Here is a 144,179-nt window from a genome sequence, read left to right as displayed (position 1 = left end):
ACAGGGCCAGGTGAGGATGGAGTGGAGGGTAGGTAAAAGAGAGGATATAAAATAAAGATGATAGACTCTGAGTCCCTTGGGGGCAGAGGCCAGGTCTTCTCTTTCCTGAACAAGGTCTTGGGCATAAAGTAGGCACTTCCTCCCTTCCTCAGAGATCAACCATGCCCATCCCCAAGTCATCAGTCTACCAGGTGGTCCCTCCCTGTTCCTGGATCCGCAGGAAGATAGAGCAGCTAGGTAGTTTGGAAATCCTGTAATCAGCTGGTCAGGACAGCAGGGAAGGGTCATGACCATCAGCGGGCCTTGACCATGGGACTGTCAACTGGGCCCACTCTTGGGGCTCCAGCACTGTCAGGACACAGGGTGAACACCTGCCTTACAGAACAGAGGCGCAGCGGCTCTGAACGTCTTCAGCTGGAATCAATGGGAAGGGGAGAGGGAGGTCTGCTTTTTTTCCTTCTTTTGAGCCTTTCCTGGAGGTCTAAGAGTTTAAGAGTCCTGGTTCTCCTAGACTCACTCATAAAAGTCTGGGGTAGTGGATGACCCAGATCCTGTATTTTTAACAAGTGAGTCTTTCAAAATCTGAGCACTACTGGTTTAGGAAAAATTTTCTAAGGAAAAGGAAGGGTCTGTGCATTTAAACCCAAATATACCAGGGTTTCGGAGAAGGCAATGGCACCCCACTCCAGTACTCCTGCCTGGAAAATCCCAAGGACGGAGGAGCCTGGTGGGCTGCAGTCCATGGGGTCGCTAAGAGTCGGACACAACTGAGAGACTTCCCTTTCACTTTTCACTTTCATGCATTGGAGAAGGAAATGGCAACCCACTCCAGCGTTCTTGCCTGGAGAATCCCAGGGATGGGGGAGCCTGGTGGGCTGCCGTCTCTGAGGTCGCACAGAGTGGGACACGACTGAAGCGACTTAGCAGCAGCATACTAGGGTTTAAACGACCTTGAATAGAAGAAGCTATTGGATTCTGCCAAGAAATTTGAGTATTTAGAAAAAGTCCTTCCAGGTTTGTACAAGAAATTGTTCCCTCTTTGTAAATGATATGTCACCTGAATTTCTGGAGACCTTACCAGCTTGTGCATATAGAAGAGTCCTGTTACAAGTAATAATGCCAATTAACCTGATTCTATTCTAGTTGTACACACACCCTGGAGAAGGAAATGGCAACCCACTCCGGTATTCTTGCCTGGGAAATCTCATGGACAGAGGAACCTGGCAGGCTACAGTCCATGGGGTTGCAAAGAGGCCAACACAACTGAGCGACTCACTTTCACTTTTGTACACACAGGATGTCTAGCACTTCTCATGCTCAGGATTAAGTTCCCATCCACCAGGGGGCGCCATGGGCTACCCAAGGTTCTGCTAGGCATCCGCCATCTTCCATCAGGCACCATTTTTGGGTACCCTAGAACTGGCTTCATCACCCTCACTAAAGCTCGGGCTCTGAAGTTTCCAGCAGCCAACAGTACTCAAAGTTTGTCTACAGGGCATGTATTAATAATAATTCAGTATGTGTCTGAGATAAGGATGCATCAGACTTGGACTCTACTTTTAAAAAAGTATCCAAATAGAATTATCACCCCTAAAAGAAATTTGTAATGGTTTCTTTAGAGTATCCAATACCAAATCAGTGTTCAAATTTCCAGTTGTCTTCTAGACGTCAAACTTTTTAAACAGTTTGTTTATTTGAATCAGGATCCACAAAATTCCACACAGTGTGATTGGTTCACTTATTTCTAAATTTGTCATTCTTTTAACCTATAGTTTCACCCTTCATCTCTTTTCTCTTTCTTGCTATTTAAATCATACAAGAAACCAGGCTGTTTGTGGGGCTTCTACAGTCTGATTGCAGCCCCTTGGTGTCCTTTAACAGGCTCCTTGGCTGTATTTCCTATAAACTGGTATTTGAATCCAGAAGCTTGATCAGATTCAAGTTATTATTTGTTTATTTTTTGTTCATCACTACTTCATAGGTGGTGTGTTCTTCTACCAGAAGGCACTTAATATCTGATTCTCTGTCTCTATCTCTCTGTGATATTAGCAGCCATTGAGTAACAATGCTTAGGCCCATTAGTTTATTCCATTCAGTTCAGTTCAGTTGCTCAGTTGTGTCCAACTCTTTGTGACCCCATGAACCGCAGCACACCAGGCCTCCCTGTCCAACACCAACTCACGGAGCCTACCCAAACTCATGTCCATTGAGTCAGTGATGCCATCCAACCATCTCATCCTCTTGTTGTCCCCTTTTCCTCCTGCCCTCAATCTTTCCCAGCATCAGGGTCTTTTCAAATGAATCAGCTCTTTGCATCAGGTGGCCAAAGTATTGGAGTTTCAGCTTCAACATCAGTCCTTCCAATGAACACCCAGGACTGATCACCTTTAGGATGGACTGGTTGGATCTCCTTGCAGTCCAAGGGACTCTCAGGAGTCTTCTCCAACAGCACAGTTTAAAAGCATCAATTCTTCGGCGCTCAGCTTTCTTTATAGTTCAACTCTCACATCCATACATGACCACTGGAAAAACCATAGCCTTGATTAGACACACCTTTGTTGGCAAAGTAATGTCTCTGCTTTTTAATATGCTGTCTAGGTTGGTCATAACTTTCTTCCAAGGAGCAAGCATCTTTTAGGGACTGCAAAATGCTGACTTTCTAGTTCTATCACTGTTCTTATTTATTAGCTCAGTTATTTCTATAATGAGAAATGCCCTCTATCAGTTCTTTGCTTCCTCAGTGGCATAGTCCTTTTTGCAAAGATAGGTCAAATGCTTAATTCTTTTGCTTTAATTTTTATCAGTTTTCAAAATAATGAATGGGTTCTCTAGCATCTGCCAATGGTAACCAGTTAGTTAGCTTTAGGACCATTCATGACTCATGGATTTAAGTATGTTTGGTGGGTTTTGATCCCTGGCAGCTATTACCCTTATGGATGCTCAGATTTTCTCAGCGTCGGCCAGTGGCCCTTGAGTCTTTTGTCATGACCCGTTGATAGCTTAGTCTCTTAGATATCTTGTGTATTTCCTGAGCCGGTCCTTGAACCAACCATTTCTCCAAGTAGCCGTGGTTTCTTTCAGTAGGAACTGGTGTTTAAAAGCACTTTCTGGGTGTGCTGTGTGCTCAGTTGCTCAGCCGTGTCCAACTCTTTGCGACCCTATGGACTGTAGCCCCCCAGCCTCCTCTGTCCATAAGGATTCTCCAGGCCAGAATACTGCCATACCTTTCTGAATCAAACCCAGGTCTCCCGCCCTGCAGGTGGATTCTTTACCAGCTGAGCCACAGGGAAGCCGAAGAATACTAGTGTGGGTAGCCTATCCTTTCTCCAGCAGATCTTCCTGACCCAGGAATTAAACTGGGGTCTCCTGCTTTGCAGGTGGATTCTTTACCAGCTGAGCTACAGGGAAGCCCATCTGGGTGTGAGGGATGCTTATTTATCTTCAATTGGTGATTGTTTCAGTGACTAAATCTCAGAACTGGTTGTTTTGTTAAAGAAAAATCATCATGAAAACTTTCTGATACTTCCTGTTCAAATTCAACTACAGGATGTTTTAGCAGATTTCTTTTATCTTACACACGTGTCTGTCTCCATTCTTCCCCGCCAAGGATATAAGAAGGATAGAACTAGAAAATCACAAGATCGTTTTCTTCATCCCACATACACACAGGGAAGTCACGTGACTTACACAGGTCACATGGGTATTAAGAGGACACCGCAGGACCAGGTGCAGGCTGCCTGGTCTCAGAGTCTGAGTCTTAACGAGCACACATTAAACTCTGTTCTCTGTAAAGTTTCGTTGTGAATCCATGGGGCTGGCTAAGGGACCAACCCATGCAAACAACAAATCCTACAGGGAAATCAGAGTCTCTCGCTTCTCCAACAAATCTGTTGACTGGGCCAAGAGCTCCCCTCTAGGCTCCCTTTCCCATGGGATGGGTTCTCTCGAGACACAGTTCAACCATGATGCCCATAGAGGTCTTATGGAAGCCAGCATGGGTTTTCCAGACATGCCCATGGGGTCTGTTCTCTCTTGGATCCGAGAGGGACTCCATTTGCTTCTACATGACCCCCTTCTCACTTCTCTTTCCTCATTCAAGGCCAGGGCCATCCACTTCCCCATCCTCAGTGAGGTTTTTTTAAAATTTTTTTCATTTCTTTCTCAACATTTTTTTTTAAGTCTTGAATTTCTACACATGGTGTTTGTTTTCCCTGCCAAAGAGCTTGTGAGTATGTTTACAAACATTTATTTAGCTGTGTCAGGTCTTACTTAGTTGCAGCACATGGGAACCTCGTTACATCCTGTGGGATCCTTTGTTGCTGCAGATGAGATCTTAGTTGTGGCACTTGGGCTCAGCAGTTGTGGCACACTCAGGCTCAGTAGTTGTGGTGCTCGGGCTCAGTAGTTGTGGCACACTCAGGCTCAGTGGTTGTGGTGCTCAGGCTCAGTGGTTGTGGTGCTCGGGCTCAGTGGTTGTGGTGCTTGGGCTCAGTGGTTGTGGCGCACCAGCTTAGTTGCCCTGCGCCATGTGGAATCCTTCATTCCTTGACCAGGAATCAGACCCACATCCCCTGCATTGGTGGGCAGATTCTTAACCACTGGACCACCAGGGAAGTCCCCCTCAGTGAGTCCTGACCTGAGAGGTTGCTTGGGTTTGATGTGAGGCCTGAGGCATGGTGTATTTCAGGACACTGGGGTTCCTGCCATGACACAAGGGGAAGAGCGCAGGACTTGGAGTTAGCTGACTTGACTTCCAGCCCTTGCTCTGCCTCGATAACCTCTCTGAGCCTCAATTTTCTCCACTGTAAAATGGGATTTTCACACGAACAAGGTGGGCGATACTAAAGCCTCCTTGCAGGAAGATTGTGAGGATTAAAATGGGGTCACCAGGGGAGCCCCTAACTTCCAAATGTAGGGATAGGACTGTGACATGGATCTGTTTACTAACTGTTTTCCTACAAGGGCCCCTGTACCCAGGGGATACAGAAGGGATGGCTGGGAGGGCTTCGGGTCCCAAACGTCCTTTGTTGGTGGTGGCAAATCAGAACCAGAGCATCCACTTGCCAGGCTGAGAGGGAATTTATTTTTGCTCTAACTGCCTGGTTAACTCAGCAGCCTGCATGGTCCCTGTACACAGTGGGTGTGCTGAGATAATAGCTCAAGTACTTTATTAAAACAGAAAAGCTCTCCACGTTTCCATTAACTCCCCACGTGGGGCAGTTTCAGCCCCCTGCTCCAGGTACCATTTGCAGTCCAGTTTCTCAGTTGTGATGGACAGAAATATCCGACTCACTTCCGCACCTCTCCACGAACCACACGCGTCCACAAACAACAGAGATTCATCAGTCACTCCTCACTGGTGCTTTCTTGTTCATCATCACTGCCTCCTGATCCTTGTCCTCCTCATCCTTTCCAAATGATAGAGCTGTGAATCATTTCACTTTGAATTTCAAATGTCCCAAACAGCGCTTTCATGCACAGTGGGGACTGATGAGTTAATTTCTTAGGAAATAAGCTGAGCACCCAGGAGCTGTGATAATTCCCTACCCCCAGTGCCAACATCACAAAGAATAGCACAGTAGCACATAAATCTACTACTTGCATATGTTTACTTAATCACATTGGAATTCTCTTTGAACTTGACCCCAGGGGAGAGAGATCACAGAGCTGGCTGGTAGCTAAAATAATCCACTGAAAAAAAAGTTCTGTGTCACACGAGAACTTCTGGGGCTGTTTGTGAAATGCACGGAACCAATGTGACTTCTACACTGTGTGATTCTGACTACAGGCTTACCCAGGGTCCGGGAGGCCTTCCCACCTTGGGCTGTGGGTTGTAAACTGGTTAGGAGGATTTAATTTTCTTTTAAAATTCAGGGTTAAGTTCCCCCACCTTGAATTTCCAAATGGTAGGCAATTAATGTGTCTGATCCCTGGAAAGCAGTGGAGCCCTGGGCTAGACTTGTTAAGGCAAGATGGCAAAGTGGTTAGTACTGACTGTGCTTGGGGGCCAAGTATTACTGTGTGTGTGCTCACTTGTGTCCCACTCTTTGCGATCTCATGGACGGCAGCCCGCTGGGCTTCTCTGTCCATGGAATTTTCCAGGCAACAGCATTGAAGTGGGTTGCTATTTTCTACTCCAGGGGATCTTCCCGACCCAGGGATGAAACCCATGTCTCTTGTGTCTCCTGCAGGTAGATTCTTTACCTCTGTGCCACCTAGGAAGCCCAGACTTAAAGACCTAAGGGGTAGTGTAAATCTGGGAGTCAAAGAGGTCAGGCTGGGCAGATCCAAGGAGAAGCAAAGAGCAGAGCGGGGCAGGGCAGGGTTTGGGGGAGTGAAGTGATGGGTCTGAGACCAAAACTGCCCACAGGGCTCGGACACCCCAGCTCATGGCCTTGGAGGGCCGGTTGCCTGATATGTGAATGGATTCGTGCAGGGGTTCGCAAACCATGGCCACTGCCAAATCTGACCTGATGCTTGTTTTTGTATGGCCTGTGAGCTAAGAATGGTTTTTATATTTTTAGATGGTTGGTATCGATGACAAAATAAATCAGTAGCTGATCTAAGAAAGAAATGGAAAATCTTATTTGAGCCAACCTGAGGATTATAACGCAGGAGATGTTCTTTCAGAAAGCCCTGAGGAGTCTCCTGCCCTGCCCTTGAGAGGTCGAAGCACAGCTATATAGTGTTTGAGACAAATGATGTACTGACAGTTGACACAACCCAGATACATGTGTACAAGAAGCAGTGGGTCATCGGGACCCCTTACAAGATTAAGATGGAAGGTTATCTTCCAAGGGATTATGGATCATTGTGACTCTTTACAAGATTAAGCAGGAGTGTTATCTCCTGGGTGCTCTGGTTAATGCAGGAGCACAACACACACTCAAGGGGAGGCTAGTTTGTTTAGTTGCTGAGTCATGTCTGACTCAGGGTGAAGGGGAGGGAGGAGGCCCAAATGCGCAGAGAAAAGTTTTATGTGTATATTTTTCTTGTCTTTCTATAAAACATGAATTCTATTTCATCGCTGAAAAAAATCAAAAGGCGAAAAATATTTTGTGATGTAAAATGTGTGAAATTCAAATTTCAGCGTCTATCGATAAAATTTTATCAGAACACAGTCATGCTTGCTTATTTACATAATGTCTAAGGCTGCTTTTCTGCTGCCGTGGCGAAGTCAAGCTGCTTCAACAGAGGCTGTGTGGACCACAGAGCCAAAGATATACTGTCTAGGAGAAGTTTGCCCACCTGTGGATTAGTTTGAGATGCACAGGTTTGAAGCACAGGTTTGAGACAATTTGGGCTCTGGGTGGAATTAAGGCCAAGTAAAATGAGCCATGAACTAGCTGGTCTCAGTGTGGGCCAGTTTTCTGATCTGTGAGATGCATGTATTAACATTACTGGTCTCACAGGTGGCTGCCCTCTAAGAACATGCTGATGAGATCCTCAAATGTATTTCAAGATATTTTCATAGCTGGGAGGGGTCACAAAAATTGGCTGGAGATCATTTGCAGACATGGGTTATCATCTGAACTGCTTGTCAGTCAGTTCAGTTCAGTCGCTCAGTCGTGTCCGATTCCTTGTGACCCCATGAACCGCAGCACGCCAGGCCTCCCTGTCCATCACCAACTCCCGGAGTCCACCCAAACCCATGTCCATTGAGTCGGTGATGGCATCCAACAATCTTATCCTCTGTTGTCCCCTTCTCCTCCTGCCCTCAATCTTTCCCAGCATTAGGGTCTTTTCAAATGAGTCAGCTCTTTGTATCAGGTGGTCAAAGTATTGGAGTTTCAGCTTCAATATCAGTCCTTCCAGTGAACACCCAGGACTGGTCTCCTTTGGGATGGACTGGTTTGATCTCATTGCAGTCCAAGGGACTCTCAAGAGTCTTCTCCAACAGCACAGTTCAAAAGCATCAATTCTCTGGTGCTCAGCTTTCTTTATAGTCCAACTCTCACATCCATACATGACCACTGGAAAAACCATAGCCTTGACTAGACGGACCTTTGTTGACAAAGTAATGTCTCTGCTTTTGAATATGCTGTCTAGGTTGGTCATAACTTTCCTTCCAAAGAGTAAGTGTCTTTTAATTTCATGGCTGCAATCACCATCTGCAGTGATTTTGGAGCCCAGAAAAATAAAGTCAGCCACTGTTTCCACTGTTTCCCTATCTATTTGCTATGAAGTGATAGGACCGGATGCCATGATCTTAGTTTTCTGAATGTTGAGCTTTAAGTCAACTTTTTCACTCTGCTCTTTCACTTTCATCAAGAGGCTCTTTAGTTCTTCACTTTCTGCCATAAGGATCGTGTCATCTGCATATCTGAGGTTATTAATATTTCTCCCGGCAATCTTGATTCCAGCTTGTGCTTCCTCCAGCCCAGCGTTTCTCATGATGTACTCTGGATATAAGTTAAATAAGCAGGGTGACAATATAGAGCCTTGACGTACTCCTTTTCCTATTTGGAACCAGTCTTCCTATTTGGAACCTATTTGGAACTGCTTGCTGAGCCCGGAAAACAGGGAACCCTAGGCCACCATTCCTTGGAGAGACTGATGCAGTGGGTCTGTGGTGGGAGTGAGAGGCTGTGATGTCACCAAGCTGCCCAGGGATGGGGAGGCTGTGATCTGGCCATTCACCTCCAGCTCCAGGTAAAGAGACACAGGGGTTTGATCAATCCTGGGCCCATCTTTAGTGACCCCTCTGCTTGAACTCTTTCTTCCTGAGATCTCATGGCCCAATATTTCTTCTTTTGTCTTCACACTGAGCTCAAGCTGTCCCATGGCATGAGAGTTTGTGGATACCATTCTGTACCCAATAAAATTTATAAAAAATCAAAACCAACCAAACAAAAAAACTTTATAAAAGCAGGTAGATTTGGCCCAGAGGAAATAGTTTACTGATTTCTGCCTTAGAGCAGTAGCTCAAAGTGTAACCTTTGGACCAAAAGCATTAAAGCTGGGAACTTGTAAGTGGTGCAAGTTCTTGGGCCCTGCCCTAGACCTACTGAATCAGAACAAATATTTTCTGTTTGCATCCCCATGTCTTTCTGAAATTCCAATTACACATATGTTAGGCTGCTGGAAGTTGTTCCAGAGCTCACTGATGCTCTTTTAATTTTTAAAAAATCTTTTTTCTCCTCTCAGTTTCATTTTAGATAATTTCTATCACTGTCTTGAAGTTTACTAATCTTTTCTTTTGTAATGTCTAATCTTCCGCTAATTCCATCCAGTATTGCTTTTTATCTGGACGTTATAGTATGGAGATGAAATTTGATTTTGGTGTTTGAAAAATAGTTCTTCCATGGTTTTATGTAGCTTTTCAACATGGAATACAATTATAATAATTAATGTCTATGTGTGCTAAGTCTAACATCTGTGTCAATTATGGATTGATTTCAATTGATTGCTTTTAAATTTTCCACTGCAGTCATGTTTTTCTGCTTTAGTAGCCTAGTAATCTTTGATTGGATGTCAGATATTGTGATTTTTACCTTTTAGGTGCTGGATATATTCTTGAACTCTTTTTTCCTGAAAAGTGAAAGTGAAAGTCGCTCAGTCGTGTCCGACTCTTCACGACCCCATGGACTATACAGTCCATGGAATTCTCCAGGCCAGAATACTGGAGTGGTAGCCTTTCCCTTCTCCAGGGTATCTTCCCAACCCAGGGATCGAACCCAGGTCCTCCACATTGCAGACAGATTCTTTACCAGCTGAGCCACAAGGGAAGCCCAAGAATACTGGAGTGGGTAGCCTATCCCTTCTCCAGGGGATCTTCCCAACCTAGGAGTTGAACTGGGGTCTCCTGCATTGCAGGTGGATTCTTTACCAACTGAGTTATGCAGTTAAATTACATTTTGACTCTTTTGAATCTTGCTTTAAGCTTTGGTAGGCAGGACCAGTGGAGAAGGCAATGGCACCCCACTCCAGTACTCTTGCCTAGAAAATCCCATGGATGGAGGAGCCTGGTAGGCTGCAGTCCATGGGGTTGCTAAGAGTCAAACATGACTGAGAGACTTCACTTTCACTTTTCACTTTCATGCATTGGAGAAAGAAATGGCAACCCACTGCAGTGTTCTTGCCTGGAGAATCCCAGGGACGGGGGAGCCTGGTGGGCTGCCGTCTATGGGGTCGCACAGAGTCGGACACGACTGAAGCGACTTAGCAGCAGCAGGCAGGACCAGAGCAGTGCTGCCTGGTGTTAATTATTCTTCTCTAATGGGGCAAGACTTTTTTGAATACTCAATGTCTATGAATTTTTCCATTCTGACTGATGGGAATAGGCACTGTACCTGGCCCTCCTTTTGGAAGGTTCTTTCCATAATGGTGGGTAGTTTCCTCACATGCATGAGCTGATCAGTCTAGGCAAATGCTCAAAGCAACCCTTTGCAGCTCTCTGGAGTTCTCCTTGTGCAGCTGTCTTCTCTCCAGGACCCTGTCCTTTCACCTCTAACTGCATTCAGTTCAGTTCAGTTCAGTTCTGTCGCTCAGTTGTGTCTGACTCTTTGTGACCCCATGGACTGCAGCATGCCAGGCTTCCCTGTCCATCACCAACTCCCGGAGCCTACTCAAATTCATGCCCATTGAGTTGGTGATGCCATCCAACCAGCTCATCCTCTGTCGCCCCCTTCTCCTCCTTCCTTCAATCTTTCCCAGCATCAGGGCCTTTTCCAGAGAGTCAGTTCTAAGCATCAGGTGGCCAAAGTATTGGAGCTTCAGCTTCAACATCAGTCCTTCCAATGAATATCCAGGACTGATTTCCTTTAGGATGGAATGGTTTGATTTCCTTGCAGTCCAAGGGACTCTCAAGAGTCTTCTCCAACACTTTTCCCCAAACTCAGTTCCATCTCCTCAACTCAGAGAGTCTGCTGAGCTCCTCTTGAGTTTCCCATTTCTGCACCACCTCTGGAAACTTTCTGAAGGCAGCAAGCAAAGGCAATCATAGGTCTTATTTTATTTCCTGTGTCTCAGGATCATTGTCCATCATTACTTGATATCCAGTGGTATTGAAAATCCTTACACCATCTTGGTTGAATGCACTTACTTTTTAAAAATAATTTTATTTATGTATTTTTGGCTGCATTGGGTCTTGGTTGCTTTGCTTGGGCTTTCTCTAGTTGTAACAAGTGGGGGCTACTCTTCCTTGCGATGCTCGGGCTTCTCATTGCCCTGGCTTCTCTTGTGGAGCATGGGCTCTAGGGAATGTGGGTTTCAGTACTTGCAGCTCCCAGGCTCAGTAGTTGAGCATGGGCTTAGTTGTCACGAGGCATGTGGAATCTTCCCAGACCAGGGATTGAACTCATATCTCTTGCATTGGCAGGTGAATTCTTATCCACTGCGGTACCAGGGAAGTCCCTGAATGCACTTCTGTAAGCAGATGTGGTGATCCCTGATATTCTGATTGGTTAAAAAACAGCAAGTCAGACTTTATGAATGTTAGGACATTTGATTCATCAGAAACTCCAATGAAATTAGTGTTTTCTTTTTACAGTAGAGGAAACTGAGGCTCGGACAGGTGAAGTAACTGTTTGCCTGACCCCCAAGCACTCATATTTTCATTGCTTGATGCTGTTCCCCATCCACATCTGCCAGCCCTTGCTGGGATGTGTCCCCTTTGAACCATAGCACACCCTGGGAGACAGGGTTAGATCCTCCTGATTCTCAGTGTGAATGGTGGGAACCAGCAGCAACTGCATCCCCAGGAACTTGTTAGAGAGGCAGAGGCACAGCACCTCCCAGGCTTGCTGAATGAGAACTGATATGTTAGCAAGATCGCAGGTGACTTTTGGTGTGTATAACCATAAAGAAGACTGAGGGCCAAAGAACTGATCCTTTCAAACTGTGGTGCTGGAGAAGACTCTTGAGAGTCCCTTGGACAACAAGGAGATCAAACCAGTCCATCTGAAAGGAAATCACCCCTGAAAATTCATTGGAAGGACTGTTCCCGAAGCTGAAGCTCTAATACTTTGGCCACCTAATGTGAAGAACTGAGTCACTGGAAAAGACCCTGATGCTGGGAAAGATTGAGGGCATGAGGAGAAGAGGACGACAGATCGACTCAATGGACATGAGTCTGAGCAAATTCTGGGAGACAGTGAAGGACAGGAAAGCCTGGCATGTTACAGTCCGTGGGGTTGCCAAGAGTCGGATGTGACTTAGCGACTAAACAACACTAGTTTGAGACACATTAAATCAGAAAATAGTTTCTGAACCTGTCTTCTGAGCCCAGTATCCTGGCTCCCTGGGAGCACAGAACTGAGCTGAACTGGTGGGAGGCACAGCCAGAAACTGGGTCCCACACCCGGGGTGAGCCTGTAGGTCCCCCTTTTCTTCCAATTGCAGTTCGAGTACTTGGAACAGAACAAGCTGGATAAGGTTCCAGGAGAGGCTGGTTGGACATGGCCTCTGCCCTTTGGGAGTTTGTCTGGACCACAGTTTTCTAGGAAGCTGTGACTCACCCTGCCTTCATCCACCTGCCAGGTGCCAGCTTGGCTGGAGGCCAGTGGGCTGAGCTCTGGGAGAAGAAGCCAGGAAGGCCTCAGGGGGAGGGGAGAGAAGAGGAAGTGGATGGTGGTGGGGAGCAGCTGCCTGCCATGGTGCCTCCCGGCAGGTGAGGGCCACTGCAGCTCTGCCTGTCCCGTGCCCTGCCCTCCCCCCACCACAACCATAGTCAGGTCGTAGAACAGCTGGACAGTCCCTATGCACTCACCGTATGAGACTGTCTTTGCATTTTAAGAATCTTTCTGAAAAAGCCCCCAGATATCTACTCAGCACAGAACAGAGCTGATGGTCCTCCTGGACCAAAACTGCTAGGGAGGAGAAGGCGGGGCTGTTAAAGGGCTGTTTATTTCTTGTTTATTTCCTCTGAGACCCTTCCTTGCAATTAACATAAATTGTCCCCAGGAGGAGGGTGGTACCCAAAGGTTCAAAAAGCTGGGAGAGGGTTTAACAGAGTTCTAGACCAGCCTCCTCTTCCCAGGGAAGCATGCTCGTTCTGTCAAGAGGGGCTTCAGGGACTGGTAGAATTTATCTCCTAACCAGAACCTCTCTAGGCATGGGGTGCGCAGACTCCTCTAGCCAGTATTCACACCTGCGCAGTATTTATGAACCATACCGCAGCCAGGTGCCAGGGGAAAATGAACCAGCACAGCTGCGAAGTCAGAGAGCCCTGGCTTAGGATCCGGCACACGCTGGGAGTAGCTCTGTGGCTTTTGGCAAGCTTAGAAGCTTTGAGTTTCAAATTCTTCATCTAGACCATTGGGTGACGATCAGAGCCACCTGAAAGAGCTTCAGTAAAGTGCGTTAATGTATGGACCGGGTGTGATGGTTCATTTTATATGTCGACTTCCCAGGTGGCTCAGTGGTAAAGAATCCGCCTGCCAATGCAGGAGATGTGGGTTCGATCCCTGGGTCAGGAAGATCCCCTGGAGTAGGAAATGGCAACCCGCTCCAGTATTCTTGCCTGGAAAATTCCATGGACAGAGGGACCTGGTGGGCTACTGTCTAGGGGTCACAAAGAGTCAGACATGACTGAGTGGCTGAGCACTGAGTACTTGACTGGATTATGGGGGGCCCAGATATATGGCTAAACATTTCTAGGTATGACTATGAGGGTGTTCCCAGATGAGATTAGCATTTAAATTGGTAGACTCAAATAGCTAAATAATCCAGGCTATGATAGCACCTGATTGAACTGTCAATATATGCTTCATTTCTCTGAGGTTTTGATTCAAATCCCTACTTTGGTTCTCCAAATGCATCTCACTGTTGAGCCAGCCCTGCGTCTTATGACAGTAACTGAAGCTGCTTATAAATAACTCCACTATGATATTTAGCAAATTATTCTGATCTGATGGGTAAACTCACATGAGTGCAGCTGTTCATGTCAAAGAGAAGGGAAAAGGTTGAGGGCTGTTTAGGGTGCCTGCTGGGCTCGCTTCATAAAAGGTGCCTTGCAATCTTGCATTCCGTCTCCAGTCGTGCCATTTCTGCTGGGGTAAGCTGTCACTGACGTGTCGCTGGTGGCAATCATGAAACTTGAGGAATGGGGGGAGTATCCTAATTCAGTTAGGAGGCCTGGACTGAACAAATGAGGCAGTTTTCCAAAGGAAGGAGGATCCTGGCCCCAATCTCATCTTTCCAAGCCTCATGCGAGGCAGGCTTCCTGTCCACCCGACCCTGCATCGCATTTTCTTTTCCTTCTGAACTCAGTCCTAAGCAGAGAGTACCACCTGTCTCCTCCACTGGCCGGCTGGGTCTGCCTGCTGCTGGGACTGAAATCTTTAGGAATCATAGGCTTCATAACTGCTGTTCCTCCAGCTGGAGACAGGCTTCCAATGAGCATTTGTATGGCTGTCTCCTCACCATTCAGGCCTCAGCAAAAATGTCACCTCCTCAGAAAAGCGCTCCGTGACCACCTCTCTAAAGCAGCCCCTGCTCCCGTCAGGAGTCTCATCCTCCGTCAGCCCTGTGAGTGAGCCGTTTGGACACCTGCTTCAGGTGACCGCAACTCTAGTTGATATCTGACTGTAAGAACAAGAGACGCCAAGTGAGAACTGCCCAACTGAGCCTTGTCCACTCACAAGCGTGAGAGAGGCTGAGGCTGTTGTAAGTCACTGAGTGTTGGCTGACTTTATCCTCACACAACCCTGTGAGGAAGGACATTCTTTCTGTTTATTTTTTAAGCTTTTATTTTGGATGGGGATACAGCTGATTAAAAATGTGATAGTTTCAGGTGGACAGTGAAGGGACTCAGCCATATATATACGTGCATCCATTCTCCCCCAAACTCCCCTCTGAACCAGGCTGCAGCATGACGTTGAGCAGAGTTCCTTGTGCTATACAGTAGGTCTTCGTTGGTTATCCATTTTAAATATAGCCGTGTGTACCTGTCCATCCCAAGCTCCCTAACTATCCCTTCCCCCGTCCTTCCCTCCGGCAACCATAAGTTCATTCTTTATGTATGTCTGTGAGTCTGCTTCTGTTTTGTAAGTTCATTTGTATAATTTCATTTCAGATTTCACGTATAAGGGATGTTATGTGATGTTTCTCCTTCTCTGTCTGACTTATTTTACTCAGGATGGCAATCTCTAGGCCCATCCATGTTGCTGCAAATGGCATTATTTCATTCTTTTAATGGCTGAATAATATTCCATTGTATAAATGTACTCCAGCTTCTTTACTCAGTCTTCCGTCAATGGACATTTAGGCTGCTTCCATGTCTTGGCTATTGTAAACAGTGCTTCAGTGAACATTGGGGTGCTTGTATCCTTTCAGATCATGTTTTTCTCTGGATATATGCCTAGGAGTGTAACTACATCATCTGTGACGTGCATTTATTTCTAGTGGCATGGTTTTAGAATATGGCTGAGTTAACACTTTTTGTGAATCACAGAGAAGTGGGGTTCAGCCCAACCTGGGTTTAATTCTCCTCAGCCCTTAGTGAACTGGGTCACATGACTGAAGGTTTAGGAGCAGTGGATTAGGAGGGGCTGGAGGAGCTGGTGTTGGTCTCTCTCAGGCTAAATGTTGAGCATTTTCCCAACCCTCCTGGCCTCAGTTTTCTTCTTATGTGTGACATGGAGAAGTGAGGTCACCTCCAAGGCCTCTATCGCCCTGAGAGAGGGGGCCTGGCTGCTTCCTCACCTTCCACTATCATGGAGGACGTTGGGCGCTCCTGCCAGCAGCCTTCCTGGTCTGACTCTTGACGAGTCAGGTGAACAGACTTCTGGGACTTAGAAGGAGGCCACCTCACTGGCCAGTGGCTGCAGAGGGGGAGCTGCCAAGGAGACCGCACAAGAGAGAAGTTCAGGAAGTGAGGGCTGTAGCAGCCTAACTCCCACCCAAGCCCCAAGGCCATGCCCCAAGCCCCGTGTACCTGAGCACATAGGGACAACTGGCTTGAACCTTAGCGGGGAGCAAGAATGTTCTGACCAGTGAGAGGAGGGTGAGCAAAGCCAGTGTGTCTAGAGTGTGTTGGGGGGGGGGTCACTGTGGCTAGATTTCTGCTCCCCCCTTTCACAGGAGCTTCCCCCTCATAAATAGTTGTTTCTCCTTCCAGCCTGACAAACTTTGAGTAAATCAAACCTTTAGGGCTACCCACTGCCAGTTCTGAGGTGGCCATATTCCTCATTGCATGAGTTAGAAATAGCATTCCACTCTGAGGGGAGACAGCCTCACCCAGACCCCAATAAAAACCATAGCTCAAACACATCACCTCAGGTGTCTTGTTTTCCCTCTTCTATATAAGTTCAAAGGAAGGTGTTTCAGCACTGAAGTGGGCTCCCCAGTAATCAGAGACCAGGGCTTCTTCTGTCTTTATTCTCTACCATTGTTAGTGAGTGGTTTTCATTCTCAAGTTTGCCTCTGCCCCAAAATGATTGCTGGAGCACCAGCCATCATATCTATATTCCAGGCAGGGAAGAAAGAATAGGGAGGAGCAAAAATGTGCACCCAAGTTTTCTTCTCCTTCAGTTCAGTCACTCAGTAGTGTCTGACTCTTTGCAACCCCATGGACTGCAGCATGCAAGGCCTTCCTGTCCATCACCAACTCCCGGAGTTTACTCAAATTCATGTCCGTTGAGTCGGTGATGCCATCCAACCATCTCATCTTCTGTCATCCCCTTCTCCTCCTGCCTTCAATCTTTCCCAGCATCAGGGTCTTTTCCAAAGAGTCAGTTCTTCACATTAGGTGGCCAAAGTATTGGAGTTTCAGCTTCAGCATGAGTCCTTTCAATGAATATTTAGGACTGATTTCCTTTAGGATGGACTAGTTGGATCTCCTTGCAGTCCAAGGGACTCTCAAGAGTCTTCTCCAACACCATAGTTCAAAAGCATCAATTCTTCTCCTTAGCTATCATATATAGTAATATCCACTTATATTTTATAGACCAGAATTTAGTCACTCAGGTGCAGGCGAGGCCGGGAAATGTAGTTTTCACATTCCTAAGTCCTAAGTCACTTCAGACATGTCTGACTCTTGAGATACCATGGCCTGTAGCCTGCCAGGCTTCTCTGTCCATGGGATTCTCCAGGCAAGAATACTGGAGTGGGTAGCCATTTCCTTTCCCAGGGGATCTTCCCGATCCGGGATCAAACCAGCGTCTCTTATGTCTCCTGAACTGGCAGGTGGGCTCTTTACCACTAGCACCACCTGGGAAGCCCAGTTTCCACATGGACACTTTAAATGAAACAAGAGTTCTCTTCTAAGGAAGAACAGGAGAATGAATACTGGTAGGCAACTAGCAATTTCTGCCTCACTTAGCATGGCAGTCAAGGCCTTGGATGAACTTTCAGAACTAGTAAGCTTATTCTGCTACTTCTGTGCTGCAGGCCTGGCTCAGGGATGGGAGGACAGGAAAGTCAGTCATTCAGTGATAGGCTTGTCCCCCTGACTTGGATAACCAACACTGGACCGAGCCCGAGCATTCTGCCTTCCTGCTCAGCTTTTCTGCTGCTGCTAAGGCAGCACCTGGACTCCCATGTGAGGGATAAAACTGCTAAGGCTCCTATTCTGTTCCCCAGAGAGTAGGACAGGGTCCATTCAGTTGCCCTGGACTCGCCTGCTGAGAAGACACTGCTGCAGTTGAGCCATGGACTGGAGCCCATGGTGTGTTTGAACATAGGCACACCTGCCCCCCACATTCCCCAGCTCTCTCCTCACAATCACCTACATTTCTCCCACCTGTGTTTCTCTTGCTCCTATGTAGTGTTAATATCTAGGGCTCTCACCAGGGGGCAGACCTTTGAAAGACTCTCGAGTACAGAGGAGGTGATGATGACTGCCGCTTGTGGTCCAAAGGCCCTCAGGTCCCCCACGGGTTGCTTCGGGAGACTTTGTGATTCATCCCTTCGGCCGGGCAACCTCACAAATCAAATATCAGGTCTAATTTTTAAAGTCATTTTCATGACAGTGGTTTTCCATCGAATCCCGAAGAGCTAACAATATGTAATCAGTTTTCCTTAACAAATGACCTCCTTTGACTTCATTAGTTCATACTTAATTTACTAGCATGTAGCAAGATAATTAACACTCCTGATTAGAAACGGGCCAAAGAAGGAACCTCTGTTTGTGTGGCCAAGGCCAATATTGATTAAAAGTTGAGCTGATTTCTAATTTTCCTTACCATTTAATTCATTGATGGTGGTGGTTGGTGATTTGTAGTTTTTGTTTAAAAAATTAAAATGGAGGTGAGACGAATGGGTCTTGCCACAGAGCACTTTACTACCAACTCTACCAACTCATGTTTTGGGTACTTCTGCTTTTTTCTTTCTCTTGGATATAAAGACGTGAAACCAGAGACTCAAAGGACAATTGAACTTGTTCAACAGAGGCTTTAAATAGCTGGCAAGACTTTCAGCTCATTAGGAGGGGAGCTGAGAGGCAGGCTAGGGTGGGGAGAGTGGAGAAAACCTCCCAGAATGTAATACTAACCATCCTGTGTGTAAGCATCATCTTTTGAGCAGTCTGGTCCACCTATTATAGTTTCCAAAGCCCTTTGAGTCCCTTATCACTTGGTCCCCACACAGCTCTGGGACGGGGATGGGAATGGTGGGTGGGGACCCACCGTGGGAGCCTCAGCATCTCTGATGAGTAAATAGGCCCAGAGAAGTGAGAAGAGTTGAGCAACTGGAGCCAGCTCAGGAACTGTGCTTTCTGCAGGCTGGACCCTGCATCTTCCTTTGTGTGACCCCATGGACTGTAGCCTTGGACTACATGTAGTAGCCATGACCCCATGGACTGTAGCCAAGAATGCCAGGAGAAATATCAATAACTTCAGATACGCAGATGACACCACCCTTATAGCAGAAAGTGAAGAAGAACTAAAGAGCCTCTTGATGAAAGTGAAAGAAGGGAGTGAAAAAGCTGGCTTGAAACCTAACATTCAAGAAACAAAGATCATGGCATCCCATCCCATCACTTCATGGCATATAGATGGGGAAACAATGAAAACAGTGACAGATTTTATTTTCTTGGGCTCCAAAATCACTGCAGATGGTGACTGCAGCCATGAAATCAAAAGATGCTTGCTCCTTGGAAGAAAAGCTATGACCATCTAGACAACATATTAAAAAGCAGAGACACTACTTTGCCAACAAAGGTCCATCTAGTCAAACCGATGGTTTTTCCAGTAGTCATGTATGGATGTGAGAGTTGGACTATAAAGCAAGCTGAGCACCGAAGAATTGATGCTTTTGAACTGTGGAGTTGGAGAAGACTCTTGAGAGTCCCTTGGACTGCAAGGAGATCAAACCAGTCCATTCTAAAAGAAATCAGTCCTGAATATTCATTGGAAGGACTGATGTTGAAGCTGAAACTCCAATACTTTGGCCACCTGATGCGAAGAACTAACTCATTGGAAAAGACTCTGATGCTGGGAAAGATTGAAGGCAGGAGGAAAAACGGATGACAGAAGATGAGATGGTTAGATGGCATCACTGACTCGATGGACATGAGTTTGAACAGGCTCCAGGAGTTGGTGATGGACAAGGAAGCCTGGCTTGCTGCAGTCCACAGGGTCGCAGAGTCAGACGTGACTGAGTGACTGAACTGAACTGATAGACTGTAGCATGCCAGGCTCCTCTCTCCATGGGGATTCTCCAGGCAAGAATACTGGAGTGGGTTGCCATGCCTTCCTCCAGGGGACCTTCCCAACCCAGTGATCGAACACAGGTCTCCCCCTTTGCACACAGATTCTTTACCATCTCAGCCACCAGGGAAGCCCATGCAAATATCGGCTGATTCCAGACTTCTGGGTCTCTCAGCTTCACTTGTGAGGTAAGCCAGGTGCAGGCCAGGAGCTTTAGGGCACCCTCATTCTTAGGCCCCTGCCCTCTGTGCCTTCACTGCCTTGTTCACTCCACTCCAACCCTGGGCGCTGGGTTAGAGCTCACTAATCTCTGTTTTGAGCTTACTTCCCTCCAGGCCCTCTGTTACTCCTGTTTTATGCAGTATTTAATCCACGTGACCTGATAAAACGTGTGTTTTGGGTATCTCCATAATTACTGATGAGGATAACGGGGCTTAGAGAGGGAGTAGCTTGCCTAAAGGGCTTCCCTGGTGGCTCAGCAGTAAAGAATCCTCCTGCCAATGCAGGAGATGCAGGTACAATCAATGGGTCAGGAAGATCCCCTGGAGAAGGATATGGCAACCTACTCCGGTGTTCTTGCCTGGAGAATCCCACGGACAGAGGAGCCTGGTGAGCTATAGTCCATGGGGTTGCAAAGAGTCAGACACGACTTAGTGACCAAACAACAAAAATAACAACAAACAACAAACGAGTCTGGAAGGGTGAAGCTTGGTTGGAGTCCTGACTGGCTGGCTCCAGGTCCTTCGCTCTTGAGGCAGAATCCTAGATTTCCTGGCAGGAGAAATACCTGGACCTGGACTCTAACCAGGAGCTGGTAGCTCTGCTTGCTCTGGCTGGGGGTTCCTCGGAGAGGGGCTGGTGAAGGGAGAGAAAGCCCTGCGCTGGCGTGGCTTGGCAACATGGCCCGGAGGTGTGTGTGGGGAGAGCGGGTGGCCCCAGGAAAGAAGTGAGGAATCTTGCTTGGTCCCCTCAGGTGGGCAGACCCTGCTGATGGAAATGGGGCTGCTCTTGCCTCTTGCATCCTGTGCTGGGTCTTAGTTGCAACATGTGGGATCTAGTTCCCTGACCAGGGATTGAACCCCAGGCCCCTGCATTGGGAGCATGGTGTCTTAGTCACTGGGAGGGAAATCCTAGCCTCCCAGGCTTAAACACAAAATTCCCTCAGCACGTTGGTCTTCTCTTCTAGGTCTCTGGAGACAGAACCTTTCCCAGGGCTTGGAGGATGGAGTGGGCATGCTCAGAGGGGCTGGGCTTGGGGTTCAGGCTGTGGCTGTCCAATGGGCAAGCAGCTTTCAGGGAGTCCTTTCATGGCACCCCCTCACCCCCAGCCTAAGGAATAGAGCAAGTGCGTGGGGGAAGGAAAGCTTGAGGCAGGAGCTGGGCAGTGCAGGGGAAGCAAGATCCCCCGCTGGGGGCCGTGAACAGCACTCCAAGGGGACTTGCCCAGACCTCTGCCGACAGTGGGGTGAGAACTAGAATAGCAGCTGACCTGTAAGACTGTGATCTGTTCATTTATCCCCAGCTCCTTCCACGAAAGACTGATGGCTGCCTGCCGGGGGGTTTGTAACCATGGCTTTTACTTTGATGAAGCTCAAGAGATTTCAGGTGATCCCTCGGGTTAAGTGTTACTAAATTGAGACCATTTGTGAAGTGGAGTCCTGTGTGCTGACTTCTCTATGCTCATGGCACTGCTGTGAAGTCAGGATGGTTATGTGACAGATAGGGAAACAGGCTCAGAGGATGAAGTAACTTGTCCAAGGTCCCACCCTGGGAAAGACAGGATTTCAATCCAGGTTTGACTTGGGCAGCAAACGGGACTCTTCCCTGGAAGCAGATGGTGACACCCCTTCAAATCTGACTGAAATCTCTTTGGTAACTACAGCCATCTGAGGCATGATGCAGGTCAACACCTTACCCTGTTGGTTCCAGCCACCTACTGAATACTGGCCTGTATTTCCCTGGGATCATTTTCACCCAAAACGTGGGTCTTGGCTGGTCCTGAACGGATTGTCTTTTGTTGGGTAGAATGGAGAGGGTGAGCCTGGGCAATCTGTATACTTTGTACCTACAGGCCCAGTCACATGGAGACCCACTACCCACCTCTCCAATCAGAGTCGAGTTGTAGATAGTCAGGTTCTTCTTTTTCTTTTTTTTTTAACTTTTTCTACTGGAATAGAGCTGATTAGGGGCTTCCCTGGTGGCTTAGCAGTAAAGAATCTGCCTGCAGTGCAGGATCTGTAGGAGATGCGGGTTCGGTCCCTGGGTGAAGAAGATCCCCTGGAGGAGGGCATGGCAATGCACTCCAGTATTCTTGTTTGGAGAATCCCATGGACAAAGGAGCCTGGCAGTATAGTCCAAAGGGTTGCAAAGAGTTGGACACGCCTGAAACGACTTAGCATGCCCACATGCACGTAGCTGTTAACAATCTCGTGATAGTTTCAGGTAGACAGCAAAGGGACTCCGCGATATACATACATGTATCCATTCTCCCCCAGACTCCCCTCCCATCCAGGCTGCCACTTAACACTGAGCACAGTTCTCTGTGCTGTACAGCCCTTGTTGGTTATCCATTTTAAATACAGCAGTGTGTACACGTCCATCCCAAACTCCCTAACTATGTCTTCCCCATATTTTCCCTGCTGGCATCCATAAGTTCATTCTCTAAGTCTGTGAGGCTCTTTCTGTTCTATAAATTAGATCATTTTTTAGATTGAGAGGTTCTTGACGTGGCTCTGAAGTCAGACTGCCTGGTTTCACGGACGGCTCTGCTGTTGGCTGATGTGTCAGCTTGGGCTGTCATTACAAAATACCACAGTTGGAGTGACTTCAACAAGAGAAATTTATTCTCTCGCAATTCTGGAAGCCAGATGTCCACGCTCAAGTGTCAGCAGGATTGATTCCTTCCGAGGCCCTTCTCCTTGGCTTGCAGGTGGTCGTCTTCTCCGTGTCCCCATGTGGTCTTTTCTCTGTTCGAGTTTCTCCTGTTTCTCTTCTTGTAAGGACACCAATCCTACTGGATTAAGGCTCTACCTAGATGACCTCCTTTACCCTTGTTAACCCCTATAAGTGCCTAATCTCTAAATTCAGTCACAACGGGAATGGGGCCCCAACATATGAATTGTGGAGAGATACAACTCCATAGGTGAATATAGGCATGTACCTTGCCAAGCCTCAGTTTCCCCATCTGTTACATCAGGTTAATAAAAGTAACTATTCCATAGAGTTTTTTGAGGGAATTCAATGAGGTGCTACATGAGGGCAATGATGGCAGTCAGCAAGGGCTCTTCCTGCTGAATATCATCATCTCTAACCCCTTCGTCATCCCCATCACCACTGCATCATCTCCATCAGTCTAGAGATCTGCTGGTTTCAGACCTCTGGGTCTTGCTCGTCATTTGTTACTCAAGGTTGCGGTCAGTGAGGACCAGAGCAGCAAGAACCTTGACCTTTGACACCAAATGCTGATTTTACAAATGAGGAGACTGAGGATGGGCTAGCGGCTTATCTAGAATCAGGTGCTGGCAACCTGTCCCCTGGCCTGATGATTGTGAATCATTTCTGCAACAAGGAGGGGCCAGGAGAAGGCTCCCTTCCCTGTTGGGGCCACCCATGGAGCATTTGGACCATTCAATTAGTTTTAGCCCCTTAATATTTTATGGACTCTTTCTCTTATGTCTTAATGAAGTTCCTGTCACACAGTGGATGAATAAAAGCCATTGCTTGCCAAATCCCTACACATGGGTCCTCAGCCCAGCCCCTCTCCATCAATCCAGCATCCCAGCTCCTGGTGTGATGACATCAAACCCTTCCAAGGGCAGCCGAACATTTCCTTGCTTCGTCCCATCCAGGCATCTGTGTCTCCCTGGGAATTTGGATGGAAGTATTAATAAGCCACCAGGCTTCAGTCAGAAGGGCATGGTGACTCACTTGTTTTGACAGTATAATATCTCTAGTTAAAAATAACGCAGAAGCTAAAAAAACAAAAATCCCAACAAGCCCTGGCAGCTGGGTTGGTTTCCAGTTGAATGTCCACTCCCACCATCTTCCTTCCAACAGAATCCAAGCTGTGCTCAGGGTGGGGTGCTGTGTACACTGTGGGGGTCAGCCTGGAGCCCGGCTCTCTCCCCTTTGCCAGTGATGGCTTTCGGGCTGGAAGTGTGACCCAGTCCTGGCCAATTGGACATGATGGAAGTCTGCTAAGGACTTGGTTTGAATGAGAAGCCCCATTCCCCACAACTTCGGGTCTTGGGATGCAGTTGTCTGGGGAGGTGGTGCCTGTAGCATCTGTCTTGCAGCCAGGCGGGCAAGGCCAACAGCATAGACTCTCAGAGAATGTGACCTGGAGATGTTCCAGAGCTGAGAACTTACCCTGGAACCTCCGAGCTCCAGGCTTCTCATTCCATATTGTTTAAGCCTGGTTGACTTGGGTGCAGTCAAAGCCATCCCACCTGAAGCTGGGTTGGTGGTGACCCCCATGGCCAGGTGCAGGTGAGGGAAAGCATTGTTTGCACTCAGGGATGGAGGTGGCTGGGAAGATACTGGGTAACTGCTTAAAAATGTAAAAGTGATTCTTGGTTCGCAAGCTGTACAAAACCAGGCAGAGGGCCAGATTTGCCAGCCCCTGGTCTACAGTTTCTTTGGCAAGGAATCCTGCGGGAGAGGCCACCCTCAGCTTCCCTCCAAGGCCAAGCCACAGAGGTCTGGGGCCAGCTGAGCCCCCACAGCCCCTGTGCACGGCCACCTTAGCTGGGGACAGAGCGTGTGAGTGTCCCAAGCCCTGGCCTGCTGCCCGTGGCATGCGGAGGTCTCTCTCCCCACTCTTGGTCCCTTGGGCCCCTGAGCTGCTGCATGGCCATCCCAACATCTCCTGGTCCTTACCTCAGGTCCTCTTGCCTTGGCTCAATTACCGCTGAGGCCCCCAGCTGTGCCCGGGCCTGCTGTGGTTCCGATGACCCCTTCCCCGTATCATGCTCAGTGTCAGGCTGAGTGCATCTGCCTGAGTCCATCTTCCTCAGGTGACTTCTCTCCCCGCAGATTCCTTAGTTAATCAGACAAACACATTTCTGGTGGCCTCAGTGCCCAAACCTCAGTTCTGTTCAGTTAGGTTTCTCAGTCATGTCTGACTCTTTGCGACCCCATGGACTGCAGCATGCCAGGCCTAGCCTAAGTCATATCTGAATCCTCTTAGCCTTGTGCTGGGACACTGGCCTTCTAGATCATACTGTCAATCCTATTCCATCTTACAGGGAAAAACTAGCAGATAAAAGCTTGAATCAGACACCTGGCCACAGGACCTGGAAGCCAGCCGTTCAACTCACTCAGCAACACCTTCCCATCTGTAAAAAGCAGAGATCACAGCACCCAGCTCAATTCAGTTCAGTTGCTCAGTTGTGTCCGACTCTTTGCAACCCCATGGACTGCAGCACGCCAGGCTTCCCTGTCCATCACCAACTCTTGGAGCTTGCTCAAACTCATGTCCATTGAGTCGGTGATGCCATCCAACCATCTCATCCTCTGTCATCCTCTTCTTCTCCTGCCTTCAGTCTTTCCCAGCATCAGGGTTTTTTCAAATGAGACAGTTCTTCGCATCAGGTGGCCAAAGTATTGGAACTTCAGCTTCAGCAATAGTCCTTCCAATGAATATTCAGAATTGACTTCCTTTAGGATGGACTGGTTGGATCTCCTTGCAGTCCAAGGGACTCTCGAGTCTTCTCCAACACCACAGTTCAAAAGCATCAATTCTTTGGCCCTCAGCTTTCTTTATGGCCCAACTCTCACATCCACACATGATCACGGAAAAACCACAGCCTTGACTACAGGGACCTTTATCAGCAAAGCAATGTCTCTGCTTTTTAATATACTGTCTGGGTTGGTCATAGCTTTTCTTCCAAGGAGCAAGCATCTTTTAATTTCATGGCTGCAGTCACCACCTGCAGGGATTTTGGAGTGCCCAGCTCAGGTGCCCATAAATCAGACTTGGTACATGGAGGGGTCCAGCACAGGGCATCTGTGACCTGGAACATGTGTAGTCTTCAATAGCTGCTTCCCAGATCTGCACAGAAAATTGAGGTTCAGAAATAGGATGAGCTGTGGACATGCTGGTGGAGAAACAACCATGGGAAGGCAGAGTGCAGCTGGTCTGAAGCTGACGAGGAGGGAACATAGGCAAGGCTCAGATGAGAACAACCCCACTTCATTTCTAAGAGCTGTGCCTGCTGCCTGGCACAAAGTGATGGGGAGGGGTTGGGAGTCAGGAAGAAGGAGGGGTGGGAGGTGACCTGACCACAGTCACCAGGTGAGTCACGACTGAGAACAAATCCCCCCACCCCAAGCATGGAGGGGTAGGTCTGGGAGAGGTTACCAAGTTCCAAGACTTGGCTCCAGCAAGCCTATGGCTCCAGCCTTCCTACCAAAGTCTTCCCAGGGCCGTTGATGCTTCTGGCAGCCTCCCTTGCTGGGGGCAGGTATGTTCCTGCCAATGGAGCAGCATCTTGCTGATAAAACCTAATGAGCTGCATTTAACAACAACACAGCCCTGCCATGTGGCTTCCTCCCGGGGTTGCCCATCTGCCGACCCCGGGGGCCACGCTTGGTGCAGCTGAAACCCCCTCCCCCATCATGGAATCAGGAGACAGCCCAGGTCCCTGGGGCCAGGCTCAGCACACAGGCCAGCAGATCTCTGTGCTTAGCTCGTGCCAGCTCCTGGCCACCCTCCAGGCTTTCAACACCACCACCAGATGGTGGCTAACGGAGGGTGAAAAGCTCCTGGGAAGGTCTGGGCACAGAGCAGTGGTGGGGAGAGGCCAGCCAAAGGCACCCTGACCATAGCCTTGGGGAGGGCTCCAGGTGTGGCCCGCCTTGGCTTGGAGCAACCTGCCTTTATTCCCAACCCTTGCTAGTCATCTTTCCTCTCCTCTCCTTGTCACTGGACCCAGGGACCTACCAGCTGGGCATTTATTCCTTGCAAAAGGACAAGCAAGGCAAGATGTGGATAGACATGTGTGGTCAACAGGCCCAGGCCAGGATTTCCGGGAGGGAATTTCTCCGTGGTCTCTTACCTGCACATATCTTAGCGGCCCAGGCTTCCTTTTACCTGGAGTGAAGGAGTGGGGTGTCACACATCTGGGAACTCCTGCACCCCTGAGTCACAGGCTGGGCTGTTCAGGGGAAACAGTTTGACCTAAACCATCAGGGCTGTGATGGACATTCATCTCATCCTCTGGTGGCTTCAAGCATCGTGCTACAGAATCCAGTTCACAAACATGCCCACTGCCCCCCGGGCCAGTGTCCTCTGGCTCCAAATCCACCCCCAGTCCCTTTGGGCTGGAGGACCAGGTAGGTAAAGCCAGATGAAAGAACAGGGCTGGATGAGGACAGATCCAGCCCACAGGAAGGAAAAAGTATCATCATAAAAATGTCCAAGCCGACACTAGGATGCCTGTCTTCCTGAGGAGAGTGAGGGACGTCCTTCCCTTCTGCTTGAGGAAGTGGATGTTCATATCTTAAAATCACGTGGGACAGGGTATCACCTGGGCCGTGTGCTTTTCTGAGGACGTGCTCTGGTGTACAGGCAAAGGGGTTCCAAGCTATTTGGAGCTGAAGAGAGCTGGGTTCCTCTGCGCAATAAAATGGATGGGGGTGGTGTTTGCAGTTGCAGGGGAGCCAGCCACAAGAGAACCTGAGAAGCCTGGAAGGTGCTGGCACCTGGGCTGGGGGGTGGGGCGCGGGTGTGAAATAGCTGAGGTTCTATTTGAGAGCAAGCACGTCCGAGGTTTAATTTTAAACTCATTTTGTGGATCCATCTGCCTTCATGTTTCCAAATCACCAGTGTGAACTGCTGCCCTCTCAAGGCTGGGGTGGGTCTGCATCCTACGGCTGGGTGGCCACGTGGGCACAAAAGACCAGCCGCAGATAGTGGAGCAGAAAACAGGAACTCAGGGAAGGCCAGGATTAGAGCCAGAGTGACTGTGAGGATGTAACACTTTGGGGGGAACCAGGGCTGGGATAGGGGAGGGGGTTTGAGGCAACGTTGTCCGGATTTTTTTTTCCCCTCTTTGGCGGCACCACACAGTAGGGCATGTGGAACCTTAGTTTCCCAACCAGGGATCAAACTTGTGCCCTGTGCACTGGGAGCTCAGAGTTGTAACCACTGGACCACCATGGGAAGGACTGTTGTCTGGGTTTTAAGGGGTAGAGAGAGCCAGGTGATACCTGGGTTGTATCCACTCTAGAAAAGTGACTTGAGCCCCTTGAGCCCGCAGTGGGTGGACAACAGATTAGCTCTGCTGGACGCTGGCCTATTTTCCTGGTTGGTTTCCAGCCAAGCCCACTGTCAGCACAGTTCTGGCTTTTAATCTGCAGCCCAGGTCTCTGCCTGGTGAAGCAGCACTTTGAATGGGCACAGCCATCTCTTCTGGGCATGAGGGAGAAGCTGGGACATTTGAGTGTTTTTTTTTATTCTGCTTATTTTATCTCAGTGGGTGGGGATTGAATGGCAGGAATTAAAAACCCAGAGAATCTTATAGCTTCAGATGCAAAAGCAATATGCTGCTGTATTAAGCTGTGAAATTTGGAGATGTTTGTTATGCAGCCATAACTGACTGATACAGGGGTAGGAGAAGGTTATTCCCATCTATTAAGCACCATCTTACCAGATAGTTCATAGGCAAGAACTTGTTAAATTCTTGCAACAGAAAAGCAGAAGCATCATAGCCTCCTCACAGATGTTGGGGAAGACCTCTGGGAGAAGGTGCTGTTGAGGAGAGATGATAAAAAGGGCAGCAGTACTGGAGCAAACTGGGAGAGGGGCTGGCACTGGCAGGAGTTTAAATGGTAGCAGCGAGCAGGTCACACAGGGCATTGAAGCCAAAGGTGTGGTTTTTCCCTCCCAGAGAGAGGGGAAGCCCTTGGTGAGTTTTGAGCAGAAGAGGACACAACTTGACTTCAGATGGAGGGCTGGCCCTTGCTGGTCCATGGAGAACAGGCAATGAGAGAGGGGCAAACAGGGACACCAGCCAAGAGGCATGGTCGCAGAAGGGAGTGTAGGATGGGCTGGACATGAGGTGTGAGAGAGAGAACTGGAAACAAGATTTGGTCTGACTCACTGGAATGCTGGGCTTGGCCATTACGAGATGAGGGGAACCATAGAGAAGGGAGTTTGAGGTGGGGCCCCTTACCTTCCCAGGACTCCATCCCTCCCTGTGGGTGCTCTTTGGGGCTATACTCAGCCAATCTCCCACAGCAGATGCTCTGGAAACCTCCCTGGGGCTCTGGAAGCTCCTGGAAGGTGGGACTGTGTCTATGTTTATCTTTGTAGTAACTGCTCATGGAATGGGTGCATGGATGAAGGCATTCTGGAAAGTCCCTGGTAGAAGTGATGCTTGGCTCAGTTGGGGATGAGGTGATAGCATTTTCTGTGCTTCCTGACTTCTGCTGGTGGGAGTGGGATGCAGAACAGGTTTTTTCAGAGAGGCTGGTCTAACCGGATTTTGTGCTGCCTTTTCTTTCCTTTTCAAGCTATTGTCCCTTAGATCCAAATCTCCCAAAGAGAGAAAACAGAGACATGGGCTGGCCCTGGGAAGGGGAGATGGGAATCTCTGGGCTTCTTTCAGCCCCCAGATTCGCTCTGTGAGTAGCCTGCCCTGCACAATGAGGAGAGAGAGGTCTGACTCATCCCTGGAGAGCAGATTCCCATCTGAGCAGGCTCGGAGTCTCCACAGTGCCCGTTGCCATGGCAAACAGCCATTTACAGACAAGCAGATCATTCCAGAACCCCTGCCCCATTGGTTACCCTGTGACCCAGCACAGTACATAGGTTATGCTTTGAAGATGCCACGTCTCTAACTCAGATCCGAGCTTGGTGTGTGACCTCCCCTTTGATGGGCTCCTCCCTTGCTCCTGCTTTGTACTTGGAAAAAGTTTTCTCTTCACCTGCTGTCCTGGGGGATGGTAGTGTGATGTTCAGATGCTCACAGCCTTAGGAAAGAGCCTTACTCAATGCTGATGAGCCTGAAGCCCGGAGCTTGAGTTGTCACTGAAGGCCAGTCCTGAGCTAGTTTTCCTTTTGGGCCTTGCATGTCCCCTCATCACTCAGGAGCAACTTACTGTTCACTGACTAAGGCCAGTTATTGTTTTGTTGGGCCAACCAGAATGTCTCCCTCTTTTGGGCTCCTGGGTGAATGTGCTTGAGTGCTCAGTCGCTTTAACCATGTCTGACTCTTTGTGACCCTATGGACTGTAGCCTGCCAGGCTGCTCTGTCCATGGGATTCTCCAGGCAAGAATACTGGAGTGGGTTGCCGTGCCCTCCAGGGATCTTCCAGACCTAGGGATCGAACCAGTGTCTCCTGCATTGGAAGTGGATTCTTTACCACTGAACCACCAGGGAAGCCCTTCCTGAGTGGATAGTATGAGGTTTGATATGTCAAGGGTTTAGCACGAGGGCCCCGCTCCAGGGAGGGGCAAAATGCATTCTTGTCCCCGTTTATTATCCTTATTCCCTCCCCAGCAATCCCCTCACCCCACCATCCCCTATTCTCTCTTCTGCTCTTTCCCCCAAAAGTACTCCAGAAACTTGAAAGAGAGCCTAGAGGGCTTCCTGGAAGTGGTGTTCCTATAATCAAAGCAAATTGTATGTATTTTCCAATAAAATGATGGCCCCTATTTCTAGAGTATCTACTATATGCCATGCACAGGCTATGTGCTTCTCACTTGGTTCTTATTGTGACCCTTTAAGGTTTTATTATCTCTATTTTTTAGATGAGGAAATTCAGATGAGACTCAGAGAAATTAAGTGCTTACTCAAGATAGCACAGGTTATTTGAACCTGAGAAGTCTCGTTCCAGAGTGTGGGCATTTAACCCACATGCAATACTTTGCTGGTGTCCTGTTTGTGTTTGTATTTGCTTTGGGCCTCTTCCCAGTTGCCCTTCACACCCCTCTTCCTGGTTCCTCTGAGCAGCAGCGCTTGCTTTTCTGAAGATCCAGGTCACTTCTTGCCTCTGCTCTCTTTCGGCTCCTCTCTGCCCTCAGTAAGGCAATGGTCACTTGTCCAGCCACTGGACCACACCTTCCAGTCCACTCAATGAATATGGAAAGAGAAGGGAAAGAAAGGAGACAAACTCAAGTGTGAGAGCCATTGGGGCCACAGCCATGTGGCTGGCTGACAGGCTCAGGGGAAGAGAGAAGGCCCCAGGACCAGGAAGGCTGGGGTGGGTGTGGTCCTGGCAAGGCCAGCTGTCCAGGGTCCAAAAGCAAGCTCTGGGAATCAAGCTACAGCCTCTAAGGAATGGCTGGAACAACTCAAGCAGTGTTAGGTCCCCAACTCAGCAGATTAAGGGAAGTGAGAGTGGGACATGTGGTCTATAGGGCCACAGAATGTTGGGTAGGGAAACTGAATCAGGAATCTTGTCCTCCATGCTGGGTCAACTCATGGGGCCCCATTCAGGCTTCTGATTCCCAGGGTAACCTGGCTATACAAGCCTTAGAGCCGTGGGCAATAGAACTTTCCCCAGCCCCGGGGCTGACATTACTGCCAAGACACTTGCTGCCCGTCAGGATGGTATCAGACCTGGGTAGTGCTGAGTCTGCACTCTGTGAGCACGAGCATTCTCTTTTTGGACAGCAGGGGGCAAAAACTGGGTGAGAAGAGATGAAGATGGCACCTCTCGGCAACCTTCTCTCCCATCACAGGACCCTGGCTGCACAGAGCTGCCCCTCCCCAGACCCCCATCCAGAGCCTCCAGGCCCCCAAAACCTGCTATTCAAGGACACTTAGGGATGGTATCGCCTAGGGCTTTGGAGGGAAGAACCTGATAACCTGATTCTAGGACTTCGAAATGTCAATGATGACTTGCTTTTTTTTTTTTAAAGGGTCTAAGAACCTCAGACATGCCCTCCTTGGTGTGATGTGTGTGGCGGGGGTGGTGTTGACTAAGCTGGGGGTTGCTGTACACACTCTGATCCCTTCTTGGGAGTGCTTGTCTCCTAGTTTTGGCCTGCGGTGAATTCCTACACTGTTACGTGTCCCTCCCAGATTGAGGCTGGCTGCAGGACAATGCCTCGGGAAGAGACGAGGGAGGCCCCGCCTCAGGGCTCTTTGCTATCTGGCTCCCATGGGTGATGTTCATTATCCTTAAACCCACGGCGCTGGGGGTCAGCCACGCTGGCCTCTGCCCGCAGCTGTGAACACCTATCTCCGCTCCACCAGCTTCATTCCGCCTGATAACCGCTGCCGCCTGCACAGGAAGATGGATGGCTGCTGTCATCCAGGCTGGTGTGCGACGTAGAGGTGCAGACGGGCGGTGACAAGGGCAAAGGGGGCCGATGCAGATGGGCTGGGGCTAGTACGGTGCTCTAGGGAGGACGGATGCCCCAGGCCCGCCCAGCCCTCTGGTGGAATGCAGTTGCCTCCTTGTCTTTTCTTCTTCACCTTGTGTCTAGAAGCCTCTCCCCTTGGGACCCCAGGCTGGTGGGCTGTCCTGCAGCTCCCCTGCTCCTCCACTCTTGGCCCCCCATGGGTGTGAGGGGAGGTTCCCCAGTCTCCGATGACCTGTATGTTGGCTCTGTCGTCTGTCTTTGGCCTGATGCCATCATGATGATTTCCACCCTGGTTGTTGCCAGGGGAGGAAGAGGTGGAGGGGAAGGAGGAGGCGGGGTCATTGACTCCCAGGGAACACTCCCTCCCACTGAGCCGTGGAACTAGAGTGACCATCCGCTCCAACTAGCCTAGGGCCAAGGCGATTCCTGAGAGCAGAGACTTTGAGCTTTTTAACTGAGAAAGTCCCTGGCAAGCTGGGACGAGTTGGTCACCCGACATGGAAACCCAGGACTGGATGGGGCTGGAGTTAGTGCCTTGCTGTCCTGGAAGAACAGAGTCTGCCTCCTCTGCACCCCCTGAGACTCCACAGGAATGCGGCCATGTGGCTGTGTGAACCCAGGTGTGGTTCCTTGGGGATGAGGTCTTCATTTGCCTCTGTACTCCCTCTGGTGAATATTCCAATAACTGGTGTGCTTGGAAACCTTGGCAATGCCCTGAGGACGAGATGGTCCCATGTCAGTGGCACCACCCCACCCCGTGGTTGGGGGCCCAGCGCCTGTCCCTGAGAGCTGAAGGTCCAAACCAGAGAAGCAGAGGCATTGTCAAGTCCAAGGGTGGGGGGCCCTCCCTAGCAGTCCTGTGGTTGGGACTTCACCTTCCTATGGAGGGGGTGCCGGTTTGATCCCTGGTCAGGGAGCTAAGACCCCACGTCCCTCGTGGCCAAAAAATCAAAACATAAAACTGAAGCAATATTGTAACAGATTCAATAAAGACTTTAAAAATGGTCCACATTAAAAAAAAAAAAAAAGTCCAAGGATAGGGTAGGAAGTGAAGAGATCAAGGACTTTTAAGAGCATGAGACAAAGCCAAGCCAGGAATTGAGATGATCCGGAAGGAAAACCCCTGAGTTGACCGTGTGGACCGCGAGAGGGTGGGACAAGAATAGGCAGGCAGGCAGCCCTGACCAGCCATCACTAGTCACCCCTTCACCTGATGAGATTTGTGAAGGCACACGGTCCAACAGACAACGGAGGATGTTGGCTGGGCGCCAAACCCCGTGCCTGCCAGTGCGTGGGTGCAGAAGTGAATTCCATGGATGCACGCTTCAGGAAGCAGAGGCTGCTCATCTTTTACATTCCTAATTTTCCGAGCACCAAACAATATTAACTAACCCTTATTTAGTGCTTAATTTGCGCTAGGCATTGTTCTAAGATGTTTTAAAAACAGCTTTAGTGAAAATTATATTTCACATACCATACAATTCACCAGTTTTCAAGTATACAATCCAATGGCTTTTAGTGTATTCACAGAGCTGTGCAACCATTACCACCATCAACTTTAGAACATTTTCGTTACCGTAAAAGGAAACCCTGTATCCGCCCATCATTCTCCCTTCCCCCTGCCCAGGTGACTACTAACCTCCTTTCTGCCTCTTTAGATTTCCCTGTTCTGGACATTTCATAAAAAGGGAATCATACAATACGTGGTCCTCTGTGACTGGCTTCTTTCACTTAGCATAATGTTCTCAAGGCTCATCCTTATTATATTTGTTTGTACTTCATTTCTTTTTATCGCTGGATAATCATCCACAGTATGGATGTGCCACCTCTTATTTATCCATTTATCAGATGGACATTTAGGTTGCTTCTGCTTTGGGGCTGTTACAAACATTTGTGTACAACATCCATGTGGATACATGTTCTCATTATTTGTCCTCGGAAATTTATACATATGTCATTTAAACCTTAAAACCCTATGAGGTAAGTAACATTATCATCCTAAGGCTCAGAGATGTCAGTTAACTTGCCCAAGATCACACAGCCTGTAGGTAGTAGTAGAGCTGAAACAGGAACCATGCAGCATTGCTCAGACTGTGTGCCCAGAACCACTCTGCTCTATTATCTGGAAGAATGCCTGGCACATTCAGTAAGTATTTATGGGACGAGTGGCTGAATTAGACAGGGGCCCTGCTCTCCAGAGACTCATAATACGGCTGCCTTCTTACAGACAGCTTCTCTCTAATTAATCTCTGCAATACTCTTGGGGTTGGAGATGGGGAGAGGAGAAGGTTGGCTGGAATCAGCTATTAAAAAGCTGAATGTGGTTAATGCCAACTGCGTTCAGCCAGGGCTAAGGCTGCAGGTTCCTAAGGGAGAGAAGAGCAGGCATCGGGGCCTGAAATTTCTGAGGTTATAGAAAGCTTCCTCTTTAGAGCAGCGAACAGGAAATCTGCTTTTTTCGATTTTTTTTTTTTTTCAAGTGAGGGATGTTGAAGTTCATTTGTGTGCCTGGTAACCTCTCTGCCTAAACCTTGGACTGCCTGTTCCATAACACCTGTTACTGGATGACCAGGAGAGCTGATGCTGGGGTGGACAGCTGAGCCGAATACTCTAGAGCAGCAACGGCAGAGGTCCAAAGTCAGAGAGTCAGAAATCCTCATCTCAGCTCCAGGCAAGCAGGGAGACAAAGACCCCAGCCAACCATGTCCCCCAGAGCCCCATCCTCCTGCCCTGCTGCTTCCTCTACAAAACCAGCCTGGAGGACCTTGCTCAGCAAGCTCCTGCCTGCACTTCGTACCAGCACCCACTCCACGGGCACTCTGATGTTTCTGGGAGGTGACTCTGACTCTTACAAACCAGGCAGTTATCAACATGAATCTTAAATTGTTTTTAACTGAAATATAATTGATGTACAACATTGTATTAGTTGCAGATTTACAGCAGATTGAGTTTTTTTATATATATATACACATATATAATACATTCTTTTTCAGATTCTTTTCCATTATAGTTTATTACAAGGTATTGAATATAGTTTCCTGTGCTACACAGTAGAACCTAGTTGTTTATTTTATATATAGCAGTGTTGTTGTTCAGTCGCTAAGTTTCAAAAGAAAATGCTATAGATATTTAACAGGAATTTTAAGATATTTTTAACTTCTCAGAATCAGGGCCACTACTAGCCAATGTGATGCCCTGTGCAAATCAGAAGTAGGGACACCTTTTTTTTTTCTGGATAGATGCAACCCTGCACTAAGGCAGATCGCTGGATTTTAGTCCTTGTTTGCCCCCTTAGTCAGGTGCCCTTGTACAGTGCACAACCTGCCCAACCTTGCAGTGCCATCTGGGATGAAACAACTACTTAAAATGGGTAGGTCCTTTGCTCCTCTTCTCTACGATTACGATCATACGTATTTTTATATTTATAAAAGCAGAAGACTATATACACTACTTCCCATTCATTTACTCTTTAAGTTAGACAAGTCTCATATTCTAGATATCCTTAGGGAAGTTGAGAAAGCTGGGCCATGAAACTCTGAAAATTGCCTGAAGGGTGGTGCTCTACTTCTAAGATAACAGTTCACGTTCCCTTCCTCCAGCAATTCTCCTACTCCTTTAGTGCAGGGACCACTCTCCACCTTGTTTCCTAGTTATTTCTTCTTCCTTCTACTAGACTGTCAACTCTCTGAAGACAAGGGCCATTTGCAAACAGCAGAGAGACCTGAGGGAGTTTACTGGTCGTCTTTTGATAGAAAGTGAACAGAATTGCTTGAATCATTATTGATACCATGCAAAAGACTTGATCCATTTTCTTCAGGGACTTGCATCTCTGAACTCTTGTAGCCTTTTGGGTATGAGCAACCCTTCATAGAACAATTTACTTCCATTTTTTCTTCCATCCAGCAGCTGATGGGAAAAATTTGCTGACACCAACAGGGCTTGTGGATGGCGGAAGATTGTTAAATATCAGATCTCACTTAGGATCGAGTCATGCCTTCTCTAAAGGATTGCATTCAGGAGCTGGTAGATTCCAGCAGCTTCTCTGATGGGGGCTCTGTGTGTTTTCTTTAGTAGGTTCCTTCTCAGCTGCGCTGAAAAGCCGGGGTTAAGCTTTGGTTTGAACCAAATGAGAGAAAAGGTCAGGTGTGGGGAAAAGAAATAGAATCCACCGTGGCAGTCAATGTGACAGGCATCCGGGTGTCGGCACAAACAGTGGGATGTGATGGGCACGTCTTCTTAATTAAGGAGTAGTTTTGGGATCTACTTAGGAAAGCTGTGAGACCCGGCTCAGTATGCCACACAACCGAGCCTCATTAGCCCAGATGCCTCCCCACAGACGAGAGAGCTGAGTATTTCCCCAATGTTGGAAACCTGGTAATTGCCTTTTGCAGGAAAAGCAATGACAGTTTCTGCACACTCTCCCAATTTCCTGAAAACTTTGATTGTTTTTAGGACATTCTGGGATGAGTAAAAACCCAAGGCAGCTCCTTCTAAGCTATGTTTTATACCACGGGCCCTGAGGTCATGTGTTTCCTCTTCTCCCTCAGTAGAACACCGCTCATTTTGGCTTAATGCCTTTGCTTTAGACATTGTCCATCTCATCCCCACTTCCTCCCTTCTGAGAGTCAGGAAAAAAGGATATCTCTTCAGGAAATGGAGCTCTGGCTCTTGGGGTGAGGAAACAAATTCACCATGCACAGATCAATTTCACATGGTTTTCAGAAAAGGATTGCTTTGAAAAGTGAATCTCTCATTAAACTCCACCAGGAGGATTGTGTTCCATATTGCCTTTCTCAACAGCCTTCTAGATCTTGCTGGGCCAGGAACAGCCCCTCTCAGGCCTCATCTTCCTCTTTTCTAAAACAAGCAGGAACTCAGAGTCCTACACAGCTGGGCTAGTCAAGTGCGGTTCTGGGACCAGCAGTATCTGCAACACTTGTGAGTAATGCACAGAAATTGCAGGCACCGCCCCAGAGCTGCTGCATCAGAGTCCGTGTTTTGACAGGATCCCCAAGTGATTCGCTGCACGTTGAAGGTTGAGAAGAACTCTCTGAAACCCCTTTTAGCTATAAAGCTTTATGATTCTGTAGAAAGGTATCCAGTAACAACAGCCAAAACATACTGAGCCTTTACTCTGTGCCAGGCCTCTCCCATGAGCTCGGCTCTTCCCTGGCACCAGCTGGAGGCAGGGGCAAACAGCATTCGTATTTTACAGGAGAGGAAGCTGAGACGTGGCTCAGAAAAGCTGGGCTCCTCTACTGAGGTGTCCTCGCTAACTGGGGACAGTGAAGTGAAAGTGTTGGTTGCTAAGTTGTGTCCGACTCTTTTGTGACCCCATGGACTGTAACCCACCAGGCTCCTTGGTCCATGGGATTCTCCAGGCAAGAATACTGGGGTGGGTTGCCATTTCCTTCTTCAGGGGATGTTCCCAACCGAGGGATCGAATCCGAGTCTCCTGCACCAGTAGACGGATTCTTTACCACCTGAGCCCCAACTGGGTGCAGAGGTGAATCCAAAATCACGTAGTCTGACTTCACCCCTTGTGCAGCATTGTCTCAAGGATCCAGGCGAACCTTCAGAGAGGAATTGGTGTTTGAATTTTGAATTACCAGATGCCAAGAGTTTACCAGGCAGTGAGTGGGAGAGAGATGTTCCCAGGAACAATAAGAGTGAGGGCAGTGAGTGGCCCCGGGGCAGAAGAAAGTTTGCAAGTCCAGAGAGTGGCCTGAAGTTTTGTTTTAACAAAATGAATGATAATTTGGCATGAGCTGGTTTCTGCTGAGCACAGCATGGGACGAGGGGAAGATAGTCAAGTTACCCAAATTAGCAGCAAGTTTAGATAAAGTCTAATGAGATTTTAATATGTTTTCAAAAAGTGTCATCTACTGCAATGGGATGTATCATAGTGAGCAGATGTATCACGTACTTATTGTGCTGGAGCAAGAACATTCTTGTGGACTGAATCTGCTTTTTATGATGTATCTGCTACTACTTAAAGAGGTCAACTTCACCCTGGTCAAGGAAGGGTAATAGGCCCTGGGAGTCTTTCTTTGGAAGGAGGGACCATCATTAAGAAAACTTGTGCTTGTTGAAATTCTTCCTGCACTTACCTGTCAGCCCAAAGCAGCACAGACTCATGTAGTGAGGTCAGAAGTCCTTTCATAGCATATTGTAGTCATGGTGACACCACTTAAAGTCAAATTTTGGAGGCATCAACTGAAGCAAATGACATCTCTATGACCAAGTTCTGACTAGTCAAAGCTATGCTTTTTCCAGTAGTCATGTACAAATGTGAGAGTTGTACCATAATGAGGCTGAGCACCCAAGAATTGATGTTTCTGAATTGTGGTGTTGCAGAAGACTCTTGAGAGTCCCTTGGACTGTAAGGAAATCAAACCAGTCATTCCTAAAGGAAATCAACCCTGAATATTCACAGGAAGGACTGTTGCTGAAGCTGAAGCTGAAGCTCCAATACTTTGGCCACCTGATGTGAAGAACTGACTCATTGGAAAAGATCATGATGCTGGGAAAGCTTGAGGGCAAGAGAAGGGGATAACAGAAGATGAGATGATTGGATGGCATCACTGACTCATTGGACGAGTTTGAGCAAACTCAGGGAGATAGTGAAGGACATGGAAGCTTGGTGTGCTGCAGTCCATACAGTGGCAAAGAGTTGGACACAGCTGAAGGACTCAACAACAACAACAAACTGGAGCAAACATGTGAAGCCCATCTTTAAAGACTTTGAGAGGCCTTGCCCCACTTTTTATCAAGTGATTCTCACTTGATGAAAACATAAGAAAGAAAAGAAAATCAACACATCCCCTTCTTTAAATGGGATTTTCCTTTTCTGAGGAAACATCTGAATCAGGAAGGGTTGAGCTATCACGAATAGAAACTGTTAGAAAACAGGGCCTAAATAGCAAGGGCACGTAACAAATAGCCCTGAGTTAGGGCAGTGCCAAAGGCTCACTATGGGACGGCTACGCAATGAGTCTGGGACGCAGCCTGTTCTCTTCTGGACGCAATGAGTCTGGACACAATCTGTTCTCTTCAAAATGTTGGTTTGCCCTGTTGTCAGCTCCCCTCATGGTCCCAAGATGGCTGCAGCAGGTCTAAGAGTCAAGTGGCATAAAAAGGAAGCATCATCTCATGAATTCCTTATAAGGAGGAGAGAAGCCATCTCAGAAAGCCCCTAGCAGCCTTCTGACACTTCACTGGCCATAACTGGTATAGATTTGCAGTCACCAGCAAATGACAATTGACTTGGATGAATGGACATTTACTCCTTGAGGTTGAACAGGACACCTTCTCTGGGCCCTTGTCTGGGCATAGGGTGACCTGAAAATAAAATCAAGGCTCTAACAGAAGGAAAGAATGGCAGAGAAACATGAAACTGGGTAGACAACCATTAGAATTTGCTATTAACAATCATATATTCATGGTAATGAAAAATCCCTTGAAATTCTGAAATCAAGCGGTGGAAAGTCAACTATTGGTATGAAACTGTTGGGTAACAATCACAAAATTTTAGAGGAACTGAAAAATAACTATTTAACTCATTGGTCAGCCGGCGGTTGTCTAATCTAAACTCTTTGGCTAGAGTGGTTTAGCTCCACCTGACACTCATCCTCTTCTCACCCTGCATAAGAAGCAGGGTCCTTCTAATGAAGGTGGCAGAGGTATAAGAGCCCCAGGCTCAGAGGCCAAGCCTGATTCAAGCCTCTGCTTGCATCATATCTGCTAACATATCATTGGCCAAAGCAGGGCACAGGACCAAATTCAACATCACAGGGCTCCACCCATTTAGTTGGGGAGGGTGGAGGGGATGTGGTGGTGGTGAGAGGAGGCTGTAGAGTAAAATGGCTCAGGGGCCTGATCTAGGGAAGAGGAACAAATTGATGCAATCTCCCACTAGGGGAAATAAAAATGTTGTCAGAAAGAAAATGAAGGGCAGTGCTGACACTTGTTTTTAAACTGCATTTAAAGATACAAAGCCTTTCTTTAGAATGTAAAAGAATTTGGGGGTGTTCAGGTGAACATAAACATTAAGCATTTGTGTGTGTGTATAGATTGCAAAGGGTCTTAAAAGGCACATTTTTCTAGCTCTGAATAACACCACTCTGTGATTGTATTAACACCACATATCGGGGTATGAGATCTGTTTCCATTGTCCCCTCTTTCTCTCTACAAAGCAATACCTGTGGTCTCTACTGTGGAAATAAATGAAGACGTGACTTAAATGAGAATAAACAAGCAACTTATTTAGAGCAGAAACTCAAAGTCGAGTAGGGGGCAGGAACGCTTTTCAGAGACTTCAGGTGTGCCCTGACTGGAGCTTGTTGCCTGAGGAAGGTGGAGGCTGGTAACTGGAAACGGGGCATTTTGTGTGATTGGTCCTGAGTTGGAAGCAGGGACAAAAAGGTGGGAAGCTGGGAGGTATGGACTGAGGCTGTGATTTGGGTTTCTGGGCAGGTTGCTGCAGCGATTGTGGTCACAGCTCTACGGTCACTTATGATCTGAACTTTGTCCATTTGTAGGTTTGGTCTCTTAGGACCCATCCGAGAAAGCCCCAACTCCTCAGCATGGTGTATAGAGCCCTTCACTCTCCAGACAACACTTCTGGCCCCCACTTCTGATGCCAGCTTCCTCAGACACACACAGCTCCCACATCAGCAACTTGGCCTCATCAAGACCTCCACTCCATGCTCCCAGAGCCCAGCTTATCTTCCTGAAGCCATGCCTTCCATGGCTTTACACTTGTCCATGGAGTCAGCTCAAGAGCCTTCCACCCCTGTGCTTTTTTTTGAACTTTTTCCCACCTCATTCAGCTCTTCCTCATATAGAATTGCTGCTTCTATGTAGTCTGAATAATCTGAATGAAGATTTATTGGGATGGAGATGAATCTCATTGTGCAAAGGCCATCTGTTACCTGTCTCCTCCCCTATGTTGTGAATACCTTGAAGGAAAGCAGTGTGTGTACGTTCAGTCATGTCCAGCTCTTTGCTATCCCATGGACTGCAGCCCACCAGGCTCCTCTGTCCATGGAATTTTCCAGGCAAGAACACTGGAACAGGTTGCCATTTCCTACTGCAGGAGATCTTCCCAACCCAGGGATTAAACCCGAGTCCCTTGCATCTCTTGCATTGGCAGGCAGATTCTTTACCACTGAACCACCTGGGAAGCCCCAAGGAAAGCATTAGGCTTTATTTATGCCTACTATGGGAGAAGGCAATGGCACCCCACTCCAGTAGTCTTGCCTGGAAAATCCCACGGACGGAGGAGCCTGGTAGGCTGCAGTCCATGGGGTCGCTACGAGTCAGACACGACTTAGCGACTTCACTTTCACTTTTTACTTTCATGCATTGAAGAAGGAAATGGCAACCCACTCCAGTGTTCTTGCCTGGAGAATCCCAGGGACGGGGCAGCCTGATGGGCTGCCGTCTATGGGGTTGCACAGAGTCGGACACGGCTGAGGCGATGCAGCAGCAGCAGCATGCCTACTTTGGGGTTTTGCAGAGACTAGGTTTTTTGGAAGAAAGGAAGGAAGAAGAGAGAGGGAAGGTCATAGGTAGGGTTGACAGATAAAATGCAGGATACTCAATTTTTGTTTCCAAATATTTCATCTTCAGTAGTTTTTTAAATATGCATGAGAAATACACATACTAAAATACTAAAAACAAAAAACAAAACAAAACTGCTCATTGTCTATTCAAAACAAAAATTCACCTGGGCACCTTGCATTTTTATTTGCTAAATACAGCAACCCTGATTATAGGGCAAACTCCCAGTAAAACTTGAAAGTGGTTAGATTCTGAGGCTAAGAGGCAATGTCCCTGGTTCACTCTTCCTTTCCTGGTTGGCCACAGCTCTGCCCTGGGGCTGGCCAAGCTTTGGCGCTCTTGTGCCCACTGTAAAGCCCCAGTGGCTGGCTCCTTTCCTTGGAAATCAGAAACCAGGCTGGTAGTTCCTGAGAGAATGCTTGGAGGAGTCCTAGAGGAGAAGAGACATATGGGAATGGTAGTGGAAAGACAGGAGGAAGGAGTCTTAACAGTTCTTAAAGGACAAGCAATTGCTTTTCTAAGTCTCAGGCATTTCCTTCACATCAGAAGACATGAGTTAATCATGAACCACAGGAAGGAAGGAGTTCTTTGCTGGGGGAAGTTTTCTGGAGAGAAACCTTGTGTTCAGAGAAGTTCTGCAGGGAGAGACAGAAGGAGGGAGAGACAGAAGCCGGTCCACACTGAGCCCCGACTCCCCTCTAGTTTCCACTGCATCCATTACAATAGTGGGAAGGATGCGTGTGTCAGGCTGCATGGTGACCCTCAGAACCTGCAAATGTGATCTTATTTGGAAATGGGGTCTTTGCAGATGTGATTAAGGGCTTTGAGAGGAGGAGATCACCCTGAACCATCTATCTGGGTAGGCCCCCCGTGTGTGCTTGCTCAGTTGCTCAGTCATGTCCAACTCTTTGCCACCCCATGGACTGTAGCACTCCAGACTCCTCTGTCCATGGGACTTGCTCAGCAAGAAAACTGGAGTGGGTTGCCATTTCCTCCTCCAGGGAATCTTCCTAACCCAGGGATCAAATTCACATCTACTGCTGCAGGCAGATTCTTTCTTTACCAATGAGCCACCTGGGAAGCCCCGGGTAGGCCCTACATCCAATGACAAATGTCATTTGTCATTGTAAAAGGACATTTACCAGGGAAGATAAGCACACGAAATGGTAATGTGAAGACACTGCAGAGTGATGCAAGCTGAGGAATGCTGGCAACACGAGAAGCTGGAGGAGTCAAGGAAGGGTTCTCCAGAAGCCTCCAGAGGGATCAGGGCCCTGCCCACACCCTGGGTTCAGATTCCAACCCTCCAGAATTATGAGAGAATACGTTTCTCTGGCTTTAAGCCCCCAGGTTTGGGTAAATACATTTCTCTTGCTTTAAGCCCCCAGGTTTGGGTATAAGGTATTGTTTCAAATCTTAGTATTGTGTAAAACTTCAAATTTGTCTTTATAAAGCAAATCAGTGGTCTCCAAGTGGGGTACTCAACACAAGTGGGTTGTGGGGGAAAAAGTAAAACTTTGGGGTCCCCCAAAGCCCCACAGTTATACTTTCCTAATCTTTTGAGGCTCAGATCAACACCAGTAGCTTCCTTCAGTGGATATGTCAGGGCGTCTGATGTCACCCATAACATAGTTAGGCCCTTCAAGAGCTCCACAGTTAGGGGGCGATGGGGGTAACCTCACCTATGAATTACTTCCCAGGAGGATTTGGGATATTATGGTTGACATGTGCTTGGGTAAGTGATTTACAAATTACACAATCTAGTTTTAGCTAAACTAATCCCTACAAAATGGAGAAGTGATTTGAACGGATTATTGTAGAGAGACTGAGAATAAAGACAATACTAATAAAATAGTACAAGACTCAGTGAAAAACAAAATCATTAGCTGATGTGGCTGGTATGAGCTCTGTATCGGCACACGGAGAGGTGAGAACAAGATCAGACAAGAAGTCATCCCCCTTGCCCCCAGATTAAAAATTATGAAGGAGATTACTTGAAAGATGGATTTACACCCGCTGTTGTTGATGATGAAATTCACCCTTAGTGTATATTGTGCCTTGGAATATTAGTTATTAATAGTATAGAGTCATCAAAATTAACACTTCAAGTATTACTTTTCACCTTTAACTCATCTGCCTAAATTTCCTGTTTAATGGAATGTGTATACAATGTGTACATAAGCATGCATATATTAGAGATGTGAAATTAAAAAAATTAGGTATCGCTATGGACTGCATGGTGCCCCCAAATCATATGTTGACGCCCTAACTCCATGGTGACTGAATTTGAAATTAGGCCTTTTAGAAGATGATCAAAGGTTAAATGGGGCTTCCAAGGTGGCTCAGTGGTAAAGAATCTGCCTGTCAATACAAGAGATGCAGGGGATGTGGGTTCAATCCCTGGATCAGGAAGATCTCCTGGAGAAAGGAATGGGAACCCACTCCAGTGTTCTTGCCTGGAAAATTCCATGGACAGAGGAACCTGGTGGACCACAGTTCATGGGGTTGCAAAGCGTGAAACATGACTGAGCAACTGAGCACGCAAAGTTAAATGAGGTCATGAGGATGGAGTCCTAAATGAATAGGATTGGTGACCTTATAATGGCAGGAGGAGAGCCATCTCTCTATTTCTTTCCATACACACACACACGGAGGAAAGGCCACATGAGCCCACCACATCCAGAAGGTGGTCATCAGTAAGCCAGGACAGGAGTTTTCAGCAGAAACCATTGTGATGGTACCCTGATCTCAGACTTCCAGCCTCCAGAAGGGTGAGCAGTACATTTCTGTCCTTTAAGCAGCCCAGTCTGTGGTATTCTGTTATGGCAGCCCCTGAGGGATATGTGATCAAAATACAGGCATATGTGATCAAATACAGAGATATGTGATCAAAAACATTTGTGAATCACTGAAGTACGTAGTGTGTGGTTCCCTTATATTTCTCTGATTCCCGTCATCAGGTTCTTTCTCCTCTGGAAGGTGGAAATGGCTTATTGTGTTTGACTGTGGCAGTGACAACCCCATTTGCTCCCCCTTCCCTCGTTCCACGCCTTTGGGTGGTCCCCTCCCGTACAGACTCTGGCCCTGACCATGTGATTTGCTTTGGCCAAGGCAGCGAAGCTAATATGTCACAGGCAGAGGCTGAGAAAGTGCTGGTGAGTTGGAGCTTGCCTCCTCTCTTACCATGGGGCCCTCTGGCAGCTAGCGAACTAGCCCACCAGCAGCCTCCTGGAGGCTCCGAGACCAAGAGAAATGTAGCTGCCAACCTCCCAGCTGAGGCCTGGGACCTGTGTGTGGGGCCGACCCTGCCCACCCAGGTCTGACCAGGCTGGCCCAGACCAGAAGAACTGCCCAGAGAATCCACAGAGTCACGAGAAAATAGAAACACTTATTGCTGGAAGTCACTGAGTTTTGGAGCAGTTTGTTACCTGGCAGAAGTTAAATGATACAGTGGGGTGGGTGGATCCTAGGGCCTTTTACTCAGTTCAGAGGCTCTGCAGTCCAAAAATGGATGGTCCCAGATGAGATGCCTTTCAACTGTCCTTCCAGCTTTGTTATTTGTCTTTGCATTTCCTGAGCCTAGAACAGAGCCTCACGCATCTTAGATGCTCAGAAACGTTTGTGGAATAAAGAAGATGGGTCAAAACAAACACATGTGGAAGATTTCCTAAAAGTGTTTACATGGATTGTTTTAGTTACTCCTTCCCCTCCAGGGATTACCATGCCCATTTTAAGATGCGGCAAGCAAGGTGTAGGGAGGTTAAGTACCTTGCCCAAGATCAGACACCTGGAAACAGCTGAGGAGGACTTGATCTCTCCATCAGGTCTGCCTTCATAGTACCTGCTTAGGTTCCATGCAATCCCTCCAGTTTTGGACTGCCTATCTTTCTGTATTGCATGAAATTCGAAAGCCAAAAAGGGAATTTTCAGAATTCTTCTGTTGCTTCGATGGTCCTCACTGCATACATCTGGCCCCTCCAGAGTACCAGGTTTCTCATGATGATGACAGCCACGGGCCTGGTGGGGTCCCGAGTAATGGAAGAGAGGTCACAACGGAGGTCGTTAGCAGTAAACGACACACAGCTTGGGAGCTGGGGGTTTCTGACGCTGCTACCTGGGAGGGGAGCCAGGGTGCCGCTCCAGCTTGGGCTTGATGAGAACTAATTGATGCCAGTTGCCGTTCCTGGGACCCAGGTGGTGCCCATTAGGCATGGGGACAAAGCCAGTTCATTGGTGGGTCTGTGCCAGGCAGGGTCTACAGCCAACAGCTTTCCCTGCTGGCAGTCTGTGTGAGGCCTTCTGTCTGTCCAGCCTCCCTCTTCCATCCTTGGATGGACAGAAACAGCACAGATCAGATTACCCTGATAGAGCTGTGCACAAGCTGCACAGGATGGGGGACTGTCCTTGGGCTTTGTTCATGCCCTGTGTGAGGAGAGTGAAAGGTCTAGGCGAGGACTAAAATAGTAGCTAGTGCATGTGTTCAGCGCTTTACATGAAGTGTGTCTTTTAGCCCTCATCGGGGAGGATTTCCTAGCTCCCAGGGCTCTTACACTCTGCTGTTCTGTTACAGTAAACTGTTTACTGTGATTATTTTGTTTGCTTGTTTATTTGCTTTCTTTATCATCTCTCCCTCACTGGACTTGTTTATTTCTCCCCTTGTTTATTGTCTATGGTATCTCCAGTTTAATGTCATGCAGATAGTGGATGTTCAATAAAAATTTGTCAGATGAACTCTTCAAGACAGACTTTATTATTCTTATTTAATAAAACAGAAGGGACTTCCCTGGTGGTCCAGTGGTTAAGAACCGCCTTCCAACACAGAGGACTCCAGTTCGATTCCTGATCAGGGAATTAAGATCCCACATTCCCCCAGGAAACTAATCTTGCATGCCACAAATGGAGAGCCCACACCCTGCAACAAAAGATCCTGTGTGCTGCAACTAAGACCCAATGCAGCCAAAAATAAGTAAGTAAAATATATTTTTAAAAAAACCCTCTAATAAAACAGAAAACTAAAACTCAGAAATGTTGAGTCAATTGCTCAAGGTTACTACACAGCTGAAGAAATCATAGAAACCAAATTCTAACTTGGGTTTTACCAACTTTGTAACCTATGAGATTTTCCTAAAGCGAGAGGCAGGCACCACCTGTGGCAGGAGAGAGAACTAAAGTAGCAATATATTTAAAGAATATCAAGTCATGAGGCAGATTTCCTTTCCATTTGCCTTGCAATCCTGCAAGCAAATAATTTTTCCAATAAAGTGAGGCCTCAAGCTTAGAGCCAGACTATTAGCACGAGTTTTGGCTGTAAGAGGAAGTTTGAAAAAGATTGGTTGAACATAGTAAGATATGCTTCTCCCATGTACATAGACCCAAATAGTCTAGGGATGGAAAGGCAGTTCCATGATCATGGGGTACCCAGACTCCTCCTACTCTGCTGCTCTGGCACCTTTATCAGATAGTTCTCCTTTATAGCCCAGTATAGTTGTGGTAGCTCCAGCCATCATGTCCATCAGGTCCACCTTCTAGCCATCAGGAAATAGGGAAGATCCTGCCCTTTCCTTTAAGAGCCACTTTCTGGAAGTCAGTTTATATTCCTTCAGCCACTGGAGAATTGAAGAAGGAAGGAAGGGGAGGGAGGAACCAAAATTTGTATTCCTATGGCTCTGTTAGGATCCTGACTTTTACAAGTTTCATGAATTCATTGCACTTGGCACAGCCTCCAAATCGGGAAGCTTTGATCAGAAGATCAAGAAGTGCTTGATTGTTGGACAGGCTGTGAGCTGGGACTTGTCCCTTGGCTCTTGGCCCAAGACTGATGAGGACAAGGAGTCACCTGATTGGGCTGTGTGAGGAGGGGCTCACCGGGGGCAGTTTCCTTTCCTCCCCAAGGTGTGCGTGGAGGAGGGGAGCTGCTCCTTTGTGTTTTTACCCTCATCGTGTAACTAAGGGTTACAAAGTATCCCTTGTGGGCCCTGGGAGCCCCTCTATTCCAATCAGATAGTGCTTAGCCCTGAACATGCTGTTCTCTAGATGAGCCTCACCATGCAGAGAAGAGGGCTGAAGAGAAGCCGCAGGGTAGAGCTGGCACCTGTCTAACCATGTGTGCCCTGAACACCCACGTGTGTGAGTTTCTCAGGCGTCCAGGGGACACAGTGGGAGGTGGCTGCCTGCAGGCAAAAGGACCCCAGCAGCAAGAGGCCGTGGGTGTAACTGCCAGTTTAGGCAGCTTAGGTGTGTGGTGGAGTGGAACAGGATCACTCACTCAGAGAACATCCGGAGGAACCCCCACCTGCACCCTACAAGGCACTGGCATTGAGGAGCTCCCCCAGGAAGAGTCAGGCAGGCCAGCAGCTCTGCTAACCTGGAGAGGATTGCGAAACACTGGCTACATCGGGAGACTTCCCGTTCCTTTCCCACGAGTTGCTGACTCCCAGCCCCCAACCTCTGACAACCCGAGGAAAGAGAGGTTATCTCAAAGTCACACCAAGCTCCCTTCACTCCCAGTGGTGGGTGGAGGGAGGTGGGGGGAAGAGGTGGAAAGCAGACTGTCTGTCCCCTTTCAAGTCCCCAGAGCCTCACGTCCACTCATGATGGGGAAGGGGTGACCTTGGAATCAGATAAGAGATTAGAGTTCTAAACCAAATTGGGCTGAGTTTTAATAAGGAAGGGGACCTGAAAGCTTTGAAATCTGCCCCACATCTTGCTAAGGGATGGGAAAGGGAGACTCAGTAGAGGCTGGTTCATTCTCTTCTTCACGGTATGTGCTAGGCACTGCCACAGGCCTCAAGGGTGGGAGAGACGGATGACGAGCAGTAAACACACGCTCCAGACTGGGTAGTGAAAACTGCTAGGAAGGATGAGGAAAGAGATGGAGGGAGACAGTCACCCCTCTGAGGAGGGGATTTTGACCAGGGTTTGAATGAGGGAGGGAGGAACTCTAGTGACTGCAGGGGGATGACTGCTTTAGGCCGTGATTGGCATTTTCTCCCTATTTCCTACTGAAAGTGGCCTTACCAGCCTGATGGGGTCTCCCTAGGGTGCTGAACCTGGCTGATTATTAGAATCTCAGATTCCTAAGCCCAACCCTGGGATTCTGATCCAGTTGCATGAGGGACAGGAAAGGAGCCTTTCCCAAAGCTCCCTATCTGATTCTGCTCATCTGAAGGTCTGAGGACCAGACAGATAGATGATCACATCTGTTGCTCCCCAAGCACCAGCAAGACTGAGGAGGGAGATGGAACAGTAAAAATTGAGAGGAGTCGCTATGTATCAGGAAACCTACTAAGGAACCCTACTAAGCAATGCGCTTGCATTACCTTATATATACATACATATATATATACAATATTTGCAAGAACTCTAAGGTGGGTTGTATTATTCTACCCATTTTACAGATGAAAAATTAAGGCTCTGAGATATTCAGTCATTTGCCTGCAATCATAAAATAATGTGTGGGGGCGCCAGGTTCTGGCCCAGGCATGAAACTCTGGCACCCTATTCTCCCTGCAGAGATGAGATAAACAATCACTAGAGAAGAACCAGCCACACAAGGCAGGAATTCTAGGTGACAGATGGGAGTGGGCCCTGGGCCACTTAAGATTTCAGAGGCAAAAATGAAACCAGTGAGGTCTGGATATTCAGGATAAAGGGCTGGACTGCCTCCAGTGGGAAGTCAGGCCTGCCTGGGAGAGAAGAAGCAAGCAGGAGACTGCCGTCTGTGAAGCAGAGCCAGGCACAGTTGCCCAGAGGGAAGCAGAGACCAGAGACCACCTGGGCCCTGGGTGGGGAAGTTGAGATGGTACTTGCCTCGGCTCCTAACGGCCATCTGGACCCTCATCCTAGCACAGAGGAAGATCAATGGAGCCTGGGGGCTAGGGTTTGCCTGGAAATGAGTATCAAATACACAGCTGGACTAGAGGCTTCATGGTCAGCATATTTAAAAACAGTAACTCAGTGGAAAAGACCCTGATGCTGGGAAAGATTGAAGGCAGAAGGAAAGAGGGCAGTCAAGGGTAAGATAGCTGGATGTTATCACCAATTCAATGGACATGAACCTGGGCAAACTCCAGGAGATGGTGAGGGACAAGGAAGTCTGGTCCCCTACTGCAGTCCATGGGATTGCAAAAAGTCAGACACAATTTGGTGATTCAACTCAACTTAGTGCAAAACTGAAATTGAAAACATTCTCTACCTACATTTTTGTGACAACCCTGTGACTGGCACTCAGGGGCCCATTTTCCTTTAGCTGTCTTTGCTTGCTGTGCTTCCCATTCCTTGCACGAGATTTGGGTGTACTTTTTTTCCTGTCTCCAAAGTCCCTGACATCTCAGTAGCCTTATCTCCTCCTTCTAAGTCGCTTCAGCTGTGTCCGACTCTGTGCAACCCCATAGATGGCAGCCCACCAGGCTCCCCCATCCCTGGGATTCTTCAGGCAAGAACACTGGAGTGGGTTGCCACCTCCTCCTCCTCCAAAGCAGGAAAGTGAAAAGTGAAAAGTGATAGTGAAGTCGCTCAGTCGTGTCCCACTCTTAGCGACCCCATGGACTGCAGCCTACCAGGCTCCTCCATCCATGGGATTTTCCAGGCAAGAGTACTGGAGTGGGGTGCCATTGCCTTCTCAGCAGTAGCCTTATAGTAAACTCTTATTTTGCTTCTGTTGGTTTAAGGGGGAAAGTTATGACCAACCTAAATAGCATATTGAAAAGCAGAGACATCACTTTGCCAACAAAGGTTCGTCTATTCAAGGCTATGGTTTTTCCTGTGGTCATGTATGGATGTGAGAGTTGGACTGTGAAGAAGGCTGAGCGCTGAAGAATTGATGCTTTTGAACTGTGGTGTTGGAGAAGACTCTTGCGAGTCCCTTGGACTGCAAGGAGATCCAACCAGTCCATTCTGAAGGAGACCAGCCCTGGGATTTCTTTGGAAGGAATGATGCTAATGCTGAAACTCCAGTACTTTGGCCACCTCATGCGAAGAGTTGACTCATTGGAAAAGACTCTGATGCTGGGAGGGATTGGGGGCAAGAGGAGAAGGGGATGACAGAGGATGAGATGGCTGGATGGCATCACTGACTCAATGGACGTGAGTCTGAGTGAACTCCGGGAGTTGGTGATGGACAGGGAGGCCTGGCATGCTGCGATTCATGGGGTCGCAAAGAGTTGGACATGACTGAGTGACTGATCTGATCTGATCTGATCCCTGTAATTGACATATCCCTGCCTAGAGCAGATATGATGAATCCCAGGGACGGGGGAGCCTGGTGGGCTGCCGTCTATGGGGTCGCACAGAGTCGGACACGACTGAAGTGACTTAGCAGCAGCAGTTGAGATTTGAGGGTGGATTATACAGGTTGGACTCTACTAGGAAGCTGGAAATTAAGAGATGGAGCTTGAGTGAGGTATAAGTTAATGCCAGTTGCGGGGACACCCAAACCCCCAAATCTTAGTGGTTTAAAACAACAGATGTTTATTTCTTGTTTATAGCATGAGGTGCGTGTGTTCCTGGTCAGGCAGCCTTCATCAAGGATTGAGGTTCCTCCATCTTGTGGTTCCTTCCTCCCGTACAACTTGGAGTCCACTGAGGGGGCTGAGACAGAGGGGAGGTACTCTTGCCCAGATGTGATGAAGGTCCCTTCCACCCACTTGTCATTGTAGAGAATTTGTCACATGATCCACAATAGCCGAAAGGTGGAAACGGCCCAAATGCCCATCAACGACGCTGACAACGTGTTAGTCACTCAGTCGTGTCTGACTGATGTGACCCTATGGACTGGGGCCTGCCAGGCTCCTCTGTCCATGGCAAGAATACTGGAGCGGGTTGCCATTTTCTTCTCCAGGAATGCCCATCAACAGATGCATGGATAAGCAATCTGTATTAGAAATAGGCATGGATATAGAAAACAAACTTATGGTACCAGGGGATAAGTGCAGGGAGGGATAAATTGGGAGATCAGGACTGACATGTACACATACCATATATATATTTAAAATATATATATATATAATACATAACGAATAAGAACATGCTGTATATAGCATGGTGAACTCTACTCAGTACTCTGTATTGGCCTATATGGGAAAAGAATCTAAAGAAAAAGAGTGGATATATGTATAACTGATTCACTTTGATGTATACCTGAAATGAACACAACATTGTAAATCGACTATACTGCCATAAAAATTAAAAAAAACAACTAAAACAAACAAATGAATAACCCAACTTGTGGTAAATCCATATAATAAAACATTATTCAGTCACAAACAGGAATGAAGCACTGACATAGGCTACAACACAGACGAACCTGGAAAACACCATGCAAAGTGAAGCAGAAAAGGCCACGTATTGAATTTTTCCTCTTATAAGAAATGTCCAGAATGGATAAATCTGTAGAGACAGAAGGGCTTCCCTGATGGCCCAGCAGTAAGGAATCTACCTGCAGTCCAGGAGCCACAGGAGAAGTGGGTTCGACCCCTGGGTTGGGAAGATCCCCTGGAGGAGGGCATGGCAACCCACTCCAGTATTCTTGCCTGGAGAATCTCATGGACAGAGGACCCTGGCAGGCTACAGTCCATGAGATCTTAAAGAGTCGAACCTAACAGAAGCAACTTAGCCCACATGCACATAGAGACAGAAAGCAGAGTGGTGGTTGCCAGGAGCCAGAAAAAGGGAGGAATAGGGTGTAATTGCTCCTTTTGAGGTGATGAAAATGTTTTGGAACTTGATATAGGGGTTGGCTGCACAACATTGTGAATGGACTAGCTCCTGTTGAATGGTCCATTTTAAAACAGTTAATTGCATGCCATGCGAATTTCACCCCAATTGAAAAAAAAATGCATGCAAGGGGCTGGCAAACATTATCCCTGGCAGGGCAGCTGCTGCTCCCCAGTGACAACTCCCCAGTCCAGAAGGAGGTCACATAGCCTTGGTGACCAGCTAAACATCTGGGCACACTTTTCTTCTTCCTTCCCTAAGAATATACTGGATCGCCCTTGAGTTTGAATGTGGCTTCTCTCGCATTAACGACATATAAACTAAAAGTGCAAGTTATCTCAATTCCCTCAGCTCACACCCTATACATGGAAGTAGAGGCAGACACAGCATGACTGCAGTACCAGCCTGTGTTCACAAAGGGAAGGCTGGCAGACAGAGCAGCCCCTGGCCCCCAGCCATGATGAGCTCTGCCAGGCACACACTGAGGAGGTGGGCTCTTGAATGGACTGCTGCTGCTGCTGCTAAGTCGCTTCAGTCGTGTCCGACTCTGTGCGACCCCATAGACGGCAGCCCACCAGGCTCCCCTGTCCCTGGGATTCTCCAGGCAAGAACACTGGAGTGGGTTGCCATTTCCTTCTCCAATGCATGAAAGTGAAAAAATAAAGTGAAGTTGGTCAGTCGTGTCTGACTCCTAGCGACCCCATGGACTGCAGCCCACCAGGCTCCTCCGTCCATGGCATTTTCCAGGCAAGAGTATTGGAGTGGGGTGCCATCGCCTTCTCCGTTGAATGGACTAGTCCCTTCATTACAGCCTATTCTGATTTCTGAGAGGAGCTCCCTGATCCATTGTTCTCTATGGCTGACTCCACCCTTTGGGAGATTTCTCCCTGATCACTATCTCCTGGGCCATATTTGAAGTGAATGTAGGGGACTTTGCTCTACTTAGAGGCTGTCCAGCTTGCATAAGACAACTTCCTGCCTGGGCAATCTTGGGGCCCAGAGGGTGGCTCAATGCTTCAACACTCAAAATCTTTGCTAGTTGGGGCTTGTCATTTCTTTGGCAATAAAACACCCTAAAAATTGTTGTAGGTGTCTTACTAGACACACAGAAAATTACGTGTCATCTGATTTCAGTTATAGCATGTTCAAGAACAGGCAAAATGAATCAAAGACAGCACTGTGTTTGATTGGAGGAATGTGACAAACAAGGAGACTCAGAGGGTCTCAGGGGCTGACCTAAAGTCACACAGCCAGTTTGAGCAGAGGCAGGAATAGAACCCAGGTCTCCAGATTTACAGCTCAGGGAGCTCTTTCCACACTTGGCTCTCATAGGGAATGAAGAGACACAGCAGTTTCAAAACGCAGTGTTTTCTTTTGGTGCTTTTAATTAGCATCTATGAAATACACTGCCAATCTAATTTAATTATAATTAGGTAACCAGAAGGCTGATTATGTTGTAAATTTAGATTAAAGAGCTGTTGTTTTCAATTAGATTTGATTGTAAAGTGCTTTGACACTTTTCCGGCCTATGGAAAGTTTATTATATAATTTCCCACTTGTTCACTTGCGTTTTTACCCACAGGTCTGGGGTGCTGGTGATGGGAATAAAATTTCCAGGGCACCCTGAGTTTGGCGCAGATTTGGACATAGTACCCCATCAATGGCAAGGGCCACCAGATGCTAATGGGCTCTTGTATCAGGGTGATTTCACCCACATGTGATAGTGGATCCACCCAAAAAACAGCTGGAATTTCAAAGAGACTTAAAATCGCTCGTGATAGGAACTATGGAGGTGAGGCAGCTCCAGACTTAGTTAATTTACCTTCGGAACACTCAGGCTCATTCCATCTTCCTGCTCTTCTAATCAGCGTGTTGGCTTCTGACCTCAGACCTGTAGTTGTGTATCCGGTGCTCTATCTCCAAGCTTTCCCACGTCCCTAGAAAAGGACATGCCTTCCTGGCATCTCGAGCCTCCAGTAGATTAATCATGACTCCTTGGCCAGGATTGCAGCCCAGGGCCAGTCCTAAGTCAACCACTGCTCCTAAGGAACCACTATAATGGGCTTGAGCAAATCAGAACTCATTCTGTAGTACCCAAGGTTACCTGTTGCCTGCCAGCCACCTAGTAGACCTGTGGGGACAGGGAATGACTGTTGGTTAGGCTACCAACTGTCCTTGCCTGAGACCAGCATGGCCACACTCTAGGCAGATTTGGCTGAGCCCAGCCGGATCTGCAAAACTATGATCAAAGGACTCTAGCTGCAAATCATTGCTTCGTGACTTTCCACTAGATGTCTGCCATCTCTGCATTCCTGAGGACTAAGCTTTAGCTTTGCTTGTAGGTGGGGTTGGCAAGATAAGGCTCAGTGAGGCAGGGAAAAGGGATGGAAAGAGAGGTTAGAGAGAGGACTGTTTAGAGGAGGAGGCAAGCTGACTAGAGGATGAGAGAGAGGTGCATACAGCTGTGAGTGGGGCCAAGCTGCCCCGGTTCTTCTGGGGAATATTAAAGCTCTGCCTTGGGGAGAGGGTATCAGAGAGAATGGGACTGGTCCTCAGAACCTCAGGAAATACTCCCTTTAAGGCAGGATTGGGAGAAGGAAATGGCAACCCACTCCAGTATTCTTGCCTAGAGAATTCCGTGGACAGAGGACCCTGATGGGCTGCTGTCCATGGGGTCACACAGTCAGACACGACTAAAGTGACTTAGAATGCATGCATGCAATGGAGAAGGAAATGGCAACCCATTCTAGTGTTCTTGCCTGGAGAATCCCAGGGACAGGGGAGCCTGGTAGGCTGCCGTCTGTGGGGTCGCACAGAGTCGGACATGACTGAAGAGATGCAGCAGCAGCAGCAAGGCGGGATTATCTCTCTGACCCAAACTCTCCTGTTCTGTCGGACCAGGCTGCCTGTCTCTCCTGTCAAGCCTCCTGTGTGATGCCTAAGAATCGGAGAGAGGTTTCCATTTTGAATCTCTGCTGACAGCACAGGCAGCCTCCGCTTCCCTACAAAAAAATTCCTCAAGATGTTGGGACAACTGTATATGTGAAGTTGAACAATGGATCCATGTGGTAATAAACGGCTTTTCTATCCTCAGAAAGCTGAAAAATATTTAAAATCCTCAATCACAGCTGTCCTTTTAAACCCTCCTTGCTGATGTTTTGTTGCCTTTTGAATTTCATTTTGTTCTTTTATTTTGCAATTAGACATGTGAGTCACTGGCTGAAGTCCAGTGACCGGCCAGTAGAGATTAGACTTTCTGTGGTGCTCCTAATGGTTTCCATCTGTGTCTAAAATGGGGTTAACTTTACAGCTTTCTAAAAATCACTGGTATCAGTCCATCTGACTTCCCAGGTGGGGCAGTGGTAAAGAATCCATCTGCTAATTCAGGAGATGCCAGAGATGTGGGTTCCATCTCTGGGTCGGGAAGATTCCCTGGAGGTGGGCATGGCAACCCACTCCAGTATTCTTGCCTGAAAAATCCCATGGACATAGGGGCCTGGAGGGCTACAGATCAGTGTCGAAAAAGTTGCACATGACTGAGCGCGCGTGCATGCACACACACACCAGTCCATCCAGTATTCCATTTTCTACTCATTTTTATAAAACAATAAGGCAAAACCCCTGCAGTTTTCATAAACACATACTGTTGACCAGATATGAAAGGGAGCTGCCCAAACTGACCAGTTGGCTGACAGGAGTCACCACTGTGCCAAAGATGGAAATGTTTGGGTTGAGAGTATGAAAGGCAATTTGGGGTATGATGTATGAAAGTGCCGATTGTGTGCAAAACAGATGGAGCCGAGGCCCGTGGATGTCTGTCCCTCCTTAAATATGACAAGATGGATGTCAGCTTCTACCAGATGATCAGTGTGGCCTATAAAGGGCTCTGAGCCCCTGCCCAATGCTAATCTGCTGAGTGCTGGCCCCAAGATCGTGAAGCATCTTGGTCCAACCACCTGGAATGCTGATGACAATTGCTTGGATTGATTGGCCATGAGGAACCAGGTGTTTTGTGCTCACCGCTGCCAACCACGTTTATGCCTGTGGCCCCTGCCAGTGCTGGCTGATGGTGGCAGGAGGGGGAGGAGAGGGGGTGGAGGAGTCCTGAATTTCAATCCCAGGAAGACCCTTACTTCCAGGCCACAGCTGAATGATGTTGGACCCAGGTGTCCCCTTCCTCTGAGAACTCCACTGGGATTGGATGCACTAGACCTTTCAATGCCATTTCCCCCTATGTAAGTGTAGGCGATAACGTTTAATAAACTTTTAATTCTCATCTCCAAAGTTCTCTGTAATCTTCTCCCCTGACACAATCTTTCACCCTTTCCCTCCTTCATAATTCCTTTCACTGTGCCTTCTAGAACGTTTGCTCCATGATCAGCAGATTTTCTCATGTATTTTTTCTTCAAATATTCCCTCCATGTCTCAGCTTTAACCCAGACTTAGCCCTCCTCCGAGAGCAGTCGCCCTGTGACTTCCCAAAGGGACACATTTCCCGTCACTTGGGTTCCTTGATGGGCAAGTGGAGTTGGTGTCCTCCTCGTCCCATCCATTCCTTCCCCTGCCCCTTGTGAGCTCCACTGAGGCTCACATCATTGGAGTTTCCTACCCGCCCTCCTCATATTGACCACCTCCTGGACATTACCGCCCCCATCACTTTCCTTTCCAGATTCCCCTTATCTCCACGTCAGCCCTGCCATCACTCCCATGTGGGGAACACCACCATCTGTGCAGAGGGCCCTTCAAACCCTCTAGCCTCAACCGTTGCTGGCCTCCTCATTAGACCCAATTCTTTTTTATTTTTAAAAAATATTTATGGGGTCACGTTGAGTCTTAGTTGCAGCACTCAGGGTCTTAGATCTTTGTTGCAGCATGTGGGATCTTTAGTTGAGGCATCTGGGATCTAGTTTCCTGACCAGGGATCAAACCCAGGTGCCCTGCATTGGGAGTGCGGAGTCTTAGCCACTGGACCTCCAGGGAAATCCCACCAGGCCTAATTATAATATTTGCTGCAAGAATACAAATGGAGGCTCATCTATATGTCTCTATGTCCAAATATTGACATGTTATTCACCCAGCTAACAGAATGCTAAATAACACATATACAATCCCCTTTTCTTGAAAAATGTATCTTTATATGACAGCAACATTACAAAGTGTGTAAAGTTGTGGTAAAATTTCAAGATGATGGATTTATTCATAACTATTTTTGGTTTTGGCTGGGTGTTCTTTCCATGAGCTTATTATTTGGATAAGTAATAAAATGAACTCATAAAAAATTCATAAATTATATTTACTCTATAAAAGTTAATTTTCTTGCCTCATTTAAGTAAATTACTAATTATGTTGTTATAATCAAGACTTTCACGTAATTTGTGTTCTATCAAGAGTAATGATGAATTAGATAAACTTCTGGGGACATTTCAAAATGAAGAAACTACATTTGGTTGAGGTTGCAGCAACTGGAATTGTCAATTAAATTCTTAAAACAATACTTAGCTTGGAAATGAATCATAAGTCTAACATCATGTGCATATGATCATGATATATTATGAGTTTCATATGTAATATTTTAATGGGGTTAGGCTATATATAATTAGTTACTGTTACAGAAAATAGTACAAAATATTTCAATTTCATTATGAAAATTTCTTTTGCCAATATCTTGAATTTCACTCTCTCTTATAAGAAAGATGAAGATTTATACATTATTTTAAAGAATTTTCCTTTCAAATTCCTCAATGCTGAGATAGAATAAGAAGACTGACAACCACGGCATATTATTTCATTTGTTAAAATCTTTCTTCAGAGTCCATTTTGATCTCTAAGGGACAAAAAATCTCCATAGAAACCATTTTTGGGGTAATTTTGTACAAGGCTTTTTGTAGTCATGCAAACTTTGTTTCCTTTAACATTGTCTTTAAAAATTAAAATATCAATGCTCTAAAAAGTGAAAAACAAACAACTGTGTATGGTTGTGTTTTGTAAGCAACAGTTCACACCAAGTATCTGTGGACAGTGCAAATACAAATACAAAAAAAAAAAAGTAACTATTTTCTACTGAAGACTACAATTCACTTCTATTGTCTCACTTAACTTTTCAAGTGAACCCCATCTATCTTGTCTAAATTAAATCAAATTGCTTTAACACAGCAAGTAGCTCCAAGCCTATGAATTAGAACACGAAAACGGACACCTGACACAACTGGGCAATGTTACTGTTATGCCGGAATCTATCACATTAACGCCAAGGGGAAAGGGTTTCAGAAGTTAATTCATTCGTCTCCTCTTTCGGTCAAGGGCCGCTGTTGCTCGGGTCCTCCTTGCTCTGATACGTCCCTGTCCACTATTGCTGGTGCCAGCACCAGCGCACAGAAACCTTCACGGCTTCCAGAACTGTTGCTTGTCGTTTTGAGGATGTGGGCTTTGGAGAAGCAATTGCTGTTGTTAGATTACCAAGTTGTGTCCAACTCTTCGTGATGCCGGGGTTCCCTGTCTCTCACCATCTCCCAGAGTTTGCCCAAGTTCATGTCCATTGAATTGGTGATGTCCATTGAATCAGTGAGAAGCAATACTGAATTGCTAATTCAAACACTCTACCTTTTGGTTATCATCTATCCTGCAGGTTTCCTGATTAAGGACAGACCTCCTTGCAGCATGGAGAAAGCAATGGCACCCCACTCCAGTACTCTTGCCTGGAAAATCCCATGGGCGGAGGAGCCTGGTAGGCTGCAGTCCATGGGGTCGCTAAGAGTGGGACACGACTGAGCGACTTCACTTTCACTTCTTCCTTGCAGCAACTCTTCAACCTCATGGAGACCTCTCGTCCATAAACAACTCTCCTGGCTCTCTAGCCACCTGCCCCATCTGTCTTTATTTTCTTATGCAGCTTGAAGTTTATGACTGATTCATCTTTTTCATCACTGATCCAACTCTCCTTCCATTGCATGCATCTGACAAAACCCCAGCTTTAGAAGAATATGATCATTTACATCAATCAGTGGCATCATTCTTGAAACCTTTCTTTCCCTCACCTTCAAGCTTTAACCCAAGTCCTGTTCATTCAAATGCCAAAAGAGTCCTGCAGTCTACTACATTTTTCTTCAGCCATTACCATCCCCAAAGTCTAAGTCATCGTTACCTCTTTAAAAAAAATATTATTTGGCTGCATTGGGTCTTAGTTTTGGCACTTGGGATCTTAGAGACTCTCTAGTTCTGGCCCAAGGCTCTGGGCTCTGGAGTGCGAGGGCTTAGTACTCGCAGCTCAGAGGCTTAGTTTCTCTGTGGCATGTGGCATCTTAGTTCCCAGATCAGGATGAAACCCATGTTCCCTGGATTGCAAGGCAGATTCTTAACTGCTGGACCACCAGGGAAGGCCCCCACCATCTTCTCTTGCCTGAAGTATTGCCATAACTCCCTAATTGGTCTCTTTTCCCACTCTTTCTTTCCCTATAAGCCATTTCCCTCAAGGTAGTTAGATGCCCCAATGTAAATTACATCTTACAGCACTTCCTTATGTCTTTTCCATTCAAACAGAAATATAGACTCCTCAACAGGAGGTATAGAGCACACATGTGGCCATTTCCTTTTGTTGTTGTTGTTGTTGTTTTGTCGCTAAGTCATATCTGACTCTTTTGCGACCCCGGGGACTGTAGCCTGCCATGCTCCTCTGTCCATGGGATTTTCCAGGCAAGAATAGTGGCATATTTTCTTGCCTGGAAATTTCCAGGCAAGAGAATATACCAATAGTATATTGGTATTCCAATTCATATATTGGAATACCAATGTACTAATACTGGAATATTGGTATTCCTTTTCTAATATTCAAGGAAATGGGTTGCCATTTCCTTCTCTAAGGGAATCTTCCTGACCCAGGTATTGAGCTCACATCTCCTGCACTGGCAGGCTTTGGCAGGCAGATTCATTACCACTGAGCCACCAGGGAAGCCCTTTCTACCTCTCCTTCATATGCCACGATCCTTCCATTCCTCTTCCCTCCACTAGAGTCTCAGTTTCTTTCTTTTAGTTCCTAGATGATGTCAAACACCTTCTGTCTGGAAAGTTGTCTCCTTAACTTGTTAACTGGCTCACTTCTACCCATCCTTTTGTCTTGGCAGAAATACTCTTTTTCAGGTCGAGTCTCTTTGGTCACCCCAAGTAAAATAACTTTCTCTGTGATGCCTTCTTACAGTGCCTGATGTTTTCCTTTATCCTGCTTGTCAGGCTTTGGTTTCTGTGGTTCATTGTTTAAATCTTGACACTTCAGAGGAAACTCCATAAGAGGCAGAAACCCTTCCTGTCTGTTTACGCCTGTAGCCCCAGCACAGCGCCTGAGCACAGAAATATTTGTGAATGACGGAGTAAAAGAAATAAGCTGACAACAGGGAGCTGGTAGGGTAAGCTTTTTTCCTATAGTCTCCTTCAGCCTGGAATCCTTTCCTTCAGCCCCTTAATTCATCAGGTTTACAGAAAGAATCTGCATCATTATTTTTGTTCCCCTACTAGGATGGAATCCGGCTGGATGCAGATGCTAAGATGGAAAAGGAAGGAACAAAATCCAACATGGAAAGAAATATCGAATAGAGAATACTCCCCCGAGTGGCTACACATTTCCACTGTAAGCAGTAATCTCATTGCACAGCTATTGAGGCTTGAGTTATTTACATGCCTTTAATCCTCTTACCTTCTAATCAAGATCATTCCAATGGCTTTGCCTTTAGACTTCCAATTGCATTATGCATTCACAAGTCACTTCTTTGTCAAACGCTGTATTGGTACCATTATAATCTCCTAGGGAGATTACAAGAAAAGTATTCATTCTTCTTTATCCTAATATAGTTTATCTCTATCAAAGTTGTGTTTTCAATTTTTCCATGCTAATGCCTTCATGAAATTAATAGTGAATTTAAAATGAAATAGAAATTAAAAACAATCATCTATAGGTCCATGTGTTATCTATCACAAGCTTGTCTAATTCAATTGCTTCTGACTTGACTACTTAGAAGCATGTACAGTTTGGGAGTTTTTTCATATAAATTTTCATCTCTTCTTTTTTCTTCTTGCTCACCTCTGAGCAATTTTATCTCTTTCTAGAGGCTTCCCCAATGGCTCAGTCAGTAAAGAATCTGCCCGCAGTGCAGGAGACCCAGGTTTGATCTCTGGGTACGGAAGATTCCCTGGAGATGGCAATCCACTCCAGTATTCTTGCCTGGGAAATCCCATCAACAGAGGAGTCCATGGGGTTGCAAAAGTCAGAGATGACTTAGCAACTAAACCACTCTACCACCAACAACGCAAGAATTAGGAGGGTTAAATAGATGGAAAGATATAAAAAAATGGTAATAATAAGCTTTGTTTTCTTTTAGGGAAGAATGTATCTCATATGGATGGTATTTTAAGAGTTTATTAAAATGAAAAAGGGCTACCAATCTAAAAATAAGATTTCAAGTAGATTTAAGGTAGTGATGTGTTTATTCATTCAAAAATATTGAACAATTGTAATGAAATACTCTGTAGGAAAGGTGACATGATGGTATCAAAGCTATGTAAGACTAATTCTTAGTGACAAAACCTCTACACTCCCCTATTTTAACTATTTTAGATAATTAGCTACATATTTATTTTGTAATTGTCTGTTGTGATTCTAATCAATGCATACTCAATTTTGCGTGTGTGTGCATGCTAAGTCACTTCAGTCACGTCTGACTCTTTGTGACCCCGTGTACTATAGCTCCAGGCTCCTCTGTCCATGGGATTCTCCAGGCAAGAATACTGGAGTGGGTTGCTGTGTCCTCCTCCAGGGGATCTTCCCAACCCAGGGGATCAAACATGCATCTTTCATGTCTTCTGCATTGGCAGGCAGGTTCTTTACCATTAGGATCACCTGGGAAGCCCACTCGATTTTGCCTACGTATATTTTTAGGGATGTGTTTATGAGGGGGAGGGAGTGGAGAGGTCGGGATGAGGTTATGTAGTGGATAGGCTCTGGGGATTAGATATCTGGGCCTGTAATGGGTATTGAATCCGTTTAAACTTCCCTACTTGACCTCAGATTTTATTCTTGTATCCCACTCTGAGTACCAGGGATGGGCCTCATTTTCCAAGAATAAATCCATGCCCTTGCAGTAAATGACTCTGGGATTTGGGTTTAAATGCTGTGTAGATTGGTTCAAGAATGACCCAATGGGACATGGAGAAGAAATATGCTCAGGGCTTCTGGGAAAGAACTTGCTTGCTTACAATCAATGCCTACCAGGAGCCATAGACCCTCTTCTGGACATTGTTGGTCAAGTATCTGAGGTCTAGGGCTGTGGCAGCCAGTTTGTTGGCAGCCTAAGGATGAAGTTTGCAAATGAGAAAATCAGGTCAAAACTCAAGGCAGATAACAGAGCTGGAGACCTGACTGAAACACACCTCACCTTTGTCCCTCCTACACTTTTATCAGTATGTTAGTCAATGAACAGCCTTGATTTTTGAGCAATTTTTACTTGAGATTTCTGTTTCTGGAAGCCAAAATAAATGTTTTAACATACAGGATCCCAACTTATACTTTCTTAACGTTGTTTTTATTTTTTAAACTTTGAGGTTAGGAATATTTTTCTGATTATAAAAATAGCATTGATAAGTGCTCACTGTAGAGAATATAGGGAAGATTGGAAGATAACAAAGAAGTAGATAAAAACCATCTGTAATCCCATTAGCCCTAGGTAATTGCTATTAATGTTTTGAATTAGTCTTCTGTTTACATAAATAAACTTACATATACATATTTCCTACTTTGGTAGAACTAATATCTTCAGTTCAGTTCAGTCGCTCAGTCGTGTCCAACTCTTTGTGATCCCATGAATTGCAGCACGCCAGACCTCCCTGTCCATCACCAACTCCCGGAGTTCACTCAAACTCATGTCCATTGAGTCCATGATGCCATCCAGCCATCTCATCCTCTATTGTCCCCTTGTCCTCCTGCCTCCAATCCCTCCAATGAGTTAACTTTTCCAATGAGTTAACTTTTCGCATGAGGTGGCCAAAGTATTGGAGTTTCAGCTTTAGCATCAGTCCTTCCAAAGAACACCCAGGACTGATCTCCTTTAGAATGGACTGGTTGGATCTCCTTGCAGTCCAAGGGCCTCTCAAGAGTCTTCTCCAATTCTTCAATGCTCAGCTTTCTTCACACTCCAACTCTCACATTCATACATGACCAGTGGAAAAACCATAGCCTTGACTAGACGGACCTTTGTTGGCAAAGTAACGTCTCTGCTTTTGAATATGCTATCTAGGTTGGTCATAACTTTCCTTCCAAGGAGTAAGCGTCTTTTAATCTCATGGCTGCAATCACCATCTGCAGTGATTTTGGAGCCCCTCAAAATAAAGTCTGACACTGTTTCCACTGTTTCCCCACCTATTTCCCATGAAGTGATGGGACCAGATGCCATGATCTTAGTTTTCTGAATGTTGAGCTTTAAGCCAACTTTTTCACTCTTCTCTTTCACTTTCATCAAGAGGCTTTTTAGTTCCTCTTCACTTTCTGCCATAAGGGTGGTGTCATCTGCATATCTGAGGTTATTGACATTTCTCCCGGCAATCTTGATTCCAGCTTGTGCTTCTTCCAGCCCAGCGTTTCTCATGATGTACTCTGCATATAAGTTAAATAAGCAGGGTGACAATATACAGCCATGACATACTCCTTTTCCTATTTGGAACCAGTCTGTTGTTCCATGTCCAGTTCTAACTGTTGCTTCCTGACCTGCATACAGGTTTCTCAAGAGGCAAGTCAGGTGGTCTGGTATTCCCATCTCTTTCAGAATTTTCCAGTTTATTGTGATCCACACAGTCAAAGGCTTTGGCATAGTCAATAAAGCAGAAATAGATGTTTTTCTGGAACTCTCTTGCTTTTTCTATGATCCAGCAGATGCTGGCCATTTGATCTCTGGTTCCTCTGCCTTTTCTAAAACCAGCTTGAACATCTGAAGTTCATGGTTCACGGACTGCTGAAGCCTGGCTTGGAGAATTTTGAGCATTACTTTACTAGCGTGTGAGATGAGTGCAATTGTGTGGTAGTTTGAGCATTCTTTGGCATTGCCTTTCTTTGGGATTGGAATGAAAACTGACCTTCTCCAGTCCTGTGGCCACTGCTGAGTTTTCCAAATTTGCTGGCATATTGAGTGCAGCATTTTCACAGCATCATCTTTCAGGATTTGAAATAGCTCAACTGGAATTCCATCACCTCCACTAGCTTTGTTCGTAGTGATGCTTTCTAAGGCCCACTTGACTTCACATTCCTGGATGTCTGGCTCTAGGTCAGTGATCACACCATAATGATTATCTTGGTCGTGAAGATCTTTTTTGTACTGTTCTTCTGTGTATTCTTGTCACCTCTTCTTAATATCTTCTGCTTCTGTTAGGTCCATACCATTTCTGTCCTTTATTGAGCCCATCTTTGCATGAAATGTTCCCTTGGTATGTCTAATTATCTTGAAGAGATGTCTAGTCTTTCCCATTCTGTTGTTTTCCTCTATTTCTTTGCATCGATCGCTGAGGAAGACTTTCTTATCTCTCCTTGTTATTCTTTGGAACTCTGCATTCAGATGCTTATATCTTTTGTTTTCTCCTTTGCTTTTTGCTTCTCTTCTTTTCACAGCTATTTGTAAGGCCTCCCCAGACAGCCATTTTGCTTTTTTGTGTTTCTTTTCCATGGGGATGGTCTTGATTCCTGCCTCCTGTACAATGTCATGAACCTCTGTCCATAGTTCATTAGGCACTCTATCAGCTCTAGTCCCTTAAATCTATTTCTCACTTCTACTGTATAATCATAAGGGATTTGATTTAGGTCATACCTGAATGGTCTAGTGGTTTTCCCTACTTTCTTCAATTTAAGTCTGAATTTGGCAATAAGGAGTTCATGATCCGAGCCACAGTCAGCTCCTGGTCTTGTTTTTGCTGACTGTATAGAGCTTCTCCATCTTTGCCTGCAAAGAATATAATTGATCTGATTTTGGTATTGACCATCTGGTGATGTCCATGTGTAGAGTCTTCTCTTGTGCTTTTGGAAGAGGGTGTTTGCTATGACCAGTGCATTCTCTTGGCAAAACTCTATTAGCCTTTGCCCTGCTTCATTCCGTATTCCAAGGCCAAATTTGCCTGTTACCCCAGAAAATAAAAGACAAATCAAAAATCCAAGAAAATAGATTAATGTCTGAGACTATGGCATGTTGTAGTAATTAATTAACCTGTGTTCTATCTGTACAGTGTTGGGTCAATGGTTGCTAGTAATGTTATTCCCCATCTCCACATCCCAGAACAAATCACCAGAGATTTTAAGTTAATACCTATTAAAATATATTAAGCTTATAGTGAAAGTGTTAGTCACTAAGTGCTGTCCGATACTTTGCCACCCCATGGACTATAGCCCACAAGTCTCCCTGTCCATGGAATTCTTCAGACAAGAGTACTGGAGCAGGTAGCCACTCCCTTCTCCAGTGGATTTTCCCGACCTAAAGATTGAATCCAGGGTCTCCTGCATTGCAGGTAGATTCTTTATTGTCTCAGCCACCAGGGAAGTCCCAAGTGTAATATAACAATGTCTCATGTCCATAAAATCAATCAGTTATCAATACGTTCATTTGTTTCCCTTCAGTAGGTGATGCTTCTTATTTATGGAAAATTGCACCCTGTCAGTAACTGCTTTGGTTCAGTCATGGTTAGATTTTCGCCTAATGGTATGTTTAACCAATGACAGCTAAGATGAATGTCTCATATTGATTATTATGGCAAAAGGGTTCTATGTTCACAAGTATGCTCAGTAAGCCTCTCTGTAGTAAGCCTTACTATTAATAGATGGAAGTTATATGCTGTGACAGTTACCATTCCCTTCAGGTCTAAATGTCTTCTTTTCATCATGATTTTCTGACCCATAAGTTGATTGGAAGACTAGAAGTACGGGGGTTTACTAGCTGTCTGCTGGTAATTGATTTCTAACTGAACTATACAGTGGTCAGAGAATGCGGCTGCTATGATACCAATCCTGAGACATGTAGAGAGACTTGCTTTATGACCCAGCATGTTCAATTTTCGTAAAGTTTCACATATTCTTAAAATGAGTGTATATTCTGCAGTTGTTGAGTTCTCTGTGTATACATTAAACCAAAACTTGGTAACTGTTTTCTTCAAATCCTCTAGTCCCTTAAAGATGTTTTGGTCCATTTGATCTATATGTTAGTTCTTGTGGCTGCTGTAACAAATTAGCAGAAATAGGGGACTTTAAACAGCAGAAAGATATTCTTTCACAGTGCTGGAAGCTAGAAGTCTGAAATCATGGTTTTGGCAGGGCTGTCTTCTCTCTGGAGACTCTAAGGGAGAATTCATTCTTTGCTTCTTCCAGCGTTGGGTAGCTGTTGGCATTTGGTGTGAGAGTGTGACTGCATCACTCCAGCCTCTGCCTCTGAGGTCACACTGCCTCCTCCTTGCCTGTTTCTGTCTCAGATCTCTCTCCTTGCTCTAACTATGACACTTGCCTCTGGTTTTATGTTCCACCTGGATAATCCTAGGGCTTTCCTGGTAGCTCAGACTGTAAAGAATCTGCCTGCAATGCAGGAGATCTGGGTTCAATCCCTGGGTTGGGAAGATCCCCTGGAGAAAGGAATGGCAACCCACTTCCTGGATAATCCAGGAAGCTCTCCTCATCTCAAGATCTTTAATTACCTATGCAAAGAACTTGTTTCCAAATAAAGTAACATTTACAGGTTCAGAGATATCTTTTGGGGGAGCTACTATTCAACCCATTGCAAACTGTTAAATCACCTATTCCGATGGTAGATTTCTCTTCTTGTACTTCTGTCAACTTTTGCTTTATGTATTTTGTGCCCATATTATTAGACACATATTTATGATTCTCTTATCTTGTGTACTGAGCATTTTTTTACTTAGCCACACCCACCACCTCAAAAGTCTAGTAATGACAAACTATCCTTTGTTGCCTGAAAAAACTATAATTTCTCTTTCCTCTTACATTCTTTTCTTGCTGGGCTTATAATTCTAAGGTTACAATTTTTTCCCCCCTGAGCATTTCACTCTGAAAATTGTCTTTTTTTCTTTTCTATATTCCCCAAATGTCCCAGGCCAGAGAATCAAAACCCTGTGCTGATTCAAAAAATATATGCCCTTAATGAATATGAGACAGCATTTTCTGAAATTAAACCATTCTAAGTGCTCACAGGGCCTCCCTGGTGGTACAGTGGTAAAGAATCTGCTTGCCAATGCAGGAGACATAAGTTCAATCCTTGGGTCAAGAAGATCCCATGGAGAAGGAAATGGCAACCCACTTCAGTAGTCTTGCCTGGGAAATCCCATGGACAGAGGAATCTCATCGGCTACAGTCCATGGGGTTGCCAAAAGGTCAGACATGACTTAATGACTAAAAAAACAAGTGGTCAAAATGCTTCATTAAGTATAGTGCAGAATACGCTGGGAAAATACATGTAGAGAAGCTGAAATAAATGTGGATACTTAAGTATATCAGAGACAACTTCTCAGTGGCTGAAGTGATTTACGTAACTTCAAACTAATTACATATCTGTGGAAATAAAGATTCATTATTTGCTAGCTTAAAGTAATTAAGGGTTTTTCTAGACAACTTTTCACCAGCAGCGAGAATGAGCGCCACAATAAACAACTGTAACCACATTCTCACACAATATACTATTACTATAATCTGAAAATGCAGAGGAATAGAAGAAATTATAATAGAGTTACATAATGTTTCTTCTTTGTCCCTCAAAACTCTCATAATCTCAAATTGGTAGTTAAGATTTGTGAAACAGCATACAGAAAGTGTCATTTTTAAGTTTAAAGTTTCTGGCCTCAGTGTATGGAGGAATTAGGAACTTAAAAAATCCTTGATTAGCTCAAATACACTTAGTATTTTTAGTCACTCTGCTGCTTCGCCTGTTATTCACCAGGTTGAGGGTTTGGGACGGGTCTGCTGAGGGTCATGAGCGATTCGCCCGAGGGCCGCCCTTGGGTGGTCCCAACCCGTTTATACTGTTCGACCCGGACCCTCTACTGGCCACCAAGGTTACGTGATCAAGAAAAAGTCGGAAATGCAAGGCCCTCTGTGGTCCGAAGACCCGATAAATCGGGGGCGCGGAAGAAAAACACGGCCGAAAAGGGAAGCCTGGGTCACATCGACCGCCAAGCCAGGATCTAGACACATCTTCAGTCACAAACTCAGCTGCCCGTCGTCCTGGTAACCAACCTGAGAACGCGCGTGCGCAGCTCCACTCCCTTATCACGTGAGTCCGGGCACGGGGCGGGGCCGGAGCCGGCTACCCGGGAACTGGGTCGCACAGCGCCTGCCTCTCTGCGCGCGACCAGTCGAGGCGGGGCGAACCTCTGTTTTCCCGCCTGGTGGTGGCTCACAGCTCCCGCCCCTTTTCGCGCCGCTTTCCGGAGGCTTGTTTCCTCGCACCACGTGCCCTCCTGGCCGCTCCTCCCCCGCTGCCCGCCCTTTCCCCAACTGCCTGTTGGAAGCTGCTGTAAAATGTCGTGAGAGGCGCTCCCGCTTTACGGCTGCCTCTCCCCAGACTGGAACCCGGGAGCGCCCACCGCCGTCAGCCCTGTCTGCAAAGAGGCGTCTCGGCGGAGACTGAGAGACCCGAGGCGCGCCGCTGCCCCTCCCTTCCGCGCCCGCTCCGGCCCTCGGCGATGTGAGGCTCGAGGAGGCTGCGGTACCCGCCCCCCACCCCGGCCCGGCCCGGGGTTGAGACGGGCAGCAGGTGCCTGTGAAGGCGGGCGGGTGCTGGGGGCCTACAGGATGGAGGAAAGCATGGAAGAGGAGGAGGGGGGCAGCTACGAGGCGATGATGGACGACCAGAACCACAACAACTGGGAGGCCGCCGTGGAGGGCTTCCGGCAGCCCCCGCCACCCCCGCCTTCTATCCCAGCCCCTGCCCGAGAGACTCCCGGGGGTCAGCTGCTGGCGATGCCTGCGGTCTCCGTGGACAGGAAAGGCCCCAAGGAGGGGCTTCCAATGGGGCCACCGCCGCCGCCGCCGGAGGCCAATGGGGTGATCATGATGTTGAAGAGCGGCGACGCGGCCTCCGTGGCCAAGGCGGCCCCCGCCCCCACCCCCGGCTCCACCATCAACATCAACACCTCCACCTCCAAGTTCTGTGAGTCCAGCCTTTCACCAGAAGCCTTGGCTTTTCCTCCTCCCCACGCGGACGCCGAATCCGTCCCGCTCGGCCAGCCCTTCTTCCTTTGTTTCAGGCCCGGGTCTCCTCTTCCCCAGCTCCTCGCGTCCTTCCCTCCCTCCCTTCCCGGTTTGGTGTCGGTGGGCCGGCGCCGGGCGGCCCTGGCTTCTTGTATTACCTGGCCTATAAAAGAGCAGTCGGGGTTAAACGCACGCAGCCCCGAGTTCTCCTGCAGACGCGATCCATATCACGACTGGCTCGCTCTCAACGTTAGGAAGCTCTTTTCTTCTCCGTTCCCCCTTAAGTTTCACCCTCAAACGTGAAGGAAAAGTATAAGGTTGCCCGGGTTTCGTTAGGGAGAGGCCTTCAGTCTTTTCGGCTTTTTTTGTTTTTTGTTTTTTTTTTTTGCAGCCAGAGGAAAAAGAAATCTGGCCACTGTGTTTCTGTGCTTTTAGCTAGCCTGCTTTAAACAAGTCAGGAATTAGAAAGTTGACCTGTATCTGCGCTTCGTTCTTTCCCGTCTCCAGTGCACGCCTTCTGCATCCTCATAGGGAAAATGTATGAGTTGCTTCTTGAGTTAACACCAGTACAGTGGGAGCTACGACATCCGTTTTGAAGCTAATACTGTATAAAATTATTTTTCAAAGCCTACACTCATAAGAATAAGCCATTCGGTATGTGTCCAAGTCCAAGGTTGTGTTGAATGTTGAACTTTACGTTAGTGATCCCCCTTAACGCTCAATTGCAGGCAGAAAGATTTAAAATCAAAATCTCTTCTGTACCTGAAACTGTCCCCGGCCAGGGATGTATGCTTCCACAGCTAGAAAAAAAAAAGTGCTGCTGCTTTAAGCGAGTTTTTTGGGGGGCTGGTGGTGGTGGAAATCGATCGCCACAGCCAGATTTTTTCCCCTCCTATTAATAACTACAAGTTTTGAATGGCATCTGGTAAAGCAACTGGAGATTTCATTTCTAGTTGCTAATTTTATCAAGCTGTACCAGTAATTGTCCAAGTAGCTGTGCAGAGAAAGTGCCTTGGTTCAGGTACCTAGTGGTAGCCTTACATATTTTGGGGGAACAAGCACATTACCATATTTATTTGCCTTCAACATGGAGACATTCATATGTAGTTACGGTTGATAAGATTTGTCTAGTTTTATTTTTATTGTGAATAGGAGAGAAATAGTGTATAGTTTCTGTGTTGAAGTCTATGTAGTGAAACCAGATCTGAGACAGAGTGTCAGGGTGACTTATCTAAATGTTGAAGGAAGCTTGCCTTAGTGCTTTTACCAAGTTCATTTCAAGAGTTCCAAAAAAAAAAAAAAAAAAAAAAAAAAACCAGCCTACAGTTAAGAGCAGAAATCAGTGAAATTAGGAAGGAAGGAAAGATTGGCCAAACTGAAAGAAGATGTTTTGAAGGTAAATAAGCTAAACAGACCTCTGATTTTAAAAAGATGCAGATAAAATAAGTGATAAATGGGAAACGGCTACAAACGTGAGATATTTAAAAAACAATTTTAAATTTATAATTTATAAATTTGAAAGCCTGGAGGAAATGTATAAATTCTTAGAAAACTACAAGCTATGAAGGTTGGTATCAGAAGAAATAGATAGCTTGAGCTGACTAATAAATATTTAATAAACAATGGCAAAACCTCCCCTTTCAGAAAAACCCTGTATGAAGATAATCTTACTGAGTTGCAATAAATTTTTAAATGAAAATTTCTTTTTAAAGGTTTTTCTGGAATAGGGGAGAAAAAAAAAATGCCAAGCTCATTTTATAAAGTTAGTAAAGTCTTGATTTCAAAACTAGTTGAGGTCAATATGAGAAAGTTATACGTATGAGAATACATATACAACATGAGAAAGTGTAAACAAGAAAATCCTGCATAGAATACTGGCTCATCAAATCCAACAATGTGTTGAAAGAATCTTGATCCGTGGAGTTTAAGAATGTAAATATGGTTCAACATCTGTTTATCTGTTAATGTAATTTGTTTCATTAATAGACTGAAGGAGAAAAGTCATCAATTATTTCTATACCATAAAATCATTTGATAAGATCCAGCACCGATATATGATAAAAAATCTTAACAAGCTTTGAACACAAGATAACTAGATAATGGTCGTTACCAAAAACCTACAGCAAATAATAATAAAGAAATTTTAGATACACTTACTTTAAGATCAGTAACAAGATAAGGATGCCCTTGTATCACTGTTGGTATTTAACATAAGGAGGTCCTGACTGACACTACAGAGGGAAAAATAAAAAGTATAAGGACGAGAAGGAAAGCAAGAAAACTCATTATTTGCAGATAATATTACTTATCTAGAATAACCATTAGAATCAAGAGAGAAACTGTTGGAACTAGTAAGAGTTTAGCAGGGTTACTCCTTTTAAAATCAACCTACAGAAATCAGTAGTATTTAGTACACTAGCAATAAGCAATCAGTAAGGTAAACAAAGATAAATATTGTATACAGTAATGGGAACAAACTAGTCTCTAGGAATGAACCTAAGAACACATAAGATATTTAAGGAGAGAACTTGACTAAGGAGCCAGAAATGTGTTCTCAGTTGCACAGCGAGTTTGACTATTTGCAACCCCATGGACTGTAACGTAGCCCGCTGGGCTCCTCTGTCCATGGAATTTCCCAGGCACGAATACTGGAGTGGGTTGCCATTTCCTACTCCAGGGGATATTATTCCCCACGCAGGGATCAAGTCCACATCTCTTACATCTCCTTCATTGTCAGGCAGATTCCCATTTTAATCTGTAAGTTTGATTAAACTGCAGTCAAAATTCCAGTCGGTTTTTCTGACAAACTCCATAACCTAGATCTAAAATTTATATGACAGGTGGGATAAAGTCTGAATAGCTAAATCAGTCTTAAAGATTTGCTTTGGTCGGGGCTTGCCTTATCAGAAGTTAAGATTCTGTTTCAAAACTATAGTAATAAAAACTAGTAGGAATGTGAGAACATAGAAATAGACTGAGGGGGACAAATTAGAGAGCAGAAAGTTACCTAGAAATGTTTAGGAACTTAAGGGTGTTATCATAAATCATCGGAGAAAGTCATGTTGCTCAGAAGAGTGACTCAACTGTATGGAAAAAAAAAAAAAACTATAACACCACAGATGGGATGAATTATAGATAATTAGAGATTTAAGTGTGAAAGGAAAAGTTAGAAAATTAATGGAAGACAATGTTGAAGACAGTCTTTCCCTCAGGACAGGGAAGGGCATCTTAAAGTTGCTAAGACTTAAACAGAGGTGAAAAAATGATAACTTTGTAGAAAAAAAGGAAAGATTTTTCTTTCAGTGACAGAGAGATGATAGAGAAGATATTTGCGGTGCCTAATATTGCCAAGGGATCTAGTTTGCAATTTATTCACCTTTTGCTTGTTCACTGAAGTATTTTTTACCTTCATTTTCTAAGGATATTTTTGCTGGAGATACAATTCTAGATTGACTATCTTGTATTGTCTTGTTTTTCCTTTCAGTACTTTAAATATGTCTTTGCTTTGTCTTTCATCCTCCATTATTTCTCATAATAAATCTGTGAATATTCTACTTTCCTCTCTATGTAATGTGTCCTTTTTTTTTTTTTCTGGCTCTTTTTAAGATTTTCATTTTATCTTTCACTATATCAAATTGAGTTTGATTGTATGTTCCTTGGGGGTAGAGTTTTCTTTAAGTTTATTCTTTTTAGTGTTCTTTGAGCTTAAGGTTCTGGAATTTGTCCAGTTTGGAACATTATCATTCAGAATGACTGCGCAGTGCCCCTCAGTCGCACGTTAGGTATGCTAAATCACTGAGGCTCTGTTCATTATCTTTTTCAGCTTTTTCACCCCACTTTGTGCTTCACTTCAGATAGTTTCTATTGCTGTGTTGTCTTTGCTGTTTAATTTGTTGTTAGTTCAAGTCTGCTCTTGATCAGCAGGAGTTCCAACTGTTTTTAACATAGGCTGTCATTGGATCCAGGTTTCAGTCAGTTAACTGAACAAATCGTTATAAGTATGTCTAGTTTCTTGAGATATTACAATGAATCTTCAGTTAGTGTATTCCTTTTGATAACTTAAGTCTCATCTAAAGTTATATTTCAGTCTTTAGAATTCTTAAAAAGTCTTCCGAAAGTCTGCGTAGGCCTATGTAGAGGTATTATGGGTTATGTACCAAACCATTGCAATAAAGTGAACCACGTGAATATTTTGGTTTCCCCATTGCCTATAAAAGTTATATTTACAGTATAGTATAGTCTGTTAAGTGTGCAATAGCATTATGTCTAAGAAACAACAAACATAACAATTAAAAATACTTTATTGCTAAAAAAATGTTAAATATCATCTGAGCCTTTAACAAGTCATAGTCTTTTTGCTGGTAGAGAGTTTGCAATATTTTGAGAATTACCACAATGCAACAGAGATGCAAAGTGAGCAAATACTGTTGGAAAAATGGCACCAGTAGACTTGGCTGACTTTTAGAGTTGCCACAAAACTTCAGCTTGTAAGACGCCCAGTATCTATGAAGTGCAGTAAAACAAAGCACAATAAGATGAGTTATTTTTTAACTACTGTGCGTCTAGTTTTTTTGGAGTGAAAAAAAAAAACTGGCTCCTGTTTGTTTAGATTTGGTGCTTGTTCCCCTGGGGAAATTTAATTTAGTTGGAGGTTTATTTCCAGGTAGTATTGTGGAAGGGGCTTCTGTCAAGTAAAGATCAGCCTCATGTTGGGGAGAAGGGGTCCTCCTCTCTGTGAGTGCTTTGAGGTCAGAATTCTCAGGTTGATAAAACACCAAACTGACCCCATTTCAGGTCTCAGAGTCCTACCATTTCACAATCAGTGTCCTAACTTTTACTTAAGAGATCTGTCTAGAATTTCAATTATTTTTATTTGGTAATTCTGTAATTTGCAGAATCATTCTGTTTCTCATTTTTAGCTCTATCAGTCCTGTGCCTTTAAGCATTAAAGGGCATTTTTTTTTTTTTTTTTGCAATCGTGGATGTTCTTTGGCCCTCGGTTTACTAAGCTAAATATTTTTTTAAAGCGTTCACCTGTCATCAGAGTCAGCCCACTCCAGTTCTCGTCTTTCTTGTTTCCATCCTGACAGCCACAGCAGCCTGCCGTGTGTTTTCTTCAAGAAGACGTTTATCCCAGGTAGCTGCAGGTGATAGGTTTTTCTTTGCTGCTCCACGTCATCTGGTGTTAGCGTTATGTTACCTAATGGTGGCATTGCCCATCATTGCCTTTAAATCCAATTAGATTGGCAAACCGAAGCCAGCTTCCTAACCTGAGTCCGTGTCCTGTAACTCCTCTGGTACCAAATACTTCATCAACCACAGTTCAGTCCAAGAAAACACTAGGTATCTAAAGCAACAGGAGATGTAATAGCAAAAACCAGGTCCTTTGCCAGTTGTCGGATAGGTTGGAGGCATGCAGCCAGTGAGGCTCTCCTCTGGCTGCACTCCCCAGGGCAGGTTGCGATTGCTGTTGCTGCCACCACCGGCGTTCTTGAATCATCACAGTTGCCTCCCTCATCCTTGAAGTTGGTGACCAGATGCTGAAACTCAGAGTTTGGCTGCCACAAACTCTGACATCTCTAACCTTGCTTGCCAGAGCCACTAGCCACAATAATCTGTCCTTTGCCTCACTTTCCCCTTCCAAATCTCATTCAGATGTATCTGACTGATGGAATGTAATTTGGGAAGTGAAATTATTTACTTCAGTTTTTCATTGCACGTTAGTCAGCTTTCTATAACACTAACCCCCGAATTTTAGAAAGCTTATGGAACAGTAAAGATTTATTTCTTGGGCATGTTATGTTCCTGGCTGACAGCTGGCTGTCACTATTCACACGTCATCTCATTGTGAGGCACACCTCTCTTCTGGGTCTTGTCACTCTTGGCCGAGGCAAAGGGAAGAGAGTGGACGGCAGTACCCAATGGCTTTGAAAGCCTCTGCTCAGATGTAGCATCTGTCACATCTGTTCATATTCCAAATGTACTAAATAGGCTAGAATGGTTCCCTGTCTGAATGGTTTGGGGCTGCGGGCAGGTGGAACTGAGTGTGAGGATAAAAGGCAGTGAAGGGGTAGATGGAAGGAGGTGGCTGGGAGGGATTTTGCATTGACTGATGATCTTGTGTCATGATCTCAGGAGAACTATGAGCACAGTACACCAGAAGCTTCTCCAGATAGATGAAATCTTCACAGTATTTTTAATTGAATTTAATGAGATCACTTTTTAAAATTAGTGATTCAGAAGTCTGTTAAAATTGACTTCTGAATTTAGTGAAAGTGTTAACCAATTTTAGTAAATCCTGAATAAAGTTGCTCTTTATCTGATCAAGTCCTATCTGCCAGTTTCCAGGTTGATTCTTTTCCAAGTGGATCAGCTAATGTATTCAGGCCCTACAATATGCACTGTTTGTGGCATCGGTGGTGGTGGTTTGGTGTCTTCTCACCGTCTATCTTAGTGCATTTGGTGGTGGTTTAGTTGTTAAGTCATGTCTGACTCTTGCAACCCCATGGACTATAGCTCGCCAGGCTCCCCTGCCCATGGAATTCTGCAGGCAAGAATACTGGAGTGGGTTGCCATTTCCTTCTCCAGAGCAGCAAACATCACTGTGATATCAACCGATTGTCCGAATTTCAGGATCTCATTGGGGATCTTGTCTTGCCTTTATTTATTTATTTGTAGACGTGCAGGGTTCCCATTGCTGCATGTGGGCGTTCTCTAGTTGCGGTGACCCGGGCTACTCTTCATTGCGGGGTGTGGGTTTCTCACAGTGGTGACTTCTCCTGCTGTGGAGCACGGGCTCTAGGCATGAGAGTTTCAGTAGTTGCGGCCCGTGGGCTCAGTAGTTGTGGATTGTGAATTCTCGAGCACAGGCTCAGTAGTTGTGGCCTATGGGCTTAGTTTCTCCCGGGCATGTGGGATCCTCCCGTACCAGGGATTGAACCCATGTCTCCTGCATTGGCAGATGGATTCTTAACCACTGGGCCACCAGGGAGGTCCCTTGTCTTGCTATTTTTTGGTGTAAATTGCACAAAGTGACACTGATGAAACTAAGAGAAATCCATTAATGTTTATGTAAGGCCCAGTCCCAAATCCTTCAAGAAAATGAGTATTGTTTAGTTCCTCTTTAAAAACAGTAACTCTGTAAGCTGCAGACCATATATTGATATAATCACATTGTAAACTTAAAAGCTATATAAAAAGTTATTTTGGGTATTCTTTGGTAATATGTCTTGGCAGAGCAAACTGGCCTTTCATATTTCTTTCATCGTTTGTAGTTACTTGGCTGTTAACCTCCACAGATAGAGGAGGAGTAATTTGTAGTTGCAGGTGTGCTGACTAGGATGGCATTTTATCTAACAGATATTTTTTGTCTTCTGTATGCCAAGGTAATATTTTAGCCTCTCATGATGAATGAGACAGAATTTAGCATGGAGGTTGATGGACAGATGATAGTGATATGTTATAATTAAATGCTGTAGTAAAGTTATGTATGTCCATGGTAGCACAAAGCGAAAAAGAATCTTTGAAAATGAACATTTTGTTGGGAGGACTGAGGTGGCAGGGTTGGGCTCGAAAAGACTTCCTTTGCAGAGACAGAAGCCTGTGTGGAAGACTCACTTGAAATTATTGTAGGAAGGCAATGGCACCCCACTCCAGTACTCTTGTCTGGAAAATCCCATGGATGGAGGACCCTGGTGGGCTGCAGTCCATGGGGTCGCTAAGAGTCGGACACGACTGAGCGACGTCACTTTCACTTTTCACTTTCATGCATTGGAGAAGGAATTGGCAACCTACTCCAGTGTTCTTGCCTGGAGAATCCCAGGGACGGGGGAGCCTAGTGGGCTGCCGTCTGTGGGGTTGCACAGAGTTGGACACAACTGAAGTGACTTAGCAGCAGCAGCAGCAGCGGGGTGTGAGGAGGGAGTGGCACAAGTTAAACCTAGATAGAAAGGTCTAGATGCAAAGGGCATGCCAGGTTAGAGGTGGAATTCTCTTCTGTGGGAACAGGAGCCACAGGGAGTCACCTTGGTAAAATTTGTCTTAGCGTGTTCGATTAGAAAAGAGAGTAAATGGAAACATAGAGATTGGTTAGGGGCTTGTAATGACAAGAGGTGTTACAGCCTGAGCAAATCAAGGATTGGAACAGAGGCGATTTCATATTTGGAAATATCTAGGGACTTGTTCAGTCTCAAAAGTTGTGTCCGACTCTTTGCGACTTTATGAACTGCAGCATGCCAAGCTTCCCTGTCCTTCACTATCTCCCTGAGTTTGCTCAAATTCATGTCCATTGAGTCGGTGATGCTGTCTAACCATCTCATCTTCTGTCATCCCCTTCTCCTTTTACCTTCAATCTTCCCCAGCATCAGGGTCTTTTTAATGAGTTGGCTCTTCGCATCAGGTGGCCAAAGTATTAGAGCTAAAGCAACAGTCCTTCCAGTGAATATTCAGGGTTGATTTTCTTTAGGGTGGACTGGTTTGATCTCCTTGCTGTCCAAGGGATTCTTAAGAGTCTTCTCCAGCCCCACAGTTTGAAAGCATTTGGGGACTATCAGATCAGATCAGATCAGTTGCTCAGTCGTGTCCAACTCTTTGCAACCCCATGAATCGCAGCACGACAAGCCTCCCTGTCCATCACTAACTCCGGGAGTTCACCCAGACTCACGTCCATCGAGTCAGTGATGCCATCCAGCTATCTCATCTTCTGTCGTCCCCTTCTCCTCCTGCCCCCAATCCCTCCCAGCATCAGAGTCTTTTCCAATGAGTCAGCTCTTCGCATGAGGTGGCCAAAGTACTGGAGTTTCATCTTTAGCATCATTCCTTCCAAAGAAATCCCAGGGCTGATCTCCTTCAGAATGGACTGGTTGGATCTCCTTGCAGTCCAAGGGACTCTCAAGAGTCTTCTCCAACACCACAGTTCAAAAGCATCAATTCTTCAGCGCTCAGCCTTCTTCACAGTCCAACTCTCACATCCATACATGACCACAGGAAAAACCATAGCCTTGACTAGATGGGCCTTTGTTGGCAAAGTAATGTCTCTGCTTTTGAATATGCTATCTAGGTGGGTCATAACTTTCCTTCCAAGGAGTAAGCGTCTTTTAATTTCATGGCTGCAGGCACCATCTGTAGTGATTTTGGAGCCCGGAAAAATAAAGTCTGACACTGTTTGCACTGTTTCCCCATCTATTTCCCATGAAGTGGTGGGACCAGATGCCATGATCTTCGTTTTCTGAATATTGAGCTTTAAGCCAACGTTTTCACTCCTCTTTCACTTTCATCAAGAGGCTTTTTAGTTCCTCTTCACTTTCTGCCATAAGGGTGGTGTCATCTGCATATCTGAGGTTACCGATATTTCTCCCGGCAATCTTGATTCCAGCTTGTGTTTCTTCCAGTCCAGCGTTTCTCATGATGTACTCTGCATGTAAGTTAAGTAAACAGGGTGACAATATACAGCCTTGACGAACTCCTTTTCCTATTTGGAACCAGTCTGTTGTTCCATGTCCAGTTCTAACTGCTGCTTCCTGACCTGCATACAGATTTCTCAAGAGGCAGGTCAGGTGGTCTGGTATTCCCATCTCTTTCAGAATTTTCCAGTTTATTGTGATCCACACAGTCAAAGGCTTTGGCATAGTCAATAAAGCAGAAATAGATGTTTTTCTGGAACTCTCTTGCTTTTTCCATGATCCAGCGGATGTTGGCAATTTGATCTCTGGTTCCTCTGCCTTTTCTAAAACCAGCTTGAACATCAGGAAGTTCACGGTTCACATATTGCTGAAGCCTGGCTTGGAGAATTTTGAGCATTACTTAACTAGCGTGTGAGATGAGTGCAATTGTGCAGTAGTTTGAAAGCATTTGGGGACTATAGTCTATAAAATTTGGGAGTGAAGAAGGGAGGATATGGATAAGGAAGGAGTATAGGTAGGGGTGTATGTGTATGTGTGTCTTTTTTAAGTTATCTGTGGGACATTTGGGTGGAGAGGTCCGTTGGCATTGAATTAGCTGAGCTTTCTCATTTCTTGTGCTTTAGAATATTGGAAGTACTGAAACAAAAGTTTAATTTCTGTTCAGTTTGGGTGGTTTCTACTGTCATCTTCCTGGATTACCAATCCGTTAGTCTGTTTTACCTAATCTACTGTCGATTGCCTCTAGTGCATTTTTAATTTCAGTTACTGTATTCTTAGGGTCTGTTTGATTCTCAGTATTTTCTAACTATTTTAAAACCTTCGGATCAGTCGCTCAGTTGTGTCTGACTCCTCGTGACCCTATGGACTGCAGCACGCCAGGTTTCCATGTCCATCACGAACTCCTGGAGCTTGCTCAAACTCATGTCCATGAGTTGGTGATGCCATCCAACCATCTCATCCTCTGTCATCCTTTTTTCCTCCTGCCTTCAGTCTTTCCCAGCATCAGGGTCTTTTCAGATGAGTCAGTTCTTTGCATCCGGTGGCCCAAGTATTGGAGCTTCAGGTTCAGCATCAGTCCTTCCAATGAATATTCAGGACTGATTTCCTTTAGGATGGACTGGTTGGATCTCCTTGTAGTCCAAGGGACTCTCAAGAGTCTTCTCCAACACCACAGTTCTTTTGCCTTCAGCTTTCTTTATGGTCCAACTCTCACATCCATATATGACTACTGGAAAAATCATAGCTTTGACTAGATGGACCTTTGTTGGCAAAGTAATGTTTCTGCTTTTTAATATGCTGTCTAGGTGGTCATAGCTTTTCTTCCAAGGAGCAAGCGTCTTTTAAATTCTTGGCACAATCACCGTCTGCAGTGATTTTGGAGCCTAAGAAAATAAAGCCTCTCATTGTTTCCATTGTTTCCCCATCTATTTGCCATGAAGTGATGGAACCAGATGCCATGATCTTTGTTTTTTGAACTTTGAGATTTATTTAAGCCAACTATTTCACTCTCCTCTTTACTTTCATCAAGAGGCTCTTTAGTTCCTCTTCGATGTCTGCCATAAGGGTGGTGTCATCTGCATATCTGAGGTTATTGATATTTCTCCCAGCAGTCTGGTGGCCCAGATGGGGAAGTGTCTGCCTACAATGCAGGAGACCCAGGTTCGATCCCTGGGTTGGGAAGATCCTCTGGAGAAGGAAATGGCAACCTATTCCAGTACTCTTGCCTGGAAAATCCCATGGACGGAGGAGTGTGGTAGGCTACAGTCCATAGGGTCGCAAAGAGTCCTACACGACTGAGCGACTTCACTTTCACTTTCTTTCCTGGCAGTCTTGATTCCAGCTTGTGCTTCCTCCAGCCCAGTGTTTCTCATGATGTACTCTGCCTGCATAGAAGTTAAATAAGCAGGGTGACAGTATACAGCCTTGAAATCCTCCTTTCCCAGTTTGGAATTTAAAATCTATCATGTTTATCCATTCTTCTGAGGTAGGAAGCGTCTTTATGATCATTACCCTGAACTCTGTTGAGTAGATTGTGTACCTCCACTTCATCTAGTTCTTTTTCTGAGGTTTTTTGTGTCTTTGGCGCATGTTCCTCTGCTCATTTGTCCAGTTCACCGTGTTAGGTGGGTTGGTTGCATTTCCTTGTCTTGGAGCGATGGCCTCATGTGGGAGACATCCTGTGGGTCCCAGCAGCACACACTTGCTGGTCGCCGAGTCACATGTTCTGGGGCGCCCCCGTAGGGTTGCCTGCGCCCTTCTCTTATGGTGGGGCTTCTGTGGTTGGTGCGCTGGTGGGTGGCCCTGGCCCCTAGCCTGGCTGTGAAGCCTGCTGGAGGGTGAGGTAGGCTTCTCTGCCTGGCCTTGGGCCTGGGGCTTGCCTGCTGGTGGCCGGGTAAGCCTCAAGCAATAATAAGCTAGGGGAGGATTCCGAAGTGTCACTTGCCAGGGCTGTGTTACCTTGGTAGAAGGGGCGCCCCCAAATGGCTGCTGCTAGCATCTCCACCCCCAGGGGGAGTCCGGTTTGCCTCCTGCCTATCCAGGGGGCTCTCCAGGATCAGCAAGTGGGTAGGCTCTCCTGGACACAAGCCCTGCTGCTTTTCAAAGCCAGAGGTTCTGGGGCTCGTCTTCCTGGTGCAGGAGCCCTGGGTGGGAGAGCCTGAGGTGGGTTCAGGAGCCTCACTCCTTGGAGAGAACGTCTGTGATTGTGATATTCCTCACATTTGTGAATCCCTGACCTGGAATTGTGAGTCCTGAGTGTACCGTGTCTCCTCTTACTTGGGTCGTTGTGATTCCTTCTTTAGGTATGTAGCTGTGGAGTAGCTTTTCTGCTAGTTTTTGGGCCGTTCTCCTAGATAGCTTCTCTGTAAGGAGCTGTAATTTTGGTGTTTCCATGGCAGAAGGGATGAATTCAGGATTTTTCTACTCTGCTGTCTTGGCCACCTCACTTCATGTCTTCCTTTTTACCGGTATATTCCTGTGTGTGTGTGTAAAACATATTTTCTAGCAAACTCGTGAGAAAAATGTGTATGGATAATAGTTTCAGGTGTTGAATATATAAAAATGCTCCTTCATAATCAGTTGACACTTTGGGTTGAGAATTTTTACGTAAATAATTTTTAAACTGTTGCTTCCTTTACTTATAAGTTTGCACTGTTACAGTGGAGAATTCAGGTACAATTTTTATTCTTGTTATTTTGCATGTGGCTTTTTTCCCTTGAGAAAGTTATCGGGATGCTTTTTTAGGTTAGTGAGTCAGTGTTTTTCTCCCTTTACATTCTCTCTGTTCTCTGGAATTATTTGTAGTCAAATGTTGAATTTCCTGCCTTGATCTTCTAAGTCTGTTAACTATTTTTCAGTATGTTCTATTTCTCTTAAACTATTCCTCTATTTCTCTAAACTCAGGGAGACTTTCCTGACGCTTTCTGTTGGATTTTAGCAGTGGCTGCATTTTTAATCTTGAGAGTGTTTGGATTGCTTCCTTTTTATCACCATTTAAAAATTTGGTCTTCTCTGAGCATAGTAATTATAAAGTTTTTTTTTTTTAAGTTTTATTTTATTCTCTTGATTATCTTTGCTTTTATGTTTTTGCAATTTTTGTTTTTTTTGGTCTCTCGTGTCTGAAGTGAAGTGAAGTGAAGTCGCTCAGTTGTGCCCGACTCTTTGCCACCCCATGGATAGTAGCCTGCCCCAAGCTGCCCCGTGGGATTTTCAAGGCAAGAGTACTGGAGTGGGTTGCCATTTCCTTCTCCAGTCTCGTGTCTGAAACCTTGCAAATTTTGGTGATCCTTTGCCAGCTATTCGTATTTAAAAGTGAAAAGGTAATTGGTAGCTCTTTGTTTGCAAGGGACTTTGCTTCTGTAAGTGTTGGTCTTCGCTGTAGGCTAATTGGATGCAGAACTGCTGTTTTCTTGGGTGAACTGCCAAATAGGAAGTAAAAACATTACTCCTTGCCAGTGGCGGTCTAGAATTAACGAAAAGGGGCAGGGTTGGATGTTTGAGCATTTCTTGTTTTGACTTTTGACTTCAGTTCAACTCACCAGCCCTGAGCTTCCCACCTACGCACCCACCTACCATGTATCTTGTCCTGGAGTCCCAAGCTCTTATCTTTCAGTTTCTGTGCAGAATAACCCTTCTCTTTCTCATTGTTTAGTCTACAGATTTGTAACCAGCCTTCACCCTTCCCACTCCACCCACTAATTCTCTGTCTCTAACCTTGCTCAGTGTCCTCCTGTGAACTTCTCAGGGTTCTGCAGGGCAAGATTAGCTCACCTGTTGGTGTTTGCGCCTCAGCGTGTCCTGCCTTCTGCTCTTACTGCAGTTACTTTCCTGGTGTCAATGCCATGGAGAGTTGACTTTAAATCTTGCAAGAAGTAATGGAATTTTAAAACTGTGGCAGACCTACAGTTAAGTTGGCATGGTTCACACCTGTGGAACCTCAATTGAGCAGATGCTTTCTATTTGAGCATGGGGAGATTGAGATTAGTTGGAGTTGGAGCCATAAAGGATATATTGATAGCACTTGACCGTTTTCATATATGTGCTTTCATAAATAACATGTTCATTGCGGAAACTCTTTTACAGGCTCAAGTGTGATATTGTGGAATAATGCGCAGGAATTATTCTAAAGTAATGTCAGTTTCAATCTTGCTGGTAGGCCTCAGCGGCTATTTTCTGTTTGTAACATAGTAATGATGAAGGAATTTTCTGCTGTTCTATTTTGCTGTGTGCTCAGTTGCTCAGTCATGTCCGACTCCCTGCGGTCCAATGGACTGTAGCCCTCCAGGTTCCTCTGTTCATGGGATTCTCCAGGCAAGAATACTGGAGTGGGTTGCCATGCCCTCCTCCAGGGGATCTTCCCAACCCAGGGATCAAACCCATGTCTCCTGCATTGCAGGCAGATTCTTTACTGTCTGAGCCACCAGGAAAGCCCAAGAATACTGGAGTGGGTAGCCTATCCCTTCTCCAGGGGAACTTCATGACCCAGTTATTGAACCACGGTCTCCTGCATTGCAGGCGGATTCTTTACCAGCTGAGCTACCAGGGAAGCCCCAACCCTTCTATTACATTTTCTCAAATTAAGTAATAGTGGAATGTATTTCTGTGTAAGTTTTATGGTGTTTGGGAAAAGAAACATGTCACTTGAAGCGAGGCAAAGCAGGTTCTATAGTTCCATATGGTTGGTGTTCAGTCACTCAGCCACGTCTGACTCTTTGTGACTCCGTGGACTGCAGCACACCTGGCTTCCCTGCTCTTCACTGACTCCAGGAGTTTGCTCAGACTCGTGTCCATTGAGTGGGTAATGCCATCCAACCCTGTCATCCTCTGTCATCACTTTCTCCTGCCCTCAGTCTTCCCAGCATCAGGGTCTTTTCCAAAGAGTTGGCTGTTCTCATCATGTGACCAGAGTATTCTGCTTCAGCATCAGTCCTTCCAGTGAATATTCATGGTTGATTTCCTTTAGAATGGACTGGTTGGATCTCCTTGCTGTCCATAGGACTCTGAAGAGTATTTTCCAGCACCACAGTTTGAAAGCATCAGTTCTTCGGTGCTCAACCTTCTTTATAGTACAACTCTCACATCCATACGTGACTACTGGAAAAACCATAGCTTTGACTAGACGGACCTTTGTGGGCAAAGTGATGTCTCTACTTTCTAATACGCATGTCTCTACTTTTTAATATGCATGGTTTCTACTTTTTAATGCTCTAAGTTTGTCATAGCTTTTCTCCAAGGCTCCAGTGTCTTTATCTTACAATTCTTTTCTGGACCAAAATGTTAATCTAGTTATTTGTTTACATAAATGTAACTCAGTGTTTACATGGATATAACAACATTACAAAGAATGACTTCTTAATGATCACAATAGATATTTTATATTGTTCATAGTGTTTAAATTAAGTTATATAAACCGTATACCCTAAAACTTAGAAACTTCCCAGACACATGGAACTTAGAACTTAAAACTTATAAACTCCCCATAGAGCATGTAGCTCTTAAAAAGTTTTAGCTTACTTTAGAAACAATTCCTTTATTAACATTTAACATTAGCTATTATCTTTTAATGGTGAATCAAAATATACCTGAGTAGCTGGTACAGGTTTTGTTTTTTTCCTTCTAATATGGAAAAATATATTTAAAGGATTTGGTAACTTCTTTTACTGTTTTTTCCCGCAACTGGGCAGTTCTCTTGGGAGCAGCTAAACTACTGTTTTCTTTGCTTGGATCAAATTATTTTCCTTTTGAGAGAAATAAGTAACAGGGATTTTTTTTTTTTTTTTTAAAGAAAGAGGAAAACTCCATTTATTTGCTAAACTGCACAACCTTATTCTGATTCTAATTCTCTTCCACTCTGACTGTTCCTTTTTTTTCCAAAGGCTTCTCCCCATTCTACAGGATTTGTTCTCTCTCTCCATTGCTTGAAAGATTTCAGACTTCCCCTTATGTTGGAGGGAGAAGAATATTCTACCAGGGGGTAAAGTTTTAGACCACACAGATTTACAAGATGGTTATTGATAGATGGGCACACTGTGACCACAAGAAATCATAATTTTTCTCTTAAATCATGTTACCCTAGCCAGATCTTTTTTCTCCTAGTTGACTTGTCAGATTATCTCATTGTAATTAGTTGTAATTAATCTAAAAAGTCATTATGCTTGAGACATAATTTAGCCTGTTTAATTTGGCTTAATCATTTATTTCATAATTGCCAATACTATATTCTCCTTTAGGAGCCAATTCTTAATGAAGGTGGCTTTTTTGGTGGGGAGAAGGGAATGGAAGACTAGAACTTGAAGGCTCTTTTGACTAGCTGCCCTTTAAATTGTTTTCTTTGTTACACGTGCACCTTTATTTGTTCTGCGGTTGAAGTTGTTCAGACCCAACAACCACATGCTAGCAAGCTGAGAACAGAGGAGCGCCTGTGACCCCCGGCTGTCCTGAGCGTAGTAGGAGCAGTGGGCAGTGCTTCTCTAAGAAGCAGGCAGAAGAGTCACTTGAAGGGCTCAAAGGGATTTCTGCATCATGTGTTACACCCTCCCTCCTTTCTGACCCCACAGGTCTGGGTTGGGGCCTGGCCGTGTTTTGCATTTACATCAAATGAACAAGTTTCCAGGTGGTGGTGATGCTGCTCCTGGTATCACATTTTCGGAGCCACTGATCGAAGGGAGTGACCAGTCTTTGCAGTAGATCTAGAATGAATTAATAATGCCTGCTATAATTTCTGAATATATCCTCCCCTTACAAACAAATAACAAGAAAAAAAAAAAACTCAAAAGGAATATCTGGTAGGGTTTGCTTTAGTCTGTGAAACCAAATGCACTTTAATTCCAAAGCTACTAATAAGTAGTATGCCTTGAACTGTTTTTATATTAAGCATTTATTTTGTCTTCCATTAAATTAATTTACTTCACATGCATTATTGAATACCTATCGTGTGCTAGTTTGGACTTGGGAATCTAGCATTGAATGAATTCCTTCTCCAAAGGGCTTGTGTCTGGTTTGAGGAAGATTGATATTTAACACATAATATGTCAAGTGTTGATAAGTTACTTGGATAACAAAGTATGAAAGTTGAACATAATTATTCTTGCCTGGTATGAATTACATATCCCCAGTAGTTTCTCGTTTATTGGCAACCTGACTGACAGTACTCTGAACCTCCGATTCCAGCTATTCCATGTGTTTCAGATTTTATTTCACTTTATTTTAGTAAAGATCAGTTGTAGTACTTTCTCAGTAGGCTATGTGAGCTTGTTATCTTATGAGGTTCAAAGTTTAAGCCTTGTGGCATGATGTTTTGAGGCTGTAGGGTTTTTAAATTTTTTGAACCTGAATGTCTCTTAGAGGGCATGTACATTCTCCACTTCATTGAAATGCTCACAGGTCTTTTATTCTTGTGCCAGGTCTGTTTTACTCATCTGTGTTACTGGCCTGGACCTTGTAGGCATTTGAGTTTAGAGTATCTTCTTTAGGCACTTTGAAAAATAGTGCATTTTTTTAAAGCTGGGGAATCTAACCTAGATAAAATTCAGTTAGGTTTTGTTTAGGTTCTGTATTTTATATTTCTTTTGATTAGTCTGAACTTTTTTTGTGGGCAGAGTTGAAAGGGATTGCTTACCTTTCTCTAACAAGAGGATCTATTTTTAGAATTCAAGGCTGTGTGGGTTCAGGCACACACAGTGTTTGAGGCTGTGTGTATCAAGTGTTAGATAAACCAAACAGATGGCTAATATTATTTGGTTTGTTTTAAATCAGAGATTGGGTTGAGATTAGCAAGGAATTAAGTATTTTAAAAGTTGTCGGGATTGTTTTAAGTGTTGACTGCAGAGTGATATGAAAACCCTTCTTGATCTTTGGCTGAAGGTTAGGGTTAACTCCCTGTAGCTGGCAGATGCTGATCTGTGTTCTGCCTTCCTTTCTACTGTGGTGAAGATTGGGTGGCTCCTGAGAAGCCACATGCTAGCTAGTGTTCCTGCTGCTGGGCCAGACTATTGTAGACAGGGTGGCTTATTTATCGCTCCCATTTCTGGAGATGAGAAGTCCAGGATCAAGGCCCTGGCAGATTGGGAGTCTGGTGAGGGAGCCTGCTTCCTGTTTCATAGAAGGCCACCTTCTCCCTGGGTCCTCATATCGTGGAGAGGGTGAGGGGGCTCCCTAGAGTCACTCAGTTCATTCATGAGGATCCACCCCCATGATCTGAAAACCTCCCAAAGGCTCCACCTCCTAATACCATCACCCTGGGGGTTAGGATTTCAACACATGAGTCTTGAGGGGATGTGAACATTCACTCCATAATAGGTAGCAAGTAAGTTAATTGGTTTTCTGTGGTTTTTCAAGCAAAATATATGTGGAAATAGCTATAACTTATTTTTAGATGTGGAAATAGTAGTTAAAATTTTCTGCTGTGACTTGTGCCTTTTTCATTTTGGTTTGAAAGTCTGTTCTCAAAGATATTTAAAAGCAGAGCTTTTTTTTTTTTTTTTTTTTCTTTAGTGCCACATGAAAGATATACGAGAGGCATCAGAAATCTTTGCTTCTGTACTGGGACTTCATCCTGTCCTTACCTGCGGGACTTCACATCTTAGGTTCTTTTTCCTCCATCAGATCTTTGCCTTGGAGATTTGTACAAGTGTGGGACCCGTGCTTGGAAAGCAGGCGGCTCCAGTGCCAGATGGAGTTCATTGACCTGAGCTGTCCAGGAGCCTGTGGGTTGGCCTGTTCGTTCTTGGCTTTTGGGACTTGAAGTTTTCTTTCTGATCTGAACATGTTAGCGTCTTCAGCTCCCAGCTTTGGGCATGGAGCAGGTGTATGGTGTGGTTTAGATGATGAACACTGAGGTTGTATTGTTCGGTTGCTAAGTTGTGTTCAACTCTTTGTGACCCCATGGACTGCAGCATGCCAGGCTCCTCTGTCCTGCAGTCTCCCACACACTGATAGGTTCCGTAACCTAGAATCACAGAGTGAGTTCTTTGGTTTTCAGTTATTTTCAGTTTTTCTCTTCAGACTTTAAACTTTTTGTTTTGTATTGGGGTATAGCCGATTAACAACGTTGTTAAACAGCGAAGGGACTTGGCATAAGGGGAGGTGGTATTTTGGAGCTAGCATGTAACCCTTCGCAATATCTGCTGATCCCCTTTTATCGCTGGGAAAGCAAGCTTCACTCAACCTTTCAAGGCAGTAGGACCTCACTAGAATTTAACAACTGTATTTATGTTTATGGGGTATATTGCCAATATGGCACTGCTTTTCTGTTTTTGATGAGTTTTGTTTGTTTTGTTTGAAGAATGGGTAGTTTTATGCCCAAGGGGGTGATTCTAGGAAGCACCTGTCAGAATGTGGAGATGAGAGACTGAGATGGTAAGGAAGCCAGTAAAGAAGTCAGCGCCGTGGCAACTGGAGTGTGTTCCCAGTGGGGGCTTGGGAGTCGGCGCAGCATTCACCCAGAGTAAAGGGAGATGCTGGGGATGTGTGCCCGCAGACTCATTAGTCATTACTTGATGGTGGCTCCTGGGGGTGTTAATTCTCTTGAACTTCCAACCTGCCCCTCCCTCAGGCAGAGCAGTGGCAGCCAGATAGCACTTTGGCAAACAGTGGTAGGTGCCCCCCCATGGCCTTTGTGGGCAGAGTAGGTGGGCAGGGTACCAGCGGTTTCAACTCCTGAATGTGTGGCTTCTCCTGCGTCCTCCACATCTTAGTCAGTGGCACCCCTATCCTTTGATGCTCAGGCTAAAAACTTTAGAGTCATCCTTGACCCTTCTCTCACATCCCACATCCAAACCATCAGCAAATCCTGTTGGCTTTCCCTTAAAATACATGCGGAATCTGACCTTTCCTCTTGTCCTCACTGCTCTCACATAGTCCAGCCCCCCACCATCTCACAGCTTTCTTACATAAGGCCGCTGGAATGATACATAGAAAATCAAAGATTACATAACTTGGCTGCTCAAAACCCTCCTCCTCTTAACTCAGAGTGAAAGGCAGAATCTTTCGACCGCTCATAAGGCCCTCCAGGATCTGACCACCTTCTGCCTTTTGTGTGTGTGCCTATGTGTGCACACGCACGTCCAGTTCTTTTCGTCTTTAGCCCTGTTTAGAGTCAGAACATTACTTTCGTCTCCATTTCCCACCCCAAACCCCGCCCCCGCCCCCGCCAGCCCTTTCTTTTAGTGGCAGCAATGTGATTCATTTGTAAATTAGATTTATTTGTCACAGTTTACATTCCATCTTTACTACTACATCCTGGTTGAATTTTTTTTTTTTCCATACAGTGAATGTACTTTTTATAGTGATTAGTTCTCTTGGTTTTGAGAAATGCACGGAGTGGTGTATCCGCCACCACATATCCATACAAAAGAGTCCATTGTCTTAAACATTTCCTCCTGCTTTCCTGTTGTCAACAGTCACTCTTTCAACCTTCCAGTCTCTGGCAGCTACTGATCCGTTTTCCTCCCTACAGTTTTGCCTTTATAAATAAGAGAGTCTTACCATATACATATAGCCTTTTTGGTCTGATTCTTTCAGTTAGCAGAACACATTTAAGATTATTCCATGTTGTGTAAATCACTAGTTAAATCCTCAAGTGTCCTTTAAGTATATTAAAGCCCTACCCCAAAAAGTGAATTGATTTAAAGAAAATATTGAACAAACACAATAGATGTGACACAGAGATATGAGAAATATCTTGAACCTTAGTGAACCTAAAATTGGGAAATGGACTGGTGGCTCAGGCGATAAAGAATCCGCCTGCAATGCAGGAGACCCGGGTTGACCCCTGGATCGGGAAGATCCCCTGGAGGAGGGGATGGCAACCCACTCCAGTATTCTTGCCTGGAGAATTCCACGGACAGAGGATGCTGGTGGGCTACATACAGTCCATGGGGTCACAGAATCTGACATGACTGAGCGACTAACACTAATGTGATAGAAAGATGTCAGATCAAGACTTTGCTTTTCCTGGTACCACTGCCAGGGATTAGCTGTGTCCTCTTGGGGAAATCACCCTTCTGCTCCCAAGTTTCTGATAAACTCAATAGTAAAATGGCTGATCTAGTAGTTGTTAGCTCCTACTGAGACTCCTAAGATGCAAGTTATTTTAGGTGCTTTGGGTAGCTCTTTTCACTATTAGCATTTCATTGCTGTAAAGTACCCATCACCCCTGGATTTCACAGTTAGGACAGGCTGTTATATAAACGCTTTGTTAAACCCATCCTGAAGGAATAAGAGCCAGCCAGCCGTTAGGAATGAGGTAAGCCTTCAGTACACGGCTGCAGTCCCTCAGCGCTTTTCTGTTGGGCTTCTCTGAAGGGTGGGATCTCGTGAGCCTGCAGCACAGCCATTGTCATGTCCAGGAGCTCCTGGTGGTGCCATAAAATCTTGGCACGTGTCTAGCACTCTAGCATTTGGAATTTAATCTCCACAGTCATTTCCTTAGGTAGATTTTCCCAGGGGTTTCTGTAAAGACTGATTAGAAGTTAAGTTTCCTAGAGCTTCATTGCGATTCCTGAATAGGCCATCTTGTCGCGTCATGGACAATGTGTATTTGAAGGTCAGTGCGTGTTAGGAACGCTTCAGTCATCACCGAAAACTGCAAAGGGAACCAGAGGGAATTGCTTGTTTTGTTATTTTTAATGATAGGTAGATTTATAGTAATTTTTTTTCTCTTTTGTATAGTAATTTTTAAAATCATAATTAATGGCTGCTTAAATTCCCTGATCAGACTGGGCTTTTTGAAATTGGAAGTGAAATAATAATTGAGTTGTATTTAGGTGATAGATCGTCAATATAAAATTAGAGGAATTTGAAAAACGGCTATGATTTGTGTTTATTTTATATGTGGCACATAGTAATATTCATCTTACTTTTTACTTTTAGTAATGAATGTTATAACTATTGAAGATTATAAGAGCACATACTGGCCAAAATTGGATGGTGCCATAGATCAGCTTTTAACTCAGAGTCCTGGTGACTATATCCCCATATCCTATGAACAGATATACAGGTAAGTCAAGATTTTATTTGCTTGGATTTTTAGAGGGTATATTGAGGTTCACAGCAAGTTGAATTATGGCAGTATGTATGCATGTAATATATGATACATACAGTGAGGCTCTATAAATTATTTATATTACACACTTGTGGATTGGGGGTTTTATTTGTACTTCTTACTTCAGAATTGGTTTTCAAATCAAGGTATTGTTCACCCTACCTCAGCCTGCCACCCCCACCAACACAATGCAGACATTATAGAGGTCAGTGAAAAAGGCAAAAAAAAAAAAAAAATTGTCCTTTCAGTGTCATGGGGAGGTGCTAGCTTGTTCTGTTGATGTTTATGATACACAAGTTTACCTGTCTTTGGTGATTTTGTTTCCCAGCTCCTGGAAGGTGAAAGTAGCCACATTAGTGAGGACTGGGGTGGGATGTCAGATCAGCCCAGTCACAAGAGGAGGCAGCGACAGCTGTGAATGCACAAGTGAATCACAGAGACCGTACATTGCAAACACTTTTGTGAGTTAGAAACTTCCCTGTGCATCACTCTCTCTTCCTTATTTTAACGTTCATTAATGGGACTTCCCTATTAGCTCAGACAGTAAAGCGTCTGGCTACAATTTGGGAGACCCGGGTTAGATCCTTGGATCGGGAAGATCTGCTGGAGAAGGAAATGGCAACCCACTCCAGTATTCATGCCTGGAAGATCCCATGGAGCGAGGAACCTTGTAGGCTGCAGTCCATGGGGTCGCAAAGAGGCGGACACGACTGAGCGACTTCACTTTCACTTTCAGTTTTCAGTGTCAAAGAGAGAGGCTGACTTTTAAGTAGTTACCATAGTCAAATTCAGATTATTACCCAGTATTAGGTTATCTAGTACTGATGAAATAGTTAATAGGATCCTCAGAAAGATTCTTTGTAGCTGGCAGTGCTGGCCCCTCTGGCTGAACGCGGATTGGGGCAGGGTACATTTTTGTTTAAGAGCTGCAGTTGGTCACTTTGTTAGGCCCGAATTAATTCACCAGTGGTTATATATAGAGGGATGCCTTTACCTTGGGCTGAGTTGGTGCGTCATCATTGATTTTTCTGTCTGCCCTCCTCCCCACAGTTGTGTGTATAAATGCGTGTGCCAGCAGCACTCGGAGCAGATGTACAGTGATCTGATTAAAAAGATAACTAACCACTTAGAACGAGTCTCAAAGGAGCTGCAGGTAAAGAACTGATTGTATCGATTTTTGCTTCTTCAAATTGTGTCATCTTGGGAATAGATTAATTTGAAAATTTAACATAAACTGTGGACATTTTTAGATTATGTGTATTTCCGACCTTAATTCCATTTATTAACCATGTCAGCATTTCTTTTCTTTAAAACTTTATTTGTTCTGTTAACCTCAGTCTTTGGTGACTTTTGTATTATGAACGTGTGTATATTTTAATTTTTTCTGAACTTTTTTTTTATTGTTATCTTTGAAGCGTTATTTGCCTACCAGTTTCTAATATTTGCTAATATTAACAACTGAAGTTAGCATTTTATTGGTCAGCTCTACAGACGAACATCATCCCAGTTGTAAAATCTGGGGCAAGTTGCAGAAATATTTTGTTTAAGGAGGCACTTGGCTTCTTGATGGCACGCTGGCCCTCCCCGCCTCAGTAGTTTCCAGTGCTTGAAGGTCACGTACTGTCTTTATTCCAGGGCCAGCTCACATTTTAGTTGCAGTGTAGAAATTGCAGGATGTGTAGAAGAGTCACGCAGCAGTAGATCACCGAGGTCCCCCCTCGGTCAGGATGTGCTTCAGCAATTCTGAAATACCCAGTTTCCAGCAAGTGCTGGGTTGCTATTTGGATACTGTTCCTCGCTTCCCTTGTGGTCTGAGGTGTCTTAGTTTTTGTTTACCCCAAACAGTTGTTGTACTAAGTAAAAGTAGCTTATTAAAAAAAATTATAGTCAGAGTTGTATTTATCATAGCCAGATATATATTTTTCCTTTTGTTGGTATAAATTGTTTTTGTCACTTTTTTGCCATTAAATACAAAATCTGTCTTTTTTGTCTTTTTAAACTTTTTATTTTGTATTGGGGTATAGTTGATTAGCAAACAGTGTTGTGATAATTTCGGTTGAACAGCGAAGGGCCTCAGCCATACGTACATGTGTAAATACAAAATCTTTATCCATTTAACAAATATATTTAGTACTGGGCATTGTATATGAATTACAGGTAAAACTTAAGACCTGTGCATTGTGGCTTTGAATGGTTTGCTTAATAATTCTCGACTCTACCCTCTCTGAATCCCCACGTACAATTTATTGCCAAATCCCATTTATGTTCTCCTTTTGTCTTGGCTCCTGTCCACTTTCCATCATCCAGTCCAGGCTACGTCTTTTTAGGTGTGTTCTAAAATGCTCCTCTCAGTTGACGCTTTGCCTGTACTTTTAACACTTGTAACTAGAACCTTGCACTTTAGAGTGCCTGTTTCTAAAGTACAGCTCTGATAATCATATTCCTGTTAGAATAACATCTAAGCTTCTGAACAGGATTTAGAAAGCCTTTCATCGTCTTGACTCCTGCTTATTTCTGTAGCCTAATGGCTTTTAGGATGAGATGGTTGGATAGCATCACTGACTTAATGGACATGAGTTTGAGCAAACTCTGGGAGATTGTGAAAGACAGGGAAGCCTGACATGCTGCTGTCCACGGGGTCGCAGAGTCATACACGACTTAGCGACTGAACAGCAATAATGGCTTTTCTGTTCCTGAACTTATTTCAGTTCCTTGAACGCTTTAGGTACTCTCTCACATCTTGACTTTTCCCATGTTAAGTTGACTGCCTGAAACATTCTTCCTTTTCCTCTTCCCTCTTATATTTTCAGTCATTGTGAACTTAACATTCAAGCTGCAGCTCAGACATCGTTTGTTTTGGAAAACATTCTCTGAAACCTTGTTCCCCAAGTCTGGGTTTGGGAACCCCTTATCTGTGCTTCTCTAGCACTGAGTATGTCATGGTAGTTCACTGTGTATTGTAATTTCTAGTTTAGCTGTTCCTTTCCCCACACCCCCTGGCCCAGTAGCATGTCCTGAGAGAGCAGAGGTGCATGTCTGTCTTCATTATTGTGCGTTAGTACCTTGCCCGGTGTCTGATACACACTAGCCGTCACTTACTGAATAAAATGTATAGTGAATGAATGTTTATGAATATTTGTTATCTCTTGGGTAATGAAAATTTTTCTAGTAGAAATCTGAGTTTGATCTTGTTTTTAACCTGAAATCTAGGTGATCTTATGGGTGTAGGATATACCAGAGATTTCATTAGATCAGCAAAAAACTCATCTCAAAAAGGATCGTATTATTAATACTCTTTTGCTATTATTGAAATAATATTAAATAGTCTTCTAAACAGAAAGCAAACCTTTCGGTTCAACTTATAAGGATAAAATATATTACTTGGCTTACTTATAAAAGTCATCTTTGAAATGTGAATTGGAAATTTTATAATACATTTTACACTTATGCTCTGACTTCATGTGTGTCATTAATTTGACTGATAGAGTTCTGATTTGCCAAAGCTGTTTGTCGTATTGCAGTTTCTGCTTGAGTAGATTTTTCTGGTACTTAATTTTGTAAGCACTGTAAGACTTTTCATTCTTACAATTAGAATATTACTGTAAAATATTTTTAAAGGTAGAGGGCCTTGTAGTGTAGTATCATCAAGCTCTGTCTAACCGATAGTTTTGGAAGACCACTTGCTACAGTCTCTGGCATAAATTTGCTTGATCAGTTATTGGTATCCCAAAGGTAACCTGTTACTTGCCCAGGATGGACTGTACGGGGACCTGATACCTGGGAGTCACTGAGGTTCGGAGAGTGAGTTTCTGTGGTTTTGGAGAGTGATCTCTGTGTGTAGAGCTCCTTTATTCTTTATCACAAATACACCATAGTTCATTGTCCCTTGCTTTATGGATGTACCTCAGTTTATTTAACCATTTTTTAACCAGTGAATATTTAGGTTGCTTCCAGTCTTTGGCTATTACTAACAGTGCTACAGTGAATAATCGCTCTTGTAAGTTTCATTGTGCTTTGATTTATTGCAGTTAACAGGTGCTGCGTTTTTTACAAATTGAAGGTGTGTGGCAACCATGTACTGAGCAAGTCTACTGACGTCATTTTTCCAAGGACATCTGTTTGCGTAGTGTCTCTGTGTCACACTTTGGCAATTGTTGTGATATTTCAAGCTCTCTCATCATTATTATTATTGTATTTGTTATGGTGATTTGTGATGAGTGATATTATTACTTTAGGTTGCTGAAGGTTCAGATGATGATTAAAATTTTTTAGCAATAAAGTATTTTTTTTAACTAAAGTATGTACATTGATTGGTTTTTTTAAACTAAAGTATGTACATTGATTGGTTTTTTTTTAGACATAATGCTGTTATACACTTAATAGACTATAGCACTGGAAAACTAAAAATACGTGTGACTTGATTTATTGATAACTGCTTTATTGTGGTGGTCTGCAGTGGAACCTATAGTATCTCTGAGGTCTACCTGCCATCTCATGTACTTTGTGCATATTTTGTGATACACAAAAGTTGTGCCAAGTTATGTGCTCCCACTGGTTCGGTGTGTATCAGAATGCGTGTTTTCTCTACCATTACTAATATGGCATGTTAGGTAACTAAAGAATTTTTACCTTGTATTAATATAGGGATAATTCTTACAAAAATTAAAATGTAGTCAGGGGTGATACCTCTTGTGAGCTAGTATTAGGTGATAGCTAAAATTTTAAAAGCTATATTGATAAATATGCAGATAGTATACTATGTAAAACCAGGGAACTTAGTTTAGTTTATTTTTAGAATCAATACATATCCTACTTTGAGTTCAGCAACATGGGACTATGAAAAATCTTGTTTCGAAATGATCTCTGTTGTAAAATTGTTAAGTCAAACCATTATTAATAGCAGGGTGAAGTGGATAAAAATATGGGGACCTGGGCTCTGGTCTCAATTCTTGCCCCTCAGCAGCTATTTGCCTCTTGATTAAGCATGCTGATATCATCTTGCAAATTTTCTCATTCTTAAAATGAAGTGGCTTTACCGAAATATCTGGTTCCTTTACTCTCAGGTCTAAGATATTTTTTCTTTGCTTGCTTCTTGGCCGGTGCTGCTTCATTCTTTTCTCAGGCTTAAACTCATTAGTGTCCACCTGTGTAAAATCTTCCTATGCTATGCTATGCTAAGTCACTTCAGTTGTGTCCGACTCTGTGTGACCTCATAGATGGTAGCCCACCAGGCTCCCCCATCCCTGGGATTCTCCAGGCAAGAACACTGGAGTGGGTTGCCAGTTCCTTCTCCAATGCATGAAAGTGAGAAGTGAAAGTGAAGTCGTTCAGTCGTTTCCAACTCTTAGCGACCCCATGGACTGCAGCCTACCAGGCTCCTCCATCCATGGGATTTTCCAGGCAAGAGTACTGGAGTGGGGTGCCATTGCCTTCTCCTAGCACCCTCGCATTTCCCTCAGACAAACAGAACACCACTGGAACTTTTTCTTCTTTGTACCCATAGCATCTTGGCAATAACAACTCTGTATTGTTCCTGCGTCCATGCCTGGACACCTGACAGCTCCTTCCTCCTTAGAAGGCAGGGACTCTGTCTTGTTTGTCTTTTTATCCGTAGTGCCTGGCACAGTTACAGCTCACCAAATGTTTGTCAAGTAAATGTTCGGCACCATGACCAGTGGGAAGAGGAGCATAATTAGTGACCACTAATCTTTGTGTTTCTGGATGCCTGTGGTTGGTCAGTCTCTTAAGTCGTGTCCAACTCTTTGTGACTTCATGGACTAGAGCCTACCAGGCTCCTCTGTCTATGAGCTTTCCCAGGCAAGAAACTGGAGTGGGTTGCCCTTTACTTCTCCAGGGGATCTTCCAGACCAGAGATCAAACCCACGTCTCCTGCATTGACAGGTGGATTCTCTACCACTGAGCCATCTGGGAAGTCCTAACTAGTTGTGTAGGCATTTTATTAATTAATTCATTTTTCACTTAATGCAGTATATCAGTTTATTCAGTGTTGCAGGTGTGTGGCATAATCGTGATGTAATCTCTACTTTATAGAGACCTTAAGGACAGTTTTCATTTGGGACAGAACATGAGTGTATGCTCAGGTCCCTTGAGTCAGAAGAGTTTCGTTTGGGTGGAATGTTTTGTTTGCAGCTCTGAGTGTAGTAATGAAATGCTGTTACGAGCTAAAACAGGAGTGTGATATGAGGTGCATTTGGCAGGTAATCAGAAATTTGGTGTTGGGATTAATATAATCAGTGAGTTGGACCTTTAGGGCATCAACCTCTTACCTTTCAAGAGCATCTTAAAATAACTACTGGTGTGTGTATGTTTACACTGTCAGAATGATTTATTTATTTCTATCAAAAGCCATATTGTATTGAAGGGACTGAAGAGTATATGAAATAATGTTTCATGTTCCCCAGTTATTGACTTAAAAACTATAGAATATTGGTTTTAGATATTTTAAAAGATTCTTTTAATTTGTCAAACCTAAATGTTTTAATATAACAGCATAATCTGACTTGCTTATTCTTGAAAAAATGTATTGTTGAACAATGACTTTTGACCACTTTGGTAAGTTAAAAACTTTTTTGTTGTTAAATTTATTAAATCACTTTCATAGCTAAACCGACTTAGTGTTCTACTTACTATTGTATTTTTCTTGTATGTATCCACACTTTTTTTTTTTTTTTTTTTACTTAAACTACTAGATTGTTTGAACTGTGACATTTTGCATGTTTTTTTTTTTTAAAGTCGTTCTCCCGGACTTGTGCTTCACTCCTCTGTTCTTTAAATATGGGGATGAACATCTCTATTCTGTTTTTTCCCCCTATGTCTCCAAAGCCTCAAAATGTGAATTTACAGTTCTGATTTTTTGATATACCAAAATTGGTTTATTAGTTTAGTAAATGATATTCATTCTGGTTAGTTTTAGAAAATTCTATTGAAACTTGTGGCAATCATTATACTTTAGGTGATGGCTCAAACCAGCTTTTCCAAATGCCTATTAGACATTTCAACTTGGATTTCTCCTTTTGGATACTCCATATTCATGTATAAATTGAAATTCCTCTTCTCTCAAATCAGTTTTACTCTCAGGCTTGTTATTTCATATTCACCTTTGACTCCTTTTTTCTCTCTTATCTCTTATTTCCAGGTGATAGTCAAGGTTGATAGAATACGGTCATTTGATTTGCTTCTGTCCCCTTTTATTCCCACTGCTGTCATCTTTTTCCTTGTCATTGCTGGCTAGTGCCTGCTCTAGTGCAGGACTCTCCTAACTGGTCTTCCTTTGCCCAGTCTGTTTTTTTTTTTGGACTGACTAATCTTGATACTGAAGCTGAAGCTCCAATACTTTGGCCATCTGATGCAAAGAACTGACTCATTGGAAAAGACGCTGATGCTGGTAAAGATTGAAGGCAGGAGGAGAAGGGGACGACAGAGGATGAGATGGTTGGAGAGCATCACCGACTTGATGGACATGAGTTTGAGCAAACTCCAGGAGTTGGTGATGGACAGGGAAACCTGGCATGCTGCAGTCCATGGGGTCACAAAGAGTCGGACACAACTGAGCATCTGAACTGAACTGAATCTTCTAAAAATGCTAATTTTTGATGGGCATACTTTCTTATCCAAAACATCAAAGATTCCCATTTGCTTTTCTTAATCACTGTTGATTTCTTAGCCAGTATAAAGTAACTGAGCTGGTCAGTGGGTTGTAGGGGTCCCTAGTGGGGAACCTACTGGAGCTTGCTCTTTCCTGTGCTAGCGTGCAAGGTGCTCTAGTAGGTGCAGCCATAGACGTATGATTGACAAGGCTGGGTCATTTAGACCAGCTCTACAGCTGAGAGCAGGGATGGGGACTTCCCTGGTGTCCAGTGGTTATGACTCCACCCTTCCACTGCAGGGGCACAAGTTCGATCCCTGGTCAGGGAACTAAGATCCCACATGTTTTGTGGCATGGTCAAAAAACAAAAATGTAAAAAAAAAAAAAAAAAGTCCAAGGAGCTAATTAAAAAGTGAAGAATTATAGGACCAAGATCTGGGAAAAGAAGGAAATCTAGAGATGGGAGACTAGCATTTGAGCCATTTCTCTCCTAGAGGTGCCTGTTTATTTGGGAAGAGTAGTGTCATATGCTATGCTAAGTCACTTCAGTCGTGTCTGACTCTGTGCGACCCCATAGACAGCAGCCCACCAGGCTCTCCCGTCTCTGGGATTCTCCAGGCAAGAACACTGGAGTGGGGTGCCATTTCCTTCTCCAGTGCGTGAAAGTGAAGTTGCTCAGTTGTGTCCAACTCTTCGCGACCCCATGGACTGCAGCCTACCAGGCTCCTCCATCCATGGGATTTCCAGGCTGAGAAATTTTATAAAGCTTTGATGGGTTTATAAGGGTAGGGTGATAAAAATTGGGGTTCAGGTCCCACCAAACCTAAAGCATCACATCCAAGGTATAGTAAGAATGGTCAGTTAGAGCTGTCGTGGCAGCTGGCATTTGATTCCTGATGGAATGAAGATGGTCTGGATTTGCTAGCTCCTCTAGTGGCTTACCAGAAGCAAAAGTAAATTCTGTCTGTAGCAAGATAATTATCCTAGGCATCAAATTGTTTGCATAATTTTTCATAAGCAGTGTCTGATGTTCAGTCAGAAATACCTGGTTATATTAGGAGATGAGGTGATCATGAAACGGAGAGAACTGATGAAATACATTTTTAGACAAGAATTGGGAGAATTCATCAGTAGTTTCTCCTTTTGAGGAAATACTGGAGTGTTCTTCAGATAGAAGGAAAATATCCCTAGGTGAAAACTTGGAGAGTCAGTAGGAGTGAAGGAAAACAGAGATATGAATTACATATCTCTGAATATATATAGGTCCCCAGTCCCTTGTCTGTAATTCCAAAATACAAAAAAAAAACTTTGAAAATTGATTTTTTTTCCCCCCTCTTAAGTTTGGTGCCAAAACTCATTTGCAGTAAAACTTGGTTAAAACTCATGTGAGGAAGGAACTTAGTGGGAACCTACATATGTTTTCTCCCAGAAATATCAATAGGTTGATATTCCCATTCTCTACTGGATATTTTACAGAGTATATGGTTTATGTACCATCAGTTCAGTTCAGTTCAGTCGCTCAGTCGTGTCCGACTCGGCGACCCCATGAATCGCAGCACGCCAGGCCTCCCTGTCCATCACCAACTCCCGGAGTTCACCCAGACTCACGTCCAATGAGTCAGTGATGTCATCCAGCCATCTCATCCTCTCTCGTCCTCTTCTCCCCCTGCCCCCCAATCCCTCCCAGCATCAGAGTCTTTTCCAATGAGTCAACTCTTCGCATGAGGTGGCCAAAGTACTGGAGTTTCAGTTTTAGCATCATTCCTTCCAAAGAAATCCCAGGGCTGATCTCCTTCAGAAAGGACTGGTTGGATCTCCTTGCAGTCCAAGGGATTCTCAAGAGTCTTCTCCAACACCACAGTTCAAAAGCATCAATTCTTCGGTGCTCAGCCTTCTTCACAGTCCAACTCTCACATCCATACATGACCACAGGAAAAACCATAGCCTTGACTAGACGGACCTTTGTTGGCAAAGTAATGTCTCTGCTTTTGAATATGCTATCTAGGTTGGTCATAACTTTCCTTCCAAGGAGTAAGCGTCTTTTAATTTCATGGCTGCAGTCACCATCTGCAGTGATTTTGGAGCCCCAAAAAATGAAGTCTGACACTGTTTCCACCATTTCCCCATCTATTTCCCATGAAGTGATGGGACCAGATGCCATGATCTTCGTTTTCTGAATGTCGAGCTTTAAGCCAACTTTTTCACTCTCCACTTTCACTTTCATCAAGAGGCTTTTTCCAAATCTGAAAAGTTCTGAATTGTAGCACACTTCTAGTCCCAGGAATCTTGGGTGAAAAATTGTGAACCTGTTGTCAATCAAAAGGGAGAAAGAGATGTCTGAGGCACATTGCACAGATGAAAGAGGCAGGACAAATAAGACAGTAAGTTGGAAGAGACGTAGGATGAGAGCATTTGAAGGTCATTTTGGCTTCAGGGGAATTGTTAGAAGTGGGAGTGGGAGGGAAGATGAGAGTGGTTTTTGAGTATTTAGCTCAGCTAACATTTAGTGTCCATATGCCAGGCATTGTGATGGATGTAAAGGATAGTGATGAGTAAGATGGGTTTATTCTTTGTACTGTTCAGGGAAAAAGTGTGATGGTCATTTTAATATACTGGAGTGTGGTGAATAGCATGATAGAGATTTGAAATGAGTCACAAGTCTTACTGATTTTCCTCCCTTGTAAATTGTCTCATATTTATTCCCTGCCATGTCCCTAGTTTATTTAGATCCTCATTCATACTTGCTCAAACAATAGAAAAAGATTTCTGGTTCATATCTTGACCTTGCACTCTCCCTCTATCCATTTTGTTTATTTTTTAGACTTAGCATGTCATTCATTTTCTTAACCTTTTGCTTCTTCATTTGCCCAAAGAACAAAGACCATCCCGCTTAACAAGAATTTCAAGGCTCCTTACACCTGAACTCAGCAAGATAGTGTAAGAGTATTTTGCTTTTAAAATTTAGATGGTAGTGGTGGTGGGGTGGGGGGTTGTCTTTTTATCTTTGTGTGTTTTCTTAATTCCTGTGGCCGCTGTTTCTTTCCTCCTTCCCTTTCTGCAGAGGGGGCATTCTCCTTGTCCCCTTGTTAGGGTTTGCCGCCCTAGCACTGTGTGTTGCTGCTAGAGTCCTTAGTTTAGCACTTGGCATATATTTAGTTACCAGCAGGAAGTCACCTTTGCAATACTGAGAGCTTCTTAAGGGCAAGGGTCCTAACTTACTTTGTTTTCCTTGGCCTGTTGTGGTCTTGAACTAAGTACTCATTAGGTAGGGTTTTCTTGGTGGCTCAGTGGTAAAGAATCTGTCTGTCAATGCAGGAGATGTGGGTTCAGTCCCTGGTCTGGAAGATCCCCTGGAGAAGGAAATGGCAACCCACTCCAGTGTTCTTGCCTGGAAAATTCCATGGAGAGAAGAGCCTGGCGGGCTACAGTCCATGGGGTCGCACAAGAGTCAGATACAACTTACTGACTAAATAAACAGCAACAACAATTCATTAGGTAAATATGCTGGTCTTGATTCTGTTAACCACACGTTCCCAATCAAGAGTATACTTCTCAGTCCTGTTGAAGTTAGACTTGGCCAAGTGTCTTGGCTTGTGAATTGTAAGGGAAAGTGTGTTCAGTGAGGCGTGCACCCCCCGAAGATCTGAAGCCTTTAAGATCGGCAGTGCAATTTTCCATGTTTCCCTTCTCTGCCCAGTGCTCTAGATGGTAAAGCCTTGTGTAACCTGGATCCCTAAGTGAGTATAGCGTGGAGCTATACTCAAGATGGGCATGAAACAAGGGAGAAAGAAAAGTATGCTGTATGTACTTTTTTCCTTTTTTAAACACAATAAAAAAATTATTATATTTTTTTGAGATACAATTCACATACCCTGACATTCACCTTTTTGAAAGTTATAACTCAGTGGGTTTTAGTGTGTACGCAAAGTTGTGCAACATCACCACTAATGTCAGGACATTTTATTCACCCCAGAAAGAAGCCAGCGCTTATTAGTAGCAGTCCGTCATCTCCACTCCTCTAAGCCACTGGCAGGAACTAATCTACTTTCTGTCTCTGTGGATTTGCCTATTCTTTATAGAAATGGAATTAGTCAATATGAGGCCTTCTGTATCTGTCTTAAATAACTATGTAGCATGTTTTCAAGGTTTATTTATGATTATAGCATGATGCTTCATTCTTCTTTTTGGCTGGATAGCATTCCATTGTATGGTTATACCACAGTTTGTTTATCTAAGCTCTGTTCTGTTGAGTTACTGAGGTTTGGGGAGTTGTGTTTTGACTGATAAAATCAGCACTTGAATTGATGATATTTAGAAGATTCTGTTTTGCCCTGCTACCATTTGGATAACTGAACTGCATGGGTTTGACATCCTTTACTCTTAAAACTGCTAACAAATGGAACCTGATTATCTTTGTGTTTAAAAATCATAGCCAAGAATTGCTTTGCCATTTGTGTTTTGTCCAGTGGATGGCAGCATAATTCAACTAGTTGTCATGAATGTCGTCCTATGAAATTTTGTATATTTTCTGGAGGCTATAATTTCTATAGCTGTTGAACTACAAAGTGTATACATATATTCTACAACTATGCAGAAAGGTTAACAGATTTTTAGATAATAAGAACAATGTCTGTTACCCTTTCTGCATAGATTTCAAGTAAGGTAGCTGTTACTGCCAACTGATAAGTAACTCTTCCCAAGAAGTCTTTCCAAATAAGTTATTTGGAGATCTATTTTTAAGTACAAATTAGAACTTAAAGTAGTTGTTATAGCAGAGTTGTTCTTATCTCAGGGAATTTGCCAATGAGATGCCTTAACCCTTGTTCAGTCTATAGGCTTGCGTTCAGACCATAGTTCTAATATGCTTACCACCTTCCTTTGAAGGCAAGTCTGTTTTCTTTTCATTTGTCCTAATAGGACCACTGGAGAAGGCAGTGGCACCCCACTCCAGTACTCTTGCCTGGAAAATCCCATGGATGGAGGAGCCTGGTAGGCTGCAGTCCATGGAGTCGCTAAGGGTTGGACACAACCGAGCGGCTTCACTTTGACTTTTCACTTTCATGCATTGGAGAAGGAAATGGCAACCCACTCCGGTGTTCTTGCCTGGAGAATCCCGGGGACGGGGGAGCCTGGTGGCTGCCGTCTATGGGATCGCACAGAGTTGGACACGACTGACGTGACTTAGCAGTAGCAGTAGCAATAGGACCACCAGGCCCCAAAGAGATCCAGTAAAAGCGCTTACTAAGTTGATAAAGATAAAAAAATGTGCTTGCCTTATAGCTGAGATTTCTAGAACCGTCTGTTACAGTTAAAAGAGTTAACTTGGAAAATGGATTTGTGATGAGCAGGAGAGTCAAATCACTTAAATAATAATTATTTGCAGTTGTTTATTATCAGAGTGTACAGAGTACCTTGATGAGTTATACTCTTTTTAAAGTAAACTTTTTGTTTTAAGACAGAGTTATGTACTTAAATTGGAAAAGATAAGGAAAAAAGTTTACTTCAAAAAATAAGCAAATATGGAGAAGTGATCAGATCATTTTTGCTCATTGTTCAAAGAGATGAGGGGTATAGGACATTGAAAAGTCATCTGAGTCCATCTGACTTCTTTGGATATTTTCACTATTATTAATCCTTGAACCTTTTGTAACTGTTCTTTGTTGTTCCCTGGTAGCTCAGTTGGTAAAAAATCCAACTGCAACACAGGAGACCAGGGTTTGATCCCTGGGTTTGGAAGATCCCCTGGAGAAGGAAAGAGCAACCCACTCCAGTATTCTGGCCTGGGAAGTCCCATGAACAGAGTAGCCTGGTGGGCTACAGTCCATGGGGTCTTAAGAGTCAGACACGACTTATTGACTAAACCACCACCAGTCAGTTAAAAAACTGAGATTAGAACCTAGGTTTATCTCACTGTTGTGTGGGTAAGCTAAAGGAATACAGAGGCTTGATTTTAATTCTGTTTAGTGTTCAGATCCAAATAGTATTTGAAAAATAAAGACAGTCTTTTTTTTTTAAGAAATAAGTGAGAAAGAAATTTCCATATAATGGTAACAGTAGTAAGAGTAGCAGTTGACTTTGAAAGTTAAGAGGCCTAAACAAGAAATGTCTTCCACTGTCTGTTAGACTCAGTTTATTTTTTACTGTTGTTTTTAATTAGAAAATCATCCTCACAATTTGTATTAGGAGCATCTAATATACACATTATAATTCTTAATAGCTCCTGAGACTCATTTACCTTGTACATATCTTAAAATTTTTTGCATATTTTACTGTGGAAGCAATATCTGCATGTTGGAAATGGAAATGGATAAGAATATAATACTAGATGGATGTATTGTGTCTGTTTGGAAAGAATTCCATTTTTATGTAGCATCCGTCGGTCTCAGGTGTAGCCTTGCTTCTGGAGCCTTGAGAAATCTGGCTGTCGGCAGCATGGAACTGCTCTGCAAAGTCATGGATTAAGCTAGTTAGACCAAGTATATTACATGCTCTTCTTTTTTGCTAAAGTTATTCATAGAGAGGCAGATTTAAAAGAGAAAAATGAATTTTTGATTCAGAAAATATTAAGACAGCATTCAGGTCCCTTTGTATGGCATCCAAAATGCTGAAGTCCTGCTTGGTAATATAAGAATAAATGTTAAAAGATTATGAAGGAACTATTTGAAAATTTTTAGCATTTGTTTGACTTTAAAAACCCCATCTTTTTATGCATGTTGCCAACCTTTTCTAGATCATCATGTGTATTAATCATAGTTATTTTAAAGTACGTAAGATAGTTTCAGCTTGTGTGCATCTCTGTGTCTGGGCCTATTGGCCATTTAACTCTTGACAGTGGGTGTGTTTTCTTGCTTTTTTGGGGTGTTTCTAATTGAATGCTGGACAGTGTGTATGGAAACAATAGTAGAGACTGGCATAAATGATGTTTATGCTTATTACTAGTGGGCCTGCTGCTCTTCTGTTGGGCTCTTAGTGTGAGGAGTTGAGTCAGTCATGTTAGTAGTTGAATTGGATTTGAGTTTTATTGTTTCAGTAGATAAGGCCTTAGACTCTCGAACAGTGCAGTGACTGTTCTTAGTGTGAATCAGGAGGGGTTGGACATTGCAGTTGTAAAACATGGTGACGTCAGGTCTCTGATGAGCTCAGAAAATTGATTTTGTAGGTTGACCAGCTTTTTCTTATCAGGGCAGGACTGACGTTCTCTGGTGGCTTTTTGCATTCTAAGTGGAGTTAGAGCTTCACTGCTAGACTTTAATAACTTCATAATCACTGAATTTGGTAATAATCAAGAAGCTGTTAAATTAAAAAAAAACAATTCACCTATAGTCTTAATGCCAATGTTAAAATGTTAGTGTACCATATTCTTACTGATTTCGGTATAGTTTGCAGCTGCAGTGTCCCTGCGTCATGCAGTGAATGCCTTGTGTCAGTGAGTGCTTACTGTTCCACCCTCCCTTGGATCCCTTAGACTTCCTTCCTGTAGAGCACCTCTCTTTCCTTTGAAGTGGTCGAAGGTAGAGTTTTCTAGGTGCTTAACGGCTGCTGGGCCAGCTGTCTAAAGAATCCCCTGAAGTTCTCATTAAAAATACACACTCCTGGAGAGTTTCTGAGTCTGGACTTTGGATTGGAGTGTGGCAAAGGAATCTGCATCATTAATAAACCTTTCAGGTGCTTAGGAGAGCAGTGGCCTGAGGAAATGTGTCATGATTCCCGAACCTGCACTGTCTCAAGCTAGGAGTGGTGTGTCTTTTGGTTTAAATGTAAGATTGTATTGTTGCTGAAGACACACAACACATTTGCACCACTGCAGCGCCAGTCTGGAGTAGGAGTACCGTGCATACCTGGGTAATACAAATAGCAGAGCTTGGTTTAAGTGTCTAGTGAAGAGGGACTGATGAAGTAGACACTGCTGGGGCCAGATAGTCATTATAATTACATTGTAGAAATGTATTTGATCTGGGAGGTGTTAATGAGTATATATAGCAGAGTGATAATACTAGATTACAAAATCCATTCCATAAAAACATACACACACAGAAGAACAGAAGAAAATGTTGATGGTAGTTATCTACCATTCTTGGTAGTGGTTATTTTTCTATAATTGCATTTTTGATTTTTAAAAAATTTCAATGAATATGTATTACTTCCAACAAACATATGTGTTAGCGGCCTTGTTAGGTTTATTACATTCTTCCTTTCCTTCCTTTCTACCTCCCTATTTCATTATAACATATGAAAGCTATTTATTTGAAGACAACTATGTTGTTTATGAACATAAAAGCAGATACTCTTAAATTTTATTTGTGTGTGTCTTTCATTTTGGTGGGATGGGGACAAGGTGTGGATAGAAGAGGAGGGATATAATTTAAGTTCTGGAACTTGTATTTTACATTTGCAGTATCCAGTTTGGTTGCCACTAGTCACATGTAATTTACTAAATTCATTTCAAGTGCTTAGTAGTCACACGTGGCCAGTGGCTGCCATATTGGACATGACCAATACGGGACATTTCCATCATCAGGAAATTCTTTTGGGCAGTACTGACCTAGATTGTAGTATATTTGTCTGTTGGCGTCTCGTGCTAGTGTGCCCGACTCTTTGTGACCCTTTGGACTGAAGCCTGCCAGGCTTCTCCGTCCATGGCATTCTCCAGGCAGGCACACTGGAGTGGATTGCCATTTTCTCCTCCATGGTATCTTCCCGACCCAGGGATTGAACCCAAGTCTGGTCGCCTGCATTGTAGGGCAGACTACCTGTTGAGCCATAGGGGAAGCCCTCTATTGGTTAGTAAAATTATGAAACAAGTCATGCTGTTCTAAAAATTAATATACATCTAATTAGAGTAACTGACCAGACTTTCCTATCTAGCTTTCAAAATTAAGTTAACTAAGGAATATATATACTTAGTAAATATATGTGTTTATATATATTGATATTTAGCAGCTTTGTTCTATAAAACAAAGTGTCAAAATTATTTTGTTTTTTTATGATGATATTTGATTATCTAATTCTACCTTTTTTTAAACTTAATTTTTCTTAAGACTACTCTATAGAATAGCATCTGTATGAAATAATTCATTTCAACATTGTGTGGTGATAAAAGATAAACAATAAGCTATCAGTGGGGACTGTTTAAATGGATAGGACATTCAAACACCATATTTATAAGAATAGATTTCTTTAAACAGTGATTTGAGGACCTCTGTGGGGCACTGAAATCTTTTCAGGGGGTCTGTAAAATCAACAGTTTTTCTAATGATGCAAGATCTCATCTTCCCTTTTCACTATGTTATTTGGTCTGGTGGTGCTTCTAATGATGCAAGATCTCATCTTCCCTTTTCACTATGTTATTTGGTCTGGTAGTGCAGAAGCAATGGCGGGTGAAACTGCTGGTGTCTTAGCTTGAATCTTCATTTCTTGACGCTCACAGCAGAAGACAAAAGCATTTCACTTAATGTCCAAGATGAAACAGTGAAAAGTCTTAATTTTACTAAACTGTGACTTTGAATATACTTACAGGAATGTTCTTTGTGAAGAAATGGGAAGCTGTGTATACTAAAGTAGCAGTGATTGTTTTGAGAAATAGCACTTGTGGTACTTATATGAGTTTTGAGCTAAACCAGCTCTTTAGGTAGTGTTTTCCCCTTTAAAATATTATTTGAAAAAATGACAAACTATCGTTATTTAGTGAAAGTGAAGTAAAGTGTTTGACCCTCAGTCATGTCCAACTCTTTGTGACCCCATGGACCCTAGCCCACCAGGCTCCTCTGTCCATGGACTTCTCCAGTCAAGAATACTGCAGTGGGTAGCCATTCCCTTCTCCAGGGGATCTTCTTGCCCCAGGAACTGAACCCTGGTCTCCCACTTTGCAGGCAGATTCTTTACTGTCTGAGCCACCAGGAAAGCCTCATGGTTATTTAGACTGCTGTTTAATAGACATTTTCTGAAAAAGGAAAGATGCATGTCACTTAAAGAAAAACAACTGATGCTATTTATTTGCCAATGGTAAAATTCGAGCGTTGAAGTGAAAATCAGAATTTTGGAAAACCTGTGTCTGTCACGATGATTTTGATAATATCCCAATCCTTCAAAAGACTTTTCTGATGAGATAGGTGGTGATATTAATTTATTTGATGTTACGTAGTAATACCACTCTTCTTACTAATTTTTTGGGGGAAAATATAGTTATTTATGTATTAGTTTATAAAGTATTCAGCTGTATTTTAACATTAAAATTGTTAAAATGCAATTTTTATTATTGTTATGAAAAGTTATGATCAACCTAGATAGCGTATTGAAAAGCCCGAGACATTACTTTGCCAACAAAGGTCCGTCTAGTCAAGGCTGTGGTTTTTCCAGTGGTCATATATGGATGCGAGAGTTGGACTGTGAAGAAAGCTGAGCACTGAAGAATTGATGCTTTTGAACTGTGGTGTTGGAGAAGACTCTTGAGAGTCCCTTGGACTGCAAGAGATCCAACCAGTCCATCCTAAAGGAGATCAGTCCTGGGTGTTCATTGGAAGGACTGATGCTAAAGCTGAAACTCCAATACTTTGGCCACCTCATGCGAAGAGTTGACTCATTGGAAAAGACCCTGATGCTGGGAGGGATTGGGGGCAGGAGGAGAAGGGGACGAAAGAGGATGAGATGGCTGGATGGCATCACCGACTCGATGGACATGAATTTGGGTAAACTCCAGGACTTGGTGATGGACAGGGAGGTCTGGTGTGCTGCGGTTCATGGGGTCGCAGAGACTCAGACACGACTGAGTGACTGAACTGAACTGAATAACCTACATTATAAATACTTTTAGAATATTCAGTTACTTTTTAAGAGTATAAAGGATTCCTGACATCATCCAAATGTTTGAGAACCACTAGAAGGAAACAGTCTCCAAGATACATTGTTAAGAAAAGTGCAGATCCAGTATGATTGTAAGTTAGCATTTATGTGAAAAAGAATATAAGTGGGATTTTTTTTAAATTTATTTTTAATTGGAAGATAATTGCTTTACAGTGTTGTGTTGGTTTCTGTCTTACATCAGTATGAATCAGTCATAGGTACACACATGTCCCCTCCCTCTTAAACTTCCCTCCCACCCCTTCTCACCCCTCTAGGTTGTCACAGAGCACCGGGTTGAGCTCCCTGTGTTATACACCAAGTTCCCACTGGCTATAAATAGGGCTCTTATTTACTTGTATGTAAGTAAAATTCTTCTGGAAGGTTATAAAGGAATTAAGTGTTGGTTTGTTCAGTAAGGAAGGAATAAAAGGTGAATTCCCTTTAAACCCTTTTGAACTTCCTTGAGTTTAAAACCAGTTGAATGCATTACTCATTTAAAAAAGAAGAAATTAAAATATTCCTACCAGCTATATTACAAATTTCAGGGAATATATAAGTCTGTTATGATAGTTGGAGCAAGTTTGGAATAATGGTTATTTTTCTGGCGACTTGCTTTTTCTTATTTTATTAGTGAAGAAAATGAAGCTTGCTTATATTTTAGAGGTAAAAAATTTCACATACTGTCCAATTCAAATACACTTAATGGTGAAATTATATAAATCAAATAGGTAGCAGTTTCCCCAGTGGGGCCCAAAGTATACTGAACTTAAGTCTTAAGGAGAAAAAAATCTGATTAATTTTTTTACTAGCAGGTTTTTTCTAGGTTTCTCCTAGAGACTGTATTTATTTTAGAAGACTATTAAAATTTGTAGTCTGTTATTTAAGAGGTTTTGAAAAAAGTACTACATGAAATATGGAAGTATAAAAGCTAAGTGACTGTTTTGACATTCGATTCAGTACAAAAAGTACTTTCTAACACTTATAACCTTTGAGGCTTTGGGAATTCTTTAAAAGAATAGCTAAGGAATTCAATTTTATTTATTCTGTCTGTTGTTAAGCATGACTTTTGATCAGTGTTCATACTTTTAACTTTTGGATAGATTAAATATCCTTTTATGAAAAGAGAAAATTGTTTTAATGCAAAAACTCTTCAGATTTTCTTTTTTCATATAATACTTATAAATTTTATTTCTTTGAATGCTGAAATATTTCCAGAGTTCTTTGATGCAGTTTGGAGAAAGATATTACATGTGATTCTGTTGATTAGTTATAGTGAAAAGTTTGCCCATAATATGGAACCGTTTTCCCCAATTTCTTTGGTTGACAGAGAATGCCTTTAATAATGTTAATAAGTTTTTCTGAGGTATTAGACAGTTAATTCAGAAAGGGGTTTACTATTTGCATGTACATGTGTAATAATTGACATTTTTCAGAGCACTTACACATTATTTTCTTTGATTCTCAACACATCTTGGAAGTGGCACATTAGTATTTTTCTTGTTTTTTTTTTTTTTTTTTTTGTATGTATGGAAATCAAAATTCAAAAGGCTAAATAAGTAAATTGTCATATAACCTTGTTAAATGATAAAATAGCAATTTAGATTTAAACAAGGCTAGATTAGAGTTTTCTAGAGGAAGAAATGGCAACCTGCTCCCGTATTCTTGCCTGGAATATTCCATTGACAGAGGAGCCTGGTGGGCTACAGTCCGTTGGGTCACAAAGTCTAACATGACCAAGTGAGCGCATAGCACAGATTAGTTTTAAACAAGTTTAAATATAAGCAAGACTGTTCTAAATGCAAAAATAACCACACCAAAAACGTTTATCTTGACCTATGATGTTCAGGTTCTGTGGTCTGCAACTGGAGATGTAAAGACAAGACACAGATCTTGCCCTCTAGGAGCTGAAAGTTTAGTGACAGAGACCACCCAGTGGAGAAGGAAGTAAGTGTGGTGGTGCCCAGTTGAAGGGCCATATATCTCAGTTAGTTTTGAGGAAGTGACACAGATCCTAAAGAATCAGTAGGAGAAGTTAGCCATGGTGAGTCGTAGGGCGTGGTGGAAGAGGTAGAACGTGTAGGCAGTTGGACCTAAGCAGCACATGGATGTTGTTGGGAAGCTGTTAGTAGCTGCATGGGAGGATGTGAAAGCAGGATGTGAAAGGATAGAGGTAAGATAGTGTTTTAAATTGGAATTTTGAGTTTTTTTCTCTAAGTTTCGAAGTGCTAAAAATTGTATTAGGTTGGTGCAAGCATAATTGCAGTTTTGGTTGTGAATCTTAAATCATTATCAGTTCAGTTCAGTCACTCAGTCTTTGCGACCCCATGGGCTGCAGCTCGTCAGGCTTCCTGCCCACCACCAACTCTTGGAGCTTGCTCAAACTCATGTCCATCAAGTTGGTGATGCCATCCCACCATCTGACCCTCTGTCATCCTCTTCTCCTCCTGCCCTCAATCTTTCCCATCAAAAGGATCTTTTCCAGTGAGTCAGCTCTTCGCATCAGATGGCCAAAGTATTGGAACTTTAGCTTCAGCATCAGTCCTTCCAATGAATATTCAGTTTGATTTCCTTTAGGATGGATTGGTTGGATCTCCTTGCTGTCCAAGGGACTCTCAAGAGTCTTCTCCAACACCACAGTTCAAAAGCATCAATTCTTCGGCACTCAGCTTTCTTTGTGGTCCAACTCTCACATCCATACGTGACTACTGGAAAAACCATAGCCTTGACTGCATGGACCTCTGTTGCAAAGTCATGTCTGTGTTTTTTAATATGCTGTCTAGGTTGGTCATAGCTTTTTTTCCAAGGAGCAAGTGTCTTTTAATTTCATGGCTGCAGTCACCATCTGCAGTGATTTTGGAGCCCAAGAAATATAGCTAGGCTCAGACACATCTTTATTCATCAAAATAGGAACCATTACAATCAACACACTTTTGCTAATGAGAAGTAAATTTGTTTATTCCTGTAATATAAAAACCCATGCCTTGGGATTCATTGAACTCTGGAAAAGCATTTTCTGTGTCCTGCTGGTTGTGGAAGCGTTTTCCCTGTTGTCAAGATGTTTGTCAAGAGTTGTCAAGATGTTTGAGGAAGTGGTAGTTGGTTGATGAGAGGTCAAGTGAATACGGAGGAGGAGACAAAGTTTCCTAGCCCAGTTTCTTCAACTTCTGAAGCGTGGGTTGTGTGGAGGGCGTTATGGTGGTGAAGAGTTGGGCTCTTTTGACCAGTGCTGGCTATAGGTGTTGCAGTTTTCAATGCATCTCATCGATTTGCTGAGCATGCCTCTCAGATGTAATGGTTTTGCCGGGATTCAGAAAGCTGTAGTGGATCAGACCAACAGCAGAGCACCAAACAGTGACCGTGACCTTTTTTTGGTGCAGGTTTGGTTTTGGGAGGTGCTTTGAAGCTTCTCTTCAGTCCAGCCACTGAGCTGGTTGTTGTCTATTGTATAGAACCCACTTTTCATCGCATATCACAATCAGACTGAGAAATGGTTTGTTGTTGCATAGAACAACAGAAGATGACACTTCAAAATGACAATTTTTTTGGTTTCAGTCAGCTTATGAGGCACCCACTTATTTAGCTTTTTTACCTTTCCAATTTACTTCAAATGCTGAATGACCGGAGAATAGTCAACGATGAGTTCTTTGGGAACTTCTTGTGTAGTTATAAGAGGATCAGCTTTGATGATGTTCTCAGTTGGTCATTGCCAACTTCCCATGGCTGGCCACTATACACTTCATCTTCAAGGCTCTCGTATCCTTTGCAAAACTTCCTGAACCACCGCTGCACTGTACGTTCTTTAGCAGTTCCTAGACCAAATGCGTTTGCTGTTGATGTTGAGAGTTGTCTCTGCTACTTTACAACCCAGTTTGAACTCGAATAAGAAAATCACTCGAGTTTGCTTTTCGTCTAACAGCATTTCCTAGTCTGAAATAAATATGAAATATACACCAAATAGTAAGTCATTAGCCAAAAAAATCGAGATATGCACATTAAAATGATGTATAACATAACCACATTTATTTAAGAATGTATTCCAGTATGAAACGGCAAAGTTCAACAATGCTAAACCATAATTACTTTTGTACCTACCTAATAAATAGATGCAGGACTGAGTTTGAACAGTGTTTGAGTCTTAATTCTTGGGCTTATTAGCAGTAGAACTACAGTCAAGTGATTGTTTCTGAGCCTCAGTTACCTCAGAAGTTAAACAGAAAAATGTTGGATGTATTGCAGTAGACTAAGAAAAATAAATGTTAAAACAGTGTGCACCAAACCTCTATATAAGAACTCAGTAATGGGAGATAACTTAGAAGTAAGTATGGCTCAGATGGTAAAGCGTCTGCCTGCATTGCGGGAGACCCGGGTTCAATCCATGGGTCCATGGGTCAGGAAGATCCCCTGGAAAAGGAAATGGCAACCCACTCCACTACTCTTGCCTGAAAAATTCCATGGATGGAGGAGCCTGGTGGGCTACAGTCCATGGGGCCGCAGAGTCGGACACGACTGAGTGACTTCACTTTCTTTCTTTCTAAGCAGTACTGAAAAAAAGAGTTAAATTTTATTTTAAAATATTATTGGACTGTTTGGACATTTTCTAAAGCAGCTTAGCTGAAATGGTTTTATAATCTCAGTATTTAATATTTAGGAGTCTTTCAATGTGGTGTTTCTCTGTAGCCTTGTTTGAAAGCCAGACTTTCTGTGTATGATATGGTTATCAGCTTATCAGACTGGTACGAGTCAGCCCTTTTGTGGAATCAGCTTTGTGTGATGTTGTGTGCCATGCCTGTGACCACAGCTCCTTGCCCAGAACTCAATTCAGAACTGGAAGACCCGGATCTGTCGTCTCCTGACACACTCATTTTTGGCAAATCCTTGCCCATTTGTGTGTTTCTTCAATGTTAAAATGGTACCTAATTAATTTCGCTTTGGAGAACAAAGTGAAATAGAACCTGGGTACACTTTTGTAAAACACAGTCTGTTTTGGTCTGCCATAACAAAATACTGCAGACTGAGTGGTTTAAGCAGTGGAGACTTATTTCTCACCATTTTGGAGACTGGGAAGTCCAAGGTTAAGGTGCCAGCTGATTTGATTTCTGGTGAGAGCTCTTTTCCTGGCTTGTAGACAGCCATCCTCTTGCAGTGCGCTCCTGTGGACTTTCCTCTGAGTATGCTTAGCGGGAGGGAAGGGAGAGGAAGGGTAAGAGAATGAACCCCTTGGTGCCTTTTCTTATAAGGACACTAATTCTTTAGGAGCAGGGCTCTTGTGGCCTCGTTTAGCCTCTGCTTGCAGCTTCACTGGCTAGGACTTGCGTGTGGGTTCACACATAGCTTGCAGGCATGCAGGCAGGCACATTCGACAACACGCACTGAAATTGGAAGTGTTCTCTTTTGATGGGTTTACAACATGATATTTGATAACAGTTAAGTGCCAGTCATGTATTACATTTATTTTAACTGCTCTCCAGAGCTGCAGATGTGTATGGACCCTCTGAGTCCTGCTTTCTGCTTGATGAGGTTTATAGTTGGTTAGCTACACGAGTGGTTTACAACTGAGTTAGTATAGAACTCAGAATATTACTGTGTCAAAGATAATTACAAAATCCCAACAGCCTTTCTTATAGTATATTAAATATACAGTATATAGTATATTATAAGTATACTATAAGTATATAGTATACCATTTCCTTGAATCCCCCCCTCCTCTTTTCCAAGCCCAGATATAGTTTAGTTCCCATAGTAAATGTCTATAGTTTAGTGGTAATTTAAAAAATTGTATCATTTATCTTAATTATGAATTTACATTTTTATTTATTAACAGAGCAAGCCTTTTAAGGTGGTACAGTTACACAAATTTTAAAGACAACTAAATCAAACCTTAGTTTTATATAGCAGATACTGGAATAGAGATAAAACTTTTAACTAAACTTCAGGATATAAGCCTCCTCTTTTCCTAATTGTTAATTTCAATATGAATTTTGATTGAGTTCTGTTTGCATTTTAGATTGTGCTGGAAGATCTTTATACCTGGTTTCCCAAAATGATCCCATGTATGTTGTTTTTCACAGGCCAGCCCTCCAGACCTCTATATTGAAAGATTTAATATAGCTCTTGGACAATATATGGGAGCATTGCAGAGCATTGTGCCTCTTTTCATATATATGGTAAGTTGGAGCTATTTTCCCTCTCCACATACCTTGGTTTATTGGCCGAAGTGCAAACAGATGCAGAAAATTAAGTATAGTCTATTTTTCTTTTACTAAGTATTATGTTAGAAATGCAAATTAATCTTTCAGCAATATTTGATAGTGTTGACATAGAAAACTTATTTAGCCTTGTGTACACTGTTTTAAAATTTCATAAATACCATTGCTGAAATAGACAATTAGGCATTACTTAATCTCAGTCACCCAATTTGCATTTATTTTATTTCTACCATATGAAAAATACTGTGCTTAGAAAATAAAGATAAAGAAATAAAGGTAAGAAAATAAAAATCTTTCCTATATACGAAGAGTTGTTATCTTCAGAAAGTACAGTTAAGATATGTATCTAAAAACATGATGTATAATAAATGCCAAGGAGGTAACTCCATAAAAAGTGGAACAATAAAATTTTCTTTCATTCTAACGATCTCTTTCATTTGGAGGATTATGCCATGGGTATAATTTGTAGTCTCTTGATTTTGCTGACGTGTTCTCCACTCCCACCCCACCCCACCCTGTTTTAAATATATAAAGTTATAGGATCTTAATGTTTGTGTTCGTACTGAATGGAAGAGCCTTTAGAAACCATCGTCCCACTTTCTTGTTATTAGGCTGAGTTGTTTAGATTGATTCTACATTCTGTTGCTTAGAGGTCGCTATGTGTGTAATACCAAACTTCAAAATGATTTGTTGTCTGTAAGATATGCTTTACTGGGGGAAAAAAAAGCCAGGTCATTGGGAGAAATCGGTGTTGTCAGTGGGAGACTACTATTTAAATAATGGATGAAGGATGTTTACAGTGAAAACTATACAGTCAAAAATAATGACATGTCCATATGTTATTTTTAAGAGAAATCTTTTCAAGCTACAACATTAGGTGAAAAAGCAAGATGTAAAGCAGTGTGTTATATTTCTTCATTAGCAAGTGTTTTCTTCTTTATTTTAGGGGAAATAAAACATATCAGAGAGGAAATAAAACATGTTAAAAATTGAGTGAATCAGTGAGCAACTTGTTAATATTCCTCTTTGTATTTTCCACTCCTATACATGGAGTTAGCATTTTTAAACACAAATGAGTTTAGTCTTTTTGACTTTCCAGTCATTCTAATTAGGATGCTTTTGGCTGTAAGAAACAGAAAACTTGATTCAAAGTGATTTAGATAAATAAAAGTATTATCTCTTGCTATAAAATTCTAGAAATAAAGTCATTTCCAGGGTTGGTTAAATCTGTAGTTGCAGCAGTGTTATCAAAGTCTTAGCTTGTTTTTTGTCTCTTTGCTTTACATATCTGTTTCATCTTGTTTTCCACATGGTTGTAAGATGACTGTAAGGTACTCTTCACTCAAGCCTCAGTTTCCCTTCGTCTGCTTGGGTTACCTTGGGTCACTTGTCTGCCTTTGAACCAAAGACTGCCCATCCGGAAGGAATGCTGTAAACTGAATGATTTGGACTAATCATTTAAGTGGAATGTAGGGGAGTCAACCAGTGCATGCCCACTGCCTGCTTTAAGCCTAGATTTTTAAATAGCATACCTATCACTTGTGTTTCCTGGTATTGCCTTTAGATGATGATGTAGTCATATAAAAGGGCATATTAAGTGCTTGTCATACAATATGGTCCATTACATCCCTGTCTAGTTAATGTTGAGTATCTTCCCATGTTCTTTTATATGATTTATAGCATTTTATCTTTATGTGCTTTAAACTCCCATGTTAGGAAGACTATAATAGTGGCAGAGCTTTTGTTTTCTGATGTTGGTTTTTTATGTTTTAATTGATGCTTTTATGAATTGTTTCCTAAAATTATTTTTTAGTGCCTGAGTTCATTAGACTAATTATTTCCCTCTAATTGATGCCCTGAAAAATAACTTGTTTTCTATTTCAGAATAAGTTTTACATCGAAACCAAGCTTAACAGAGACTTAAAAGATGACCTTATAAAGCTGTTTACCGAACATGTTGCAGAAAAGCACATTTACAGCCTAATGCGTAAGTGTTCCGTCTTGAAGGGATGACATGACACTAGCAGGTTTTCCTTTTTGACTCAGAGAGCATTGGCATCTGAGCCCCAATGTTGACATCTTGCGAATCATATCTCAAGAAGTGTTAAAGTCTCATTCTATAGCGGGACACTGAGGAACTGAAATGTGACTTGAAGGTCACCCAGTGAGCTGGGAGAAGCCAGGCTCTGAACAGTGCCTGCATAGCTGGAGTGATACTTGCCTCTTTTGTTTTCCTCTGACATTGGGGGAAATATTATTAATGTTAAGGAGTTCATTTGCCCATAATTTTGTTATGGGTAATTCTAGAAGGATAATGTTAGTATTTTGAAATAGCACAGTATCCTCTCAGTTTCCTTATTTTTATTAAAAAAGTTAAAGCTTATGAGAATTGAACATACATTTGTCCCTTCTCTCATGTATGGCTCCCTCAAATTCCATTTTGTTTTACTTAAAAGGGGAGTTCAACTAGAAAATTTTACTTTTTAATTAAAGACTTTCTATAAACAATTTTAAGTGGAGAGGATTTTATTGAAATGTTACATCTTTTTGTATCTGAATGTGATTATTTTCAATTAATTCATCCTAAATTTGTATTCATTTTATGTTTAATCTGTGAATTTATCATCTCCTTATGTAGCTATCAAGTTTGACGTAGGTGGTTATAGTTATGTAGAGGTTATTTGCAAATGTATGTGTTTGACGACGTAATGACTATGTGATTGAACCTGTAAAGTTAGTTGGGAATAAGACGATAGCTTAAAAAAAAAAAAAAAAAAAAGACGATAGCTTAGTTGGTAAAGAATGCACCTGCAGTGCAGGAGCTGCTGTTGCTAAGTCGCTTTAGTCGTGTCTGACTCTGTGTGATCCCATAGACGGCAGCACACCAGGCTCTCGCATCCCTGGGATTCTCCAGGCAAAAACACTGGAGTGGGTTGCCATTTCCTTCTCCAATGCAGGAAAGTGAAAGGTGAAAGTGAAGTTGCTCAGTCGTGTCCGACTTGTCACGACCCCGTGGACTGCAGCCTACAATGCAGGAGACCCTGGTTCAATTCCTGGGTCGGAAAGATACCTTGGAGAAAGGCTAGGCTACCCACTCCAGTATTCTTGGGATTCCCTTGTGACTCAGCTGGTAAAGAATCTGCCTGCAATGCGGGAGACCTGGGTTCGATCCCTGGATTGGAAGGTCCCTTGGAGAAGGGAAAAGCTACCCACCTCCAGTGTTCTGGCCTGGAGAATTCCATGGACTGTATAGTCCATGGGGTCGCAAAGAGTCAGACACGACTAAGCGACTTTCACTTTCAAGACTTACTGAAAGCCAAATGATTGGTCCAAAAGTAGGAAGATGAATTAACAGAGACAGTCTGGGTTTGGGGTCATGTTGAAATTAGTAGAGTAGAAGAGACTCCAAGAAACTAAAATTTAGAATTTCAGTTTTTAAACATTCCTTTTTAAGACGTGATTTTTATGCAATGCCTAGCATTTGTTAGCCTTTAAATTTATCTATGCCATTCAAAATTATAACTGCTGATGATAAAATCAGAAGGAAAAACTTGAACCAGTGACCCTGTGGCCTTTAGTACATGAATTCAAATGTAACACATATTGCATGTTTGAAACTACAGAAATGTTGAACAAGTCAGATGGCATTTCCATTTTTAAAAAGGTGTGAATAGAAAAAACAGTTTAATAATTTGACAGGCCTGGCTTAGACTAAAATTACCCCAAGTTTCATGAGTATTTGTTAGTTAATATGTGGTGATTTGGGGGAAAGGGAAATGATTGAAGGAGTTAGAGATGAGGGAGTTAGAGAACTTTCATTCCCCAAATGTAAGTGTTTTAAGTCATGAACTTAATGCAAAGTATTTATAGCTCACTCACTTAAGTACCCAGAGAAGGCAATGGCAACCCACTCCAGTACTCTTGCCTGGAAAATGCCATGGACGGAGGAGCCTGTTAGGCTGCAGTCCATGGGGTCGCTAAGAGTCGGACACGACTGAGTGACTTCACTTTCACTTTTCACTTTCATACATTGGAGAAGGAAATGGCAACCCACTCCAGTATTCTTGCCTGGAGAACCCCAGGGACAGAGGAGCCTAGTGGGCTGCCGTCTATGGGGTCGCAGAGAGTCGGACACGACTGAAGCGACTTAGCAGCAGCAGCAGCACTTAAGTACCGTGAGTACTGTTGCTTTAATAAAGCTTTGCTTATTTTCAGAACCTCCATCAATCGAATCATTTCCATCAGTGTTTCAACAGACATGCACATATTTACTTGGTAGATGGAACTCGACTGTGGTGGATTAATTTTTAAAAAGAAGAAATTTAGTGTATAAATACTTGATTTACCCTCTTAAGCTGTTCTTTTCTTATCCTTGTTTATCCTTCAGTCTTTGGGCGAAACGGTAATAGAAAATGAAACCTTGGCAATCAGTAAGAGTTGCATCATTTTTGTAACCCGTTTTCTCTTTATTTCAGCTTTACTTTTAGAAGCCCAGTCAACACCATTTCAGGTCACACCTTCAACTATGGCAAATATTGTGAAAGGCCTGTATACTCTCAGACCAGGTAAACATTCATCATTTGTTTAGGGGTTAAATTTGTTTGTTTATGGCAATTCCAGCCTGATTTGTGAGAGGATAGTGTTTCTCCATGTTTTCTGAGGCTTAATGGTATTTGGGTTTGTTACAGAAGAAAGTTGAGTAGATACTCATTATTGTGAAATGTAAACTCAGGATCTCACTTGGAAATCTTTCTATACTAGTGAAAAGCAGATAGTTTAGGGAATACAAGAAATAGTTTGTAGGAAACATTTTAGATACAGTTGAATCTTGTGTCTGGCATGAATCTCTTTTTTGTTAGGTTCTCCTTTACTTCTACCTCATACTGCAAATATGCCCAGGCATACACATTCACAGCTCCATCTTGTAAGGCCTGTTATGTATCTTGCAAGGAATCTAGAAGTTCTGATAAAATTATACAAGGATATTTTGAGGAGGGAGATAGAATAGCAGAACCAAAAATGAAAGATCACTGTGTTCAAGGCATGGTTTGTAAGTTATCTTAATATATGTCTTATAATAAAAACACTGAATTTAAAGGATTCTCCAGATGCTTTTATACATACATTTCTGTTTATAACCCAGCACCTCAAATTTATCCCAGTGGTCTAGCCAATTAAAAAATGTCCATAGGACAGAGATTGCCGAAATTCAGGGTAGAAAATTGTTTTCTGACTGCTTGTGGTTTTCAGAGTCTCCTCTCATATTTTCTTGGGAGTGTACTTTCTCTCTGCTACTTAAGAAAGAAAAATACTTGCTAGTCTAGAAACTTAAAGGATGCCTTTTGGACAGTAATTATCTTTTTGTGAAATTCTGTCACTTGAGGATTGAATGAAATAAAACAGGATCTAACGAACTTAGCACAGTACCTGATAATGTAATAAGCATGCTAATATTAGCTGTTGTTACTGTTTTCATTTGGGTCCAATGGTTATTTTAATGGACTGATATCTGAATAATTTACTTACTTAGTTTAAAAGATGTAGCAGAATTTAGCTTACCAAATTGGAAGCCAAGTAAAAACTGTGATACTAGGGATAGACTGTGATCTACCAGAAGTACCTTCTTTCTCAGGCTACTTTAAACAATTAATGATTTCTAGAATATTCAAATGTAATGTGACTTAGATTGGAATAAATTCTTTCTCTAATCTTCATAATTTTTAGACATATTCCTATAGAATAATTATTTATATAAAATTAAAAGTATTGCCTGTGTCCAATAAACTGATGAATTTCTAGTTTCTTAGAATTTTAAATTTCGTTTTGCTAAGTGTGGTGAAAGTAACTCATGAATTTTTCTTTTAGTGCTAGATTATGAATGATTTTTTTCTTTTATTTTGGAAGACACACAATTACAGTATGACAGATTTCTAAATTCTGCCTCCAAAGTGAGCAGCTTTATCAGCTCTGGCTTTTATCATTAGTAACAAAATTACAGAATAAAACTAGTCACTAAGGGTAGAAAAACTTGTAGATCCATGTTTATCCAAATGCTATTTTTATCCAGCTTTGAGCTCTTGTAATAGGATTCGTACTACTTCTGAGGAGAATTCTGTATTTGAGAATTGTCCTTTTGAAAAGGTGAATTTTGTCAAAGACGAACCTTTTGCTCTCCTAGCTATTTTCGGAGATACTCTTAAACTTATTTTGACATTTATTCGTCTTGCCAGTATCCATTGTCTTCCTAGTTTGTTAAAGCAGTTTTATTCACCTGACAGATTAAGGTTAAAATATTTTAAAAGTTGAATTTTAAATGTAAAGGTTCCTTTCATTACAGTAGTGCTGATTTTTATATAATGGATGCATCTGAATCACCCAAAAAGGTTTGTTAAACTGTAGATTCCTGGGCCCTAGTCTTTGGAGATTCTGATGACATCTGCTATTTAAAAGTTTCCATCTAGTCTTTAGAAGCTCACTAGGAATAGTTCCCATGATCCCATCTTGCTCTTCTTCATTTAATACAAACACTTTTCATTGTTTCTTTATCTTCATTTTAATGATTGCCTGGAGTTCCATAAAATGTAAGACTGGTTTGACTCCTTGCCTTCTCTGACATATGGGTTAGTGCTTCCCCAGGGGACTGACCTGAGACTCTTTTTAAAGCCATTTGAACTGAGCTAGAAAAAAGGGCACTGTTGAGAACATTTTGATACAAAGGGTGATTGGATCACCTTGATAGTGTTTGTGGTGCTTGGTTTTTTTGTTGTTTGTTTTTCACTATCTCTAGTTTAACTCTTCTCTTATTAGGCATTTTTTTTTTTTTTAACTTGCCAGTGATCCAGCATTGCATAGCATTAAATGTTTGTTTTTCTGATTTAGAGTTGTTTGCTTAGATTAGTTTTTAAAGTGAGCATGCTGGATTAAATACAGCATTGAAATTTTATGGGTTTTGATATATACAGCCAGAACACACACACACACGCACACGCGTGCGCATGCTAAGTCATTTCAGTTATGTTCTGCTCTGTGTGACCCTATGAACTGTAGCTCACCAGGCTCCTCTGTCCATGGGATTCTCCAGGCAAGGATATTTGGAGTGGGTTACCATGCTCTCCTCCAGGGGATCTTCCTGACCCAGGGATTGAACACATGTCTCTTAGGTCCCCGCATTGGCAGTTGGGTTCTTTACCACTAGTACCGCCTGGGAAGCCTATATATATATCCAAAAGGGAAAATTTGAAAGGACTAGATTAAAATAATCCAAGAGGACACAGAAGTGGCAGTATTTATATTTCGTGTTCACTGAGTAAGGGGAAGAGTATCTGATTTGATAAAATGCTTTATAGTAAAGATACTAATTTATCTTTCTCATGTCTAATGCAGGTATTTTCTTTAGACTTCTTTTTGTCTATTTATTTTGATGAATGAATTTTTTTTCTATAGATTATTCTCTTGATCTTTTATCTTTTCCTTAATAGTTTGATTACCAGTTAATTCTCTTTCACCATTATATATGTTTAGTTTGCTGTAATTTAATGTGAGTCAAAGTTGGTTTATATTTTAAAAGTACTTACCCCGTCATCTCTCCCACCTCCCTCCCCATTTTTATGGTACTTTAAAAATATATCTGCTTATTACTTCATGTACTGTTATTCTTAGGCCAGTGTATTTTTTAAATTAATGTTCCACAGGGCTAAGTATTTCCATCAAATCTTTTCCTTCCAAGTCCCTCCTGCTCAGAATTCTTTGCTTATTTCCCTCGTGTTTTCTTCCACACTTAGAATTTTTGAGATGGTTCATTCAAAAATTCTCTAGGGATTTTTTTGTTAAATTTGGTTAAATCAGTAAAATGTAAAATATCCTCTTTCTGTAAATTCCATTTAGAAAAGAAACTTATCCTCTTTATCAGAAGGGGCTGCACTAATTTTTTTCCCCACTTTAAGTTTGGTTTAATTTATAATCTTGTTCTTTGGGAAGAAAATTTTTCCTTTTCTATTTAAATTGTATGATTTCCTTAATGAATCTTTTCCTTCCCTCACAGAGTGGGTTCAGATGGCTCCGACTCTGTTTTCTAAATTTATTCCAAACATTCTCCCTCGTGCAGTGGAGTCTGAACTGTCTGAATATGCTGCTCAAGATCAGAAGCTTCAAAGAGAACTTATACAGAATGGTTTCATGAGGCAAGTTATCCTTTCCTTTCATGATAAAATGTGTCCATTTCCTTAGGCCAGTTTGGCTTGGTGGGGGAGGGACGCCAGGTTCTTAGAATGGGAGACATCTACCTGCCGATAGGGCCGGTGCTGAGGTGGTGAGCTCCTTGTCTGTGAAAGTGTCGAAGCTGGGTTTTGACTTTATGAGAGCTGCTCTTAAGTAGATTTTGAAGAAGGAATTTCTCATCGGGTGGACAGTTAGTCTGGGCAGCCTCCGAAGAGCTCTTCCAGCTTTGATCCTCTTAAACTCGTTTTGAATATTTGGAAAAACTTTGTCAAAATTTTATGATCAGTTATAAGGTACATTTATGACTGAACTAGCAAAGGATTAGTTTTATGACTAAACTGGTAAGGAGGCTTTAGATTGTGTTTTTTATATTTCCATTTTTTCCACTAAGTTCTAGTCGTTTCTTCTTAAAAAGTAGGATATCACTTGTATGTGTCCACAAAATTCACCTCCCTTGATTTTGATATAAACACTTTGCTAATGTTTCTGAAAGTTGCAATTCAGTATCCTGGCTTTATCCCAGAAAATCTTTCAAAGTGTGTATTTTCAACAAAAATTACGCAAAAATTTTGTGATTTCTCATGGGAAAGCACCCTGTTCTGTAATCAGATCGTTGGGGGGTATAGTAGAACTTTATAATTTTCATAATCCTTGCCCTCTCCTTAGCACGGTTGCATGTCTTTTCTTATTTGAATCCCTCACATTAAAGGGAGAAAGTTGTGGCGAGAAAGACACCTGGGTTCCTCCCTGAGGCGTAGTGACCACGAAGAGTGGTTGAGTATTGACTCACTTCTCTGACTTGGGCAGGGGATGGCCACGCTCTTTCACAGTTTCTGAGGCCACATTCAGTCTCAGAACACCAGCCTTGATCAAGATCACTGTTTCTAAGTTTCTCATTTCAGCACCAGTTAGAAAAGAAAGCAGATCCTTTGTTCTTTGTTAGCCCATGGATTGGCATTTATTCCCTTTGTGTCCCGGTGGCATCTGTATTCATGTGGTAGAGGGGCCACTGAGTAACCCACCGATCATTATCCACCTCGTGGGCAGCTGACACTGGAAGGGCTCGGTCAGCTGTCAGAAGGAAGCTATGTAGACAGGCCCACGAGCCTGCCTTCTCTGTGGCAAGTGAGAGAGGAACAAAAGGCCGTGGGAGAGGAACAAAAGGCCGTGGGAGAGTCTGCATGCCAACAGCTGGCTTTTCTCCCTGATGTCCAGTGGTTGGGTGTCTTCTGACATCAACTGTAGTATTTCTAACAGTGATACTATTTTCATACACAGAATGAGGCCATTTAATGCTATGGTAATTTTACTTACTCAGTTTGGAAGAGCTAATATAGGTTTTTTTTTCTTAAATAAAGATATTAAAAAGCATACACTGAGAAGTTTTACTCCCGCCTGTCTCCCTGTCTGCTCTCAGACATTAGGTAACCATTTTTTATTAGTTTCTTATGAGCCCCTCCAGCATTTATATCATATACAGATATAAGCAAGCACCATATATATTCTTAGTTTTATTCCTTTCTTACACATTCTGTTGTGTAGATGTACTATAACTTATTTAACTAGTCCCCTATAGATGGCAAATTGAATCATTTCCAGTCTTTTTGCTGTTACAGAGAATGCTGCATGCATAATTTTCATACCGGTTGTCAGTATGTTTGGAGAGTAAATTCCCTTAAGTTAGATTGCTGAGTCAAGAGTAAATGCAGTGGTAATTTTGATTAATATTGCCTATAGCCCTCCATAGGGGACTGTGCCGGTTTGTGCATTCACTAAGCGGAGTGCCTGTTCTTCACGTCCTTGCCTATGGAGTATGTTGTTTACACTGCCAGTCTGGAAGGTGAAAAATAATTACTCAGAGTTAGTTTCATTTGTGTTTCTCTTATTATGAGTGAGGCTGAGCATATTTTCCTGTGTTGGTATTTCTTTTCCTGTAAACGGTTTCTGCTTTTTTGCTCATTTTTCTATTTGATTGTTAGTCTTTTGTTTTGTTTTGTTTCTAGGAGCTCTTTCTATAGTGAAGAGATTGTTTGCCCAAAATGACAGTTTTTTTCTGTTTCTTTTGACTTTGCTTATGATGGGTTTTTTTTGTTTGTTTTATTTGAAGTCATGTGGAAGTTTTTTTTTTTATTTTATGTAACTAACTTTATCAAATTTTTTCTTTATGGCTTATGCATTCTGAATTAGAGTTAAAAGTTTGTTCTTGAAATGTTTTAAAAATTAATGCAGAATTAACTGAGTATAGCTCTTACATTTTTTTCCTAGGCTCATCATAATTTTGAATTATTTTATGCTTTTTTTCCCATATATATATATATATATATATTTGAATGTTTGCTTTTAATTTTAGAGATGAGCTTATCGATGCTTTTAACAAACAGCCCTTGGAAGGCTTTTATTTCTGTGAAGCAGTGTAGGAAGATAGCTCTTGTAGATTTCTCTGAACACCTGAATTCACGTTACAGAAGAGTGTGTAACACATCCAGAGACATTTTCCTAATCCTGATTTTCGAGCTGGAGTAGGAGAAAGGGCGCAGGACTGTTTGGTGTGTAGCCAGCCGCTCTTAGGTAACATTTGGGACCTGGAATGAGAGAGCAGGGCGCAGGACTGTTTGGTGTGTCCTCGCTCTTAGGTAAAATCTGCTTGCGATGAGTTGAGGCACTGACTCGATAAGTAATCTCAGGTAACATTGCCTTTGAACGTGAAGGACTAGCCTGGCACTGTTCTAATAAGGTCAGGATGGTCAGGTGCTTTCATTCATATGAAATTTAAACTTGCATATTCCAAAAGATGATAAAAATGTTTTATTTTACAAACTGAGTTGAGCTGTTTCTGTTAACAAATTATTCTACATTTATTCTGAAGATTAAAGGCTGCCTCATGACTTACTCTGTTGGGTGATTTGCACAGAGTAGGACCTGCTTTCAGCAGACATTCTGAACTGCTGGGCTGGCTCAGACCAGTCAGAAAGGGTGTGCACACACCATATACTTAGCAGCTGACGCAGTCACCTATGCTTCCAGCACTTGTGTCTGGACCTTCCATACTCTGCTCCTGCCAAACTTGATGCTGCCTTTGATCATTATTTGGCTAGAATTGCTTTGAAGAAATGGTGTCCACTGATGCAAAAAATATCATATAAGCTGTCTAACAAAAATTCTGTTACTGGCTGCCTTCATATGAGCAATCGTTTTATGGTTTGTGTCTAGCCAGTCATATGATTCCTGTTTAGCTTTGCAAGCTATTTTTTCATTTAAGGCTGTATTCCATTTACATGATGTAGGGTATGACAGTGCATTGCTTTTAATGTGGATGGCACAGTCTTTGAAGTGTTTTAAAATAGTTAGTGAATATTGTCAAATATATTGTCTTTGTAGTTAATGGACAGATTCTTATTTGAGTTGGAGTTTATGTGAAGCATCTTTAGGTGCAAAGAAATACAGTGTGGACTTATTTCAAAGCTAGAAGTAACATACCAGCTAAAAGCAGGTTTGTTTGTTTTTTTTTTTTAGCATGTTACCTGCATAGTTGATTTGCTTATTGGGGGAAGGGCAGGTTGTTGTCTGCTGTTGTCAAAGATTACATTATGGAAGATAAGCTCACTAGGGAATTTCTAACACGCAGGCCCTCAGATGGAGCATCCTCATTCAAACCCATCTATGGGCCTCTTCAAAGCATGTAGCTTTTAAAGGCAAGTAAACCATTCTTGCTGAGTGATTGTTACCTGGATTTCTAGAACAAAGTAGAACCTTGTTAGGGGTATTGTTCTTTTAGCTGAGACGGTCACTCCAGGATCAGGGCTTTTTCAGTAGTAGCCTGGGTCTGGTGTTGAGGGCAGCTGACTTAATAGTGTTATCAGATAGTGGTTTAACAGCCTCATGTACATCACACTGACATTCTTTGTGCCTCCTGTTGTTTTCATATCCGTATTTTTCTCCTGTTATTTTAACATGTTTCATTTTTAAAAAAAATTTTGGAGGGGTGGGAGTGAAGTTTGTTTATAGAAGTCTAAGTTCCAAATTCAAGATCCATGCTGTGTCTTCCTTTTTGATCAGCATTAATTTACTTGTTTCAGAGTGAAACGTTTGGTGAAGCTGCTGTGATGATGTTATGTGCCTCTTCATAGCTCTTCAGGCACTCTGTCTGCCAGCTCCCATCCCTTGAATCTATTTTGTCACCTCCACTGTATTATCATAAGGGATTAGATTTAGGTCATACCTGAATGGCCTAGTGATTTTCCCTATTTTCTTCAATTTAAGCCTGAATTTTGTTACCAGGAGCTCATGATCTGATTTCATTTCAGTCCCAAAGAAGGGCAATGCCAAAGAATGTTCACACTACTGTACAATTGTGTTCATTTCACATGCTAGCAAAGTAACTCTCAAAATCCTTCAAGCTAGGTTTCAGCCATACATGAACTGAGAACTTCCAGATGTACAAGCTGGGTTTAGAAGAGGCAGAGGAACCAGAGATCAAATTGCCAACATGTGTTGATCATAGAGAAAGCAAGGGCTTGCCTGGTAGCTCAGCTGGTAAAGAATCCACCTGCAATGCAGGAGACTTGGGTCTGATCCCTGGGTTGGGAAGATCCCTTGGAGGAGGGCATGGCGACCCACTCCAGTATTGCCTGGAGAATCCCCATGGACAGAGGAGCCTGAGAGTCGGACATGACTGAGAGACCAAGCACAGAACAGAAAAAGCAAGGGAATTCCAGAAAAACATCTACTACTGCTTCACTGATTACACTAAAGCCTTTGATTGTGTGGATCACAACAAACTGTGGAAAATTCTTAAAAAGATGGGAATACCAGACCACCTTACTTACCGTCTGAGAAACCTGTATGCAGGTCAAGAAGCAACAGTTAGAACCAGACATGGAACAACGGACTGTTTCAAAATTGGCAAAGGAGTACATCTAGGTTATATGTTATCACTCTGCTTATGCAGAGTACATCATGTGAAATGCCAGGCTGGATGAATCACAAGCTGTAATCACAATTGCTGGAAGAAATGTAAATAACCTCAAATATGCCAATGATACCACTCTAATGGCAAAAAGTGAAGAAGAACTAAAAAGCTTCTTGATGAAGGTGAAAGGGGAGAGTGAAAAAGCTGGCTTAAAAAACTCAGCCTTCAAAAAACTAAGATCATGGCATACAGTCCTATCACTTCATGGCAAATAGAAGGGGAAAAAGTGAAAACAGTGACAGATTTTATTTTCTTGGGCTCCTAAATCATGGTGACTGCAGCCGTGAGATTAAAAGATGCTTACTCCTTGGAAGGAAAGCTGTGACAAACCTGAACAGCATAATAAAAAGCAGAGACATTACTTTGCCAACAAAGATCTGTATAGTTAAACCTATGGTTTTTGCAGTAGTCATATGTGGATGTGAGAGTTGAACCATAAAGAAGGTTGAGCACCAAAGAATGGATGCTTTTGAAATTGTGGTGCTGGAGAAGACTCTTGAGAGTCCCTTGGACAGCAAGGAGACCCAACCAGTGCATCTTAAAGGAAATCAGTCCTGAATATTCATTGGAAGGACTGATGCTGAAACTCTAATACTTTGGCCACCTGATGCAAAGGGCTGACTCTTTGGAAAATACCCTGAAAGATTGAAGGCAAAAGGAGAAAGGGGCCAACAGAGGATGAGATGGTAATATAGCATCACCAATTCAGTGGACAATAAATTTGAACACGCTTTGGGAAAGATTGAAGGACAGGGAGGCCTGCTGTGCTGCAGTCCATGGGGTCGCAAAGAGTCAGACACGACTTAGTGACTGGACAGCAACAAAACTGTGATGATACTGCTGTAAGATTCTCAGCCAGCTTTGGCCAAATAGTGTATTAACAATAGAGGTGTTCAAAAGCAGCATTAGGGTGGATCTGTTTAGAATTTGTTAGGCTGTCTAAACCTAGTTCGTGCTAAGTTTTTCTCTTAAATTCTCGGCTGAGAGAAAAATCCTTCAGAGACCATTTGGTGTGTTCTCTTTCTTCTGATCCTTAAGACTCCTCATCCAGCTTAGCAAGAGGTTTCTGTCCTGGTCTTGATCGTAACCAGAGAAAGTGGGAAACATTGGTAATCTGGAAGATTACACAAAAGCATGAAATAAATACTTGGGCTAGCATTTTAATCCATCTGTGGAGGCTATTTATCAGTTATGCACTAATTTGTTAATTCAGCAAATATTTCATTCTTCTACTCTGCGCTTAGATACTGCTTCTAGATACTGGGTGAACAAGACAGGCAGAGTTCCTATTTTTATTGAGCTTATACTCTACTGTTGGGAGATAAATAGCAAACGTGTAAACAAATTATTTTGAATAATAATGAGTGCCACACAGAAAATGAGACGGAGCATAGGATGGAGAGTAGCTGACTAGGGCATGCACGAGGGGCTGTCCCTCTCACTTAGTGATGTAATGCCCCCAAGGAGAATCCCAGCTAAACAGTAAGGAGATAGCCATGTGGCTAACTTGGGAGGAGAGTGTTGCAGGTATAGAAAAAAGTGCAGAAGTGCTAACATGTCCAAGGGACAGAAAGAAAGCCAGAGTGACTGAAGTATAGTGAACAGAGAGAGAAAATGGGTGTGGAGAGGTAGGTAAGAGCTATAATTTACAGGGCTGGGAAAATAAATTTGAATTAGAGTTGATTTTTTTTTTTTTTAACTGTCATAGAAAGCCACCGAAGGGCTTTTAATCAGAGACGTGAAGTCATCTTATACACGCTTTTAACATAAGATAGCTCTGGCTCTTGCCTGGACTAATTCTAAGATCTTGCAGTGGAGTAGGGGAGAGGTAATAGTGGATTGGGATTGGCATTGTAGCTGTGGGATCGAGCAGTGGTTGATTTGGGGTTATGTGTTAAGACAGAATGCTCCAGAGTAGGGCAAAGAGAGGAATCAAGGATGAGCTAGGATTTGGGGCCTGAGTAGTTGGGCGGATGGTGGTGCAATTTACTGAGGAAGCCGTGGGGGTGGAATGCTTTCTGGCCGTGGTAAATTTACAGAACGTGGAAGTCATCCAGGTGACAGTGGCGATGAGAAATCTGGACCTTACAAGACCGAAAGGTCAGGAGGGAATCAGAGCTGGAGATAGAAATCTGGGAGCCATTGGCATAAGGATCATATTTTAAGTCACAGGACTGGTATGACCACTCTCCTAGACTAAGGAGAACATATGTGGAGGAGAAGAGAAAGTAGCCAAGGACAGAGCTTTGGGCAGAACTTGGAGTATTTCAGGAAGGAGGAGGTCAACCGAGTAAGTGCTGCTGAGACTGAGGAGAAAGCTAGTGGACTGGTTATTATTACTCATTATTTAGGCATTTTAGTCGTTTGTCTGGACTGTTGTCTAAGAAACCGCAGAGACTAACGGAGGATTTACAAATAGCATAGAACTCTATTTTCCTATCTCTTAAGTGGAACTCGAACTTCTGTAGGTATTTAGGTGTTACTGCAGGTATTTAAGGTGAACTGGTTACTGTATGTAAAGGTTCGTGTTCTGTCTGCAAGAAGGGTATTCATTAAGATTTCTGAGATTTTCTTCAAAAGCTTTAAACAGTTTTCAATCCCATAATAGGGCTCTTAGGGGAAGATTTTGATTTATTCTATTTTATAGTTGAAATTTGCCCTCTTATATGCAGTTCACCAGGGATGTTGTTAATAGAGCCTAGATTTGTCTTCAAAGACAGTTTGGTCTGAACCAGTTTCTAGGACCCATCTTTATAGATAATCCTTCCTTCATTTAATGGCTTTCTATATTTAAAAGGTAGCACCTTTTAGCTAAGAATATTCAGGTTATAAGTGACTCAGCTGCTGTTTACAAGTTTAATGTCAATTTTAAAATAGGTTGTTAAAATTGAAAAACTTACTCTACTTCCATCATCAGTGATGCCAGTTCATTTCTCCTCTACTTTGGTGTGTGAAGATGTCAGTCAGTTCTGTTGACTCCTCCTTTTCTTATCCCCAGAGGTGACCAGTCCCGGAAGAGAGCTGGGGATGAGTTGACTTATAGTAAGTAATGATGCTCCTTACCATTTTTGATGGTTTTGTGATATAAAGCAGCCACTGGCTATAATGATGTCCACAGAGTTCCTGATGGTGGTCTCCAAGGGCACTGTGTATGGTCAGGGTCAGACTGTTCTGTAAGCCGTGGCAGCTCTGAAGCCCAGTTGCTGGTGGTAGTTCTCAGGCAGTTGTCAAGAGGCTGCCAGTTCTTTCGTCTCCACTAGAATGAGATAAGTGTCCAGACTCAGTGCCGGGTGATATGGTCCCCTTTCTCGTCATTCACAACCATGGGGTTTTGAGGTTTGTTTTTTTTTTCCTGATCTACTTTTGGGAGAGGGGTGAGAAATATGTGTCACATAAGCAGATTTCTACCATTATCAGATAGATGTTGGCTGCTGTTGATACTTCTTCCCCTTCCAAAGTTTTTTTTTTTTTTGCAGACAGCTCATCAGCCTGTGCAAGTTCCAGAGGGTACAGATAGTGAATGTATTGAATGTACTTTACTTCCTGAAAAGAGGACACTGGAACTGCAGAGACTGTGTTCCTAGCACAGTGGGGGTCCCGCAGACACTCAGGAGCCGTGTCACCAAGCTGTTCTTGGAAGAGGATGCTGGACTTCTTACTTTGGTTTGTAATTTAAAGAAAAAAAAACTAACAAAAACAAAACAGTTGCTGCTAGACTTGGGGATGATTTTGAAATGGGACAATCTTCTAACGAGTTTATCTACAGATTCCGTGAGGAACACACATCATGAAGAGTGACCATTGCTAAGTGAGATCCGGCAGCCAAAATCAGCAGCTTCCTCCAAAAAATATAAGAGCAGAATTTTTTTTTAAAGCACTTGTTTTGTTCATTTGTGGACTTAGCACTTTGGCATATTGGTTTCACACATCAAGATGTCTTTTGCTTTAAAATCAAGCAGATCATTACAAAATACAGTATTTTTCACCCATAACCAAAACGACCCCCTTTAAAAACAAAAAAGAGTTGGTCTTTGTTTAGCATTAGAAAGTCTTGTTACAGGAAAATGCTAACTCTGCTTTCAGTATAACTTCTCCCCTCCCCCCACCCCCATCAGTTCATAACTCTTTTCTACTCTGTGCCTTGAGCTTTGTGCACTTTGCATCTCTGTGACCATGTTGTCAAACTCACAAATGCTTCCCGAAAAAGCCGATGGTATTACAGACTGACCCGCCAAGATGTCGGGTATGACTTCATAGCAGGACGCTGAAATGAGTGGGGAAAGAGAGACATGCTGCACACGGGTCAGATTTCCCCCTGCCTTGCAGTGGTGTTTTCTTGTTAAATGTTGGGGACCAACTCTTGTAGAACATTTCCATTCCTCTGTCATTTAACAGGCTCTCCCCAGCTGCTGTAGTGTTGGCATTATGCTAGTTTAGGGTTGGGCAGTACTTTAGCACTAAAGCTACCTTTTTAATACTGTTGAGAATTACCCAGTGGTCAAAGCTGGTTCCTATGATGCTCTAGGAAGCAGATACGGTTATTAAATCCAAACATAATCAATAGTGTGGTTTTCCTGATCAGTCTCATTTTAAATGGGTAAGATAAGTACTTAAAAAAGTCTGTAGTGTGTATCTTTTAAAAGATTATATTCAAGTGTCATAGAGAAGAAGTAGCACTGCTGTTTTAAGGCTCCCTTCTGGCTCTGGCCAAGCTTGATTTTCTATTTCCATACACTCACAGTGCTCTTTAGTTCCTTAGTGTTCTTTAATCCTATAAAAGACTCTGAAGCTTACCCTATTGATTTTGAAAGGCAAAGGAAAATAGATGCACCAAGGGAAAAATGATTTTCTTCTCAGTTTTGCATAAATCTAAATCGAGCATATGCTTGACTCTTTTTGGCTTTGTTGGCTATGTCAGACTAATTTATCTCTTCAGAGAACTAGAGGCAAAAAAAGAAGACATACCAGGGATACTGACTATCACACTTGTGATTTCCAGGTTGTTCATAGAATTGCCTCTGCCAGTTCACTTGGTCCTTTTGCAGAGAGCAGGCTCGGGGTGAGTTCGAAGTGTAGTGTTAGGAGCAAGTCAAGTCATCGCAGAGAAATCCTCTATTTGTAAAATTAGTATTCAGAGAAGCAAAAGTTAAAGGTTGTCAGATTTATTTTTTTAAGTACTTATCAACCAGAGTTGGTAGATTTTGAGGAGGACTTTAATGTGTGCTCCCTGAATGCTGTGAGCATCTTGGATTGTATTGATAAACACTGAATTACTGTTAAGACTATTAACAGGCTCTCATTGTGCCCTGTACGGTTTGATTTGCCACATCATAACATTCTAATGTAAAGGAAGAATTCTCTTTTATCATGAAGTTCAAATTTTATTTTACTCATTGGAATGCTTGCTGCAGGCTTATAACACCTGCAACCAAATTCTCTCAAGTAGTTTTAATAATAATATTTCTGAAAAGGAATGAAGTTGGAATGTTTCATTAAATGTGTTTGAACTCTTCATTATCCTAGTAATGTACCCAAATGCTTTTTCTGGGAAGGAAGTATTCTTTGGCCAACAATGGAACCTTCCCTATAAAAGCATCACATTAGGATATGAATTGGCATTAAAATCTTTGGATGCTTTTTGCATTGTTTAGTTAATGGGGGAATATTTTGTATTGTCTTCTTTTTATTGTTATGTGTGTGTTAACAAAGTGGGCAGAGTAAAGTTTGCAGAATTTAGTCTCTGTAAATTTTTGCACAGTGGCTGCAGCTCGCTATGGGTGAGGGCTTAGTGGTGCAAAGCTTTGATTGGAAGGCACTGGAGGAACACCTCCCAGTGCATTCAACCTGGTTCTTACTCATCTTAGCCTTGTGAGGGATACTGCAGTATGAAGAATTTATTTCTTTAACTCAATATTGACCTTGCTTATTTAATTGGGATTCTTAACAAAATTCTTAGTCTGCAGTGAAGAAGTAAGAAATGCCTCCATTTTGTATTGACTAACACTGTCTGCCTAAAAGTATTTCCTTCACGTGTTCACTTGTATTCTTGCCAGTACAGTATGTAGTTTACACACCATAGTTAAACACTGGCTTTTTATGGGGCCCAAATCATCAAAGGCAGAAAATTGTAAAGCAGGTTGATCGTCTCATGAGTCAACACATGTAGTTGGTTTGCCAAACGGATTAGTGTATACATGCAGCCTGAAACCGGACCTTCCAGAGAAAGCCATTTCACTCACTTTGGAATGTGACACTTAACATCAGTAGATGATCGTTGTTTGGAGAGATGGTACTTATTTTAAAGCTGGCATTAAGCTTCAATATGTGTCATCTCATATCCTTCTCTAGTCACAGCTGCACCCTACCCTGACTGCTGTGCTTTCTGTGGGGCAGAGAGCAAAACCTGGTGTTGAGACTCTTCACATACTACATCTTAGATAAGAGTTAGTGAAAAGAGACGAGACTAAAACCTGGGCGCATGAGTTGTGCGTTATTAAATTTTGTGGAAAAGTGACTTTTTCCCCTGTCCCTTTTACGAGTTGGAGGTGGTTCCCCTCCCTCCCTTCGGGGTGCGGGATGAAAGTCAACGTGTGAGTAAGTGAGCTTGCAGACGAGTGGGCTGTGGCAGTAACGCTGCACGCACATGTATCCCAGTGCCACCGCTCGTGACGCTGTCACGCCTCGTGCTGCACGCCATGCTTTCTGTCAGGTTGCAAATTTGCACACACAAAGAATTCCTCAGGAAGAGTTTGCACACGCATCACCTCGCTATAATATTCTGTACTGGCCAGACAAGGGATTTGAAAGTTTTTCAGCACAAAAGGAGAACTTCAGAGTGATGGTCTGTGCACACGGACAAACAAAGGTAATGGTGATCTCGCAAACACAACTGGTTTCCGGATAAGTGAGCAGGAGCGCTTGTGTCGTAGTATTTAAAGAAGCTGTTTACTCTCCCAGGGTCACCCTTCAGATCTCGTCTTCTCACTGAGACTGGCTCTGTTTTCTTCTCTGTGTTTTTTATTGCAGTTTATTATTTCCATGATTATTACACGAGGCATTACCCTTGAGCTAAAATTCAATTTTCCAATAAGCAGCTAGTATTAGATAACATTGTTCTATGAATATACACTAATCTGGGTTATTAAAAAACTTCACAATTAAAAAAAAAAAACAGAACCCTTGCATTAGTTATCCAGTCATTGTTTGGATGTTTGGGTTTTTTTTTGTTTTTAAATGGTATCTCATTGAGCTTCAGAGTATTACTTTGACTTTAATTCACTTTAGACCACTTAACGGGACTTTAAAATTTAAGATCAGAGTATAAATCCCTTGACATACACCTAGAAGAGATTTATAAGGACCTTTTTAGTTGTGATTACTCTTTTCAATAAGATTGCACAAGGTGAAATTTATGTTTATCAGAAGTTAAAACAGAGGTCATAGTTACTCATGGAGAAATGGCTTTCCCATTATTTTCCTTACCAAGTTGAAATTTGTCCCAGTTTCTGGCCACCAGGATCTATGAAAGAACCTTTGTTCTTTTCAAGGGAAATGATTCCTCTTCTATTCCCACTGTTCATTAACTAAGTCATTGACACTTTCCCATGTCCACTGGCCAAGACCTCATTTCGAACCTCTTTCCAGAGCCAAGTGGCACACGTACCTATACTATTTCTGCTTATGTTGGTGGAGTGGCTGTGGGAGAATTAAAGAAAATGCTAATCAGAGGTACATTCTTATAGGACCGTAGGGTATATTGTACCCCTGCTGATTGGAAATTATCTTCATTTCTAGTTGGATTGCATTGTTCAGAAATGCAATGTGTTATTGGCTTATAATTCTGGGAAATTGATAGTGTGGCTCTGAGGTGAATTCTGTGGTTTGAAAAAAAATAAATACTTTGTATTCTCAAATGTCATTTCAATGTTGTGACTATGTACTAAATGCAATAAGACTGTGGCTGTTCTCTTCAAAGGGTGTGTCTTGTTCAACAGTTGGCCATTTCATTGCCCTCATTGGCCCTGTTTGTCAATATTACAGCCATGCCCTTCAGGAGTTGTTGTTCAGATGTGGTGTTGTGGGGAGCTATGACTGGAGACAGGAATGCTTGTGAATAAATGGGAGGCCAAACGCAGACAAAATGCTTCTGCCACCCACCAGCATAGCCAGAGCAAGGATGAAGCGATGAAGTCTAGTTCCTGGTGGTCCTTGTTTGTCAGAAAGCATGGTGGAGCTTAGAACAGGGTGTTCTGTACATTAGCTCTTTTATGAATCCAAGAAGAACAAAATGGTGGATGAAGCTCTTATTGACTGGGGATTCAGAGCCACTGACTTTGGCTCTGACCTTTAACTCTTGATGGATTTTAAATCACTCCTTCTGTATTAGGGTGTATACCATCACTCTAAAACATTGTGGTTAATGAAATAAATCTTGTACAGATGTCCTTGGCCTTGTTATGTTAATACCTGGTTTACTGGAACTTTGTTTTAATACAGAATATATGGTTTTGCTTATAGTACATTCATGATGCTTCCTTTAAATGATAATGACACTCCGTATTCTACCACATTCATTAGCCTGCAGCATGAGTGGCCATCCTGACCTCTACACCAATGTGAGTGTGTGTGTGATGATAGTGATCAGTGATGACCAAATTGGATTTATCTCAGGAATGCAAATTGGTTAATGTTAGGAAATCAATCAATGTGACGGACCCATCTATCAACAGATTAACGTGTGATCAGATTGTCTGTGAAAATCCAAAATATCTACAAGGCAGATTAGTAGCCTTGTGAGTTTATCAGGGTTGCTAGAACACAATCCATATGCAAATGTTGATTACATTTTCATGCAGCAACCACAAGCAGTAATGTCTGTAAATTTTTAAAGTATTGTTAAGAAATAGAATTTATACTAGGAACAGAAAAGTCATAAAGTACCTAAAAATCTTAATAAAAGATACATAAGCCTTTTAATGAGAAATTGAGAATTTTTAAAAAGCATCTTTGTTGACATAAATAGACAGTGGTTGGTAAGATCATCTCAGTCTCAACTCTTTCTCCGAATATGTTAGTAGATTAAAGAAATTCCAACAAAAAAATGCCAGCTGATCCTAATATCTAAATGGAAGAACAAAGGAGCATGGATATCCAAGATACTTGTAAAGAAGGTGAGGTGTGAGGAGAGCTAGGATTACCGGAGTGGGACCCTTACTGTGAAATACAGTGAGTGCTTAAAACACTGTGGAGTTGGCACAGAGATGATAAGTAGATGAATGGACAGGAATAAAGAGCTCAGAAACTGACCCACTCATGTTCCAGAGCCAAATTTTGTTAAAGATAGTCACTGCAGATCAGTGAGGAGGAGGACAGATTATTTCTTAAATGGGGCTTCAGTAATTTTTCAAAAAGGAAAAAAAGTGAATTGGACTTCAACCTTGCACCAGACACAAAAGTCAGTCCCAAGTGGATTAAAGATTTACTGGATTAAAGTTAAAACTGTAAAACTTAGAAGATGATATAGAAGAATATTTTTTATGACTTTAGGGGGAAGGGAAAAAGGTACAAACCATTAGTTAAGAGATAAATAATTTGGCTGCACTAATAGTAACTACTTTTGTTTACCAAACATGCCACAGAATGAAAAAGTAAGGCCAAACTGGAACACGATACAGATAATCATGATACATACACAATTGTTAAAAAGCACCTGAATGTATATCAATAAGAAAGCAACGACTCAGGAGAGAATTGGGCACAAAGCACAAGTAGGCATTTTACAGAAGAAAGAAATGGCCCATAAGCATGAAAAAATGTCCAGCCTTACCAGTAATCAGGAAACACACACTGAAACCATAAATAGCAGTTTCTAGTCCCCACATTCAATTCAGTTCAGTCGCTCAGTTGTGTCTGACTCTTGGCGACCCCGTGAATCACAGCACGCCAGGCCTCCCTGTCCATCACCAACTCCCGGAGTTCACTCAGACTCCTGTCCATCGAGTTGGTGATGCCATCCAGCCGTCTCATCCTCTTGTCATCCCCTTCTCCTCCTGCCCCCAATCCCTCCCAGCATCAGGGTCTTTTCCAATAAGTCAAATCTTCGCATGAGGTGGCCGAAGTATTGGAGTTTCAGCTTTAGCATCAGTCCTTCCAGTGAACACCCAGGACTAATCTTTAGAATGGACTGGTTGGATTTCCTTGCAGTTCAAGGGACTTTCAAGAGTCTTCTCCAGCGCCACAGTTCAAAAGCATCAATTCCCATATTGGCAACAATTAAAAAGTCAGGAAGCGGGGGAGGGATAAATTAGAAGCTTGGGATTAGCAAATGCAAGCTACTATATAAAATGGATAAACAACAAGGCACCACTGTGTAGCACATGAACTTTATTCAGTGTCCTGGGGTTAACCATAGTGGAAACGAACGTATGTATAACTGAGTCACTTTGCCGCACAGCAGAAATGAATGCAACATTGTAAGTCAACTGCAATTTTAAAAGTGGGGGATGGGTCAGAAAATACTAAAAATTGCAGAGGTTGTGGCAACAGGAACTTCATCTGCTACTCTGAGTGTAAGTCAGTACTACCACTTTGGAAAACAGTATTAGCTAGTGAAGTTGAACCTCAGGTATATCTTCCAGTTTTAGAGAAAATCACATCAGATGTGAATACCCAGGAACATGTACAGGAATGGTCACAACAGCAGTGTTTGTAGTAACCAAAAAGGAAAAGAGAGCCAGCTACCCATCTATAGGGAAATGAAGAGGTGAAATGTGTGTGTGTGTATGGCATCTGTGTCGAGTCCTGAGTGCAGCGCACAGCTTTGTGCATCAACCTGGGTAAGTCTCAGAAACCACATTGAGTTAAAAAGAAGCAAATCAGAAAAGTATAGTCAGCCTAATTACCCTTATATAAAGTTCATAACCAGGAAAAACAGTATGTTGTATAGGGATTCATAAGTAGTAAAACTGTAAAGAGATTTATTAACATTTAAGACCATGGGGCTTCCCTGATAGCTCCTGGTTCAATTCCTGGGTTGGGAAAATGCGCTAGAGAAAGGGATAGGCTACCCACTCCAGTATTCTTGGGCTTCCCTGGTGGCTCAGCTGGTAAAGAATCTGCCTGCATTGTGGGAGACCTGGGTTTGATCCCTGGGTTGGAAAGATCCCCTGGAGGAGGGAAAGGCTACCCACTCCAGTATTCTAGCCTGGAGAATTCCATGGATTGTATAGTCCATGGGGTCTCAAAGAGTCGGACACAACTGAACGACTTGCACTTTTCAAGACCATGGTCTCCTTAAAGGTGGGGTAAAGGGGAAGTGAGAACAGAGAGGAACACTGGCTTATAAGCAGTTGAGAATTAGGAACATTCTGATATTAGTAAACATGTCAGTTCTTGAATTAATACCTAAATTCAGTGCAAAGCCAATCCAAACACCAAAAAAGTATTTTAAGTATAAATAAAAAATTTGTGTGAAAGTATGAACAGATGAAAATAAGATCTTCATCAAAAGGGGGAAAAGAAGAGGAACTTGCTGTACCAAAAAATACTTTTTTGCAATGGTAAATTTTTACACTGTTGTCAAAAGACAAGTTAATGGAAGATGGTTTAAAATAGACTCAAATGCTTTTAAGCATGGTAAAGGTGGGTATTTTAAATGGTTCTGATCATGACAGATTATTCAGTGGAAGGTGCTGATACAGCTGGCAAAAATTCAGTCATACAGTACACCAAAAAGAAATTCCAGATGGACTAAAAGTGAACAAGGTTAAAGTTATAAAAACTAGAAGACAATACCATTTATATTTTCTTGAGGTGGGAGACGTTTGTTCTATGAATGTAAGCAATGGTCTGAAAACAGAACCCTGTGTAAATCAATCACCCGCCTACACTATGTAGAGCACCGACCCAGCATTTGTACATACATATATATTTTTAAATTGTGTACTATACTAATACACGTAAGACAAAAAATAGATGAGAAAAAAAGATGAGGTGAAAATGTTTTAAAATACTTTTTGTGTGTATTGTGGTTAAAAAAGAAAAAACCCTTTACTCTTTCTGAGAAGTTTAGTAAGAGCCATATTATTAAAAATGCTTCATTATTTTTGAAACTCCTAGTTTTAACACTTCACAATAAAAGCAATGTGTGATTCTAAGGTAAGTTTATTTTAATGCTAAGTTCTTATGGCTATTGTAGCTGGGAAAAAAAAAAACCCACTTCATTAATACGTGGGTCCAGATGACTTGGCTTTCTGAGAAACAATACTGTTTTCAGTTCCATCTCCTAGTCTTAAAGTGTTTGTTGAAATCTTTGTAATAAATTTCCATCTGTCTCACTGTTCCTAACTTTTTCTTGCTCAATAATTGAGTGTGGTATTTTTATTATTAACAAATGGGTTCAAGACCTACTGAAACTCACTTTTGAATTTTAGTTCCCAAGTTTGAGGGTGCTCTTACAAGAGGTTTTATAGGTGACTGATTTTGGACAACACATTTTCGTAAAGCTGGAATCGTGTCTAGCCATTTTTGAGATGCTCTTAGCATGAATTTCTTCAGAAAATAGCAACTTTCTTTCTCATTATTAGTATAGCATCTTTACTTTGAAGAGTTGGATAAAGTCTGTCTTTTTTGTTTTTAAAGTACTTTCGTGATTGCATTATTGACAGGCACTTGTCACCACAAAAAAGGTGGCAAATTGCAAACGTGTTTTTATCACTAAAAAATAAAGAACATATTTAATACTGACAATACTTTATCAAATGTTACTGTGAGATAACCAACAAACCTCTTCTGGGATTTAAATTTCTCCATCTCAGAAAATGGGGCTACTCAGGTGGCTCAGTGGTAAAGCATCAGCCTGCCAATCCAGGAGCCACAGGAGACTTGGCTTAGATTCCTGGGTCCGGAAGATGCTCTGGAGGAAATGGCAACCCACTCCAGTATTCTTGCTGCAATAGCGATAATCCCATGGACAGAGGAGCCTGGCAGGCTACAGTCCATGGGGTTGCAAAGAGTCAGACACAACTAAAGAGTCAGACACAACTGGGCATGCACACACACACACACACACACATCTTGTAAAATATTGTAAAGATGCTCCCATCTAAGATCAAGTCTAAGTCCGGTTGCTTTGTGGGGGCGCTCAGACCACAATTTTCAAGAAGAGAATGGTGGTGGTGTCCCAGCATTGTGGAATCCCACTGCTCCTTTCAGAATACATCCCTTTTAACCAGTTTTGGGGGAGTGAGGCCTCCCAGGTGGTGCAGTGGTTAAGAATTCACCTGCCAACGCAGGAAATGCAGGCTTTGCAGATTCAGTCCCTGGATCAGGAAGATCCCCTGGAGAAGGAAATGCCAGCCCACTCCAGTGTTTTTGACTGTAAAGTTCCATGGACAGAGGAGCCTGGCAGGCTATAGTCACAAAGAGTCGGACACTGCTGAGCTGAGCACGCATGCACGCGTGCATGGGGAAATAGAAAATCCATTGGAAACCCACAGTAATAATTGCTGTAGACAAGATCTACTGATGAATGCTAAATTGGTATATGGAAGTTGTTGAAGGAGAAATAGGATAGTTGCATAAACTGAAAAGTTGTCTCTCCAAATATTAGTGTGGTTTAACATATGTATAGAAATTCTTTGATATTTCTGCCTTCAGGAAGTGGAGCTTAATTACCCTCCCCCTGGATATGGGCTATACTCAGTGACTGGCTTCTGAGTATGGAAAAGGTTTCATCACAGAGAAACCTGGGGTAGTCCCTTAACCAAGTGGTCACGGTTCACATCCCAACCATGAGTCACATGGTATCCTACCCCTGAGGAGGACACTTCACCTCTGTGGTGTCAGACAAGAGGGGGACTTTCTCCAAAAACCTGTAACATGTGAAGGTAAGTACAGAGTCATAGTGGCAAAATGCCTCTTGGCATCCTGGGATTGAAAAAAGATACAAGTGGAGTAACTGGAGAAATCTGGATAAAATCCGAGGCATAGCGCTGCCCTGGTGACTTCTTCATTTCGAGAAATGTCACGGTTGTCAAATCAAATTGTGTGCTTGGTTTGTGTCCAACCCTTTGTGACCCTGTGGACTAGTCCACCAGGCTCCTCTTGCTTGGGATTTTCAGACAAGAATCCTGGAATGGGTTGCCATTTCCTCTTCCAGGGATCAAACCCATGTCTCCTATGTTTCCTGCATTCCTTTACTTGCTGAGCCATTGGGGAAGCTTGTACCATGGTTACCCGAAGTTTAAACCCTAGGGAGAACTAGGGGAAGGATTTATAGAAACACTGTCCTGTCTTTGCAACTCTTGGTATGTAAATCTAAAACTGTTTCCCCAAGAAAGCTGCTTTCTTAAATCCCATGGGTTTCTCAGAATTATAAGGGGATATGATTCCTCTGTAGAGAACCACAGTGATTCCAGTGAACACATAGCTATTTGGGGCTGGTGGCTCCTCAAAAGTCTGTTTTGAGATGGATAAAAATGTCCATCCTCAAATTGGAGGGTCTGAGCTTAACAAGCTCTCATGTGAATCACATATTTCATTCATAGCTCCTCTTGCTGTAGTTGATTGTACATGTTGGCTTCCAATCAGGGTTAGAGAATTGGATTGACATTTGGAGAAAATGTCATTGCAGCCCATCAGAGGAAGCTTTGGTGGAGGAGCAATTAAAGTCCTTGGCATGCAGTTAACCAGTGGTGGTGTTCCTGGGCACTAAAGGAGCCCTCTCTCCTGGGTTCCTGCACTCTCTGCTCTCAGGCTTTCCTAAGGATAACCTGGTTAGTCAGACCCTCCTGAGTTCCACAGACCTGGAGTTCTCCAGTCTACTGAAAGTCATGCTAAATCAAGCTATTCCAAGGTGGCAGTGTGAAGCGGGGAACCGTGTCAGAGCTACAAGGACAGCAAGAAAATTAAAGGTACCAGACCCATTTCCTAGTACAGGAAAGGAGGTCAAAGAGAAGAATCGGGCATGGATGGGCTTTCTGACTGTGGGGTGCCATCTTAGCAGCAGTGTAA

At 43.2% G+C, this 144,179-nt stretch overlaps 1 protein-coding gene across 1 annotated transcript; it reads left to right on the top strand.

Moving 5' to 3' along the window:
* The first annotated feature begins 68,621 nt into the window (after positions 1 to 68,621).
* CACUL1 (CDK2 associated cullin domain 1) lies at positions 68,622 to 137,611 on the top strand. Its single transcript, XM_055560666.1, has 9 exons — positions 68,622 to 69,347; positions 91,159 to 91,285; positions 92,381 to 92,483; positions 115,844 to 115,939; positions 117,866 to 117,968; positions 120,457 to 120,546; positions 124,023 to 124,161; positions 132,166 to 132,209; positions 132,644 to 137,611. The coding sequence occupies exons 1-9, from the start codon at positions 68,990 to 68,992 to the stop codon at positions 132,682 to 132,684; spliced, it is 1,101 nt and encodes a 366-aa protein (XP_055416641.1). The 5' UTR covers positions 68,622 to 68,989; the 3' UTR covers positions 132,685 to 137,611.
* Positions 137,612 to 144,179: the final 6,568 nt, after the last annotated feature.

The sequence above is a fragment of the Bubalus kerabau genome, chromosome 22 (genome assembly GCF_029407905.1).
Source record: "Bubalus kerabau isolate K-KA32 ecotype Philippines breed swamp buffalo chromosome 22, PCC_UOA_SB_1v2, whole genome shotgun sequence".
In the NCBI taxonomy this organism is placed as follows: Eukaryota; Metazoa; Chordata; class Mammalia; order Artiodactyla; family Bovidae; genus Bubalus; species Bubalus kerabau.
This window is presented reverse-complemented; position numbering and strand designations above follow the sequence as displayed.

Excerpts from the sequence above, each read along its gene's own strand:
- CACUL1 (XM_055560666.1), top strand. The coding sequence starts at position 68,990 with ATGGAGGAAAGCATGGAAGAGGAGGAGGGGGGCAGCTACGAGGCGATG. Across the intron at positions 115,940-117,865 it reads TGCCTCTTTTCATATATATG|AATAAGTTTTACATCGAAAC; the intron begins GTAAGTTGGAGC and ends TTTCTATTTCAG. Across the intron at positions 117,969-120,456 it reads GCACATTTACAGCCTAATGC|CTTTACTTTTAGAAGCCCAG; the intron begins GTAAGTGTTCCG and ends TCTTTATTTCAG.